The following is a 144179-nucleotide window of genomic DNA, read 5'->3' on the forward strand; positions in this document are numbered from 1 at the left end:
TTTCTTCTTTGTTTCATTCCAACTAACACATGTCTTTTCCTGTATGTTTTCCCCCAGACAGGTCTGATTGAAAAGTTACCAAAATATATCCTTTGACAGAACAATGCCATAGAGGTAGAAGCAGTAGTCATTTTTTTAATCCCTTCAGGTACTTGTATTACTAATTTGTTGAGAAAAGAGGCAAATTATTAAATTTGATGAGAATTGTATCTCCCTTAGCTTTTAATTCCAGAACTTATTTTTTTACAGATTATTACAGAGCTATTTTATCTTATTTGATTTGAGATGAATTGGAGGATTTGTTAAACAAGCTTTCTAAATCAGTAAGAATAACACGCTGATCAGTGTTAGTGACTAATTAGTTAGTGATTTTTAGGGTATGTTAAACACACTTTAAAAGCAGAAAGAAGCAGAGTAATTAATGAAGAAATTGTTATTAAACTAGAATGATGTTTCTGATGGCTTAACAAATCCTTTCTTTTCCAGATGTTGGATTACTGCTTTAATTAAAGCTCTACTCTCCGAACATATGTAATTTAATAGAGTCATCTTTCTCAATCTGCACAATTTTTCACTGGTGATTTGATATTTCATATGTTAGCTAAAAAACAGATTACTTCAAATATTTTCACACAAATATCATTTCAAAGGCAATTTTATGATATCACTTGCCCTCGCTGCACACTGATCAACTGTGCATTGCTATTAACTTCTTACTAAAGTGAATATCTAGATTTCGTTTGCTGTAAAGATGTCCCAGTAATGGCCTCCAGTCAATAAATCCACAGGAGTAAGCAAAGCCCTAGTTATTCCTTCACAGTTATCCAGTCAGTGCCATTAACACAGTTTTAGAGTGTTTCAGCAGGGGTACTGTGGCCTGCTGCACGACAGCATGTCAAAAAGCCAGGCGCCTTTTGGCAATCAAACTGTGAGATACTCCAGACTTCAATATTTGATCCTGTCTAGCCAGCATAGTTTGTGCATCCTTAATGATTGAAACTATGTTGTTTGTGTCAAAAACTTGATACATTTGTGTTTTTATGACATTGAATGTAAAAGGCACCTTCCACTATACTTATGTCTTTATTCTCCATTCTACCCTCTCCTGTTCTGCATACCTCTCCCATTTACCAACTAATTCCTACACCCCCAACCCTCTCCCACTCCCTGGCTCTCTCTTGCTCCCCAAACCTAATTTCAGCTCAATGGCACTTATCACCTGATTGCTTTTAGGTGTTTGCATTGAAGGAGGAGTAGGGTCCTTAAACCCTACAAGCAGTACGGTGAGTATAAACACTTCTCAGCTGGGAGCAGCTTATAGCTGCTCAATACATTAAAGAACAAAGATCTCAAAGTGAGAGGTGTGTTATCTGCTCATTGGGAGTGTTTGTTCTTTAAAATATTTTAGGCCAACTGTGTCCTTCTATTCCTGATCATGATTCAACAAGATAGTCCCTGACACATTGTCTTGTCTGGTGCAAAGTGTTGGAAGGAATTTGAGTCCTACAGTCTTATACTATTTTGGGGTATTGCATTGTATGAAAAATAATTCAATTTCCTTGTATCACTCCAGTTTCATTTCCTGCTGGCATATTTAACATTGGCTATTCAACATTTTAGTTATTTGTCAGTACAGAACTTGAGTATTGTTGAAAAAAGGCATACTTTGTCAAAACTTTTTATCTTGCAATTTATCAGGAGAATTTGCAAGAATAATAATTCAAGGGGAAAATAATTTTTACACATGCATGAGAAGGGGTGCTGATTGGGTGACACATGACTCTCCTTGGTAGGGGTCTTGTCACAAAGTATGCAAGAATGAATGGTGATCGATATTTAACTGTTAAGCTTTGTTTAAATTTTAAACCAGGCAGGTTTATTCTGTTGATCAGGGCTTTGTTCTGAGAAATGAACTAAAGAACAGCTGTCACCTTTTTTGTTAAATTAAATTGGCACAGTGCAAGAACTTTCAATCTTCAGAGAACAGTACCCTGTATATTATTAAATGTTGCGTCGAGGACGGACAAGTGTACCTGACTGCTCGCCAGACTGGCAATCGTAAATTAGTTGCCAGAGGAATTATTGCACACCCAGTATTATTTGTTAAATGTTTATCAATTGCACAATCACATGAGAATGCTGGATATTGTGTTGCAAATTTTGCAACTCTGGGATGATTTTAACACCTTTGGCTTATATTCCTGGCATCACACCAGCACTGAAAATCATATACCATTTGTGGTGAACACCAGGGTGTTTTTCCTATCATATAGGTGTGGACACCATACATCTTAAACGCTTATGGATCATAGCAAAAAGGATATTCTTTTGGATGTTTTCAACAAGTAAGGTACGGCCAAGTACTTTGCAGACAATCTACTGGCTCCAGGATTCAAGAAATATTTGAAACTGATGAATAAATGTTGATTAATTTAACATTGTGGAAAGCCTAAATTAATAGATTAGTACATTGAAATCCCATTTCATTGTGATTTACATGTGGAATGGTACATTTGGTGCAATAAGTCAAGGCCAGTGCTTATCCACCACACCTCGACTCATCTCATTTCACCTCATATCACATTTATTCTGTTCTCCCATATGCACTTCTTGAGCTTCAACTTAAATACATCCGTGTAATTTGCTTCAACCACAAATGACAAATTCAAACATTCATTCTCTGGATAAAGAAGTTTCTTCTGGATTTCTTGTGGAATTTATTTGTGGCTAACTTATCCTTACTGTCCCTGATTTTGGATTTCTAACAAGTATATGCATCATTTCCATGTCCAGCCTATTTAGTAGCTTAACACTGACATGTTAGTCGCCTCCCAGAATTTACTTTTCTAGAGAAAGTATCCTCTGCCTGTTCAATTTTCAATTTGCTGCCAGTTGTACCTTCTGTTCTTTTGTCATCAATACATCTTATTCTGCTCCTTCCAGTGTTTCTATGTCATTTTGTAACTTAGAGGACAGACTTGTGTGCTGTAGTTGAAACTGGTTTACCACAGGACTAACTGGTCAAACAGTATTGTTTTTCTGGAATGAGGCAATGCCTCCTTGTTGATTCCATATGTCTAGATTCTGCAGAGCTCAATGAAAAGGAATGTGGACTTTCTGTGTGAGCTTTATAATCAGAGTCTGGGTTTAAATCTTGAGGGAAGTGACACTTGCTTTTTAACAAGTTGATGAGGAAGGAATGTAAATAATCAGGACCTGTATACTTTGAAAGATGTTACAGAATTAAGAATGAATAATATCAAACACTCTTTCATGATAAAGATGATGATTCTGCACATAAATTATGATGCATTTTTAAAATTGTTCTTTTGAGCTTGGATTACCAAATGTCAATTACTATGAATGTAAAGAAAATAATAAGCCTTCTCCTACTTTTTCAAGTTATTATTCAATTTCTATGTTCATATAGGTGAGAAATTTCTTGCTTAAATTTCTGAAAAAATATATTTGACGTAAAATGAAGCTACGACATCTGTTCTAGTCACATATACTGTGGAAATGCTGCATATTGATGGGCAATTAATGGGCAACCTCCAAGATTTACATCATCTGGACTCTGAGGCTGAGGTCAAAAGCACATGTAACATCAGGGAGACTCAATCCATAGAGTCGTACAGTCAAAAAACACAGAAATAGACTCTTCATTCCAATTTATCTGTGCTGATCAGGTTTCCTGAACTGAACCAATCCCATTTGCCTGTGTTTGGCCCATACCCCTTTCAACCTTTCCAATTCATGTATCTGTTTAAATGTCACTTAAATCTTGTACTGTGCTTATCTCTAACACTTCTTCTGACAGTTTGTTCCTTATTTGCACCACACTCTGTACAAAACAAATATCCCTCGAGTCCCTTTTAGATCTTTCCCCTCTCATCTAAAAACAATGCCATCTAGTTTTGGACTCCCTACCCTTGGCTATTCACCTTACCTTTGCCTCTCATGATTTTATACACCTTGATATGTCACCTCTTAGCCTTCATTGCTCCAGGGAAAAATGTCCTTGTCTAGCCAGCCTCTCCTTATATTTCAAACTCTCCAGTCCTGGCAAATCCTTGTAAACCTTCTCTGTACCCATTCCAGTTTAATAACATCCTTCTTATAGCCAGGTGACTAGAATTGCACATTGTAATCCAAAAGTGGCCTCACCAATGTCTTGCATGCTGCAACATGACATCCCAATTCTTATATTCAATGCTCTGACTAATCAAGGCAAGTGTGTCAAATGCCTTCTTCACCACCCTGTCTATCTGTGACGTCACTTTCAATGATCTATGTACTTGCATTCCAAGGTCTCTCTGTTTGAAAACCATTAACTGAGTAAGTCTTATCTGGTTTGCCTTACTGAAATGCAACACCTCACATTTATTTAAATTAACTTCCATCTGACACTCCTTGGCCTATTGGCTCAACTGATCAAGATCCCATTGTACACTTAGATAACTTTCATTGTCCACCACGCCATTAATTTTGGTGTCATCCACAAATTTATTAACTATGCTTCTCATATTCTCATCCAAATCGCCCATATAAATGACAAACAACAGTGGGTCCAGCACTGATCATTGCAGCACAGCTGCTCAGTCTGAACGTCAACCCTTTCCTACCACCCATTGCCTCCTATTGGCTAGTTCTCCCTGCATCCCACATAGCTTAACTTATTAACTAGTCTACCATGTGGAGTTTTATTGATGGCCTTGCTAACGTCCATGTAGACAATGTCTACTGCCCTGCCTTCACCTGCATTCTTGCACACCTCTTCAAAATTGTAATCAAGTGTGTGAGACACTATTTCCCACCAACAAAGCCAGGCTGACTATTCCTAACCTTTCCAAATGCATGTAAATCCTGTCTCTCAAAATCCTCTCCAATGATATCAGGCTAACTGGTCTACGGTTCTCAGTTTTTTTTTCCTTGCAGACTTGCTTAAATAATCACAACACGAGACACTCCAAATCTTCCCTGGTTTCCCACAATGTCTATGGCTATACCTGATCCTGGGGATATATCCACTGTTAAGTGTTTTGGGATCCCCAGCCCCTCCTCATCCATAATGTGGAATCTTCTAGCTTCCATGTCTTTTCCATAGCACATACTGACACAAATATTTGTTTAGTATCTCATCCATCTCCTGTGGTTTCACACACAGATGACCTCATAGACCTTTAAGGGGCCCTATTCTCTCCATAGTCACTCTTTTCCCTTAACATAGGTGTAAAATCTCTTTGGATTTTCTTTAACCTAAAAGGATCTACCATGTCCCCTTTTAGTCTTCCTCATTTTCCTCTGAATTGTATTCCTATTTCCCCCTATAATTCACAAGGCTTTCATTTGATCCCAGATGTCTATACCAGACATATAGTTTTTTTTTGACGAGAGCCTCAATATGTCTCGTTATTCAGTGTTCCCTACTCATACTAGCCTTGCCCTATACACTAATGGAAACATACTTTCTCTGAACTCTCATTATCTCACTTTCAAAAGCCTCTCACTAGCCAGTCATCCCTTTACCTGTGAACAGCCTCCCCCAACCAACTTTTGCAAGTTCCTGTCTCATACGGTCAAATATTGGCCTTATTCCAATTTAGAGTTTTAACTTTTAGACCAGACTTATCCTTTTCCTATTTTAAAACTAATAGAATTGTGGTCACTGGTCCCAAAGTGCTCCCCACTGATACCTCAGTCAGTTGTCCTGTTTTGTTGGCCTTTTTGAGTTAGATGAGAGAGCATCCTTAATAAGAACGAACACAACAATGACTGATCCTTGCATTTTCAGAGTCCTATATAATCAGCAATGTTTGTACTATGGTCTCATTTGAGTCATTGTAGTCTGATATTATTGGAACTGTGCACATAGGGATTTGAGGCTCAAACCACATTGTAAAAATATCCAGGCCACTGGGAGAACTACAGTTTTCATGAACCTATTTTTCAATCCTTTTAATATTGTGAATGAATTCAAACACCTATGAAGAGGATCTCTTTTTTTCACTGAATTCAGTCTGAGATGCAGTCAGCATTTTAACTTGTTTGGTTTACTAAGCACTGAACCATAAATATACTGATGTGATGTGGTAACATTAATGCAGATTTTTGAGATTGAAGTGTAAAGGAAGCATGGAAATGATAATTATTAAACAAAACAAGATATACAAGATATGTTGAAACATTTGTTCAATTAACTTTTACACCAATAAATACTTGTTAAAAGAAGAATGTCAGTTAAGTATTGGTCCATTGAACATTGATTGAATTATTATGTTTGCTTGACTGTCTACTAAGGAAATTAATGCACCTTTACACCATAGACCAGGAGTAGAAATTGGCCATGCAGTGAGATTCACGACTGATCAAAAAATCGTCAACTCCACTTTCAAGCCTTTCCCCCCGTAGCCATTGATTCCTTTAATGATTAAAAATCTATCTTAGCCTTTAATATGTTAATGGCTCAGCATCAATATCCCTCTGTGGTAAAGAATTCCACAAATCAGATTCATATCCCTCTGAGAAAAGAAATTCCTCTTCAACTCTGTCTTAAAAGGACAATTGTGTATGCCCTCTCTCCCACTAGGGGAAATAATCTTTCTACATCTACACTGTGAAATCTCCCAAGAATCTTGTTGTTTCAATAAGACAAAATGTCATAGAGATGTACAGCACTGAAACAGACACTTCAGTCCAACTCATCTATGCTGACCAGATATCCCAACCCAATCTAGTCCCACCTGCCAGCATTTAGCCCATATCCCTCCAAACCCCTCCTATTCATATACCCATCCAGATGCCTTTTAAATGTTGTAATTGTACCAGCCTCCACCACTTCCTCAGGCAGCTCATTCCATGCACTTTATGCCCTCCGCATGAAAACATTACACCTTAGGTCTCTTTTATATCTTTCCCCTCTCACCCTAAACTTATAGCCTCTAGTTTTGGACTCCCTCACCCCAGGGAAAAGACTTTGTCTATTTATCCTATTCATGCGTCTCATGATTTTGTAAACCTCTATAAGGTCACCCCTCAGCTTCTAATGCTCCAGGGAAAACAGCCCTTGCCTATTAAATCACTTCCTATAGGTCAAATCCTCCAACCCTGGCAACGTCCTTATAAATCTTTTCTGAGCCCTTTCAAGTTTCACAACATCTTTCCAACAGGAAGGACATCAGAATTACATGCAATATTCCAACAGTGGCCTAACCGATGTCCTTAACAGCTGCAACACAATCTCTCAACACCTGTACTCAATACTCTGACCAATAAAGGAAAGCACAACAAATGCCTCTTTACTATCTTACCTACCTGTGACTCCACTTTCAAGGAACTATGAGTCTGCTCTCCCATGTCCCCTTGTTCAGCAACACTCCCTAGGATGTTACCATTAAGTGTATAAGTCCTGCTAAGATTTGCTTTCCCAAAATGCAGCACCTCACATTTATCTAAATTAACCTCCCTCTGACACTTCACAGCTCATTGGTCCATCTGATCAAGATCCCATTGTAATCTCAGGTAACCTTCTTCGCTGTCCACTGCACCTCCAATTTTGGTATCATATGCAAATTTACTAACTATACCTCTTATGCTCACATCTAAATCATTTATATTAATGACGAAAAGTAGTGGACCCAGCACCGATCTTTGTGGCACTCCAGTCACATGCCTCCAATATGAAAAACAACTCTCCACCATCACCCTCTGTCTTCTACCTTCAACCCAGTTCTGTATCCAAATGGCTACCTCTCCCTATATTCCATAAGATATAGCCTTGCTTACCAGTCTCCCATGGGGAACCTTGTCGAACGCCTTACTAAAGCCCATATAGATCAAATCTACCACTCTGCCTCATCAATCCTCTTTGTTACTTCTTCAAAAAACTCAATCAAGTTTGTGAGACATGATTTCCCATGCACAAAGCCATGTTGACTATCCCTAATCAGTCTTTGCCTTTCCAAAAACATGTACATCCTGTCCCTCAGGATTCCCTCCAAAAACTTGACCACCACCGACATCAGGCTCACTGGTCTATAATTCCCTGGCTTGTCTTTACCACCTTTCTTAAACAGTGGCACCATGTTAGTCAACCTCCAGTCTTCCGGAACCTCACCTATGACTATTGATGATACAAATATCTCAGTAAGACGCCCAGCAACCAGTTCCCTAGCTTCCCACAGAGTTCTAGGGTACACCTGATCAGGTCCTGAGGATTTATTGACTTTTATGCATTTCAAGACTTCCAGCCCTTCCTCCTCTGTAATCTGGGCATTTTGCAAGATGTCACCATCTATTTCCCTACAGTCTATATCTTCCATATCCTATATCAGTAAATACTGATGCAAAATATTCATTTAGTATCTCTTCCATCTCCTGTGGCTCTGCACAAAGGCCACCTTGCTGATCTTTGAGGGGCCCTATTTTCTCCATAGTTATTCTTTTGTCTTTAATGTATTTGTAAAAACCCTTTGGATTCTTCTTAACTTTATTTGCCAAAGCTATCTCATGTCCCCTTTTTGCCTTCCTGATTTCTCTCTTAAATATACTCCTACTGCCTTTATACTCTTTTCAGAATTCACTCGATCTATTCTGTCTATACTTGAAATATGCTTCCTTCTTTTTCTTAGCCAAATTTGAATATGTGTTGCTGGTTAAAGTGCAGCAGGTCAGGCAGCATCCAAGGAACAGGAAATTCGACGTTTCGGGCAAAAGCCCTTCCTGATGAAGGGCTTTTGCCCGAAACGTCGAATTTCCTGTCCCTTGGATGCTGCCTGACCTGCTGCGCTTTAACCAGCAACACATTTTCAGCTCTGATCTCCAGCATCTGCAGACCTCACTTTTTACTCTTTTCTTAACCGAACCCTCAATTTCTTTATTCATCCAGCATTCCCTCAACCTACCAGCCTTTCCTTTCACCGTAACAGGAATATACTTTATGTCTTTCGTTATGTCATTTTCCCATTTTCCAGCCATTCCTTTACCTGCGAACATGTAGTACTGTCAAAATTAGCCTTTCTCCAGTTTGGAACTTCAACTTTCAGGTCTGGTCTTTCTTTTCCATCACTATTTTAAAACTAATAGAATTATGGTCGCTGGCCCCAAAGTGTTCCCCCACTGACACTTAAGTCACCTGCTCTGCTTTATTTCCCAAGAGTAGGCCAAGTTTTACACCATCTCTAGTAGATACATCCACTTCCCATTCTTCTATATTTCAATGAGAACAGGCCCAAACAAGTTAACTTTTCCTCCTAAGACAGGTCCTCTATAGCTAGTGAACTTAATTATGATGTTGTATTTACCCTGATATATAGATTTTGGAGGAACCTCATGAACATTTCAAATTCCTTAAGACTGACAGTAGTACCTCATCTCCTCACTTTATAAACATGCAAATTTTTGCAGTACTATTGAGGAAGGGAAGAAAACATTGCTGGTATGTTTCTTCCCCACAGTCATGGATACACAGGGTCATATAAATCCACAGCACAGAAAAAGTCCCTTCAACCAAATGCATTTGCACCAGTCAAAAATGACCATTTATCTGTTCTAATCCCATTTCTCAGCACTTTGCCCATATCCAAAAGTCCAGATCTAAATCTATCTTCAAAGCTTTGAGGGTTTCTGCCTCTAACACCCTGACAAACAGTGAGTTTCAGACTGTGTGAAAAAACTTGTCTTCTTTTCTCCTCTAAATCTTTGCCCCTTACCTGAAGACTATGCCACTAGTCATTGATCCCTCCATCAAGGGGAACTTTACCTATGTTCCACATAATTGTATGCATTGCAATCATGTCCCATTCAATCACCTCTACTCTAAGGAAAACAACCTCAGTTTGTCCAATCTCTCCTCATGACAGAAACACTCCAGCGCAGACAGCATTTTGGTAAATTTCCTGTCCACCCTCTCTAGTCTTATTCCATCCCTCCTTTCATGTGGATTCGAGATCTGCACACAATACTATAGTTGTTGCCTAACCAATGTTTTATACTGTTGCAGCATTACCTCCCTGTTCTTAAACTCTATGCGTCAGTTACTAAAGGCAAGTATCCCATCTGCCTTCTTAACCTTTTTATCAACATATCCTGACCTTTTAAGGGATCGTTGTACATACGTACCAAAGTCCATTTGATCATCCGTGTTTGCCAGGATTCTACCTTGTTCATCATTGTTCCCTTGCCTTATTTGTGCTGCCCAAGTGCATCACCTCACATTTACTTGGATTGAATTCCATTTGCCAGCAATAAGCCCATCTGACCAGTCCATCTGTATCTACTCATTATCTAAGGCTATCTTCCTCACTATTTACCACCACACCAATTTTTATATCATCCATGAACTTATTTATTCGCCCTCCACATTCAAGTCTAAAACATTTACATAAACCACAAACAGCAAGGGTTCCAACACTGACCCCTGTGAGATGCCACTTGACACAGAATTCCAGTTGGAAAAATATTGCTGAACTATTACCATCTGCTTCCTGCCCCTTGGCCAATTGTGGATCCAATTTGCCAAATTTCTTCAAATCCCATGGACTATAAAATCATGAGGGGCATAGATAGGATAAATAGACAAAGTTTTTTCCCTGGTGTGGGGGGAGTCCAGAACTAGTTTTAAGGTGAGAGGGGAAAGACATAAAAGAGACCTAAGATGCAACATTTTCACTCAGAGGGTGGTATGTGTATGGAATGAGCTGCCAGAGGAAGTGGCGGAGGCTAGTACAATTGCAACATTTAAAAAGCATCTGGACAGGTAAATGAATAGGAAGGGTTTGGAGGGATATGGGCCAGGTGCTGGCAGGTGGGACTAGATTGGGTTGAGATATCTGGTCAGCATGGATGAGTTGGACCGAAGGGTTTGTTTCTGTGCTGTACATCTCTATGACTCTTTGACTATAACTCTTACCTTTTCTATCAGTTTCCTATGTGGGACCTTATCAAAGCCCTGCTGAAGTCTAAATAGACTACATCAAAAGCATTGTCCTCATGTACATGCCTGGTCACCTGTTTGAGCAATTCATGTTGATCAGACACGACCTTAAGGAACAAAACCATGTTGACTGTTCTGGATAAATCCCTGCTTCTCCAGATGAATTCTGTCCCTCAAAATTGCTTCTAAAGTTTCCCCACCACCAAAGATAGGCTGACTGCCTGTAGATTCCTGCGATTATCCCTGGCTCTCTTCTTGAATTATGGTACTACACCGTTTGTCCTCCAGTGCTCCTGCACTTCTCTTGTGCTGAGAGAGGAACTGAAACTTTTCGCAAACAGTAGGTTTGCTAAAGGTCCCCAGTATTTACTGTAAAGATCAACTGGGTCAGTAAGTGATACAGTTAAGATAGTCCATCATGGGTGTACAAAGGAATGAGTGTAAACACAATTATTGAAAGAAAGGTCATGGCTGAGAGATGTGGTGGGAGGGTGGGAGTGCAATCATGAGTTCATTTCAAAACAGGAAAGAAATAAAAGTAAATGTCACAATGTTTGGGTCAATTTGGAGATGGTTGTAACTGCTATCCTGAAAGAAGTCAATTGCTGAAGCAAAGCAAATTCTTTCACGCAACATATTACATCTGATTTTTGTTGACTGTGATTATGCCTGGAATATTAATAAATTAAATCTGAGCAACGTGCCAAAAACTGGGAGTGTGAAAAGCAACTAATTAATCAATTCTGGGAGTGAAAACATTTTATAGTTTTTAACAATATAAAGCACATCCAGGGTAGTTATGCTCTGGTTCTATATTTGCTTACATAGATTTCATATCAGGACTGGTAACTAATATAGGTTTATTTATCTGAAGATGTACTGCTGGTTCCCTCAGCATTCAGAGCTATTTCAGAGACCAAGCAACTAATGTTACAGTAAAGTTCAGCTGCACCCATTCACACAACTGAAACTGGCTAGACTGTGCAATGGCTGCCAGTCACATCCTGTACACTCTGATCTCTTGCTCATTAGTATGTTCTTTCTTAAAGTGATATCGTACGATTCCCTTTTTCAAGATAAATCACAAACATTGAGAATGAAAATATGTCTGCATTAGATAGTTGTGAAATCTACTTATGCAAAATAAGCCTATGTTTGAGAATTTAAGAGTTTAAAAGTCTGTATAACATATAGATGGTTCAATAATCCTCCTAGATCTCTCAATGGTCTAACCTTCCTAACAGGTCACTTAAGTTGTATGTGTAATAGTATCTTGGATATTGTTAGAGGGCCAGTTGTTTTCATTGTGATCTTCCACCACCTTGTTCTTTGAGTTTATCTTTAGGTGTGTTCTATGTACAATTGGCTCACTAGTTATTACATAGTTGTTCCAATCCCTCAGTTGCCTTGAGTCTATATACAATGTCTTTTAATGTTGTGACTTCATATGGTCTTGGCTCACTTCACAGTCTGAACAATTCTGTGGTGACCATGTTCCCAGGGTAGGCAGTTCTACACCTGTATGTTGGTCATGTGCCTTCTTCATTTTCCCTTCTTTTTCAAGGTTTAGAGAGATATGGGCCAAGGGTGGGTAAATGAGATAGCTTAGTCTGCAAAACTTGGTCAGCATGGACAAATTGGACCACAGAGTCTGTTTCTGTACTGTATGACTCTGTAACTAGTTGAAGATCAAGAACCAGTAGGCATAGTCTAAGGATTGGGACCAGGCCATTCAGGAGAGATGTCATAAAATACTTCTGGACCCATAGAATAGTGGAAGTTTGGAACATTTGATGCTAATTCAATTGTTGAAATGAAATCTGAGATCAACAATTTTTATTATTAAGGATGTCAAGGGGGATGAGTCTAAGACAGGTGTAGGGAGTTAGGCTACAGATCAGCCATGATATTATTGAGTGGAGGAGCAGGCTCCAATGGCTCTCTCCTGTACCTATGTTTCTATTCTCAGCTACTTCCATAAACACATTTCCTAAATCATAATCCATGATTTTGCTCACTCTGAGAGATGGAATTGGATCCTGACTCACTAAAAATAGTCAATCAGAAGCCTTTTCCTTTCCTGTCATATAAATTGTTGTGATTGTTGGCAATATGTTATTCTTGCATGTGTCTTCAAAGGTGGAAGGTGAAAATCTTTAGCAACATGCCTCTCTTTACAGTGATATTCCAGTTCATGGACTTGATTTTCCCATCCTGATATGGTGTTGAATCAAAGTAGGTAGGATAGAATTCTCGGATTACCAGCAAAAACAATTTTAATTGACATGTAAAGTGAGGAGCATTGTGATTTTGTATGCAACTGCCCTGGCACTGGGGGAGTCCAGAACTAGAGGGCATAGGTTTAGGGTGGGAGGGGGAAAATTGTAAAGGGAACTAAGGGGAAACTTTATCACACAGAGGGTGGTGTGTGTATGGAATGAACTGCCAGAGGAAGTGGTGGAGGCTGGTACAATAATAACATTTCAAAGGCATCTAGATGGGTATATGATTAGGAAGGGTTTGGAGGGATGTGGGCCAGGTGCTGGCAAATGGAGCTAAATTGGATTGGGATATCTGGTTGGCATGGATGAGTGGAACTGAAAGGTCTGCTTCCGTGCTGTACATGTCTATGACTATATTACAAGCATTATAGCAGAAGTGGGAATTTTATACCTTTTTAAATTTCAAGGAGTCAAACCAGTTTTGACTCAAACTGTTAGAAACCATGCAAGATCCATATTTTGGAGTTGGGAATAGGATGAAAAAATATGTCCAAAACGTTTTGCCAACATTATTTGTCAGGAAGAAATGTTGTATGATGCTTTAAATGGCAGATGATGACCAGGCTTTGTTTTGACAAGGTAAATCACCACTAAATAAAATTACACATTCTCACTTTTGGCAAGTGTAAAGGCAATACATCATAGAAGAAAGTCTTTGCATACATTAGTGTACATTATTCACTGGATAAAGTACTATACTTCATGGCTCAATAGAGAAATTCAAATTTGATTGTGCCTTTTTTTCATATTTTCTGAATTATTCTCAGCCATATATCATTTTTTCAAAGCTTTGACACATGGCTGAGTTTTCACACTCTCCAGTGTTCAGCTCAGCCATCTGTTTGACTATTTTCAAAACTTTGACAAATGACTGAGCTTCTGACTGACTTCAGCTGTACTCAGCTTAAGAATTTTTGTTGATGCAAATGTTCAATAGAATTTCATCATGAATGTTTAGCTGTGTTGAAAATGTCACAAGTGGCTGCAGTTCAGTATTGGTTGTTTATATTATAATTCAGTGGAACATTATAATGAATGCTCAAATCATTTCCAATCTCATGGATTCTACTTATCAGGATTTGTTGGCATGCCAGAGGACATGTAAGTCTAGTTATTTTAACAGAGCCATGAGCCGTTAATTGGATTATGTTATCTTAAATTTATGTCAAGTACTGTTATTTATTTTGATGAATTCAAGAGCTTCTGAAAGACTTTATTGTTCTATTTGAGCTGTTAAGTTCTGGATATCATTGACTGACTGGGTTTGCTTTTGGGGGGAGGGGAGAGTTGTAATAGAAGGCTTCACACTCATTTCCAGAACAGCACCAATGTCTCAGAAAATGAAAGGTGTTTTAACTTGGTCACTTTGTACTTCTAGCTCCTATGATCAAGATGAATAAGAAATTAATGAGTTTTGAGAAGATTTGTAGCTCAAGTCTCATGAATAAGAAAGGAATACATTTTCTACAGTGAATGCGAGATAGATGCACATGATTTCGTCTATATTACCTATCTAGGTAAGTCAGAATCTCTTTTTCATTGTTGATTGAACAGGAGTTGATAAACTCTTGTTAATGGAACATTCTGTGTGACAAAGCTGATCCTTATATCTAAAAGCTGTTCCCTTTTTCAAGGATACTGTGTCCTTGACTTTTTTCGGAGGGGTTGTAAACAGACCAGGCTGTGATGAGATTAGCTTGGTACAGGGATGAAAAGGATTTTGAGAGGTCTTTTTGTTTATATGTAAACAAATGAGACTTCAGGCCAAAGTGGTCATGTTTTGGAAGTGACCTGTATAATGAAAGGGGAGTGGTCAGCTCTCTAGCTGAGCAGTTCAGTCCAGAACTAGTTAGGAGTTCCACAGCGAGCTGTGTGAAAACTCTCTCGCTCCTCTACCCTTCTTACTTCAACCTGTAAGCATTTGTTCCATTGTTCTTGCTGTCTTTACGGGGTTTTACTTATTGGGACTGTTGTGTATATTCGAATCTAGTTTGGATAGATTGAGTTCTGTAGGCATTCTTTATTCTGTTCTTTGTGTTTCATTATATAATTTTGTGAATAAATTTCTGTCTGTTTTAAAACTTGATAGTCAACCGCGCTAACTTACTATGGTTAATTTTCACTGCACACTTACTGGAGCAAACTGCAAAGTTATGGTCTTGGTTAAGAATGTTTTGAGCAGTCTGCCCTAGTCCATAACAACTTCTTTCCTCGAGGTAATCAATTTTCTTACTTCCTGAAACAGTATTTCCGCTGCTCCTTTAGAGAACCTAGGCACCTTCAGATCTCCTTGATAGTCAGCAGCCATTCTGTGCCACTTTCCCAAACACAAATACGAGATGATGCCATTCCATTCAAGATAATGTTGACCTTTAAATTCTGCAAAATCATGATTTTGGGGGGAGGGGAGTTACCTTAAGTGACAGCGCAAATTGTGTAATATTGCATTAACTCAACTTGATCAGTCCCACAGAAGTGAATGATGTTGAATATTAAGCAGGTAGAAAAGGTACCTGATATTTTGCACAACCAATCAAGATAAATCTTTACTTTTTTCCTCATTTCTCCCCTAAACGAGAGAACGCCAATCAGAATTGTTCCTATGTTTTGTATTTGCACTTTTGTGGTTAACCCTGAAAATTACAGCAGTGATTTTTTTGTTTTGTGGAGCAAATTGTGCTCTATACCCAATTAAAACATCCAGACCTACACGCCCTACCTTGTATATTTAAACCGACTCTTATTAAGTTAGAATAGCAAGATAATGACTAATTCTAATAATTAGTCATTTTATATAATTATCGCATAATTGTTACAATTTTCAATATTCTTTGAAGGATGAAGGAAGAGTCTTTTGCAACAATTCGCTGGAGAATTTTACTGGAAATTATTTGGTTAGTTTTAGTGGGACAATCCAACAAAGTTGCAGGGTACTTTTTATCTGGTGCCTGAATTGGTGTCTGTGTTGGGTGAGGGAGGATGGATAATCCCACCCTTAAGAAAGCACATATCATATCCATTCCATTGATTTAATTAATATGAAAATCAGGACATTTCTCAAAAGGATAAACAATCTAATTGTTTATGATATTCTTATTTTGGAGAACAACAGTACGATACTGCATTTTCAGCTGAGATATTTGTGACAAGGTTGAAGTATCCAAACAAATTGTTTTCATTATTCTTCTTCATCATTTATAGGTAGGTTAACATATAAATTGCTTTCGCATTGTCCATTTCTAGAGTCTAATTATGTCGGTGACATCTTCATTCAGTCTTTTCAACAAAGATTCTCATTTCCTGAGTTTCTGATCAGTTTCAAAATCTCCTTTGTGGCCAGCTGACGTCCTTAATTTTCTTCAGCATTCACTCCCACTGTTGTAGTTTGCCAGGTCTGCCAGTCCAATCATTTCAGGCCCAGACCATTGTCCCAATTCCAAGGTACTCTGAAACTCCATTTAGTATCAGTCTAATAAAAATCTTAGTAATGTGTCAATGTCAGTCTTAGAGTCCTGCCTACAGTCCATCTATATTCTCCTTACAGCTTATCTCAGTTCCCAAGAGTCCCGTTTAAAACAGCCCTGATCTATCAGCCACTTTTCCAACTCTCCCACTGTCTCCGTCTATCATCAAGAGTAAGTTACTGAATCCAAGACATTTTTTTTAACTGGCCTCTGGTGCTTTGTTTTTCCAATGCACATTTGATTTCTAATCAATAGTGTACCACTTCCCTACAATGAATTACTCAGGTATTTAATCATGAATGCTATAGACTCTGAACAAATTCCCATAAAGAAACTAAACTCTCTGCTGATAACTACAATGTTGTCTGAAAGTCTTTCAATTTCTGTACATTCCTTTATATTAAGGTGAAATTTATCAAGTTTTTTTGATGAGTGGCACTGAACATTATAGGCAGCTTAAAGTTTGGACCTAATCATATGCTGTAGTTCAAGTGAATTGTCAGAAATTGCTGATTACAAAATAACGCAACACTTTCTATTTTAAAGTGCTCCAGTAAAAAAATCACAGACCCAAATTGCTAAAGGAAGTGTAAGTTTTCTGCAAGCTAATTGTGAAAAGAAATGTTACCAATGGGATGTTCCATAAATCACTAAATTGCTTGTAGGTGATAGGCTTTTTAAGCAAATGGCCAATATTTGATAACTTTATGTCTGTGAGAATGTTTGGTGTAATAAATAATACAAATTAATGCATATAAATTGAATGACTTTTAGGTGAAAAATAATCAGCTACAAATAATTTTCTGATTCATTGTTATTATTTTGAATATATCTCCTGGTCTAAAGAATTATCCTTGTTCAAACGATATTTATATTCTGACTGGATTACTTTACTTGAAGGACAAAATTACATACACAGAGAATTAGACCGACACAGCTGAAGCAATGAATTATAAAGCAGACATTATCATTACAGTTGTGTCATGATCTCATGTGACTAGGTGAATTTGTTTTGCTGGTGTAAACTGAATAAAAATCTCGGCAAACATTTGCTGCACAAAATTTTGTGTGTTCTCTTTCATTCATAACCCAAATAGCACACTTAAGGCCATAATTAAAGACTTCACCCACAGTTTTAGATTAGATTATTTACTGTGGGGAAACAAGCCCTTCGGCCCAACAAGTCCACACCAACCCTCCGAAGAGCAACCCGCCCAGACCCATTCCCCTGCACCTAACACTACGGGCAATTTAGCACGGCCAATTCACCTAACCTGCAAATTTTTGAACTGAGGGAGGAAATCAGAGCACCCAGAGGAAACCCACGCAGATATAGGGTGAATGTGCAAACTCCACACAGACAGTTACCTGAGGCAGGAATTGAACCCGGGTCTCTGTCCCTGTGAGGCAGCAATGCTTACCACTGTTTCACTGTGTAAATATTTGTATTTATATAAGGGTTTTCACAATAGTAGACATCTCCCCCTCCCTCCAAATCTCTGACTGCCAGGATGCATTCACCTTGGATTTGAAAGGTTGGTTTGGACTCTGACTCTTTACTTTCATGATGACCCTCTCGATGGAGGGTTTTCAGTCCCTTAAACTGGACAATCATTAATCTCTTGGACTTACTTTGCAGAGGACATTTTCCAACTAAAACCAACAATTCCTCCATTCCAACCTCTGGGGAATATTTTGTCTTAGTATCTGTCACAAAGGAAAATATTAAGTTCTAAATAGGTACTTAACTTTTATTGGAAAACGTCAGAATTGCAGATGCTGGAGACCAGAGTCAAAAACTGTGGTGTTGGAAAAGCACAGCAGGTCAGGCAGCAACCAAGGAGCAAGAGAGTCGACATTTTGGGTATAAGCCCTTCATCCTGACCTGCTGTGCTTTTCCAGCACCATACTTTTCCACACATCTTTCATTGTATTATCCTGGACTTCTGAACCTGGTAGTTTTATTTTTCATGTTGGCAATATTATAGATCTCTCACTTAGGCAATTGCTTCTTGACAGTACCCTGGATCTCAAAGCCAAACACGTTTATTGAAGCATGTCCTGAGCCTGTGGATATTTTTCACTCCATTTCAGGATGGCTTCGATGGAACTATATGCATCACGTGCTCAAACTGTGTGAGCAGACTTTTCTGCTTGGTCGGCCAGAATATCAGTATTGGAGTGTATAGACTCTTTACTTTAATTTGTTCATTAGTTTGGATATTTTAATTTACCCTCAGTGATTGCATTTCTACAAGATTGCCTCTTCAGTTCTGCTATTTGAAGATTGCTCCTTGCTTGGCATGCTGTCACTGGTACTACAGATTGCTGTTTGGATGATAAGGGAGTAAAATGCATTCTCACACACGTGTAGCTGTCAAATATTAGCCATTTACTTAAAAAACCAACAACCTAAATAGTTGAGTGATGTAAGGAACATGTTCATTTATAACATTCTTCTTCATAATTAGATTAGGGAAGATTTACACTTCCTTTAGCAATCTGGGGTTTTCATTTTTTTTTCAGTAGAGCAGCTTAAATTAGGAATTGTCACTTTATGTTGTAGATAACAATTTCTGGCAGTTCAGTTGAACTACAATGGTGAGGAGGTGATAGTCTGGTGGTATTATTGCTGGACTGTTAATCAAAACACCCAGGTAATGTTCTAGGAACCTGAGTTTGAATCCCACCATGGCAAATGGTGGAATTTGAATTCAATAAATCTCTGGAATTAAAAGTCTAATGATGACCATGAATCCATTGTAGATTGTCAGGGACAAGCCTCTGGTTCACTAATGTCCTTAAGGGAATGGAACTGCCAGCCTTTTCTGGTCTGGCCTACATGTGACTCCAGACCCACAGCAATGTGGCTGACTCTTAATTAAGGATGGGCAATAAATGTTGGTCTAGCCAGTAATGTCCTCATCCTGTGATTGAATTTTTACAAAATCAATGTCAATCTCAGCCTAAAACCTAAGCTACCTAAAATGTTCAGTCCAGCTTGTGAAGAAAATTGTGAAAAGCATGTTCAGAAATGTGCAGTTAAACTTGTGTCTTCACAAACCTGGATCTGTCATTATGATCTGATTACTAAGCTGTATTGCACACAGAATTACATCAGTTGAAGATTAATCAGTGAGTTCAGGTGAACCATGCTGCTCATTAGCTCTTCAACACATTGCATTTCAACACAAATGTTGCTGATTCTTGCTGTCTGAATGATATTCTGATAGGATTGGGAAATGTTGATAAGTAGAAAAATGTTGGATATTTCCATCCTGCTTGCAATATGAAATAATTCTCTCATGTCAACATAACTCATTTCAATGGATTCTGTTTTAGTTCCATCATGAACATAGTCCCATGAAACCATTCACCAGTTGCCCCTTTACTAAACATTTCTTTGATTGTTGGATGTTTCTTGACCAGTTGTGGCATGATGCATTGTTGCTCCTTTGCCAGTTGTATCTGAAATACTGGTTTAATCCCTTCCATCATATAAAAAAAGGTTGAGGTTAAAGCACTATTCATGCTCAAAAGTGAGAATGTTTGGCTGCCAAGCATGTTTAAGTTCTTTGCTATCAGGTACTCATTATGTTGAGAGTTGTTTGGAGTATAGTTTAATTTTAAGTGGTATACCTTCTGGACCATGTGGTTTCACTGTTGTAAGCTGTTAAATGTGTTTCTTCACATATGATACATTTTCTGACAGTGTCGTGGCACATATGCATTTGTATTAACCTTACAATTTTTGAGTTATCATTGTCATAATGATCTTTTTGCCAAAGGTTAGTTCTGGGTAACCCAGTTCCTTTTTGAATGTCTTTGTGACTGATAGGTTTCCTTGGTCTGTGGCATTGTAACTGAATCCTGGTATCTGCCATCTGCAGCAGTTTCTCATCTGCTTTTGTAAGGATTTTGTTCCTCAAGAATTGAATGATTTCTGCTGACTTCTGGATAAGATTGATATTTTCCTCTTAGCATTGAAGTATTGCATCAGACTTTTGCTCCACTCATCATATGAATGACTTGCTCTGAACTCAATCCTGCTCTGACCCTAATCACTTGTCTCATCAACATTTTTGTCTCTTGTGAATTTTGAGTTTAAAGCTTCATAATCACATGTTCCCAATAATCCAGAAATCATTTCTGAAATTATCAATGGTTTCTCCTGAAAGAGGGACTATTCTGGTAAAATCCTCTTCTTTCATGAATTTCACTCTTTTTGAGAATAAAATAAATGATTGTCAAAAACTTGCAGAGTTTCATCGAAGAAATAAATTGCTTCTTTTATGCTTGATACTCTCTAACTTCATCAGTTTTAGCCACAAGTGAACAGAAAAGTATATATACATGTTCAGTTTCTGATTTAATGTCAAGTTTTGGTGTAATTCCATCTCTAAGGAATGATGTCCAATTCTACGTTTTATGTGGCCCATCTCTGAAATTAAATTTTCCAATTTATTTCTGCTGGCATATCTTTCAAATGTGATCATTTATTTTTCTTTATTTAAAGGTTTTTAATTACATAGTTTAGCAATGCTCCTATGGTGTACTTCTGGATTAGAGGGTTTTCCATTTTAGCTGTTAAAATGGATGATTCCTGCTTTCTTGGTAGTTTCTCAAAGTATATTCCACTAATCATGACTTTAATAAATTATTCCCATTTTCTTAATGGCTTTCCTAAATGAATCCCACTTCTTATGGCTTTAACAAATGATTTTCTTTCGCAACAGCTGTACTGACTGAATCTTACTGCCTGCTGCTCTAATAACTTGAATCCTGTTCCTTTAATTGATTTCCCTAAATGATTCACACCATCTGCAGTCCTACTAATAATTCCCATTGCTTTATCACTTTTTCTGGATAATTCCTGATTTTGCAGTTTAATAAATTCTTCCTGCCTCAGCTGCAGGCACTTATGCAATGGATAGCCCACATTTTCTGTGGCCTCAATAGTTTCTGAACTTTCTTCTTCTTTTAGACTTGTGTGGTTAGGTTTCTAAAATTCTTTATTATTTTGGTTTTGAACTTCTCTTGTGCCCTTTGATTTCCCTAAACAGTAAGCTCAATTAAGGATGGATAATAGATGCTGGCCTGGCCAGTATCGCCCTCACCCCATGAATGGATGAAGCCATTGATCAGGTTGTCTTCTGATATCCACACACCATGAGAGCAGTACAAGATCTGGGCTGTTAGTATTTTTACAGCCTAGAAGTCTGTACGATTTTAAAATTTCTCCTTGCCAACCTGGGATTTTAAACTTTACAGATGTGAGTTTAGGGTTAGGGAATTTGTGACATCTAGTCATTCACTTTTAAACTCCAACTTGGATCAACGCCCAGAGACCATCACCTCATGATGCAGCCTGCATCTACTTTGGATTGACCAGTACATGATGTCGAGTCAGTTCTTAACTGTCCCACTACAGCACGTCAGAAATAATTTTTACATAGAGAGTAGACTCTGCCTCGTAACATCTTGTCACGAGGTTTTGTTCTGCAAGGTTGTCAAAAGTTCAGCACCTCTAGAGGTCGTCTATCACCAACTCTTCAGATTTAACCCCTTGCTATTTAATTGAAAGATGAGATTGTCCCCACAAGGCACCATGTTGCACAATGGATCCCCACGCACCTTAATAAAATATACATCTTAGAGATTCACTGTCACTATCCTTTTTCCTGATAGGGATCTATAAAGCCTAGTTATTCTACAGTGATAAAAAAAACTGCTTTCTAAACTAATGAAAAGAGACTCTTATCTCAAATAGTTTATTACATGAAAGCAATTAGATACAGTTGGTATGATAGACATGGCTACTAAGACTACAAAGGAGTCCTCAATGTTACAAGTTAAGTTCTGGAGGTCCAAAGCTATTCTCCCAGCTAAGTTCATTTGACATTATCATATTGGGCAGTGCCTAATGAACTCCTCAACATTAACTTCTTCAGTACAAAACAGTACACCTTTACAGTACAAAAACATCAGAGGTAAACAAAGGTTTGTCACATTGCATGGCACTTGTGGCAATTTATAATATAGCAGATATCATTTCTTTGTTACACATCACTGGGCAATTTATAAATTAATATAACATTCCTGATGAAGGGCTTATGCTCAAAATGTCGACTCAACTGCTCCTCGGATGCTGCCTGACCTGCTGTGCTTTTCCAGTGCCACCCTTTTCGACTCATGGCAAATACTGTGACCTTATCATTACTTGGAAGCAAAGAATGGCCTAATTTTTCACAGTAATCAATACTGTATCTCATTTTTTAGTTATCAAAATAAGAGATGAAGCAGCATTGCAACTGTGTACTCACATAGAACTTCAGCACATAAATGTTGCGGAGAGAGAGTCCAGTATAATAAGTATATTTGATATTGTTTACATACTGAATTTTATTGATTCTAGAAATAAACCATTATTACATCATCGGTCTATAAATTGGTATTGCCTGTGTCAAATTGTATTTGGCTCCAAATTTAAACATCACACAACACCAGGTTATAGTTCAGCAGGTTTATTTGGAGGCACTAGCTTTCAGAGCGATGCTTCTTCATCAGGTAATTGTGAAGGATGAAGGAACAGCACTCCAAATAAACCTGTTGGACTATAACCAGGTGTAGTGTGATTTTTAACTTTGTACACCCCAGTCCAATACTGGCATCTCCAAATCATGACTATTTGAGTCCAAGTCTTCCAGTCTGGCTTTAAATCTTTTACATTCAGGCCTGATTAGATTAGACTTACAGCGTGGAAACAGGCCCTTTGGCCCAACAAGTCCACACCGACCCGCCGAAGCGCAACCCACCCATACCCCTACATTTACCCCTTACCTAACACTATGGGCAATTTAGCTTGGCCAATTCACCTGACCCGCACATCTTTGGACTGTGGGAGGAAACCGGAGCACCCGGAGGAAACCCACGCAGACACGGGGAGAATGTGCAAACTCCACACAGTCAGTCGCCTGAGTCGGGAATTGAACCCGGGTCTACAGGCGCTGTGAGGCAGCATTACAGATTGTATTGTTCAAACGAGCTTGAAGCAACATTGATTCTGAGGACACATTCTGAAGCCATGCCTGTTGGACAGAAGCTGAATTGATTTCATGAGACTGTGACTAAACATTTCAGACTCTTTGGTGCCAAAAGCTCAACCTTTACATTGTCAATAGTGAAACATAATAATATGAAGCAGTGCAGCTCAAATAACTCACGCAGAATGCATTGAACAACCTTTGATGTGTTTTTTTTATGGTTTCACTGTTCAATGAACTTTTTGGCAGGGTTTGCAGGTTCCCAAGTGCCTTGAAGGAGACTATATTGTAGGTATATTTCAAAATGTTGAATTGGGATTTTTTGTTTCCATCATAAATTCAAATATAATGTTGCAAGCCTTATTCCGAAAGGCCTGAGTGTAAAGGGTTTTACGGTGTTTTTTCATTTTGCTAGATTTTTAACTACAATTAGTTATGAAACATTATACGAGTTCTGCTTTGTATTAAATTCAGAAAAAGAAATCGACGCATTTTAAGTTTGTTTCCCAAGCAATTCAGCTATAGTAAAGAATAATTTTAGTTTATGTACCTTTTAAATCTTGTTTGATCACTTATTTTGTGAAAACTGCATGACAACAGCATTTAATTAATACAATAAAGATGCACTGCAGAAATTCACCAAAGATCCTTAGACAGCACTTTCCAAATTCTTGACCACTTCTATCTAAAAAGACAAAGGCAGCAGGTATATGGAAACACCAGTATCTGCAAGTTCTCCTCCACGTCATTCATCAGCCTGATTTGGAAATATACCTCTGGTCTTTTCATGATGCTGGGTCAATATCCTGGAACTCCTCCCTCCTCAATGGCATTGTGAGTCTATCTACAGCATATGGATTGCAGTAATGCAAGAAGACAGCTGACCACCAACCTTTGACAGGCAGCTAGGGACAGGCAATAAATGTTGGCCCAGCCAGTGATGCCCGTGTCTCAGTCCAATAAAAGCTGTGAAAAGCACTTTGAACCAATTGGACCATTACATTTTCCGGTTATTCTTTTATTAATATATTTTGGGACAGGAAACCTATCTAAATAAAATATTTATGAAAACAGAAGAAAATTATAGATGTTCACTAAATTTCATAAGAAACAACTACATTAGGAAATATAACTCCACAGATAATAATCTGAATGGATTCTGTTTAATATTTATGCACCACAATCATTTTCCTGATACAGATGGTCCAATTGCAAGTCTGATTATTAGTTAAGCTCATAAAAATGAATTAGTTCTCCAAAATAGCTGATAAGGTCACTAAAATCCAAAACCTCAATATCATCACATTAGAAGCCACCAGCCTTGAAGATCCATTTATTTTGATTTGTAAGATGGTGTGGGATTTTTGATTTTTACCTGATTCAATATGTTTATACTCAAACTAAAAAATAAAAACTGGGTTAAAGTTTGATAAATGAATCAGAGTCCACTGATGAAGCAAATCTTGACTGTTCCACTTTTTCTATTCAGCTTCTTGAATGTCATCTTCTAAATTTATAGCAGGGAAATATTATCCATAGAAAATAGGAGGGGATGATGCTATTTAATATTGATGAACCACAACCTTGTTCTGACCCAGATACTTCAAGTATGTCAGATTATTCCTTCAGAACTCTGTGGCTAAATATTTGTTCTTACCTAAGAGCCACTGAGTGCAAGAATCTCAACAACATCTTGTTTATGGAGAGAAGCTTTTCAATGCAGTGTTGAAGAAATGTGCTTAACCTTCAACTCAGTTTGAAACATCCCACAGTAGTCTGCTGCAACTCCCTGTCACTTATTGGAAGCAAATGCCAATCAGGTCCTATTTGGCTTGTGGCTGGGCTCTGTCCTGGACAATGATAGCTTCCTCCACCCCAATGTCCTCATCTTCCTCTTCTGAAGACAATTCCTGCTCCCCCAATTCCTTAACATCCAGAACATTGCTTCATTGCCTGCTTCAGTTGTACAGAGCACAACATGCTCAGATGCAGCACACTCAATCCGGATGATAACAGCGGCCCTCCTCCAGACCAGATCAAGCAGTGCAACCACATCTTCAGTAAACCTATCATCTGTTCTATCAGACCCTGTTATAAGCATGTGCAGCACTAAAGCTGGGCTCACCTCCCGGTCCCACTAATCAACCTTGTCAGGTACCTGGGCCCTCAAACACAACGGTTACAGGAGAGCACACCAGGGTCGTGGGCATACTCCTCCACAGTAATGACAGTGATGATGGATCACCTGATCATTAATGGGATGGATCGCCTTCCTGTTACTGGATTTCAAAGTGTTGTGCAACAGCCCTTTCAGTGCCACTTATGTACAGTCAATGACTCCTTGTATTGAAGGGAAGACAGCCTGGCTTTCAAATTCTACTGCCCGGCTGCAACACTGGCCTTGTGGGGATCAAAATGAACCAGTGAGCTCTTGCACAGACAGCATCAGTCACTGTCCTGATATATTTATGGGTATACGATTAAGATCCCACACAGGTCCCCTCTCCCTCCCTGGAAGAAGCCAATCGCAAAGAGGTTCAAAGCAGGTCTCACCTTCACAGTAACCGGGAGAAAATGGCTTCCCATTCCTACAGCCCTCAGGTCCCATTCTGATATCTGTCACAGTTCTGTAACAGGGTGTCTGGACATGTGGAGTCTCCATCAACATTGCACCTCCTTCAGTGTGAGGAAATGGAGTTGAGGCAGGAAAGTCTGGGCCTCTTGCTGACCCTACCCATCCTGAAGAAAACTGTGGCAGTGAGTTCTGCCTGTGCTGGCTGCCCCCTTGTCCTCCATGGAAGCCTGCTGCTCTTGGGCTGTCAGCTATTGTCCTACTGCATCCGCCTTCACCTTCTTAGGAAGGTAGCCATAGCAACCAGCATCCTACCAGCTGCTGGCTACATGACTCTTTCTGGAAGTGACCAACATTGGAAACTCAAGGAGCAAACAAGGTTCTTAGATGTTAAAAGAGTTAAAAGAGTCATTTTTGATCCACCATGCAGGTGAGGGCTGCACACACACTCTCTCCAGGCAGTGAGACATATTGCACCCTGTTGACAAAGATTATGTCTCTATCATTCAGCTTCAGCCTCAACGTGGTGAAGATGCAGCGGCAGCTGAATAACTAATGCATCACATCAAAAAGATAGTACCTGCTGCACCTTGACCTGTTCCCACCCTCTACCTACATTGGCCTTTTTAAGAAAGATTATTGCTGTTAGCCTCACAGCCCTTGAGGTGCCATTGTTCAATTTTAGGCATCAATTGCATGGTGAAAGTCACCTTTAAGGGGCAAGCATTTGAACCAGAAGCACTTTCACTCTGCATAGATAGCAAAGGGCATGGGCCCCAGCAATGAGCCCTGTGGAACCCTAATGGACACAGTCTTCCACTCACAGAAACATCCTTCGACCAAGACTTTCTGCCTCCTGCCTTTCATCTAATTTTTGATCCAATGTGCTGTTTTGCTGGATCCCATGTACTCTTCTTTCTTTCCCAGTGCCATGAAGGATGTTATCAAAAGCCTTGTTAAAGTCCATGTTAGACCACAACAATTGCATTAGCCTCATCAAAACTCCTGGACACCGTCACAAAAAATAAGATCAGTTTTGTCAAATATGACCGTCCCTTATCAAATCCGTACTGATTAACTCAGATTAATCCATGTCTCTTCAAGTGCAGTTATATTCTGTCCCTTAGAATTCTTTTTTAATTGCTTCCCACCACTGAGGTTAGACTGATTAGTCTATCATTTCATTTTCTTTAAAAATGGGAACATGTTGGCTATCCTCTAGACCTCTGGCACCTCACCTGTAGTCACAGAGAATTTGAAAATTATTACCATGGCCCCTGATATCTTTGACCTTGCCTCCCTCAATAGCTTGGAATACATCTCATGGAGGCATGCAGATTTATTCAGTTTGAAGACTGCCAAACCTGCCAGCACCTATTATCTCTTTCTCTCTCTTAATTTCTTGTAATATTTCATGTTCCTTCACCCTGATGTTTAAACCAGAGTGGTCTTTTTCCATTGTCATGATCAGTACAAAATACTCATTGACAACTGTGCCAATGTCTTCTTGCAGGTTACTTTGATAGTCCCTATTAGGCCTTACTTCTTCGCTGGTTACTCATTTGTTCTTTATATATTTTGGGGTTTCCTTTATTCTACTTGTGGGTTCTTTCTCATGTATTTTCTTTACTTTCCTAATTTAGCTTTTGAGGATCGCTCTTCACTTTTCATCTTTTAGGATACCGCCGTATTGAGCCCAAAGTATCTGCCATAAGATTGTCTTTTATTTCCTTATCTCAACCTTTACTTTCATTTATATGCAGGGTTCTCCAATCTTGGTCCCCACTCATTGCCTTTACAGAAACATATTTGCCCTGTTCCTTCTCTATTCCTTCCATAAGTGCCTCCCACTGTGCAGCAATTATCTGCTTTTAGTTCACCTGAGCCAAATTATTCAAATTAGCCTCTCCCCAGTTGGAACTTTTATTCTTGCTATATCCCTATCATTTTCCACAACCATCCTAAATCTAACTGAGTTATCGTCACTATCCCCAAAATGCTTATCTGCCTTCCACCTGCCCAGGCCTATTTCCAAATATTAGGTGCAGAACTGTCCCATTCTTTGTTGAGTTTTCTACGTATATGCATAAAAAATTCTCCTGGATGCAATTTGCTGTTACTCTGTGATGTAACTATGATTTCAGTGGTCATGTGATATTGTCTCCTGCTGGTGAATTGTAACCGGACTAGCTCTAGAGTACAGATTTTTTTTTGCGTGAGATCCTCATGTATACAGTATAAACAAATACTGTTTGAATAAACATCTTAAACCTGATCTGAGCTTATCTAAATAGATGAACACTTACTAAAACAAAAATGGCTATGTGAAAGGAAACTTGTGTTGAGCTACCAATGAGAGGTTTTTTTGAGGTAATAATCAGCAAGATAGATAGACCAGAATATGTAGATAAGGTGTTTTGCAATTTTTCCAAAATGCAATTGATGAGATGCTACATCAAAAGATACCAATCAAGATAACAGTATGTGATATAAAAGGTTAATCTTTTAGCACAAATAGAGGATTTGTTTAGAACCACAAGTAGAGAGTAGGGATAAATCGTTATATTTTGAGTTAGCAAATGGATCTATGTTGGGTCATCAAGTGTTTGCAATCTCTATTAATGACTTAGATGAAGGGATTAAATAAGTGATCGCTAAATTTGCTAAACACACCAAGATAGATAAGTAAGTAAGTTGTCAAGAGTAACATTGCTATAGTCTTACCATACCATAGGGAGAGAGACTCATTAGAGAGAGACATGACTAGTGTTGGCTAAAGCTGAGGACAATGACGCCTGACATAAGGGACAGCCCTTCATGATAACTTCAGCTAGTGCAGGAATTGAACCCACACTATTGATATCAATATCTATTGCAAACCTGATTTTCAGTCAACTGAGCTAATCAACAGCAACTTTGTTAAAACTGATATTTTCTTCTGTACAATATCCTGACTACTTCATTCAGGCAACTTCCACTTGACAGAATCCTGAATTTCTTGCAGAAATTCATCAAAAGCATCAGTGACCTCTTTTAAGTTTACATACGTAGCTATAAATTTTGGAAGCAATTTTCTATTATTATAACTGTTATTTTCCAAAGTTTCCAATTTACTGTTCTATGAAGCCCATCTCTGAAATAAAATTTGCCTGGCAATGTTATTTATGACAGCATTTCTTCATAATGTGATTAATTATTCTTCTTACATTAAAGCTTTTCATTTCTGCAGTATCTTAATGTTACTTTACTCTTGTTGCTTTAAAGGATTTTTATCCTGCAATCTCTCAATGCTATTTTATTCTGTTTGCCCGAAAGAAATGTGATTTTATTTTCCTCATGTTATAGGTTTTCAACTGTGTAGTTCAGAAATGCTGCTTCCTTGTACCACTGATGGGAGGATTTTCCCCTGTTTTTATAACTGAAAATGAGATTTCATGCCTTTTGTAGCCTAAATAGAGTTTTTCTGCTTTCCACTGCCAAAATAGAAATTTTCCACCTGTTCATAAGCAAAACACACAGTTGCCATAACAAACAACTCCCATCATTTTCCCCACCTTTATCAAGTAAATCTTGCTGTTTGCAGATTTAAATATGAATCCTATTTGCTTAACAAGTTTCCCTCAATGATTCCTGCTGTCACAGCACCTCTATTAATGCTCATTAGCTTGTAATTTTAATAAAGATGTTTGTTCCTTTTGATGACTTTTCATAATCAATCCTGTTTTCTGAGGCCTTAATAAATTCTTTCTGCCTACACTATGGCTCCCATGATGGACCACTCTTATTGTGGCCTCAGTAGTCTCCTTATTTTCCTTTTTTGTTCGATGATGTCTGTTTAAGCTTCTTTTGGCTCCTTTAAGTCTTAAGCTCTGACTTTGTAAGCCTCCTGGTAGTACAGCTTCAATTTAATGCTTTTGATTTTTCCTACTATAGCTGTGCCTTGCAGTATCTGCTTGCTGGAATGCCAACAATCATTCTAAGCTGAAAGTACTTCTGTTTTACTTCTAGCCTTTTCATCCCAGTGTTGTTTTTAAAAAAAGTACTCTCCTTATTCAAGAGATTTCGAGATACCCAGAAGCTTCTGGTTGAACAGGATTTTCCCTGCCCCTCTAATCCTTCTGTCAGTCAGTTTAAATCAGTACCCTTTACTGTTGTCTTTTCGGTAAGGGGAGCAGATCTTCTCTGCCTACTATTTTTATGCTCCTCATAATTTTGTACATCTCAATTAACTCACATTTCAACCTTTTCTGACCTAAGGAAAGTAGCCGTCGCCTATCTACTCATTTCTCAAAGTTACAATATTCAAGCCCTGGCAACATTCTTGTAAATGTCTCCTGTATTCTCTGGAGCAAACACATCCTTCCTGCAATGCAGTGAGTAGAAGTGTAAACAAAATTTCTGCACTTTATATCCCTGCCTTTGGATTCAATACCTCAGCTATTAAATGAAATCTGCTAACCATGACCCGATCACACCTGTTTTTCCACCTTCAAGTGGAAATGCACTTCAAGTTGTTTCATTTAGTCAACCCCTCTCAATATCCTCCTATTTATTAAATATTAACTGGCTTTGCTTCCCCTCTCCAAAAGCATTATCTCACACTTCTCCAGATTATATTACATTTGTCACTTTCCCATCCACTCAACTAGACCATTGATTTCATTCTGGAGTTGATCGCCGTCCCCTTCACTATCTAATTCATAGTCAATTCTTGTGCAAAGTTCCCAATCATACCTCTCATATTTCAGCCCAAATTATACATCAAGTGGCAAAGGAGCCAATACTGAGCTGTGTGAGAGCACCACTGAAAACTGCTTTCCATTCTCAAAAACACCTTTGTTTCCTGTGGTTTAGCCAATTTTGGATTCAACTCATCACATTGCCATGTATCCCATGGACTTCTACTTTTCTAGTAAGTTTACTTGTGCACTTAGTCGAATGTTTTACAAAATCCATATAGAGAATATCAGCTCCATTGTGTTCTTCAATCCTCTTTGTTACATTCCCAAAACATATAAATGAAATTAGCAAGACATGAACTTGCTTTGATAAAAACATATAGACTATTTCTGATAAATCTCTGCCTTTCTAAATGTTAGTTTATTATGTCTCTCAGAATTGATTCTGCTAATTTGCCCACTACTTTCAGTCAGGGTGTTCACCCTAAAATTATTTGGCTCATCCCTGCCACAATTTTAACCAATGATATGATGTTTGTAAAACTCTAATCCTCTACTTACCTCACCTTTATCTAGAGTAAGGATTAGAAAAATCTTCTGAGCATCTGTTAATTCCTCCCTGGCTTCCTTTCTCAGCCTGAGATGCAATCAATCTGATTTAGCCACCTTCAAGGATGTCAGTTCTTTCATTACTTCCACTGGTCTTGTGCTTATTCTATCGAATATTTCACACTCTTCCTCTTTAGCTCCACATGTGAGTTTTCTTTGATTTTACCTGACAATATTTTTTCATTTCCTTTCCTTACATTCCTAATTCCCTTTCTTTATTCTGTACTTCTGATACTTCTCCAGACTTCCTAGAATATTAAGAATCATTTTATGAATATCATAAGCTTTCTTTTACCGTTTTATCTTGTCCTCTATGATTCTGGATAACTGGGAGGCTTTGGATTTGGCAGCATCACCCTTTTCTTTATGGAAACATGTCTACACTGTGCCCATAGCATCTTTCTTTTGAATACCTCCCACTAATTGGTCACTGATTTTCCTTCAATTGATATCCAGTCCGCTTGTGCCTCTCATTTCTCAGTTTCTAAAATTTGTTTTGCCCTCACTTAGAACTGAAACCCCAGACCCAGAAAGTTCTGATTTCCGTGTGCATTGTTTTGCATAATATTTAGTTATTTCTGAGTTTAGATCAAACCACCAAAGGAAGATGAGACATGGAGGGACAGACAAGAATTTACCAAGAGACATTGATCAACTAAGTGTATGGACAAAACTGTGCAGATGGATTGCAATGCAGATAAGCGTATGGTTACTTACATAGATATATTGAAGAGAGATTTTTAAATATTATAAATGCTGAAATGCAAGGAATGGTAAAGATCCAAAGAGACTTAGAGATCCAGGTTACTCAATTATAGCAGCCATGTTCAAAGCAAATAATCGAAGAGTCTAATGGAGTGATAACTTTACATATAAAGGGTGAGAACATAAAGAGTAGGAGATTTTGCTGGAGTTATACACAGCTCTGTTTAGATCATAGCCCTGGAAAAATGTGTAATGCTCTGGGCATTGCACATTCTGAAAAAGGTATAGTAGCCTTGGAAGCAATAGAGTGCAGATTCACCAGAAATTTACCAGGTCTTCAAAAGCTAAATTATGCAGTGAGTTTATTTAAATTAATGGTACATTCACGGGAATACATAAGATTTACAGATAGGAGTTATTAGGGTCAGGAGAGAGAAACATTTCTTTGTTGCAGAGGGTGCCTGGTGTAAGCGGACATAATGTAGAGTCAGAATCATATCATTCAGGCAATAAGTTAGAAATAAGTTGGAATTAGGATACAGATCAGACCTGATTTCATTAAATGGCAGAATTGATTCAGGAACTGAATGGTCTTCTGCTGCTGTAATGTACTTAAAATAGTTTCACAGAGCACAGATTGAAAAGATATTGTGAAATTGGCTGGTCGAAATATTTGAGTGAAGATCTAGGAAGTGCTCAAAACTATTTTAAGGACAGATCATGCTTATTAATTGAGAAGGCTCATGAGCCACGCATTCAATTTTTACAATATTTACTCTTTTGTTTTTAACTATCAAGTCTGGAAAGTCACTTGAGAGTCCTGCTTCAGGTTGTTGTTGGATCCTTCATCCAGCGTTCATCACCCCCTGTCCAAAGAAACCCTTCATGGTTTGTAAACTAAATTTGTCCTTTGATTAACCCTGCAACTGGATCCTTATTTCCTGTTGTTCTGGCACACGTATGAGTACTATTTCAGTTTTACTTTCTCAATCCATTTCTACATTGCCTCTGTTATTGCTTCTGAGTCTTACCTTTTCAAATCTGAGGATGGTTCCTCAAGCTGTTTCTGATAGTGCAGGGACTTTCAACTGGTCCTCCTTAGGGTCCAAAAGAGGGTGTCAAGTGGTTCACTATAATCAAATGCGGTCTCTGGTGTAACTGAGTTTGAGCACTTATAATTCATAGCACATTCACTTACATAGCTTTAATTTGATTTATTATTCTCATATGTACCTAGGTAGAGTGGAAAATTTTGTTTAGCGTGCTGTACAGACAGGTCGAACCATACAAAGATCATAGGGTGATAGAATAGTGCGAGGAATACAAAGTTACGGTTGTGAGGAAGATGCACAAAAAGCAAGATCAACATTAGAATTGAAATTTGAGAGGTCCATTCAGAAGTCTAATCACAAAAGGGAAGAAGCTGTTCTTGAAACTGTTGGTACATGGATTTAAGCTTTAGTATCTTCTGCCTGATTGAAGAAATTATAACCAGGGTGGGAGGGATCTTTGATGTTGGCTGCCTGTCTGAGGTAGAGGAAAGTATAGGTGGAGTCAATGGATGGAAGATTAACTTGCATAATGGATTGGGCTGTGTTCACAACTTGCTGAAGTTTTTTACAGGCCTGGGCAGAGCAACTGCTGTACCAAGCTGTGATGCATCCAGTAGAATTCGTTCTGTGGTACATCTATAAAAGTCCTTACAGACATGCCGAATTTCCTTACCCTCCTGAGGGAGAAAAAGTGTTATTGTGCCTTCTTGACCATCGCGCCAATTTGGATGGTCCAGGACAGATTGTTGGTGATTGTCCCTCTGAGGAACTTGATGCTCTCAACATCGCCACCTCAGCTCCATTGATGTAGATAGAGACGTGCCCTCCTCCTTGCTTCCTGAGGTCATTGATTAGCTCTTTAGTTTTGCTGACATTGAGAGAGAGCTTATCAGTTGGAACCAAGAATTGAAGTTTAGATTGAAGTTTTAAAAGGATAGGATAGATTAAACAGAATTGAGATGGTTGACATTTTCTAGGTGGGATTGCAGCACATCTAATCTATGGATTATGTTTAGATTCCCTACAATGAGGAAACTGGCTCTTTGGCCCAATAAGTCCACACCAACCCTCCAAAGAGTAACCCATCCAGACCCATTCCCCTACTCTCCACTAATGCACCTATCACAATGGGCACTTTAGGATGGTCAATTCACCTGACCTGCATGTCTTTGGATTGTGGGAGGAAAGCGGAGCAATCGGAGGAAACCCAAGGAGAGAATGTGCAAACTCCACACAGTCGCCCAAGGCTGGAATTGAACCTGGGTCCCTGGTGCTGCGAGCCACCATGCCGCCCTCTTAGGAAGCACAGCACTGCGATTATTGAAGGTCCTGGAGACAAAGTAGAAGGATAGGACAGGTGATCATTTGAGAGTGAGATACAGAAATAGCAGTAACTTCCAGTCAAGCATATGCATTAAAAGCTCCTTAAAGACTTGTTTGAAATGGAAATTTGCTTGAATGTAATAATTACAGAAAACTATCACCTGAGACATTGATGCTGCTTTTCTGCACAGATTTTGCAAGACCTGCTGGGTGTTCACAGCATTTTTTGTCTTTATTTCAGATTTCCAGCATCTCGGATGTTCTGCTGAGAAATTTTATCACTTTTTCATAAATAGAAATCGACAAGCAGTTTTCTTGGGTTAGGTATGGTAACTTGTTTACAGATTAGGTCCAAACTCAGCAAGGTCTAAGGTTGGTCGATTTTGTACGAAATTAATGATAATGTGAACCTGAATGTCACACCTGCTGGCAGTTCATTTATCTTGTTATTCTCAGGATCACTATTCTCATCTTCTACTGGCCTTAGATGGGTGACAAATGAGCCTGATTTGCCACCCGCCTCTTTCACGGGTGGGTGTAACAATGCAGTCCAGATCTGTGGGTTGGCATGTTGATTCTGCACATTAATCATGATTCACCCTAATGTTGTGACATTTAATTAAAGTAGCCAGTCTAATTAGGTATTTCATAGCTATGGTATAACTTTTCATTTCTATTCATTTTTATTGTAAATTTTAAATATCTTGGTGAAATCTTCATGATTCATAAAATCATACAGTATCACAAGGAGCCATTTGGTGCATCGAGACTATACCACCATACCATGCTAAATCTACATTAGTCCCACTTTCCAACACTTGGTACATAGCCTTGAATGTTATCATGTTTCAAGTGCTCATCCAAGTATTTTATTAAGTGTTTGATGTTACCTACCTCAGCTACCCTCCCAGGCAGTATATTCCAGATCTCTACCACTCTCTTGTGAAAAGCCCTTTTCCTCAACTCCCTAAAGTGTGCCCCTTTGTGTTATTGACCCTTCAACGAAAGAGAACAGCTGGTTTCTGTACATTCTGTCCATAGTCCCCAGAATATTCTGCACTCCATTAGATTCCTGCTTAACCTTCTCTGCTCCAAATAAAACAAACAACCTTATTTGGCCTCCATTCATAACTAGAGTATTCCATTCCATGCAACATTCTGGTACATCTCCTCTGAACCCTCTCCAGCACAATCACATCTTTCCTATAGCGCAGTGGCCAGAACCGATTCTCTAATCTTGCCTTCCAATATTTTACCACACTTCCTCTTTGCTCTCCTAATTGCTGTCTTCAGTTTTCCCCTACACATATTATGCTCTACTAGGGATGAGCTCCCTCTGGATCTCTTTACTCCTTGAGGAGAACAATATTAGAAAAATGAAACATTCAATAGATCCCAGTCATAGTGCCTCGGATTTTACATGGATACGTGGTCATTATCCTGGGTCAAAACTTCCCCCATTTACTGGGACATCCCAGAGTTGTCTATAGTCACTATATCCATTACAATGCTTGAGGCTGCCCTGCTGCCTGCTTGTGGGAAGGCCGTCCAATCAAACAATTGGCAACTCTCTAGATGTTGCAGTCCCACTGGGAATGGTGGCCACTGCTGGGATTACATCCAGTTCCCAGCAGTAATCATTGATGGAGCTGGATATGAAGTTATATGGTATGATTTGGCATGGAAAAGACAGTGGATTAGCGTTGATAGTATGAGGTTGGAGGAGTAACCTGTGGAGGGATAATCTTGTGAGAAATGCGTAATAGGCATAATACACTTAAAGAAGACAAATCCCTCACATTTGACCCAGCAGTAAAAGCTGCTGGACTGCACAGTAAATACACAACTCTTCTACAATGGGTTAAATCCCAGCTATGGCAAGAAGGGATCCTCGAGTAGCCATTAACTGAGCACTTAAGGGCCTCAATTGGCCCATGTTTGGGTGGCCTCACTACACCTCTCCTGTTGCTGGTAAAATTGTGGTATGGCAGGAGCAGCTGTTAGATGTGGGTATGATGCCCATAGCATGGCACCTACATCCACAGTTTTCTGCCAACCAACAGGAAGCTGTAAAATCCAGTGTAGTACATCATCAGGACCACTTGTCTTCCCCAAACCAAGCGAAAAACACCCCTGTACAGTAATATTTACTTCTCAGAACTCTGGATGGAAAAGTCTATTACATACAGTGCAGTGGGCTACAAACCCCTTTAGTGAGAATATTGAAGTTTTACAGTTGCTTTCCATGTGAGAAAATCCTTCAAAAGAGCTCATTGACATTTTTATTAGATAGTTCTCTCAGTGCTAAGTTCAGAGAAGTGCCACAGGGGACGTTTTGTGTGAATCTTCCAATGAATGCAGCATTGTTTCTTCTGCAGCATTGGAGAAGTTGGTCTGCTACGCAAAGCTGGATCTTCAGCAAATTCATCAATACAAACAAAGCATCAAGCTAGGTTAAACATTGAACATGACATGCATATGGAGGGTATCTCCGATAACCTGACAGAAACAGTGTTCAGCAAACAACAGATTCCATAATCATTTCAACACAACTAACACATATACTTTATTCCATATTAATTTTTAAACAGAAACACACTTTAATTATGTTACAGGAGACCATGCAGGTTTTGTGACATGATGTTGGATTTCAGAAACAATAAGGTTGAGAATATCTGTGATTGTTGCATCTTTCTTGCAGAGAAGATTAGCCCCACTGATTTCCTCTGTAAAGTTGTACAGAATGATAGTACTGAAAACGTTAGTACTAAGAACAGCATATGGACCAGATTTGCATATTTGTACAGGCTTATGCTCGTTAATGTATTATTAGCACTACTTAAGTTGCAGATAGTCAATTATACTTTAACCACAAAGATCTGAAAATTTGGAAGGAAAAAAAACAAATGGCCATGAACAAGACATATGTTTCCCTATTAAACACATCCCACTGATGTCTAGATTTACTACAGTTTGATTTCTGAGTGCCTCTGTTCTGAATTGAAAACCCTGGAAGCGGTTAATTTAGCTCTTGCTCAGCAAATCCGAGCAATAACCAATCACTTACCTTGTTAATAGTCATTATGGTTTTTCCAGCCAATCAATTCAATTGTTCTCTTAATACAAAAATATAGTCAATCTTTGATTACCCTGATGGTTCTTTTCATTATCGGAAACTCTGATAATGAATGTTCTTATCGGAGCCAACAAAACAACGGTGGCCACAGTTCAAAAAGAATGCAGAGGGTTCTCAGACGTGCTGAGGAAGTGAATGGCATTTTAGAAAAGCAAGTCTATTTCTTTCACTTCTTAGACAATAACACTGATTATCAACATGCTTTTAGTGCCTGCTTCACTTTTCCCCTAGTGTTTTCTTTTTTGATCATGCCCAGTATTCCATTATGTAGCAACAAAACCAGTGAAAGCTAGTTTTATAAAGGAACCCCTCATAGTGCCACTAAATGAAAGAAGGAAAGTCTTATAGTATGAGGTTTCTATTTTTTTCTGTTTGCCAAGCAGCAGTTTATGTCGCTGATTGATGTAATCATTTCTCATGGCACAACAATGCATTCACTTTTATTTGATATATACTGTTTAACAGTTCGCTCTGTCTGCTGGGGCTTATTAATTTTGTTTTTGCTTGGAAAAGATCGGCTTCTCCAAGTACAAACATATAAGTGTGAAGCCTTTTTGATTTTAGCTCTGCTAATTTTGACAAAGGCAAAGTTGTTGGACTCAAAAATATGGCACTCTTTTTAAAATAAATTATCTGAAAATGTTGCAATGCTTTCAGAGAAAACACCACTTTTCTTTTGTCAGCTTATCTTCATCTTTATCTTCTCGATTGTCTTGTCTAGCAAGATATTGATTTTAAAATTAAGGCTGTCAGAGCTTGTCTCTGCCCTTCATTCTCAGTTTCAATGGTACCAATTTAGAGTAAGAGATGGAGGGAGCGAGCTATTGGGCATTGAATGCTACTTTTATAAATAAATGCAAAATCTTGTTAGGAAGAAATATCTAAAAGAGGATTGCATGGGATTTCTGGAAATATGAAAATTAGTTCATGATTAGTTCAGCATAGAGAGAAACTCAGACCAATGTCTTCAGAAGAAGCCTACAAATTGTGACAAAGGAAGATATATAATGCTATAGACATTGTGAACAATAGATTGAACTTTGTACAGTTTTCAGCTAGTCAGAGCCCCATGCTTTTGTTTTCTTGCTCAATGGTGAGAAGGGACAGTGCCAATTTCCATTTATGGCATGTTGGCTATGAGTAGGTATTGACTTTGATTTTGCTTCACCCATCCATTGAAATCAGCAGGAAGTCTGATAGACTTTTGTGATTGGACCTCACTTAGATACCATAGAAAGACTTCTGGTGCTATTTATATTATATGTTGACAGGATGGAAGGACTGGCAGATTTCCAATTCACTTGGGACTGCTTAATGCTGGCCCACTGAACCTGCAACTCTTAAAGGACAGATGGGGTTTTGCAGCAGTGTATGCACAGTGCACCATTGAGCTTCACCCGGAGTGTGGATAATCAAGGTACTCCAATGATTAGATAATACCTTGAAAGCCTTCATGAAACAATTAAGGAACAAAAATGAAATTTCGCTCCTCAATGTGTCCATGCGACTAATAAATTATCCAATACTATGTGGGAGATATGGCTGAGCCAGTCAAGGCCAGTTACTGTTCTGAGGACTTGGTTACTTTGCATTTAGAATCTTAGCAGGTTTATCAGGAATCCAAAAGTAAATCTGTTTTTCATATCTCTTCTTTTTCCTATATAGCTTTGCAAAACTACTTTTTCTAAGTAATAGCAATTTTTCCTCCCTTGTACATAAACCGCTCCACCAATCACAATGGGAAACTCCTACAGCTCATACTGCTTAGAGTCACATAGTCACTAATTACTGTTCTCAAAGCAATTTGTATCTCAGCCACTCTTGTTGCCTTTTGTTCAGAGCAGTGTTTATTACCACTGCCCCTGCTAGGTGGCAAAATAACACAGCTTTACAGTTTAACTCCTGAGCATCAGCTCATGAAAATCAATGGATATTATCATTAAAAAGAATAGACCTGTCATTGTGTGGCTTTATTAAACTTGTATGAATTGTACTGCTAGAACGTTCATGAAACACTCCTGAAATGAATTAGTAAACAGTTGACCCAATGCTATGCACAAAAAGAGCTTCGCCTACTGCTTCACTTGTTTTTCCATTCTCTGAGTGAAATAATGAGTCATAGAGTCATTCAGCATGGAAACACACTCTTCGATCCAACCTGTCCATGCTAATCAAGTTTCTTAAACTGAACTAGTCTAATTTGCCTGCATTTGACTCACACCTTGCTCAACCTTTTCCATCCATGTACCTGTCCAAATATCTTTTAAATGTTGCAATTGCCTCCGTCGCTTCCTCTGGCAGCTTGTTCCATACACACATTGCCCTCTGTTTGAAAAAGTTGCCGCGGAGGCCCCTTTTAAATCTTTCTCCTCTCACCTTAAACCTACACTGTGTATTTCTGGACTCCCCTACCTTGGAGACCTTGATTATTCACTTTATTTCTGCCCCTCATGATTTTATAACCCATATAACCTCAGCCTCCTATGCTCCAGGGAATGAAGTCACAGTTTACCAGCATCTCCTTTTAATTCAAGTCCTCCAATCCTGGCAACATCCCTGTAAATCATTTTTGCAACCTTTCATAGAATCATAGAATCATAGAGATGTACAGCATGGAAACAGACCCTTTGGTCCAAACCTTTCTGGTTTAATAATATCCTTCCTGCAGTGGGGCAGAGTCATGCAGCAAAAGATGCAGCCAACAGAAAGGGGTAGTGGGGTGACAGTCAATGGTGATATTGAAACAATCTGAAGGCTGTGTCATGAGAGGAGTGGCCAGTAGCCAATGTCCAGAAAGTTTGGTTCTGCAATGTGATATTGTGGCAGCTGGCCATCACCTTCATTGGTCATTTTGGCATTGGCAAAGCATACTCTGATTTTTCACAACAGGCAAACCATACCCACCTGCCTTGCACATCCTTTTTTGCTCTGCCTAGGATAATTAGCAGCTTACCAATCCTCTCCTTTTTAGTATGGGAATGAAATGTAGTGTGCAGAAGAGGGGTAAGAAACCCAACTGTGGAAACAAGCAATTGAAATGTATGTAATTTGGAACAAGAATCCGTTCTGAATTATTGTAATCAAGAAAGTATTGGAATTGGAAAAAGAAACAATATCCTGTACAAGAACACGATAAGATTCCAGACCAGCAATTTGTCACTACATTTATTAAAGAAAGATTGTTTTCATATATTATTCTTAGTACCAGCATGCACATTTGCAGATTAACCATCTCTTTTACAATAAATTAAGATAGACACCTATTACACTTTCAGTTTTAAAGAGAATAATTTAATCATAGCTGAAGTTTTCTATTTCTGCATTGACCGGATTGTTGTGATTTTCCTCTCATTTACTGTAGTGCACAGCAATCACAGGTGAGTGACCATCAACACTGATGAGTGCTAAATAGATCTCAATTGCTCGAGCAACAATAGCAGGTCTGTGCCGGGCTGAAGAGATGATATTTATTCAGTTATTCAGGCTGACAAATCTTTTCAAGGATTAGTGAAGCAGCAACATGACAGAAACTAATTGTTTGGTTTTTTTTCAGATGTCCTATAAATAACCATGGTTTGCTTTTCCTCAATTAGTCTCAATGTGATCATTCAGAAGCCATTCACCAACAGACATAAAATCAGAACAATCAGAGGACTTAGGTTTGAATGCCCAGTTTCAACTCTCATTAGAACTCACACCTTCCACAGTTGAGATTTTCAATTTTTCAGCTAAGCTGCTTATGATGGCATCATCTTATGGTCACAGTGGCTCAGTGGTTAGCACTGCTGCCTCACAGTGTCAGGGACCTGGGTTCCATTCCATCTGTGGGCAACTGTCAGTATCAGTTTCCTCCCAGAGTCCAAAAATGTGCAACTTAGGTGGACTGGTTAAATTAAATTGTTCATAGTGTGTAGGCTAGATAGATGGGGTGGGTCTGAGTGGGATGCATTTTAGAGGATCAGTGTGGACCTGAATGGCCTGCTTCCACCCTGTAGGCATTCCATGCTCAGTGATAGAGTGATTGATAGTAGCCATGGGGAAGTCAGCACTGCAAACTGTACACATATTTGTCTGAAGGAGTACAAAGGAAACATGAGAATACTAAAAAGAAACAGATTTTTAAAAATGTAAAATTAATTGGTTTAGAACAGCTTCAGTTTGAGTAGGGACTGGAAATTAGCCTATTCATTGTGAAATCTGTGCAAATCATCTGTATTGCCATTTGCCCAGACGCCAGATGTTCTCATCCTTCTATAGTACTTAGCATTTAATGTCATGTAGTTATAGTTTTTATTGCCAAGTACTGCTTAGTTGAAATATAGAAATTTCTATGTAAGATTTCGAAATCATGAGTCAGTTGTTACTAAATGACTTTATAGGAACTGACACGGACAAGAGGGATAGGTGAATTGAATTATTTTATCACCTTGCTCTTCTGTTTGTAACAGGGATGATTTTAAATTTGTTTCTTATTTCAAAAGGGAAAATAAATAAAAATAAGGGCAGTGATATGTTTCCCCAAACCATGTTGTGAATTTCAATTCAAAAGCAAATTATTTTGTATTAAAACAAAGTAAAGTTTAGTGATACATTCAAAAACTTAGTGGGGGTGAGGGGGGATAATAGGGATATCCATCACACCACAAGCTTATAATGAAGAGGAAAAAAAAGGAACAGAAAAAAGTTACTATTATAAACTACACAAATATCAAAATAATAGCATTAACTTACATCAGTTAGAATCCAGTAAGTCAATGCCTAAAGGATTTTGCAGTGAACTGGTCTGGTAGAATTCTTTGTTCACAGAGCTTAATTGATAGTTACATTTGGAGTCTTTTGTGGCACAGTATCTCTACCTCTGGGCTTGGAGTCCTAGGTTCAAGTACCACCTGCTCTAGAGGTGTATAATAACATGCCTGAGTGGGTTTATTAAAAAATATCTACAATTCCTGCAGATGGTGAATTTTCATTTTGCAGGAGAGATACAGATTTTTCCTGAAAATTAATGTTTTGAGAGAGTTGAGACCAGAGGCAGACGTTAAGATAAGCCTGGAGCTGATTTTGGTCTTAAAAACAGACTATGGTAAAAGCTATATACTTAAAGCTAATCAAAAATCACGACCAGAGTTCCTGTTTGAGTAACCTTAGCTAATGAGATAGCATTGAAGCATTTGGTCAATCCCATTGTGTGCAGTAGGAGATACCTTTGGAGGCCTTTAGTATAATCTCAAGCATAATAAGTTTCAGTGGCTTTTTTTCAAATCAAAGCTAGCTATGGAGATACAAGATCCAGTGATTCTTTAGATTAGTTTGACAAGAATCTCTATATGATGCATAGGGTTTAACGTTCCCAGAGGATGATTAGTTAGCTATTGTCCACTGGAAGTTTCTGTAGTTAGTAGCCATCTTAAGTTCAGCAAGTATCCATTCTTAAAAGAAAAACTAAACAAGAGAAAATAGCTTTAAAAATTTATATTATTATCCTCCTTCATGTCTTCTGGGCACGACAGAACATTTATCTCCTAAATAGGAATTCCATAGAATGACAGAATGAAAAATTTATTCAGGTACTTCAAGAACAACTTAATGGTTTTCCAATGTTTGGTAGTTATATTCATGTCCCTGTTTCCACACTGGAAAAGGATTAAGGAATATAGAGGATTATGACATTTATTTGACTTTACAAGAACAACTGATAAAGAAACTTGAATTTAAAGGCAGATTAAAATTTCAGAGAAAATATCTTACCACAGAAAAAAAAGTGTGAACATTGCCTTTGCCACACAACAAAATAAATATTATTTCCACTGACTTCCTTTCAGGGAATTCAACATGTGTTTTTGAGGGTTGTAAAAAGCAGATAGATTTGGAGTGCAAAATATATCTATGAAGTAGAATTATTACAGAATGTATTTGCCACTAAAAACTGAAAATTGCCTAAATTCCCAAAGTAATTAGCAATGTGTCATACAATGTCTATGTATAATTGCTTTGTGCCATGTGCAGTTTGTTGTCTTACCAACAAAGTACTAGAACAGCTTGCACTGTAAAGTTTATGTCACCAATCTGGGCAGATTTCCCAAAATTTGGCAGTGGCAACTTGGGACAGAGTTTCATGGAGGGTTTCTCTGTGTGAGCTTGAGCCAATTATCTCACACAATTGTCCGCTGCTGACCTCATTACCTACGTATCACTTCTCCACAACCCCAACTTTGCATTCACCAATGTCAGAAGTACTCACCACTGCCAAGCCCTTCTGGGTTTCCCACAACTATTTATTTTTCATCATCAGATGTGTGACCAATTGTCAATGCAGCTGCACAGTAGCATGAAAATTTGTCAAGTTTAAATGCGGGAGCATGAGACATTGTGAATGTTTCCATCAGTTTGTATCCTTAACTTTTATTAAACAACAGGGAAGTTGAAGAAGCAACAAACCAGAAAGCTGTATTTGAAATTACATTGAAACAGGGACTGTCAGTCTCTCCAACATCAATACATTTACAGCCAGTGAAAGTTGATTTCATGCAACACTGTTCCATTTAAAGTAGTTGCCAAACAAGTACTTCCTGGATTGCTGTGTTTGATAATGGTTTTTATTTATTCATTCATTGGTTGGTTGACATTTAGATGCCATTGGGTGACATTGGTTGGGTTGGCATTTAGACGCTGTAGCTGAAGGTGATATTCCTGCTGATGAGCATCCTCATTATACTATTATACCCATGGCTGTGTCCCTCACAGATCCTGATTGCCTGTCACATACACATCCTCACGATGTCCGTAGCAAAGGGAACAGTGCACACTCTGTCTAAGCTCTACTGCAACAAACCTCCAGGCCTGAATAAACATGGCAACCTCATGTTTGTGATTATGGGAGACTTTAACTTGTCATCTGTGAGTGTCTGCTTAATGCAATTCCCCTTGAAGAGCCTTACATTGCTCACAGGGAAAGCCTTAACCTGTGGATATATGAAAAATCACCTTACTGTCTCCACTCTGGTTGTAGAGGCAACCAGTTTCTATTTCCATTGCTCACTGTGATTTTGGTGAGGTTGGAAGATACCACAATTAGTTCTTCACAGAGGGAGTTGCAACCTCAGCCTGTCAAGCTTGGTGATTCCCTCCAAAACTTTCATGTTCCTTTTTGCCTGGCACTCCTGTCAATCTCATCAGCTTTGAACATCACCAATTTCCAAGCTAGTTTATCGTCTTCCCACTTTACTCCCTGAGTCCTCGGCCTGCAAAAATGACTCAACAACAACCTCCTCCCATCCTTCCGCATATAACCCCTTTGGCTTTCTTGGATTAATCTTTCAAAACCTCATTGAGTGAAAAACGCGAAACAATTTTGAAACTTCAAGTTAAATTGATGTTACAGGCTAAAGCATATTATGTGTTGCAGGTCAACAGAATGAAATGGAAAGGATTCTGACACAAAAATGGGCTGACTTCAATCGCAGAAAAGGAAAGACTCAATAACAATAGCTGATTTTTGCAGTATGAGGAATTGAGTGAGAGTAGGTTGCTGAAACAAGAATAAAATAGATTTTATGTTACTGCTTAATGCCATTTCAATGGTAAGTTAATCAAAATATACTCATTAGAGTGAGGTTTAACTATTCAGGACAATAGCATGAGTAATTCAAATGTTCTTTCAAATCTAAATAGCAGGCATTCATATAGATAGTATCACTGTGAAAATGACAGTTTTATCTTGGTTGGATTTAAAACAGAACTGTATTTTGTAATAACAGAATACAGTATTATTCAAGTCTTTGGGCAGAAAGATTGACAAAGTATTTTATGCACTTGAGACCTTTTGATGTAGAACTATGTCTCAATCAGCTGATAGACCTTTCAAAGACAGACATAATAAGTGCTAACCAGGTGACGACTGTGTTGCAGTACTTGAAGTTGGTAATAGGATTGAACCTGACAAACCATAAGGAATGATTTTGATCCTTAAAATGTTTTATTTGAAACAAAGTATCATCATAGATTTTGCTGCCATAGCAGCAGTGCAAATGAAGAGCTTCGAATTAAAATAATCTTTCTTTCTCCATGTGATGCTAATAGGAATAGTGGTAGATATAATGAAACATCTTGCCAGATTCATCCATTCTTCCTTGTATAACAGGGAGACACCAGAGGATTGGAGAGTGGTAAATGTGACACCCTTATTCATGAAACCAGGACAGTCCTGCAAACTATAGCTCAGTTTAGCATTAATATTGGGTGAGGTTTGAGAAGTACTTTTGGTACACCAAAAATCAACAAGTACTTGGAAAGGTTTGAGTTAATTAAAGATAGCTAGTGCTCAGTTTTAAAAGGCCAGTTTTGCTTGACTGATCTAATTGAACACTTTGATGAATGAAGATTTAAGGCTGATGAAAGGATGCAATATGTGCTGTCCATATGGATTTAAAAGTGTTTGACATGGTATCACACAAACCATTGATTAATTAATTTGTTGCTCATGGAACAGGAAGGTCATTGTTGACTAGGTTGAAAAATTGGCCGAAGGAGAGAAATCAGCGAGTAGGTGATTATGTTTCAGACAGAAGAATGGTAGACAGCAGTATTCCCCAAAGGTCAGTCCCAAGATCACTGGTATTTTGATATATTTACATGAGTTAAATTGCACAGGCCTGCCCACAATTTGTGTTGAGAGTCTTTAAGGTAGCAATGGAAGGCTTGATTTAACCCACTGTGGTTACAAACACACAAAAAAAAGAAAATGCATGCATTTGTAAATTAGTGAAAAATGTCCTTATTTTTCAATCTGCTCGTACCTTACAATGCCTGATCGTGTAGAGTAATAGGTAGAGAGAAACATTGAGAGTTAGCTCTGGGGCTCCATAATCTTTGTCTACATAATACTCTGATTTCAGGTGAGTCGACTATGATTTGAAACAGCCAATGGTGTTTTCACGTGGTTACACTGCAATGTGAAATCCCACAGCATCTCTAAAGTCTTTGCAGTTTCAGCAGGAGAGACAGAGAGGTGAGTGGGCAGGCATTCAACAGACTCATCAGGATATTTAATCTGGGCAGTTCTTTCAACTTCAATACATTTTGTCCGCTTACCTGACCAACATCTCAAAATGCTAAGGACTGTGTGGAGAGTGTTGTATTATTCACACAGTAATCTGGCTTCTTGGACATCTGTACTACAAGAAGCAGTAGCTTTATGGTGACAACCAAAATTGGAGCAGGCCTTGCTTCACTTTGAACTATTTCATATTTCTTTAAACATCCTGGTAAAAGGCAGTAAAACCGTCCAGAATCATCTGTGTTCAAAATATCTCTTGGTGCATACATGATATCAGATATACATGAAACCATTTTGCAGCTCACTGCTGCAGGCTTGCCTGTGTCTTTATACTTTAATGTGGTTTAACCATTTGGTGGGCATGGTCATGAGAAGCGTGGATGATTTAGCTTATCCAGAATCTCAATTTATCACAGGCACTGTTCTATCATATTTCCTAGTCTGTAGAGGAAAATGCTGCAGAGTTTTGCTGCAGACTTTTGTAGTATCTGAATTTATGATTACACTATAAATGATTTGGACACTAGAATACAGAATAAAAGAATCAATCCCTGCAGATTGTTTGCCACTCCAACTTTTGTACAGTAAGGATGATACTAATCAATCGCAGCAGGATATTGATAGTTTTAAAAAATTGACTAAAAGGATGACATGACAAGGTTTAACTAGAAGTAATATTAACTATGCACTGTTTTTGGAGGCAATTATACTATGACTGCACAAAAGGTTAACCATAAAAATGATCAAGAACCTCACATCATGGTTATAATTTCTACTGCCACGTAAGTAAAATGTAATTCTCTCTGAACCACTCAATCTATTATCTGTTCTCACTCGCCTGCTCCTGTTTAGTTTTCCCAGCATTGGGTAACTGTTAATTAGCAGGACTGACTTGATGAATTATGCTTTTGAGATATGTTTCTTCTTGTATAAACTGAGAAAATATTACAGACTCCTTTATTTCATCACTAATTCAAAATCTTCAAACTGAGCATGAGCTGTATTGATATTCTAAATAGTGAACAATAGAGTCAGTGTTTTCTCTGCTGGAGAACCGTACCTAATTAGCTAGCTCTGCCATCTGCCTCTCAGATGGTTGCAGCTGAATTATAGCTATGTGATATCTTGGAAATACTATAACCTGATACCACAATGGATTCTAATGGACTTTACGCTTCAAAATTCCATTTCCAAGTCTTCATGAATCACAAGGGCCTTATAATCAGGTAGAAAAACTCCAAAATTCCCAACTCCTTGTGAGCATGAAAACTAAGGCCTGAATTTTCATAGAGTCAGGAAATCTCCACAGACCTTTAAAATTATTAGCAGGGCCCTAAATGCAGAAGCCTCATTTCCATTTCTACCAGGTACAATTTTATTGTTATAGGAAATGGGACTGATTGTGATTAACCCAAGAGGGAAATCCAAACTCATCAGGACCATTTGAACCCACTGCTGAAGACAAACAGGATCCATTCTGGCTGTTGAAATATTCAATGTAGGAGTCATGAAATGATGAAAGAGGTGCAAACATTCTTGAGGAGCAGATATGAAATTTTTAAAAATAATCTCACTCTTTAAACTTTATAATGGCAATAGCTGTTGGTGAGAGTTTAGAAAAATCCCTTCTGTTGGACAGCTTTGATTAACAAATGAAGAAAAACACATTAGTATTCGTGATATAGAATTAATAGAGTGCTTTGTTGGCATTTCCCGAAATGTATCATTATTGTCATTATAAGTTTTTGATTGAGTTTCAAAAACTAAAATTATCTCTCAGGATTTCTGAGTTCACAGTTTGACAACTTAAAAAGTCTATTAGAGAATTTGTTTTCTGTGATATGGATCTGATTGGGTGTTTTGTTTGTTTTTACAAGAGACCAAGTACTTGAACAGATTTAAAAGCTTTGAAAGGTTTTTATGAATTGGATTCTGCTCTCATTATTAAGTATGAAGAGTGAGAGTTAGACTATTAGAAGCTTAGTTTTTCATCTCCATACAAATTCTTGCATCTCCACTGGTGGATACATGATACATGGCTTTGGAGCTGATGGAGGCTGTGTGGAGGCATATTGTCATTGGAGTGACACACAGGACATAGAGGTCCAATTAAGTTGTAGATGAGGAAATGTAAAGGGTGAGAGGTTAGAGCACCTAGCGCCTGCTAAACCAACTGGGATGAAGTCCCCAGGAACTGAAGTGGACCTTCTCACCGTCCGACCTTAACACTAACCAAACAGTTGTCCTATATGCTCTGTTTCCAGGATTACCAGCTCTTTTTTTTCCTTTTTGTTCACCTCCAGAACAAAAACCATACTTTCAAGATATATTATACCAGGTGAATCTGAACAACCTGCTTGTTAGCTAAAATGCAGCCATTACAATCTATCCACAATGAACAAAAATTGTTCTTGCCATTGTTTCCAAGTATGTACATCTTGTGCCTTCTTGGTAATTTGCTAGAACTGGGTCCCTTTTGTTACCAAAGTAACAAAGTCATGTGGGCTTGTTGTCAGGGAGAATTTGGAGGAGGTCGCATGATGTCCTTTATTTTATCTTACATCAAAGAAACAGTCTCAAAACATAAGAGTTATATTAGCTTCTACTGGGAACAATAGGCTATCTCAATAGGCAAACAAGTGACAGATGGAACTTAAGACAGAGCAGTGAGGTGTTGTATTCATAGGGGCTAGGAAGATGCAAAAGATGCTCAACAGCAAGAGGTGTGGTAAGACAATTGGACCTCGGTTCATATGGATAAATCTTTGAAGGTGGCTGGACATATTGAGAGAGTGATTAGCAGAGCACATATAATCTTGTGTCTCTTAGAGGCATTGAGTACAAAAACGGTGGCATTATATTTTAAACTCTGCTGAGGTCACAACTTTATTGCATTGAGTTCTGGTCACTGTATTTTGAGAAGAATGTGGGATCTTTTTAATAATATGACTCATGCACACAGGTTCCACATAGATTCAAAACAGGAACAAATTATTTACAATGAGCATTCACAGCCAATGCACCAGAAACACCAGGTGACTGTCAGGAGCTTAACTCCTGACGTCTCATCAACTGAGCACTAGATTTTAATTGGTAGTGTTCTGATTGCCAGCTTCCTTGTCTCCCGAGTGTGAAAGGAATCTTCCACTCTTTTAGCCAGTTGAACTCAGGAGTACTATACCGCAGTACACTCATGTTTCCCACAGGTGTTTGGCCACATCACTACCACTTCTCTGCTCTCTGGCCACTGTCAGAGGCCTCTGTTTCCTTAATTCATGGCTCCTTTTATACTGTGACCCACCAAGTTTGAACTCCTGTTCCAGCTCCTGGCTTCTGCCCTTCTCTTCATGAGGATCCTGCTTCAGGCCACATTTTTAGCTGAGCTCCCACCCCCAGTTTGACAGGTATTTCCTCTTCAATCATGAGGTAGATTTCACAGGACTGACCAGTTCCCTAGCTTGGCTGGTGGCCTCAGCTGGTAGATGTCTACTAGGAAAAAGTGAGGTCTGCAGATGCTGGAGATCAGAGCTGAAAATGTGTTGCTGATTAAAGCGCAGCAGGTCAGGCAGCATCCAAGGAACAGGAAATTCGATGTTTCGGGCATAAGTCCTTCATCAGGAATGAAGGGCTTATGCCCGAGATGTCTACTAGGCCACAGTGGAATACTTTGAATGATGGAGACAAAAAAAGCTGCGGGTGCTGGAATCCAAGGTAGACAAGCAAGAGGCTGGAAGAACACGACAAGCCAGGCAGAATCAGGAGGTGGAGAAGTCAGCATTCCAGGTGTGACCCTTCACATCTGTGGGTGGATGTAAGAGGAGCTGCAGATAAAGGAGGTAATGGAGGAGGGGGTTTTAGGGTAATGAGGTGGGAAGAGCTGTACACAGGTAGAGGGTATGACCTGGTTGGCCAATGGAAGGTATGAATCTGGATGGTAGCTGGCAGGAAGTGTTGATGAGAGAAATGGAAGGAAGAGAGAGGGGCTGGGAAGGGAGTGGAGGGATGGGAAGGGAGGTTGAGTGTTGAGTCCTCCAGGCTATTGGTTGCCCAAGTGGAAGATGAGGTGTTGTTCCTCCAATCTGCAGTTTGGTTCATTGTGGCAATGGAGGAGGCCAAGGATGGGTCATGTTGGAAAGGGAGTGGGAAGAGGAATTGAAATGGATGGTGACTGGAAGGTCCAGTCGCCCATGCGGGTCCAGCTGAGACCAGCATCTGACCTCTCCCCGTGTTCAGAAGTCAGGAGCCCGATGTTCAGCTCACCTTCCATGTTGGACTAGAAGATCCAAAAGAGACTTACCAGCATTGTTCTGAGATTGTTCATGGAGGTCTGCCTCTTTGCCGTGTTCTGTGCTTGATAAGGATTGATCCTCACTTTATATAATCACTAACAGAGAGAGATCTCTATGGTCCCTTGTGGACTACGGATGATTACTTTACCATAGCGAGCATTATTATGTTATTTTCAGAAATTTATATCTATAGGTCTCAGAGCATACAAAGGGTCAGGTAAGATAATTAAATTTCTTAAACTTGAATATTTAGCGTTTATGCTGTGTATTAACTTATTTCTTTAAGTCTGTGCGTAGGAGGAGAAGATGGAATTTAGATTTGATTTTACTTGTTATCAAAGCTTTCTTTTTAGCTCAAGCTACTTGTTAAATATAGAAGATAAAATTTGTGCCTTTCAACAGATTTTCCAAGGGGATTGTTTATGTGCAGATTTGGATTGAGAATTTTGAAATATAATCTAGAAAATGCGAGCTTGACCATGATGTTATGTGAACTGTGAGGAAGGAGACAGTTATTCTTAGCACAAATATTTTCTTCCCATGTCCCATAAAAGATCAGCAAAAAAAAACTTTTATTTAGCGAATTGTGTGGTCAACTTTCCAAACCAACTCGATTTCCTGTTATTTACAGCTGCACTTCCTCTCCTCATTCCCAACATTAGCATTATAGTTTGTGCTGAAACAACCATTGGTGTAGTTCTGTATGGAGAGGTCCTTACCATGGTCAAGTCACCAGTGGTCAATATCCTGACTAGATGGTTCTCATTATGGTTTGGATCTAGCTGATTGATGCTGACTACAGAGTCTGACCACAAGAGTTGCATTTCTATTCAGAAAACAATGTGTTAGGTTCTCTACCAGACACCATATGCCCACAGAACTATTTTTGCACCCTTACTTTGCATTCCGTTTTGTTTCATTTGTATAATTCATTTCTCACAAGGAAATATGAGACCAGAAAAGGTAGAAATCAGTCCAGTTCACCTACTGACATCCTGTTAGTTGCATGATATAACAATAATGGAACTGTTGACTCAGCATACCATCTGATTCAAACCATTTGTCTATAGCTGACCCTGGAATAAGAGAAATAGTTATGGCCTATTTCCTCCCAAGAACGTTACAATTGTCACATTTCATGTTTAAAATTACTCTTGCTTAAAATGCTATTTTTCTGAAAGAAATCAATCAATATTGTATTTTTGAACATTTAAATATGACATTTTGCAGTATTTTATGAAGTAAATCTATTCAAAAGATGGGGTATTTGATCATTGAAATATCAGTTATAAATTTAACCTCCAAAAGCATGCGAGTGTCATTCTCCATGTAGATGTTAACATGTAAATAACTTCAAAATCTGAGCAGGAAGAGCATGAGTACAACTCTTAAGCTCTAGTTTGTTAACATTGCCCCTGGTGGGCGGCACGGTGGCACAGTGGTTAGCACTGCTGCCTCACAGCGCCTGTAGACCCGGGTTCAATTCCCGACTCAGGCGACTGACTGTGTGGAGTTTGCACGTTCTCCCCGTGTCTGCGTGGGTTTCCTCCGGGTGCTCCGGTTTCCTCCCACAGTCCAAAGATGTGCGGCTCAGGTGAATTGGCCATGCTAAATTGCCCGTAGTGTTAGGTAAGGGGTAGATGTGGGGGTATGGGTGGGTTGCGCTTCGGCGGGTCGGTGTGGACTTGTTGGGCCGGAGGGCCTGTTTCCACACTGTAAGTCTAATCAAATTGAATCCCAGCCTGATCCTCACATGACCGCAATTTCCTTCCCTGTAAAGATTCTTTTCCTCTTTTCCACCTCCTAGCTGAGGCCTGGTTGCAGCATAAAAATGTGCTACAATGAATGAGTGGTTTTTTTTGCTGGAGAATAATCTGTGTTATTGAATTATAGATGGCAGAATATATATTACTCTTCTGTGCGCAGGAGTGTGTGATTACTCCATGAGTTGGCATGATTGGAGAAGGAGGAAAAGGATGGTGAGTGAAAGCAGGCAAAAAGTTGGTACAGTGTATGAGTGGCTATTGGTGATGGTTAGAGATATACATTGTATGGGTGGGCATGAGTGTGTGGGAGTGAGGGAGAGTAAAGGACTGTGAGGGGTGAGAGCTGAGTAAATGTTTTATGTATCTTCTCTTTTGGAGAGATAAGGATCTAATCCTAGGCCAACGTTTGTGGAGATGAGGCACCTTTTGAATGCTTCCTTACATTAAACCATTCCAGAATGCATACTCGATGAATGTTTTGTCCAACTATCTTCCTCACAAAGAAATGTCTGTGAAGTGAGCATTTTGAAGGACAGCTCCAACAACTTATTGTATGGAATATTTTCAATGTAAGGGAAATACTCTGAACTGGTTTGATATAAATCTTATTAAAAGCTATGAGTTGATTGGTGGCACCGGGGAATTAAGAAGATGTTTAGTATCATAGAGTCCTTACAGTATAGAAATCTGCAATTGGGCCCATCCAGTCCATACTAACCCTCCAAAGAGTGAGCCATTCCCCCTACCTGTAACCCTGCATTTACCATAACTAATCCACCTAGTCCTGGGAACTATGGGCAATTTACCATGACCAATCCATCTAACTTGTACATCTTTCAACTGTGAGCAGAAACCCATGCAAACACAGAGGGAATGTGCAAACTCCACACAGACAGTCACCTGAGAGTGGAATTGAACCCAGGTCCCTGGTTGTGTGAGGTAGCTGTGCTGAGTCATCGTACCACTGTTCAGATGTGGATAGGATAACTACAGCATTAAACATATAAACATGGAAAGTAGAAGCTATTCATCCCTACATGCCTATACCATGATCATTATAAAATTTGTTGATCATCCAACTCAGCATCCTGCTCCTGTTTTTACTCATTCCCTTTAATGCCTATAGCCCTAAGAACTTTACCAGACTCTTTGAAAACATTCAATATTTTGGTTTCAATCATTTTCTGAGAGTTCCACAGGTTCATCGCTCTTTGGATGGAGAAATTTCTCCTCATCTCAGTCTTAAATGGCCTACCCAATACCTTTAGACTGTGTTTTCTGGTTCTTGATTCCCTGAACATCGTGAACATCCTTCTTATGTATCCCCTGTCTAGTCTTGTTAACATTTTATAGGTTTCTATAAATTCCTCTTCATTCTTCTTATTTCTACTGCATACAGTCCTAAGTGATCTAATCTCTCTTCATACAGCTCTTTTGCCATTCTAGGAATAATTGGTCTCTAGTTGTCTATATTCCTAAGGTATTCCTGATCTTTGGTTTTGGGAATTAAACAGTTCAAGTCTTTTCAAGGGAATCTGGGATTGTGCAAGATTTCAACAACAGAGTAAAATCAAGGTACATGTGTAAAGTTGAGAGAGGCATGTGGCATCTTCAGAATGGATATCTTATGTCATGAAATGGGTGTCATTTAATTTCATGAGCTCTCTCTGAGATGGTGATATTAACTGATCTCTGTCCTGATTATTTTGCAAATCTGTTGATATTAGTTAGGCACAGTCAGTTTAAGTGTGAAATTAGCTGCAATGTCCTCTTGTGAGAGATGACATAATGATAATGTAGGACCCCCCGATGATTTGTGAGGCGAACTGGAGTTTGTCTTTCTGCACAATGTTTTTGGTACACTCATCATTCTTCCCAAAAGGCCTCAAAGACTTTCTTAAACCCTGCACTTTTGGCCTGAGATTCACTGCATTCGAGTCATTGTCACTATTAAGAGATTTGTCATACACTCCATGAGCTCTAGCCCCAGCGCTATGACCTCAAAATCGCCTCTCATATTTATCAGTTCTTCAGCACAGTAGAGTTGATTTTGAATGCCATGGTCTTTACAGGTCTCAGCTGGCAGCTGAATAGTCTGATCTCTCCCTCCTGAGTCTCAGTATTCTCAAGAAACACTGTCTCCAAAATGTCCTCACCAGTCTCGTCAGACAATGATTACAGGACTACCTTACAGGTGTTCTGTAAGACCCTAAGTTTATCTGAAATTTGCTTAGGTGCTTTTGAGGTAAGGACATTTGAGATAATTTTATTAATAAATTTGCATCTGGCAAATTGTCGGTGTAACTGGAGAAGTAGATGATTTCCTCCTCCATCCATCTATAATCTCTCCTTTGTGATTTTGATTCAGTTTTCACTGCCTTTAACCACTTTTGATTGTGTAACATGGTGTCTATGTATCACTCATGCTGGCCGAGGCAAACTTTTGATATATATGTTAATTTGTACATAGAGCGCACATAGGCTCCTGATTGTTTAAAAGGCCCTCCACCATTACATGTAGCTATTGAGTGATGCATCTAGTTCTTATGTTCTTAATTTGTGGGGTTTTATTTACTCAAATAGTCACAAAAAGTGCTATTTGTGGGAAGAGTGATTTGCAGAATGTGCAGAATAACTCCATAACAGAGAAATGAATCAAAATGTCTGTCACATCTCTGCAATCATACCTCGGCTCTATAACCTTTGGCTCTGTTGCATTAGCTGTTTCTACACCGATACCTGTATTAATTTCACCCACGTTTATATCAATACTGTTAAGGTCCATGTTTCTGTGATGGTCTCGTATTCTATGCAATAGAATGGGCCCCTCCAACATTCCTCTCCATACAATATAAGTCTGTGTCTACTAGAACTCTCAATCCTCAGGGCTTGACTCTTACATTTGCATCTGTGTTGGATGTAAGACTAATTCTGGGGCCTTCGTTTTGCCTCCTCAGTCTGTGTGGACACAGATTTCTTCCCACTTGAGGTGGTCTTCATGGCTTCTAAGCGGCATTGACATTTTTTGCAGATCACTGATACAAACAAAACTATGAGAGATTACTTTTCTCTCAGACACTCCCCATCTTGACTTCGGTGGGTTATTAAAACCCTCCATGAAAATCTCTCTGTGATGCCACTCAGCAATGCTGGATCAATAGCTGTTGCTGTTTTATTTCCCTTTGTTGATTTGGTCAATCAACAGAAATTATTGCTGCTACTTATGGCATGACTAGCAGTGAAGCAAGACTAATATGTTATAGGCAAAAATGAGTGAAAGGTAACCTACCAGCTGAGGCTCCCATGGGAGACCCATCCATAAGAGTCATAGTTATTCCTGTCAGGAGTAGTGAATAGGCCACTGATGAGTTGCAACAAGAAGAAGCACTTTTCTTAGATAATAATCTGTAGTTTACTGCTTGATAGCATTATGTACAACTAACAGTATTCGCAACTATCAGGAGCCAAGCATGTCACATCAGTCTCCATCAGAACCTTGTGCAAAACTGTTTCTCTACCTAAAAGCTATGTGATATCATCAAACTGACTAAAGTTAATGCAACTTCAACGTTGTCTCTTTACTTTCTGCAGCAAGTGGGTGTTAGTTTTGGAGGGGTCCCTCTATTCAAAGAACAACTTTTCACGAAACTAGGAAGTATTTAAATACAAGCTTCCTTTCACTGAAAGTGATAGATGGAAAACTGTTGACATCTCTGATTTTCTGGTAAAATTTTCATCCGATGTGTAAGTCTCTGCTGGCAGTGCAGAGCCTCTGAAAGTTGTGCCATTTTTCAATGTTAGACATCAGTGTCATTTCCAGCTGTTTTCTTATGTAGCAGTACACTGCCAACTAATGATTAAAAGCCACATGGGTTGAGTTCTGATGCTACAGAATGTCACTCCAATTCTCCTTACTTAAATTTTGTTTTTCATCAAAGTATTCCATTCATTTATCGAGGAGGTTCAGGAGGAGAAATCTTGCTTTGTGATTCTTTAATTCCTTATTGTATTTCTGAATGATCTTCAGACAAATGTGCGGTAGTATATTTGACTAAGAGATTTTTCTACCAGAGGGAAATGATAGTTTTTAAAAATATATATATCAAAGTAACTGCTTCATTCCAAGCGACTATAAGATCTAAGACAGCAGTGCACTATCATTGAATGTAATCTTTGTTTTATATATATTTTAACACTGCTCATACTTCATTGCAAATGAGTAATATCTTCAACCTTATTTAAACTGAAATTGATTGGTTCAGTTGTTCTGACTTGAGTTCTAAGTCTTTTAATTCTGCAGTAGTCTATTATTGGTTTGGCATGAGTTTTGCAGAACACTGAAATGATGGTTATTGATGTCAGGGCATGCTAGCTGAGCATTCATGCTTCTACTAACCCTTTAGGTCATCTTTACTATTGTTTGCAGCAGTATAGGTTGAAAGTTTTCACATTGAGGACTGTGGTAGTTAATATCTGAAGTGAATTCATTCTGCCTTTCTTCCATCACTATCTATGTCTCTATGGGCAGTTAGTAGCTGCACCAGAATTGTAAGTTTTTTTTACAGCTCATGCTCTTTTTATATATCTCTATCTTGTGGAAAAAGGTCATTATCTTGAGGAACTCTCTTGCAAAGCTGGTAAGAGTCTGATGGATTTGGCCTCACAGGACAAACTCTGCTGCCAGCTATTAAATAGCTACACTTGTGTCCGTATGGATTACAAAGCTCTGACATTAATCTATGTACTCCTTAGAAACCTTTAACAATATTTGAAAAAGGTATTTTAAAGTATTATAGTATGCTTATTAGGTTGCATTTTCAGTGGACTTAATGAAAGAGATAATTCCTGAAACATACCCATTGCTTTCTACGCTCTTTATATATTTTCATTCCTACTGTGTTATCACCATAGTATCTGGGTTAAAGGCTAAAATATTCATGAATATGTTGATGCACAGATGTCAACCATTAAAGTTTAACTTTGACTGTCAGTATTTTAAGGGGTTGCTCCATTTGTTAGCATTTTTCAATGCAGATCAACATGCTATTGAACTCCATTGTCTGAATGCACACAAATATGCATCATGTGCCAAATGAAGTATTCCTAACTGCTATATGTTTTAGGTGGAAGTGTTCACAGAATATTCAATTGACCTGACAGAACCCATCAGTGTCATGAAGAAATACAAGCTGATACTGAGACTAGAATGTTGCAACCTCACACTGGTCATGTTTTGGGGAACTGTAATGACTAGAGATATACCAATTTCCACTTGAAGTAGAGGTGACCATTTATATGTCTCCTCCATATGTGTGTGAACATATTTTTTTAAACGTAAATGTGTCATGCAATATGTAGCCCACCATTCGTACTGTTGTAATCGTGAATGTCATGAATCAGGCATCATTGAAACGTTTTAATGCCCCAGACGCCAATGCAATTGATCACAATGATTAATTATATTGCTCGGGTGTCAAATCCAACAAAGTATCTAATTTATTCGTCAGCACATAGGCTCTCAGTTATGTTACAAATCTGAAGATCTCCTGCTGCCAATCTTCTAGGCAATATGTTCTGCTGAAAATGCATACAAGTTCCAAAAAGTGGGATCTCTGAGCCCTAAGAGGGAAAGAAAGAAAGAGTGAACCCAGGGATGGTGACAGTGAAAAGCTAAAATTTGATTAGATTTCCTACAGTATGGAAACAGGTCTTTCAGCCCAACAAGTCCATACTGACCCTCTAAAGAGTAACCCACCCTGTACATTTACCCCTGACTAATGTACCTATCATCATGGGCAATTTAGCATGGCCATGCACATCTTTGGAGTGTGGGAGGAAACCAGAGCACCCAGAGGAAACCAACAGACATAGGGAGAATGTGCAAACTCCACACAACAGTTACCCAATGCTGGAATTGGGCAACTGTCTACCTATCTGGTCCAGATAAAGCTGCTTCGCCCCTCACTCCCTGTGGCACTGCTGTTACTGCCATCTTAACCTGCAACTTCAGGAGCAGATATTAAAACCAGGATCTCATGCAGATTGTCACTCCGGACTTCCCTTTTTCTTATGAAAGAATAGGGCTCCATTCTGGCAGTTAGAGTCATAGAAATGTACAGCATGTCTTCGGTCTAACCTGTCCACGCCGACTAGATATCCTAACCAATCTAGTCCCACCTGCCAGCACCAGCCCATATCCCTCCAAACCCTTCCTATACATATACCCATCCAGATGCCTTTTAAATGTTGCAATTGTACCAGCCTCCACCACTTTCTCTCGCAGCTCATTCCATACACGCACCACTCTCTGCATGAAAAAGTTGCCTCTTAGGTCTCTTTTATGTCTTTCCTCTCTCACCCTAAACCTATGCCTTCTAGCTCTGGACTCCCCCACCCCAGGGAAAAGGCTTTGTGTATTTACCCTATCCATGCCCCTCTTGATTTTATAAACCTCTATAATGTCACCCCTCAGCCTCCAATGCTCCAGGGAAAACAGCCCCAGCCTATTCAACCTCTCCCTATAGCTTAAATCCTCCAATCCTGGCAACATGCCTGTAAATCTTTTCTGAACTCTTTCAAGTTTCACAACATCATTCTGATAGGAAGGAGACCAGAACTGCATGCAATGTTCCAACAGTGGCCTAACCAATGTCCTGTATAGCCGCAACATGACCTCCAATTCCTGTACTCAATACTCTGACCAATAAAGGAAAGCATACCAAACACCTTCTTCACTATCCTATCTACCTGCAACTCTACTTTCAAGGAGCTACGAACCTGCACTCCAAGGTTTCTTTGTTCAGCAACACTTCCCAGGACCTTACCATTAAGTGTATAAGTCCTGCTAGAGAGCAAACCATGCCCCTTTTCACAGCAACCAGCTGCTGTATTCTGGAAGTTAATGGTTGAGTATCTCAGATGGCTGACTTGCCAACTGCTGCCAGACAGTTTAAAAATTTAACCTCAATATGATGTTATGGTGCTGGAGGGGTATTGTGTCAATGCTTAGTGAGTGCAGCTTGGATGCAATAATTTGGGTTGGGTGTCATTCAAGTACAATGCCAGCTGGGTAGGAAGCCAAATATGAAGGCAGTAGGGTCTAAGGAAAGTGATACAATGCTTCAGGCAGGTTGGGTCTGTCAGGGGTGGGGCTTGGTGGGGAAGGATGGATGTGGAGCCTAGTTGGGGGAGAGCGGGGTTACCTTCGGGTGGTGGAGTTTGGGGGTGGGTTGGGTCGGGTCGTGGTGGGGTTGCAGGGTGGGTGTTGAACATTGTTCAATCATCGCTGAACATCCACACCTCTGACATTATGAATGGAAGAGAAGGCATTGGTAAAGCAGCTGAAGATAGTTGGGGCTACAACACTACCCTGAGGAACTCTTGCAGAGATGTCCTGGAGCTGAGATGTCTGACGCCCAAAAACCACAACCATCTTCTTTTGCACCAGGGATGATTCTAACCAGCAGAAAGTTTGCACCTTGATACTGACTGATTCTAGTTTTGCTCAGACTCCTTGATACAACAAATGTTCAAATGTGACCTTGATGTCATGCACTGTTATAATCACCTCGCCTTGGAATTCAGCTCTTTTGTCCATAGAATCATAGAGATGTACAACATGGAAACAGACCCTTTGGTCCAACTTGTCCATGCCGACCAGATATCCTAACCTAATCTAATCCTATTTGCCAGCACTTGGCCCATATCCCTCTAAACCCTTCAAATTCATATGCTTATCAGATGTCTTTTAAATGTTGTAATTGTACCAGCCTCCATCACTTCCTCTGGTAGCTCATTCCTTACACACACCACATTCTGTGTGAAAAGGTTGCCCCTTAGTTCCCTTTTAAATTTTTCCCCTCTCACCCTAACATGTGCCCTCTAGTTCTGGATTCCCCCAACCCAAGGAAAAGAACTTGTCTATGCCCCTCATGATCTCATAAACTTCTGTAAGGTCACCCCTCAGTCTCCAATGTCCCAGGGAAAACAGCCCCAGCCTATTCAGCCTCTCTCTATAGCTCAAACCTGCCAATCCTGGCAACATTCTCAAAACCTTTTCTGAACCCTTTCAAGTTTCACAACGTCCTTCCAATAGGAGGAAGATCAGAAAAGCACACAATATTCCAAAAGTGGCCTCACCAATGTCCTGTTTGAACCAAGGCTATAATGAGGTCAGGAGCTAGGTGACCCTGGCAGAATCCGTACTGTGTGTCACTGAGCAGGTTATTGCTGAGTAGGTGCTGTTTGGTAGCACTGTCGATAACACTTATCATCACTTTCCTGATGATCGTGAATAGACTGATGGGGCAGTAATTGGTAGAAAGTGAGGACTGCAGATGTTGGAGTTTGTTGCTGGAAAAGCACAGCAGTCAGGTAGCATCCGAAGAGTAAGAGCATCGATATTCTGATGAAGGGCTTATGCCCAAAACACTGATTCTCCTGCTCCTCGGATGCCATCTGACCTGTTGTGCTTTTCCAGCACCACATTCTCGACTCTGATGGGGCAGAAATTGGCCAAGTTGGATTTGTCCTCCTTTTTGTGCAGAAGACATACCTGGGCAATCTTTCACATTGTTGGGGAGCTGTCAGTGTTGTAACTGTACTGGAAGAACGTGGATGGGAAGCAGCAAGTTCTGGAGTACAAGTCTTCAGTGCTATTGCTACAATATTGTCAGCCTTTGCAGTATCCAGCATCTCCAATTGTTTGTTGATATCATGTGGAATGAATCAACTTGGCTGAAGACTGGCATCTGTAATGCTGGGTACCCATGGAGGAGGCTAAGATGAATTATCCACTTGGCATTTCAGGTTGAAGGTTTCTGCAAATACTTCAGTCTTATTTGTACTGATGTGTTGGGTTCTCCTACCATTGAGTATCAGAATATTTATGGAGCCTGCTTCCCCAGTGAGTTGTTTAATTGTTCACCACATTCGTTCACCACATTCACCTGATGTGACAGGACTGCACAGTTTAGATCTGATTCATTGGTTGTGGAATCACTTAGCTCTGTCTATTAATTGAATGTTATGCTGTTTGACATGCAAGTAGTCCTGTTTAGTAGCTTCATTCTTAGGTGGGTTGGTGCTGCTCCTGGCATGCCCTCTGTGCTGTCTGTTAAACCAGGGTTCATTCCCTGGCTTGATGGTAATCACTGGGTGGGTCATGCTCATGCTGGGTCATGAGGTTGCAGATGGTGCTAGTGTACAATTCTGCTGCTGCTGATAGCCCGCAGCACTGCATGGATGCCCAGTCTTGGGTTGCTAGATCTGTTCATTGTCCCATTTAGCATGGTGATTGTGCCACACAACACGATGGAGGGCATTCTCAATCTGAAGGCAGGGTTTCAACTCCACATGATTGTGCAGTGATCACTCTTACTGATAATATCATAAACAGATGCATCAGATTGGTAAGGATGAGGTCGAATATGTTTTTCCCCCTTGCTGGTCTGGAATCAATATTGAGGACTCCTAGGACTACTCTCGTCTGATTGAATATCACTGTGCAGCCACCTTTGTTGGGTCAGTCCTGCCAGTGGGACAGTACATTTCAAGAGATGGTGATGATGGTGTCTGGGTCATTGGCTGTAACATATGATTACATGAGCATGACTGTGTCAGGCTGTTGTTTGAAGTCTGTGAGACAGGTCTCCCAATTCAGATAGAAGTCCCCATATATTAGATAGGAAGACTTTGCAGGGTTGATAGGGTCAGTTCTGCCAAAATCTTTTCTGCTGTCTAGGTAGATACCAGGTGGTTGACCAGTTTCATTTCTTTATTGAGACTTTGTAGCAATTGATGCAACTAATTGGCTTGCTCGGCCATTTCAGTGGGCAGTCAACAGTCACCCACATTGTTGTGGGGTTGGACTCACATATAGGTCAGGTAAGAACAGCAGTTTTCCTTCCCTACCAGATATTGCTGACCATATAGGATTTAATGGCAACCAACAATGATTCTCTAGTCATCATTAGACTTCTGATTCCAGATTTGAATTCAAAATCCACATCTGCTGTGGGATTGGAACTCAGGTCCCCAGAACATTACTTGAGTCTTTGGATTACTTGTCCAGTGACAATACCACTACAGTGTTGTTTCCCAAATTTTAAAAAGAAATAGACCTTGTAAGCTGCTATTAAATTTGCTAGCTGTACACCTAACTAGCACCTGATTAAGGATGGAATAAAGAGAATAAGTAAACAATGAGGGTGGTAATGGGGTGCTGATATTGTCCTGCTCCTCCAAAATCTAGAATATAGGAACACCTTTACTAGATGTTTCAAGCACATCTGTTTTCCAAGTGAATATTATGTGAGTGTACGTATTAATAGTGAGTGCAAGTTATCTGTGAGAACTGAAACTGACTTAGAAATTTATATTGTAATTTATCCAAGGCCTAGAGGGTGGTGACTGTCTATGTTCCCATCCTTTTAATTATTTATCTATGGTCATGCATTTGTAAACTTGGTACTTTCCCCTTCCGATTACTTCTCCTCATCTGCCACTCATTAACAAGTTTAGATTAACCGATAAGTTCAAACCACAATTTTAAAGTGTCCCTACAGAATATATTGTTCTAAATGAATCTTGGGTTATCTGTGCTTTTCTGTGCACTGGAGCTCTGCTCAGTTTTGATATATGGTTTCCTCTGCTGCCCGAACAGAATCGTACTGTATGTCCTGACTTTTTAGTTTTGCTCTAACTCCGAGTCTCTTCAAGTTTCAGATGACGTGTTCTAACCTGCAGTGCCAAATCCTTACCTGCTGCTGAGATTCAGGATGATACTTCAGTGCACTGTTGGCTTCCCAGCATTACTCCACTGCAGTGCTATATATCCTGGACAGAAACCACCTTTTAATGGCCAAATTACATTTCCCCACTAGCTTGTGAACCTTAATGTAGCTTTCTATTCACTGCTGTTTTCTGTTGAGACCCTGCTCTCATGTGGACTGCTTCTATTTCTGTACCAGACTTCTTTTCAATGCAAATTTAATTCTTTTTGCCAACCCAGTTATTTGAGGGCAAAGCTAATAAACATAGTTAACGAACTGAGGTCGATCAAATAACAAGCTCGTGATGGAGTATATCTGTATTGGTCAAATGAATTAGTCAGAAACAAACAACAAATTGACTTAAGGAATGGATTGTAATAGTGTACTGCAAAAGGAACTAAAACAGTTTCACTGGTTGCAAACTCATATGAAAACATCCTTTATGAGCTAAGTTGCAAAAATAACACGCAGCAGATTAGGGTTGGGGTATGGTTAATGCTCCTTGCTGTAGATTTACGTTATTGAGCAAAAGAAATTACACTGCTATACACAGCCTAGAATTCCTAACTGGAATGCTAGAGAACGTCAAAAACAATTAGGGAATCCACATTCACTACATTATAGAAGTTTTGATGTGAAAGTGGAAAACATCTTGGCAAACACAGGAAGTGGCAGAAAACAATGCAGAGGCAGTGTGGGGTATAATGGGGAACACTGTGACTGAACATTCTGGATGCTGGATTTGGTAGGCCAGCAGAGTAGAGGGAAATCCTATGTAGCATGACAGCAACTCAGACAGAGGAAAATGAACACTAGAGGAAAGGATCCAGAGAACAGACTGGGAGAAGAGAGAACTCTGAAAGTCATCTGGTGAGAAAGCAAGTCTCAGTGTCCAAGATATCATCTCAACAGGTCCAACAGGTTGTCTACTGCTTCCTTCTTCAGAACTTTAGATAACTCTGATTTCACAAAAATGTCTCTGCTTGCTCTCTGGACTAAACCTCCTCCATGACAGACTGTAGCCTTGTTGAGTTGAGTACCCTATCACCAATCTGCAGAGTTCATTAGCAGAAGAGTTTTCCACTCTATCTACGTATAACCTAACTGTGATCTTCAAAGCCAGATTTTTAAATCCTGTATCAGATATCCTTACAGCTGTGAAGATTTGCCTCCCTCCTCCGTTCTCGGGCCATACAGAGATGGCTGCTGGGAGGCAAGGGCTAACCCTTCCAAACATGTTTGATGGTATTTTTATAAAACCCTCAAATTGATGCAGAATGAAGATACACACTGTCCATGCTTCCACCAGACCATAGTGGAACAGACCATAGACTTCCCTAAGATGTGTCTTCGATGCCTGGATCATACTGGTGGAATACAGCTCAGAATGGGCTATACCATTTTGGTGAGCTGTGTCTTTCACAGCGTGAGCTGAGGAAGGGCTGGGGTGAACATCTAGATGCAGAGGGAATGAGGAATTGACAACAGTCATCTGAGGATGATGGTGAAGATCAGGACCTTGGCCAGGAGTGGCTTCCAAGGTATAACCTTGTATCATCGAGAATGAGAAACACGAGGGAGAACTTCAGATGCTAGGAGATTTGCAATGTGTTGCAGTAAATAAATCACTGACTGTGAAAAAGATCCTAGTTGAGAACAAAAATATGTTCACAGGATTAGGATATGTTCCAGGAGAATATCTTCTTGAAATAGATGAGAATCTAAGACAAGTTCAGCATCTGCTCAGGAACGTCCCAGCTGCCCTCAAGGTCAGCCTCAAAGACAAGGTAGAAGTGCAAGAAAATGGTGTAATTAAGAAAATGATAATTTACACAGAATAGATTAGCAACATGGTAGCACTTAAACAGCCTGGAAGGCTGAGAATACGCAGCAACCCAAAGGGTACAAATAAAACTCTGAAGAGATGCCCCTATCCCATGCCAACCATTGAAGGAATTTTGCCATAATTTACGAAGGCAGAAGTCTTCACCACATGAAATTTGAAGGATGGTTACTGGCAAGTGAAGTAAAATGGAAACAACAGATTTTTAGTCACATTCTGGAAACCCTTTGGGAGATATAGATAATGATGCATATTATCTGGCATTTCCACTGCTGAAGATGAATCTCAATACAGTCAACATGAAGTAGTTAGTGACCTTCTTGTAATAGAAGTCATAATTGATGAACTTCTAGTTTGTGGTTGTGGGCACACAATGGAAGAAGCCATTACTGACCATGATCAAAATCCAGCGCAACTGCTCAACTGGGCTTGCCAGGTATTCCTGAAGCTGACTAGAAGTTATTGTTTTTTTTTGTCTTGCACTCATCAGAACTAGCATACAAGAAGCAGACTTCAAAAAAGCAACACCATTTTATCGAGAATGAGAAGACCTTTCTGATTCATTGAGCCGTAATTGGCATGAAGATACAGTAAGAATTGTTAACCGTTAATCTTAACTTTCAGACCAAACAGATAGACCCTGGCTAGTCAGGGTGTTGCCATGAGAATGTAGCAGTGTTTGGCTGTCTTCATGTCCCTTTTTTTAAAATAAATGTGCTATGTATGATGGAAATGGATACAAAAGCCACATGTGGCAACACAGGGGCAGGGGAAATGGTACTGTGTCCCCAGTGAGTGAGTAGGGACTGCAGAGAGTAGGAAGGGTTAGTAATTTGCGAGAATGAGGTGAGTGAGCCACTGAATGAAGCATGCAACAATGAGCCTTGTAACCCAGAAGCTTTGGTAAGAAGAGTGTGATTTCAAGTGAGAGGTGAATATAGAATATCAGAGAGAAACACTGGCACTTAACCTTGCACGGCACAGATCATATACCTTTTTCCTACACTAGTGGGCCATTTCTTTTAACCCAAGATACTACATTGAACTAGGCCACTACCTATTTTCAGGCTGGTTAAGGATAGAGATGCTGTCTCCATTGCTAGTTAGCAGGAGAAGGAATGGCCCTTCTCTCCATGACTACATCCACAATCACCTTGAGGTCCCTGTCCACAAAGTGATGAACTAAGTTCCCTTTCTGGGTCACACAGTTGCACAATTAATGAGCTGAAGCATGCATGAGAAAAGTTGACATGTGCCATCGTGAGTCTATCTCAAAAAATCATATTGCCAACAAAATGGGAAAGTTCAGTCCATGGAATCATAGAGTCATTACTGTACAGAAAATGCCATTTGGCCCATTGTGTCCATAGTAGTATGATGTAACTCAATTCAATCAGTCTCATTCTTCCACTTTCACCCTTTAAACTTATTGCCTCAAATGCCAATCCAATTCTCTCCTACATCCACCACTGTCTTCAGCAACAAGTTCCATGTGCCACACAAAAATAAACTTGCCTCACTCCCTTGCATGTCTAGCCCAAGAAGTCAAATTTGTTCTTTTGTTGCAACAAATTAAATAATGCATTCCCATTTTGAATCTTAATTAAATTATTGCTCTTTAACAGTCTGTGGTACTTGAGGAAAGTGTATTTAAAAATACTGATAGCTGTCAGAATATTTAAGTACTGGCAATCCAACAACCTTACAAAGCTTTAATACTGTGGAGAGGGTATTTCTATGTTGATTATTAAGAATGGCTCAATAAAAATACTCACTCAGTATCTGCTTTCATCAAGTCACCAACATAAAAGTAAAAGAGGAAGCCTAGATAATCTTAAGCAATTTATCAAAAAAAGAAAATCCAGTCTTTCCATCACAAAAAACAGCAGGTTCTTGACTGCCTCAGGGTTTTTTTTCTCTCCTGTACCTTACATGGAAGTTTATTTCATATGTTGGTTCATCTTGCTATGCAGGAATTCTTTTTTACATCAATTGTAAATTTTTCTTTCATCTGTGAAGCCTTACCTTGAAGTAGTGCTCCAGATTTACACCATCTAATATTACATAGTGCTGTTCAATCTACTCGCACAGGTCTTCTTTCCTGACTAATTAGCCAGAGATTTTAGTCTTCCCTCAGCTTAACCCACTGACACAAAGGAAGAATTTTAACCCCCTGGCTTTCCTTGTAGTTCGAGGGATGAAAGGGTTGTGGGTTGCTTAAAACTTCAAATGTGATGAAAGGTAGCTCTTGCTGATAGCTTTAAAGGTGACAAGTTCTGAGGAGACTCTGTGCCTTATTCTCGAGGTGTAGGGCAGCTCACGAATTAAGCTCCCACAGTGCAGTTAAATTTTATACTCACCAATTGAATTTCAATGGGACCTGTTGTTAAAGTGAGATGGAAGCAGCTGATTCAAGTCTTGCCCAGCAGTACTGGTGAATCTAGAGGAGTAGCGCTGTTCCTCCAGTCCCACAAACAAATTTAGCTCTGACCTATGCCCCACGCTCTTCCAATTTGCTATAATTTTGACTCAAGTCCTCGCTGTGATGTACCTCCCCTCAACTATGTACAAATCCCTCCATCCTCCAGTCCTTTCTTGTACCAAAATGACGTAGTGGTATTAGCACGGGATAGTAATCCACAGGTGAGTGAGGGTCTGAGATCAAATCCGATCAAAAATGGTGGAATTTATTTTCTTTTAATCTGGATTAAAAGTCCAATGACGATCTTGTCATAATAAGCCATCTTCTATATTACTACACTAATGAAGTCTCATGTGTCAGGTAAAACTAGTCAAAGAAAACTCCTGCTGATGACCACATAATGTGTTCCCTTTGTGGGCCTCTTAATTGTGGGATTTCTTACTTCTTGTGATATTCCCAGTCTGTTTCTCAGCCACAGTTCTTGTCAAACTATGCTACTCACTTTCCTATCTTGTTCTAGGCTGCAACTACAAGATCTCCTCCTCGTAAGAGCAAAATCCTTTTTCAAATTTGCAATCTTTTCCTAGGATTGTGTTCACTTGCAACCCTAAATTTCAAGACGTATTTCTGGCTTTCCAAACCTTTAGCATTTCTTTTTCCCAATCAATGTCTATTACCTCCTGTCCCTCATCTTATATATTTAACTAATGCTTGCATTTACCAGTAGCTTCCTCTGCTCTCCCTGTCATTCCCCATTCATTGGTACTTCCTGATATATTTGTTACATTGGTGCCTACTTTTGGTTTTTGTCTTCTGGGGCAAAATTCTTGTTTTGAACTTTGTCTTACTTTGCTAGGCAATTGGATTAGCTCAGTTGGCTGGATTGTTGGTTTACGGAGCAGTATGATACCAACAATGTGGGTTCAATTCCCATTACTGATTTGAGGTTATCATGAAGGACTCTCCTGCTCAACCCTTGCCTGTGGTCTGGTAGCCCTCTGGTTAAATCACCATCATTTGCTTCTCTCTAATGAGAGAGCAGCCCCTATGGTCTGGTAAAGACTATGGTGACACAGCTATTACTGTGTTAATATCAGGTCTGCCATAATCTGGTCCTCATAATTATGTTTGCATTTGACATATATGATACCTCATCAGTTTTATGACTTATTCAAATTCAGCAAGTGTGTTTTCTTTGCCAAATAACCACAAGCAATGCACCCTAAAAGTTTGTTTGCTGTACTGTAAAAGTTGTTTTCACCTCATAAATTGTCATTTAGACTCTTTTGTCTTTCTCTTTGTAATTGATGATATCCCCTGGGTTAAAGTTCATTTCTAATGGCCTTATACAATCCTCTAAGGCTCACTGAGATTTTGAATTTCTCCCAAATTCAATTGATGTATACAATATCCCACAAGCGTTTACAGTGAGTTTTTTGCAGGGACTCTTCATGTCAGTCAGATATTCATTTACAACTTGATTGCGTTGTGAGGACTTTATGAAGCATCTCATCTTTTACCATGTAATTTCTTTCACACACTCCATTACTAAAGGGACTTTCTGCTGCTATATTCACACTTTCACATGTATCCGCGGTGGCTCAGTAGTTAGCACTGCTGCTTCACAGCACCAAGGTCCCAGGTTCGATTTCAGCCTTGGGTGACTGTATGTGTGAAGTTTGCATGTTCTCCCTGTGTCTGCATGGGTTTCCTCTGGGTGCTCCAGTTTCCTCTCACAGTCCAAAGATGTGCAGGTCAGGTAAATTGGCCATAGTGTTAGGTGCATTAGTAAGAGGGAAATGGGTCTGGGTGGGTTACTCTTCAGAGTGTGAACTGGTAGGGCTGAAGGGCCTGTTTCCACACTGTAAGGAATCTAATCTTCAGATTAGAGGTCCAGCATGAAGGAATCTGATTATAACGAAAACAGATTGACATTCTGTCACTGCAGACAAGACTCCAGGATGCTGACAATCTGAATCAAAGCAGAAATTTCTGGTACAACTCCGAACATCTGACAGCATCTGTGCAGAGAAAGCAGAGTTAATGTTTTGAGTGAAATACTGAAGAAAGGTCACTGGACTCGTAATGTTAACTCTACATCCTCTCTACAGATATTGTCAGACCTGCTGAGTTTCTCCAGCACTTTCTATTTTTGCTACAGAATGTACATTGCCCTTTTGGTGCCAGTGTCAAGGATGTCACTGAGTGACTGCACGATATTCTGAAAGGAGAGGAAGAGCATTCAGTTTACATGGTCCATGTCGTTATCAATAATGTAATAAAATGAAGATGGATGAGGTCCTGAAAGCAGAATATAAGGAGCTATGAAATAAAAAGCAGGACTCAAAGTAGTAATCACAGGATTGCACTTTGTGCCAACCTACTAGCCACGTGAGGAATGGATGAATAGATGGGTTAACTGTGTGGCTGGAGAGATGGTGTCGGAGGAAGGAATTTAGATTCTTGATGAACTTGATGGACCGATTCTGCAGCATCCCAGCAGGACCACTATCCTCTCAGGGGCATTTGCTCGTACTATAGGGAGGCTATACACTAGAGTGGCAGGGGAATGGGAGCCCAAACATAGAGACAGAATTGAGGGAAAAGATGGAATTGAAAGAGAGGCATGGCATGTTTTAAGAAAAGAATAAAGTTTTACAGAGTAAAAATAAAAAATTACGTAGAAGATTTGAAAACTATATCTCAAAAGTAGTGATTTCTGTTTTACTCCCAGTCAAAGAATGTATTGCTGTAAAAGCTCAGCCAGTCAGGCAGCATCAGAGGAGCAAGAGAGTCATATAGGGCATAAGCCCTTTTTCAGGAATGCTCCTGCTCCTCAAATGCTGCCTGACTGGCTGTGCTTTTCCAGCACCACACTGTTTGACTCCGATCACCAGCATCTGCAGTCCCCACTTTCTCCCTGTTTTACTCCTGGTGCCAAGCTTGAATAAAGGAAAGAATATAAGAATAAAGCTGGCAAACAAATGGCTGAAGAGGTGGTGTAATATTTAGGGATTCAGGTTCTTGGATCATCAGGATCACTTCTCCAGAAAAGGATGGATTTCATCTATGCTAGTGGGAAGATTTTAAATTTTTTTAAGGGAGACAGTAAACTATTAGATGGGGTGAGATGGTGGTGGGGGGGGGGGGGGGGTTCTTTGAGGGATCCTAAACAGCAGAGTAAATGAAAAGAAAGATGAGATTTGAATCTGAAAAGAACAAGTTAATCAGAAAAGACAGATAAGAGCAAGTCAGAGAACAAAGTAACTCTGAAGAATTACACACGGGGTCTTACAGGTAAGGCTGATGAACTCAGGGCATGTTTGAGAACATGACATTAGGAAATTATAGCTATTACAGAAAGATGGCTGAGGGATAGACAGGACTTGCAGCTCAATATTCGGGTTTAAGATGCTATAGGAAGGATAGAAAGGGAGGCAAAAGAGGAGGGAGAATGGTGTTTTTGATTAAGGAAAACATTACTGCTGTAAACAGAGAAGATATTTCTGAAAAAGTGTCTAATGAAAATATATGGGTTGAAATTAGAAATAAGAAAGGAATGATCACCTTGATGGGATTATAATACAGACCCCCCCAATAATCAGATGGAAATTGTGGAAGAAATATGTAGAGATCTCAGGTATATGTAAGAATAATAAAGTTGTAATAGTGGATGATTTTAATTTTCCAAAAATTGACCATGTCTACCATAGTGTTGAAGGTTTGGATCATGAAGAATTGGTTAAATGTGCTCAAGAAAAGTTCCCTTATCAATATGTAAATATTCCTACTAGAGAAGGACCAAAATTTGACCTTCTCTTTCAAAATAAGGCAGGACAAGTTACTGAAGTGATAGCAGAGGAACACTTTGGGTCTAGTGATCATTTCTATAACTAAATAGTTATGGAAAAGATTAAGCCTTCCATAAAAAATAAAGTTTTTAAGTGGAGTAAGGAAACTTTTAATGGTATGTGACAAGAACTCTCAAAAACCGATTTGTAGTAAACTGTTCAGAGGTAATGAGATGTCGATCAGCGAGAGGCTTTCAAAAGTATGACGAGAGTTCAGAAGTCTTTATTTTCTTGTTAGAGTGAAAGGTAAGGCTGGTAGGATTAGAGAACAATGGATGACTAAAGATATTGAGGTTCTAGTCAAGAATAAAAAAAAATTGAATATTAAATATTGTAAATTAAGTTCAAATGGATCTCTTGAACAATATAAAGAGTGTAGGGGCATTCTTAAGAAGGAGATCAGGAAGGCAAAGAGATGACATGATATAGCCTGGGCAAATAAGGTTAAGGATAATCCAAAGAGATTCTACAAGTACAATAAGAGCAAAAAAGCAACTAGAGAGAAAATAAGGTCTCTTAAAGACCAAATAAGTTGTCTTTGTACTGCACCTCAGGAGATGGAAGAGATGTTAAATAAATATTTCGCAGCAGTCTTTACTTTGGAGAAAAAAATGGAGGCTAGAGTGTTCATGGAACTAAATATTGATGGTTTTGAAAGCAGTTCACATCACAGAAGAGGAAGTACTGCAGGTCTTAGAAAATATAAAGTTAGATAGTTCTCCAGGACCTGATCTCATGTATCCCAGGATGTGGGAAGTTGTGTAGCAAATTTCAGGGCCTCTTGCACACATATTTGTATCATTTATAATGTCACAAAGTGAGCATGTAAAAATGGTAAAATTGTAAAATGGGGGAAAGCATTGCAATGCCCCTTTAAGAGATAGTGTGCTTAGAGATTTAAAAATGCACCCAAATTGAAACATTTTGTACCAAATAGCCAAGCTGCATTTTTATCTAAACAACAATAAAAATTCACCCAATTAATTTAAAACAATACTTGGAAACGAAGTATCATTTAAATTCAAATATGTTGGTTTTGACTACCCCGAACCAATCCAATTGTAAAGAAACGAAAATGTTATCATGGGGCTAAAAGATTTGAAAATTGAGAGACCACCAACTGCCATCCGAAGAAATAAAAACATCTTGCTCTCAGAAGAAATCTGTAAGATCTCTACGAAATGATACTATCTATACATCTGCTCATAAATGGTACCATGGCAAATTCAGCTAATATTCCAGATACCAGAATTCGGCACTAAGAAGGCATTTCAGAGAGACAAAGACAGCAGGAGAGACAGAGAAGAAAGACTGGAGGGAGACAGAAGAACATTCCAGAGGATCCATCCTGGGTGAACTTTGAGAGACCAAGTTTAATTTATCATTTTCTTTTTAATTGGGTTTATATAAATGGGAATTGCATTATTGAAACAGCATTTATTCCAGTAGAATTTAGTTAAATTATGGATTAGTTGTTACTTGTTAATTGTAGAGTAACTGAAAGGATTTCATTCCATTTAACCACTCCTTTATAATAGCTTGTGGGTTGAGAAGTTGGCTATTCCCTTGTCACACTTCTTTATCAAATTACAAGGTGAGGTGATCTTCTCTGAGTGTTTTGGTTTTAATTATCAGAGAGGTGTCCGCCTCTGCTTCATAATAGCAACTATGGGTAAGATGTCAGATGACTGGATTTGAAGTAATGTTGTGCCTTTGTTTGAGAAGGGAAGTAATGAGAGGCCAAGGAACTATATACCTGTGAGTCTTGCATTGATGGTGGGTAAATTGTTGAAAGTGATTTGGAAAGATAGGATTTATATCCATTTGGAGAGGCAAGGAACAATTGAGGGATATTCAGCATGGTTTTGTGTGGGGAAAATTGTGTCTCACAAACTTGACCAAGTTTTTTTGAGGAAGTAACCAAGAGGATTGATGAGAACAGAGCAGTAAACATTGTTTGGACTTCAGTAAAGCCTTTAAAAAGGTTTCACATGAAAGACTAATTAGTAAAGTTAGATCACATTGGATTCAGGGTGAGCTTGCCAGTTGGATACATAATTAGTTTAACGGCAAGAGACAGAGTGATCAGACAGAATTGTTTTTCCAACTGGAATCCTGTGACCAGCAGTGTTCTAAAAGGATCGATGCTAGGTCCACTTTTATTTGTCATTCATTTAAATGATTTACATGAGAATATAGAAAGCGTGATTAGTAAGTTTGCAGATGACACCAAGATTAATGATATAGTGGATGGTGAAGAAGATTATGAACCGATCTTGATTAACTGGGTCAATGGGCTGAAGAGTGGCAGATTAATTTGGGTAAATATGAGGTAAAACAAACAACGGTAGAACTTATACAATTAGAAGTATAGCCTTTGATAGTATTGGAGAACAGAGACTCCTAGGAGTTCAGGTACATAATTTTTTGAAGCTTGTGTCACAAATAGATAGAGTGGTTAAGAAGGCGTTTAGCATGCTTGCATTTGTTGCTCAGACTTTTGAGTCTAGGAGTTGGGACATTATGTTGAGGTTGTAAAAGACATTGGTGAGGCCTCTTTTGGAATACTGTGTCCAGTTCTCGTCGCCCTGTTATAGGAAGGATATTATTAAGCTGGAGACGCTCAGAAGAGATTTACCAAATTGTTGCTGAGAATGGAGGGTGTGACTTACAAGGAGATGCTGGATTGGCTGGGATGATTTTCATTGGAGCATAGGAATTTGAGTGGTGAACTGATAGAGGTTTGTAAAAGCATGAGGAGTATACATAAGGTGAATAGCAGGTGCCTTCTCTCGGGTGGGGCATTTCAAGAGTAAGGGATATATTTTTCAGTGAGATGAGAAAGATTTAAAAAAGACATGAGGCCCAATGTTTTTTACAGATACAGTGGTTTGTGTGTGGAATGAACTTCCAGAGAAGCGATGGATGTGGGTGTAGTTAAAACGTTTAAAAGACATTTAGATGAGCACATGAATAAGAACTGTTTGCAGTGATATGGGCCAAGTGCAGGCAGGTGGGACTAGTTTAGTTTGAGACTATGGTTGGCATGGACTGGTTGGACTGAAGAGCCTGCTTCTGTGTTGTCTGACTCTGATTCTGTGATTATAATTGAACAGTAGAAAGTAAAAGTAGATGGCAGAAGAAACAAGGGATAACAGCAAACAGGGCTGCAATGCAATAAAAGCTATTTAAAAATCTCAAGAAAGACATGTCTAATGGTGCCAGAGCTGCATGTGAAGAGCATTTGCAAAAAGACAGGTGAATTAACTGTGCAAACAGTTATAAACAGATACAATGTGATTGGGATTATGGAGACATGGTTGTGGGGTGACACAAACTGGGAACTGAACATCCAAAAGTATTCAGTCTTTAGGAAAGTGAGGCAAAAGGAAAAGGTTGTTAGTGAAAGATGACATCAGTTCAATGGTGAGAAAAATTAGTTGTGCAGGAAATTTGATGTGGAATTATTTTGTGTGGAGTTAAGAAGCAACAAGGGACAGAATATTAGTGAGAGATTTCTATATGCCTCTGAACAGTAGCTGTAAAGAGGGGAAGACATAAAATAGGAAATTCGAAATGCATTCTACAAGAGTGCTGCAGTAATCATGTATGATTGTAATCCACATAAAGACTGGGCACACCACATCAGTACTGATATAATGGCAGATTAATTCCTGGACATGTACAAAATGCTTCTTTTGAGCAGCACATTGAAGAATCAACAAAGGAACAGGCTCTCCGCAATCTCGTTTTTTGTATCGAAAAAGGGTTAATTAATAATTATGTTGTGAGAGATCCTTTCAGAAACAGTCACTACAGCATGATGGACTTCTTCACCGGGATACAAAGTGAAGTAATCCAATCCAAAACTGGAATTGTAAATCTTAACAAAGGAAACTGCATTAAAAGGCATGTGGTGGACAGGAAATGATTAAAATTTAAGGGACAATTGCATGCAATGAGCAGTTATGCATTACTTTTAAGTGAAAGAGCACAACAGGAAAACTGGTTCAACCATGGCCAACAAATAATTTACAGATAGTATTGGACCCGAAGAGGAATCATATAAAGTTGCACTTGAAGCTGTTTAGAAGGAAGGACGAAAAGATTGTTTAAGAGGAACAAAACAGAGTTATGAGACTAATTTTGTGAGGAAAATGCGTAAACGCTGTGAGAGCTTCTATCAGTATGTGAAAAAAAGATTAGTGAAGATAAATGTAGGCCATTTACTGTCTGAAGTGGGAAAATTGATAATGGAGGATAAGGAAATGGGAGAGTAATTAAACAACTACTTCTTTTTCTCTCACAGAAGAAGACGTAGATAATTTCCAAGAAATGGTTGTGGGAAGGGGGAATTGAATGAAATTTGTTTAAAAATAGTGATGTAGAAATTAACAAGACTGAAAGGTGATAAATCTGCATCACAGAGTACTAAAGGGATTGGCTATGGAAACTCTGTCTAGGTCGTTACCTTCCAAAATTCTGCAGAGTCTGGAATAGACCTGGCAGATTGGAGAGTGGCAAATATAACCCCATTATTTAATTTAAATTATTTTTTAAGAAAAGAGGGAATGGAGAAAATTGGGAATTGAATGGGTCCTCTACTTTACTTTTCATCATTCATATAAATGAGTTGGATGTGAGCATGAGAGGTATAATTAGTAAGTTTGCAGATGACACAAAAATTGGAGGTGTAGTGGACAGCGAAGAAGGTTACCTCAGATTAAAATGGGATCTTGATCAGATGGGCCAATGGGCTGAGAAGTGGTAGATTAACTTTAATTTAGATAAATGTGAAGTGCTGCATTTTGGAAAGGCAAATCAGAGACTTATACACTTAATGGTAAGGTCCTGTGGAGTGTTGCTGAATAAAGAGACCTTTGAGTGCAGGCTCATAGCTCCTCGAAAGTGTAGTCATAGGAGTTGGGAGGACATGTTATGGCTGTATAGGACATTGGTTAGGCTACTGTTGGATTATTGTGTGCAATTCTGGTCTCCTTCCTATTCAAGGTTCAGAAAAGATTTACAAGGCTATTGCCAGCGTTGGAGAATTTGAGATACAGGGAGAGGTTGAATAGGCTGGGGCTGTTTTCGCTGGAGCATTGGAGGTTGAGGGTGACCTTATGGAGGTTTATAAAATCCTGAGGGATATGAATAGAATAAATAGACATAGTATTTTCCCTGGGGTGGGTGAGTCCAGAACTAGAGGGCATAGGTTAAGGGTGAGAGGGGAAAGATAAAAAAGAGACCTGAGGGGCAACTTTTTCACACAGAGGGTGGTGTGTGTATGGAATGAGCTGTCAGGCAAAGTGTTGGAGGCTGGTACAATTGCAGCATTTAAAAGGCATCTGGATGGGTATATGAGTAGGAAGGGTTTAGAGGGATATGGGCCAAGTGTTGGCAGGTGGGACTAGATTGTGTTGGGATATCTGGTCGTCATACATGAGTTGGACCGAAGGGTCTGTTTCTGTGCTGTACATCTCTATGAAACCAGTTGGCTTAATGTCAGTATGTGGAAAAATGTTGGAGTCAGTTCTAAAGGATATAATAACAGGACACAAAAAAAAACAGGATTACACAAAGTTGGCATGAATCTATGAAATATAAGTTGTGTTTGATGAAACTACTGGAGCTTTTTCAAAGGATATAACGAGTAGCATAAATTAGGGACAACTAGTGGATGCTGTGTATTTAGATTTTCAGAATGGGTTTGATGAAGTCCTACATAAAAGCTTATTCTACAAAATCAAGGCACATGGTACTGGTGGTCATACACTGGTATGTAATGAGAATTGATGAGTATATTAGAATTAGAGATAGGAATAAGTGCTTGGGCCTGAGATATTCACTATATTGATATCGATGATTTTTTTAAATGAAGGAATCAAACATAATATTTCCAAGTTTGCTGACAACACAACATTAGGTGAGATTGTGAGTGGTAAGGAGGATGTCAGGAGGGTGTTTTTATTATGACAAATGCACGACAGATGCAGCATAATGTGGATGTGTGTGAAGTTGTCCACCTTGCTGGAGGAACAGAATGGTAGCATATTCTTTAAATAGTGTTACATTGGGGAATGTTATGTGAAAAGGGATCTGAGTGTCTTTATACATCAGACACTGAAAGCAAGCATGCAGATGCAGGAAGTAGTTAGGAAAACAAATGGAACGTTGGCCTTCATTACAAGAGAATCTGAGTATAGGAGCAAGGAAGTGTTGCAGCTGTAGAGCCTTGACAAGACTATACCTGGAGTATTGTGTACAATGTTGACCTCATTACCTAAGAAAAGATATACTTCCCATAGAAAGAGAGTGCAGTCAAGATTCACCATTCTGGATTCCAAGGAAGACAGGCTTGTCATATGAGGAGAGATTGGATTGAAAGCAGTCGGATTCTTCTCAATTAAGTACATATGTACAAACATATGAATTAGGAGTGGATGTAGGCCATTCAGCCCTTCAAGCCAGGTTGACATTCAGTAAGATCATGGCTGATTCTCATTTATTCCAAATAACATTTGATTTTCTGGCCTAATTGGAATATATTTCCTTAAAAATATTAAATGATGCTGTCCCAGCTGTCTTCTGTGGCAGAGATTTCCACAGTAACATTATCCTTAGATTAAGTGTATCCTCTCATCTCTGTTCTAAAATAGGGTCTCCTACTTTTAAAACCATGCCTAATAGTTCTGGATTCACTCACAAAATCCTTTCCATGTCCACCTTGTCAGAGCCAATCAGCATCTTATGAACTTCAGTCAAATCAGCCCTCAGTCTTCTAAATTCAAGTGAAAACAAATGAACGTTGCCCAACCTTCCTCCTTAAGACATTCAGCTGTTTCCAAGTATCAATGATCTAAACCTCCTCTGAACTACCTCACCAATGCTGTTTATAAGAGCGATCAACAGCCTTTCTGTTCAATGCCTTGTGTAAGAAAGAATAACATTCCATTAGCCTTCTTAATCACTTGCTATATTTGTATGCAAATGTTTTGTATCTCATGCACTAATATATCTAGATCGCTGTGCACCCACCAAGTCTTCATTGTTCCTTCTTTACAAATATAGTCAAATTTCTGTCAATTGAAGATATTGATGCACCAATCTTTGAGTGCACATCACACTCAGTTGTTTCTTCTTGCTTCTCATCTTCCAAGCATTAAGGCTGAAGGGCTGTGATAGAATACTGAAAGAGAAAGCAAATGTGGATCATTTTGCACGTTACATCAGAACTCCACACAGTCTCCCTGCTCTGTCTCTACCAATTTTATTTTCCATCACATTTACTGTCGAGTTGTGAATCTAATTATATCTATAAATGGACTCTGTTTTTGTTTTTCAGAGGTAGTAACCTTTATTGTCCCGTGCAGGGTTGTCCCTTTGGTCAATTTTTACTGGAGGTAGTACTCAATGATATTCATACCTCAGTAACTGAATCCCTTGTTAGGTGCATACAGTGATAGCTGGGCAGATCTTTTAGTTCCCAAATAAGTGTACCTGAATGTAAAAACATTTAAAATAAAGTCAGCTAAAATATGGGTGATGGAATTATCATCACACTTGCCATAAATCCCTCTCCTTTAAGTCTCTTCTAAAATTGCTGTCTAGCACTCCCATTGGAATCAAACACAGAAAATGCTGCAGAAACTCATCAGGTCTGGCAGCATTTGTGAAGACAGAAGCAGAGTTAATGCTTCAATTTCAATATGACTGTATCCCTCTCTCCACAGACGCTGCCATTCTTGTTGAGTTTCTCTCAGATTTTCGGTGTCTGTTTCAGGTTTCCAGTACATGTAGAATTTTGCTTTCAGTGAATTGCCACTGGAATGCTCAGTAGAACTTGAAAGTTGAACTTCCTGGTTGAACTAACAGCACCCAGCACCAGTAGGGGTAAAACATGCTTAGGGAGTGCTGCAATGCCAAAATGCAGCAGTAAACACCATCCTCAAGTTGCACATCAAATGAATTGCAGATACAGATTTGTATGGAGGTGAAAAAAGTGCACTTTCATAAGTTGTTTCTAACTTTGACAAACCAACATCCTACAGTGTAAAGCAAGGAAACCCTAGCCTGAATAGATAAACACTTCCAAAGTGTATAAATGGTAAAGATGACAAGCTTCAGTGAAAGTTTAAATTTTTCATGCTTGCCCACATTTAAGAAATGCAATGGAATGCTGTTGGCAAAGCCCACAGAACTTTCCTCACATTTATGTAGAATGCCTTGTTTTGCAGAGGATACAATGACTATGACTCCTACACACATGCATTCACATTTATGATAAGAGAGAGCTTTCAAAATAACAGACTGATTGATACCACTCATTTGCAATTATTTATCTGGCTAGATATATTAGACTTCTTACATTCAAAAAATAGTCTTGCATATCATCTGTGGCTGGGCAGCATTTAGTACTGATTCCTAATTAGATTAGATTCCCTACAGTGTGGAAACAGACCTTTCAGCCCAACAAGTCCACACCAACCCTCCGAAGAGTAACCCACCCAGACCCATTTCCCTCTGACTAATGCACCTAACACTATGGGCAATTTAGCATGGCCACTTCACCTGCCTTGCATATCTTTGGACTGTGGGAAGAAACTGGAGCACCCAGAGGAAACCCATGCAGACACGGGGAGAATGTGCAAACTCTACACAGACAGTAGCCTGAGGCTGGAATTGAACCCGGGATCCTAGTGCTGTGAGGCAGCAGTGCTGAGCCATCGTGCCTGAGTAAGTGATTGGGAGCTGCCTCTTGAACCATTGCAGTCCATTTATTGTATGTGGATCCACAATGTTTTTAGGGGTTCAAATGCAGAATTTTGACCTAATGACCCTGAAGGGATAGAGATATATTTCCAAGTCAGGGTTTGCGGAGGAAACTTCAGGTGTTGGAGTTCCCAATTATCTGCTGCACTTTCCCTTCTAGATGGTAGCAGCTGCATGTTTGCAAGGTGCTCTCCAGCCAGTAAAATTCAGTGCCTCTTTTACATGGTATACACAGGTAGTATTGGTGGTGACAAGTGAATGATGAAGATATTCAATCAGGTGCTGGTCAGGCAGGCTGCTTTCTCCTAGATGGTGTTGAACTTCTCAATATGTGGTGGAGAGGCACTCAACCAGGCAAGTCGAGACAGTTTCATCACATTCCTGATTTGTGCTTTGCAGATGGCGTTCAGGCTTTGAGGAGTCAGATGATCCACTTGTACAGAATTCCTAGCCTCTAACCTGCTCTTGTATTCATAGTATTTAGATGGCTAGTCTATTTCAGTTTCTGGTCAATGATAATCTCCTAGGATGTTGATAGTGTTGGATGCAACATTGGCAATGCCATTGAATGTCAAGGGATGAAGATCGGATTCAAAGAGTTGGAGAAGGTCATTGCTTGGCACTTGTGTAGTGTGAATGTTATTTGTCACTTACTATCCCAAACCTGGATATTGTCCAGCTCTTGCTGCATTTGGACATGGACTACATCAGTGTCTGAGGAGTTGCGAATGGTACTGAACACTACATAATCATCAGCCACCCCTACTTTTCGCCTAATGATGGAGGATGATCATTGAAAAAGCAGCTGACAATGGTAGGGTCCAGGACACTTCCCTGAGGAAATCCGACAGTGATTTTGTTGATTGACCTCCAGCAACTATCTTCCTTTGTACAAACGACTTTAATCAGTGGAGAGTCCTTTCCCTGATTCCTACATACTTTCGTAATATTTTATAGTTACCTGCTTTGGACAAAAGAGTCTATTTATTTGAGCATTCCCTCTTTAGTTTTAATCAGAGACTGTGCATTCTACGAGGTACCATACATATTAAGCACACCCAAAAACTAAAACTTCTTTCTTTTATACTTCAGCAACTAACTGTTGTGTATCCATTTGTCGATGAAGTATCTTTGGCAATTTCATATTCTGCAATATAAGCATTTAATGATTTTTAGTCTCCAGCTCCATTACATCAAACTGTTCCTTTTACCATTGCATGGAACTAGTCCTTTTACCATTGCATCAACTTAAAATTACTATTTTACTGCTGACAAATTGAACAATAGGTATCATTCTTATCATTCCTACCTCAGGCAGGGTAAAGTGAAAAATTGAGCATTTTATGTGCATTCTGCACAGCCATCATTTCAATTTGATTGACACTGTTAACAGATAACTCATTGACTTCACATACCTGGAGAATTTATTAGCAACTTGGAAATAAGTATGAAGGGATATAAAGAGAAACCCACAGGAGTCTTAAAATGGCATTTATCAGACCTGTCACATCTTTGCTGGTTGTAATGGAAGTATTTCAGTTTCATTCTGCCATGTCGATAGAGAATAATATTTTGCAGTAAAGAGGAGAAGAAATTTTAACATTTATCATGTTTTGAAATAAAAAAGTGTGAAAAACCGGGACATTTTCTATTTATTTTTAATCTATCAGTGTAATATACAAATACTTAAGAGCTTTCAGTCATACTATGTAATGACTGCTTGCTGTTATTTAGTAAGTTGTCAAATATAAAATTGCTTTAACTTAAATGATAGATTAAAATGTTTTCAGGTACATGCCAATTTGTTACTCATTTGAGTATATTGGCATTCTTCTATTGCATTTCTTCAAACAATATACAGATCAGATATTTTTTGTTTGTAAACAATGTATTTCTTTAACAAATTTTCTTTCTTATGTTCCTTTCTACTTATCTCACAATTGGTCCATAATTTAATTGAATACTGTGTTCATCACATGCACAGTATTAATCATGTTAATCAAATCTAATGGAATTTAATTCAGCACAGCAATTTGCAATGAGCTAATTATGTTTAACGAGCCATCATTAAGCCGCATATCGAGTACAACACAGGGCTACCTCTTTCACATGTAACTTCGAATGAACAAGGTGTCAAAATATCTCATCAAAAGCTGTTACTAGATCTTCTTGAAAGCTTGTCCATTCCATACTAGGCAATTTGCTGCCATTTTTACTAAACCAATTAATTCATTTGTAGTGGGACTTTTCTTTGACCTTGTCTATCTTCTGTCATTGACTGTCAGCTGTTGATTTAATCAGAACAACAATGTTGGTAGAAGCAAATAATCACCATCATTAAACAAATATTTGGAGGAAGTATTCATATACGTGCAAGCCAGAAATGTAACTTCTTTTAATTTAAACCACAAATGTAATCCTAAGGAATGGCTTCATTCTGAGAACTTTTCTGTTGGCTAGTCAGATGGAATTCCCACCAGGGAAAAGAAAATGCTGAATACTTCACGTAGGCAATCTCACAAACTTCAAAGCTTCTCACACAAGTTCTAACATACAGGAAAACGCAAACATTGTAAATCTGTAAAACAGAAAATCCTGAAAACCCTCAGCTGATTCATTAGCATATGAAGGGAACAGATTGGTTAACATTTCAAATGTAAGCCTTCATCACAAAAACATTTCTATTTTTGTTTCATCCAAGATCTGACTGGCATCTCTTCTTTCACATCATGGCTTTTCCTACTTTCAATCTACAGTTCAGTTTCACATTCTACATCTGATCCATGTCTTCTTTCCAATTTGTCTTCTTACCTGGCAGTGCACAAATGAAGTCTGATACTGTAGTATTTCTGTATTTTTTTCCCAGTTTGGGAAAATAGTCTCTTTAAAGGGGCCATCATCATCAGAAAATATAAAGGTTTAAATAGAAATAGAAGTCTGAGAATGATTGAGTAACAGGCAGGAAGCTGAGCTCTGTGTCAAGGGCTGTGGACTACATATCACTCATTATGTCTGTAAACTCAACTACAAATTGTTGGTTATTATCAAGCCACAATTTTCATTATTTACTCTAAAGTGAAGTCTTAGAAATTCAGTGCCGTGAATGCAAAATTCAAATTATCACTGAATATTTCAATCTGGAATCTGTTAAAACAAGATTTAGGAATTCATTAAAGGATAGAATCAAATTGTTTGATTGACAATAGATTAAACTGTTACCTAGTGGTACTAGATTAGATTTTGTTTTATCAGCATTGAATGCTGAAATCACATTTGGTTGTAGCAGGCACAATTAATGTCAAGTTATATAATTGCAAAAAAAATCATTATCAGTGTCAGTGTCATGTCCTTCAGTTGACAGTGAGGGAAGGACTACAGACATGTTGAAGTGGTTCCCTGATAAAACAGTATCTTTAGTAGTGTTCTATAACAAGCATAATGCCAAAAATAATTATTCAGATTTATTTAGCAAGCACTGTTAAGGCTATTTGAGTGGTAGTCTAATGTTAATTACACATAGTTACTAACAATCTTATTTTCTGTGTTTTTGCATGGTAAATCAAGTCAGCAAATGAAACATATTTTCAATAGTCACATCAGGCAATTTAAATATTAAGGTGATAGACTGCTTGACATCAGTAAGTCATTACACAGTAATACTGCCATTAAAATTTTGTGTGAAGTACTGAATTTACTCAAAATTGCAAAATAAAAACATAGTTTTCAGGAGCAACAGGATGAGCTCACCACATTGGTAGAGAAAATACAAAATGGAAATTTAAAAAATGATAATTGCAAAAAGGAATTTAATTTTTAAAGAAGTAAGAGAACTGAACTCTTTGTGGTCTGTTTTATTGTGTTGAATATTATTCCAACTGTGTAGAATGCTGCTTCTATATGGAAACTAGCCCATGTGTATTCACCGTACCATTTCCAGTTTGAATGATGTGGAATGATGGATAAGGTATCTCTTGCATCACTTTCCCATAATCAGCTGTGTCTTGAATCCACACTGGCTCACCTGGTTGGAGGTCTGGTATGTTGCACTCATTGACAATCTAACTGAACATAATAGCACATTGGGATAGCACATAACCTCCTTTTTCTTCACCAGTTCCTGTAGTGGTTGTTTTGAGCTCAGCCAGTTGGACATCATTGAGCTTGAGCTTCCTGATTGAAGCTGTTATCTGGTCCAATTAGGGACTCCTGGCTGACAGATAGTGACAAAAGTTCTGTTTACTCTGAGACCTGACTCTGAGGGAGCTGTCAAGGACTCTCCACATATTAAAAAAAAAGATGATTTGGTGATGGGATACTCGCCTCTGTGGAGTTGTTTCATTGAAATGAGAGAAAAGCACACTCCCAAAGATATTCGCTCACAACAGTTGTCTTTGAGTTGAGGGTAAGCATTTCTGGCATCATGCCATTATTTGGGAAGCTTGACTAATTCGATCTGTCAAAAACTGGGCCCAGTATGTGAAAAGAATGTTTTATTTCTTCTGGGCAATGATACTAAGACAGATGAAAAGCACCAGTAATTCCCCAGACACTTTGTGGACCTGCAGCTTTTTTGGTTGTGAGGTTCCCAACTTTCTCTGAGGCATGAGATACTAAAATATTTCAAGAAGTGATGGATTTAGTTAAGGAATATTCCAACACCAATTCTCGTTTAGTTGTGAGGTGCTATCGGTTTTACTGGGCAATTTGAGAACCAAGGGAATCCGTATTGGGATTTTTGACTAAGTTAAGACAACTGGCATATGATTTTGATTTAACCCTTATTGAAATGCTGCAAGATCATTTGGTATGTGGGATTAAGCATGCAAAAGCGCCCAATAACTGAAGCCCAACTGGACTTCAAACAGACATTACAGCAGGAAAATGTAACCAGTGCAACATATGAGGATGCTGCCTGATCTGCTGTGCTTTTCCAATGCCACAGTTTTCAACTCAGGATATGAGTTGCAGGGTATTCTGATGGAAATGGACATCCTCACTCAGAACATATCCTGTACAGAAGGACTCCAGGTCAGCCTACAGCAAAACCCGAAACAAAGCCAAGCCTTGGCCAATCAGTTCAAGGTTTTTGGGGATCCAAACCCACGAGCCATTGTAGTTGCTGTCAGAATGCGGAACTGAGACAGCAAGAGTCCCACTTGACCTAAATTGAGTAAGACAACTCATAGGCTAGTAACCGGGAGAGTACACACCCTAGAAAACCCATGTGCATCTGATTTGGAATAGTTAGATCGCTTAGCAAGATCCAGATCAGAACCAATCAAAATAAACCTCTGGTTAAATGGTCACCTGATTCTCATGGAGGTCGATACTGGTATGGCTGTATCAGTAATTGCAAAATCAGTCTTTCACAAAATTCGCTCTCGATTCCAACCCTTAAGCTTGCACAAGACCTCGGCTAGAGTGAGAACCTATACCAGGGAACCTTTACAGATTAAGGATATACCTTAGTTTCTGGTCTCTTATGAGAAACAGCATGTTCAGTCACTGCTGATTGTTGTAAAAGGCTTGGGCCTAAGCTGGATAGGATGAAATTAGTTGAGAAAGATTCTCCTAGATTTGCTCAACATTTCTTAATTAGAAAATGGCCACCTGAATAACGTGCTAATTAAATACCTGAACGTTTTTCATGAAGGTCTAAGGACTATCAAAATATTCCTTACAGGCAAATGTAGAGGCAGAGATCGGGAGGTTGGAAAGTGAAGGAATCATCAAACCAGTCCAGTCCAGGCAGGTTGGAAAGTGAAGAAATCATCAAACCAGTTCAGCACTGGTCATATGGATTGTGAAGCCCAACTGATCAGTTCACCTTTGCAGGGAATTTAAACAAATGCTAAATCACTTTCTGCATTCGGATAAATATCCAATCTCTTGCATTGATGATTTATGCACAAAGGTGGCAGGGGGCAAGCTGTCCTTCACAAAGTTTGACATGAGCCATGAGTACTTACAATTGTGTTTAGATAAGGATTCACAGAAGTATGCGAAAAATTAATACCAATACGGGTTTATACCAATATATGAGACTGCCATTTGGGGTATCATCAGCTTGTGCAATTTTTCAGCAGACGATGGAAAACATTTGACAAGGTCTACTCCAGCTCACCATTTATCTCGATGACATGCTGATCACAGGGAAGACCAATAAGAAGCACTGACAGAACTTGGACATAGTCCTTAGATGTTTCTCCCAGAAGGGAAATAAACGTTTGTTCCAGGCACCCCAAGTGACCTACTTGGACGACAGAGTTGATTCGACTGGGTTACACCCGTTGAAAGATAAAGTGACGGTGATCAAGGGGTGCCCTGGCTCCTATGTCTATACCGGAGCTGAAGTCTTTTCTTGGGCTGGTGAATCATTACGGAAAATTCATACATAACCTGGCCTCCATCTTGCCACCATTGCATCAACTCTTTAAAAATAGAATCAACCTTGGAGATTGTCACATAACCACACCATCACTTTCAGGGAAGTGAAGAAACAGCTATCCTCCAAGGTGTTGGCACACTGTGATCTCAAGTGAGATCTGGTATTGACATGCATGCCTCCGTGCATGGCATTGGGTAGTGTTATAGGTATTGTCATAGGTAGTCCAACAGAGAGGAAAGCCCAATAGTGTGTGCATCCAGGATTTTGGCTAATGTAAATACACCCAGATCGTGAAGGAAGGTTCAGTGTTCATATTTAGGGTTAGGAAGTTCTACCAATTCCTTTGCAGACATACATTTATCACAATAATGGACCACAAACCCCTGCTAGATCGAATTAAAGAGTACACTCATAGCTTCCAGTCGAATTCAGCGGTAGACTCTAATACTAAGTGCATATAATTATAATTTGGAACACCACCCAGGAGGCCAAGTAGCAAATGCCGATGCACTGAACTACCTTCTGCTGGCAGAGACATCACTGGTGGTACTGCCACGAGAAGAGTCTATAATGGTTTTAAATTTTCTGGGTGCACTTCTCATCACAGTCATCAACACCATATTTTGGACAAAGAAACACCTGGTTCTGGCAAAACTGAAATAGCTGATAGAGAATTGAAACCTTCTTGGACCTGGAGAGACCAGATCACAGTCGAAGCTGGGGTATTGTTACGAGGAGCAAGAGTGATTATCCTAAGCTATGGTCATCCAGAGATATCCGAAATGAAGTTATTGACAAGAAGTTGAGTCTCATGGCCAGAAATGGATGCAGACATAGTTGTGTTGGTGGGACACCGTTCAGAATACCAACAAGGATGAAAATTACCTGCAGCAACTCCCCCATATTCGGGGGAATGGCCAGGTAATTCCTGAACTCAGTTACACGTCAACTATGCAGGTCCTTTTTTGGGCTCAATGTTCTTCATCATTGTGGCCGCTCACTCAGAGTGGCTGGCTCAGAGTATATTCGTCAAACACAGGCACAATGATAGAAAAAAAACTGCATGAATCTTTTGCAATACATGGATTCTGGCTGTGTTAGTCAGAGATAATAGGCCATCATTTATCAGCAGGTAGTTTGAGTATTTCCAAAAGTTGAATGATATTCAATATATAAGGACAACTCCATTCCATCCATCATCCAATGGGTCTGGCAGAAAGAGGAGTCTAAACAGTGAAGATAGGCTTAAAGAAACAGCCTACACATTCACTCTAACAAAATGTCCCAGTTCCTGTTTGTTTATGGGACCACATCTCATGCAACTGCAGGGATAGCACTAATAAAGTTGCTAACGATGAGAAGGCTCCACACCATGTTAAATCTCATCTTCCTGGACCTGGGGGGAAAAGATAAAATGACATCAACATCAATTTCAGAAATAAGACTTTGCCAAATGAGAGAGACAGATTATTCCATCAGAGAAAGTTTGGTATAGGAACCACAGAGCTGGCCCTGGATGGGTAAGAGGCATGGTCGACACAAGGGCAGGTCCAATGGCATATAAAGTTTGGGTAAGTGTGATGGTCCTGGACAAGCATGTGATCTGTATGAAAGCTGAAAACTTGCAAACGGTATGGGAGCAAAATGTGCCCAGCTCCTTCACAGCCTTTCAGACTGTTCCAGAACCTTGAGTTCTCCCTCTCCAAGCATTGTCACTACCCCAATGCCTTTGCTGCCTGGAGAAGCGAGTGAATTACTTCCAAGATGCTCTGGACGCAAGAGGCAAACTACTATGTATTGCATGCCACCTGTACAGGTACAGTTGGAGGAACCTGACTAAGTGCTAAAATATTTGAGGAGGAACAACAAAAAGGACTGGGGGAGGTGGGGGGGGAGGAGATGCCATGATCGTAATGAGGTCAACCAGATAACATGAAATAATATGAGTTTCTTGATTGGGGATGTTAATCTGGTCTAATCATGGAGTCCTGGATGACAGCTAAGAACAATAATATCAGACATCCTGTTCACTCTGAGATCTGGCTTCAAGGGAGCTGGATAAGTGTCAAGGACTCTCGACCTGTAAGTAAATGGTGATGGGATACTGGCCTCAGTGGAATTTTTTCACAGTAATTTCCAGACTGCACAGATTGTTAATCCATTGACTTTCTCCAGATAATTGCTTTGTCTTGTTGCACATCCAGATTTATTTGAGCATTTTTCATAGACAACTTGCACAACATGAAGGGTATTTTACTTGACACAATATCTATGCTGCAAAGGGTACCCACTGACAAGCACACCACAACTAAATGGGTTTGCAACTAGAATGCTCGTCGCAAGGCAGAACATTTTTGCAATTAGTAAAATTCACTCTGCCTAAATCAACATTACTGTCTACTTCTGAATTTTCATGTTATACTTGTCTTTTCAAACCTTATTATTACATTTAAGACAATTCATTGCATAATAGCATTTTGGATCACATCTAAAACACCTTTTCCTGCGCTTCAATTTTGTATTACAAATCCCAATTCCTGTCATCTGAAATAGGCAACAGGTGTATCCATATCCTGTGAATTTCCTTTGTTATTACCGCTTTGAGGCTGTATCTGGGCGCTTTCACATTGCTGCTACCACTGAAGCCTCCAATCTGTGTTATTGCTGAATGTTCCTTATGAACCATGAAGCCTCTGTGATTGTGTGTTTTTATGTCACATGATGAGTTTTGAGTTTGATCTAAGCTAGTTGAGGAGAAGGCAAGTTAAGGACGGTTTTCAGGCTTATTCAATGTAATATTGCATATTATACATTCATACTAATTAATCGCTTATAGCAGGCTCTGAAGTACAGTTACACCAGGTAATGAAGAAGGTATTTCCTTTCAGTATTGACATCCTTGTGTTCTCTATGTGTCTTTCAGAGAGTCACACATTCTTATCTGCTTCTTCTTCTTCTTCTTGTGTTCTCTGCAGCTGGTTCTAACTTTGTCCATGCTGTGGTATTTAGACACACTGATGTGTAGCTCAATGATATCACAGCAAGATTGTTTCAGGCATCTATTACCCATACAAAGACAGCTGGAAATCAATGTTTTCCACAGGGCTTTTTTAAGGCTCTGTTATCTGTTGCACAAGTATTTTTATTTTTGAAAATCAAACTCTAGTTAGTGCTAGGAGGCTCTTCATGTTTCGTACCTTAACAATAGTCCAATAATTTAAAGGTAAGCACTGAGTTTGAAGTTTTAAGATAATGTGTTAAATTCCATTAGATATTGTTCTAAGGAAATCCATCCCGCTTCCTAAAATTTATAAAACTTGAACAAACCTCAAATGCATTTAATGTATTATCTTCATAAAGTTTGTCCATAAACTTCGTTAGATGATCCAATTCTTGTCAGTGTCCAAATCTTGGGCCTCTACCTCTGAGGATGCTGCACACTTTATTATGTGTCTGGTAGAAAGCAACAGTGCCAGGGTCATATCTTGCATTTTATTTCATGAGGATGTAACCTGTCCTAATGTCTCCTTCATTCCTCCATTCATCCAAGGTTCAGCCTTACAGTACACCAGTGCGGAATCATTTCCCAAAACATTCTAAAAACTGAAAGAACTACAGATGATGGAAATCAGAAACAAAAACTGAAAATGCTGGAAAAACTCTGGCAGCATCTGTGCAGAGAAATCAGAAGTAATGTTTCAGGTCCGGTGATCCTCCCTCAGAACTGAATTCAGCATGAACTCATTTACTGGAAACAAAGTCTGGGGCGCCATATTTACAAAAAGGATTTTTAGTGATAGAGGTTTGTGTGACTTAGCCAGATGTTAAATCATCATCATTTGCATTGAAATAGATAAGACTTAACAAGAGCATAAGAAATAGAGCAGGAGAAGACCATTCAAAATGTTCATGGCTGATGTTGCCCCAAGCATCGACGTCTCATTTGCAATTCATCATAGCCCTAAACTTCCCAATAATGTAAAAGTCTACCTATTTTCTCTTTAACCATTTTGAAAGAACCTATTCCCCAACTTTTGGGAAGAGAATTCTTGCCATTCACTCTCCTTCTGGGAGAAGAAATATCTTTACACCTCAGTGTTAAGTAAGTATCTCTTGATTGTGTAATCATTACCCTAGGTTTGAGATTCCCCACAAGAGAAAAGACCTTTTGAACAGCTACTCTGATCCCACAGAATCTTGAATGTTGCAATTACAACACTCATTGTCTTTCTAAGCTCTAATGATTAAAATCTTAGCTTCTTTAGTTGTTAAGGCAATTCCTTCATCTCAAGAATCAGCCCAGCGAATTTCTTTTAAATAGCCTCCAATGTTCGTATATTCAATATATCACACAATACTCCAGGGATGATCTCACCAACATCCTTATAGCTGTAACAGGAATCCAATCCCACAGCAGTAAAGATCAAAATTCTATCTTGCTTCATAATTATTTGCAGCACCTACACACTAATCTTTGTATTTCAAGCTGAAGAAAACCCTAATCTGTTCTATGCTGTACTTTTTCAGGGTCTGACTCCATTTCCATCTTTTGAATCTTCCTAGCAAAGTGCATGATATCATGCTTTCCTACATTAAACTCACCACCTGCCAGGTTTTTGCCCTCTCACTTTTGCAGCTGCACTGTGTTGTGAATTCCTTATGTCCTCATAACAACATGCCCTTCCACTTTTCAATCATCAACAATTTGCGATGAATTGCAGTCTTCCCTTCCTTCAAATCATGAATATAGATAGTAAATAATTGATGCCTTAGGACTGATCCTTGTGGCACTAATTATGCCTTTTCAACCTGAAAAATCCACATTAACCTGATACTATCTTCTGTATCTTAACCAATTCACAACCAAATACATGAGCTTCTACCTTGTGCAATAATCTTTTTTATGGTACCTTATTCAATGCCTTCTGAAAACCCAAATATGCTACATCTACTTGTTTTCCTTTATCAATGCTGCATGTTGTACGACTAAAACTTTCTGACAAACTTTGTCAAACATGATTCTATTTCACAACCTATTTCATGTTGACCCCCTGTTTGATTGTGTTAAGCTTTTCTAAATGTCTTGTTTTTATTCCCTTAATAGTGGACTCCTGCATTTTCCAAAAGGCGGGCAGGCCTATAGTTTCTTGTTTCTGAGGAAGGATCACTTGACCCAAAGTGTTAATTCAGAATTCTCTCTACAGGTGTTGCCAGACTTGCAGAGCTTTTCCAATGATTTCTGTTCTGTTTATGAATTATCTTACACCAAACAATATTATCGGCAAGATTTAATTGCAGAAATCAGAAAAGCATTCACATTAGCTACTTTTCCCAGCAATAGCCTTGCAAATACCCAAACCTCAGTAAAGAGTTGCCCCTATCTCAACACTAAGGTTTCTTGCCCATCTTGGTCTGGCTGTAATTGGCTTCTTTCTGGTGAATTTCTATGCATTACCTCAATACTATTGTTCTTCAGCTGGTATCTCTCCCGAAGACACCCAAATCAATCAAATTGCAAATGAAACTCACATTGACTTCAGCTCCAGAGCAAACCCATGAGTTCCTGAAACTCAGTGACCAGCATTCTTTCAGTATCTGGTACATATCACATTGACTGATTTTTCTGTGTTGATCTGTTCTTTATATGTTACTGGACCCTTGTTGCTAGGTGACAACAATTTTTTCATCCCTCTTCTGCCATTCTGTAATGCAGTGAACTGTTAACCTCTCAGTTCTTCAACTCAAGACTAAAACCAGTTACAAGCCTGCAAATAAAATAGACTTCCAGATTTCTTAGTAACAACCTACACGAAAACTCAAAAATGAAATCAAAATTAGTTGATCATATCTTCCCTTTCTTAACACACAGAACAAAATAAACATAAAGCTATTAGTTTTTATTGCCACTATTCAACAGGTGGACTCTTAATTTATTTTGTCAAACTGGTCATTTCCCAGTTCGCAAATTCATTGAAGTTGTAACGGCTTGAGGATGCTGTATTTGTCTGTGTTCATAGGAGTGGTGCTCCAAAAGCTAGTTCTTCCAAGTAAACCTGTTGAACTATCACCTAGTGTTGTGTGATTTTTAACTTTGTCTACCCCAGTCGAACACTGGCACCTCCAAGTCATAACATTTTATTGGCATAATTAAGTGCTAATTGCTGGGAGTCACATTTTGCTTACTGAAAATTAATTGTTACCAAAATGGAGTCAGATATCCGTTTTTAAAGATTACAGATATATAAAACTTAAAATGATTTTTTTTTTCTTTCTGTATTTCTTTTATCTTTTAATTACTCCAATTATTTTTATTCTTTTCCTGTATCTGAGTTAACCTTGAATTAACACTGTAATTATCCTTCTCAGTCTTTATGGTGTTAATTTGACAACATTCTGTAATGACTTGTCTATTTCACTCTGGCCCAAGACACCCTATTATGTTTATGGTACTATATTCATTTCTAGTTAATTGCTGCAAAAAGGATATCCACAACTTGTAGAAACAATTAGAAGCCTTACTTCGACAAAATATGGCCCATTAAATTCTACTTAAGATGTGTTTAACAGTATATATTGGAAAACAAAAAATATCATTCAAAATATCTGATGGCTTACTTCAATTTACTCTGCCCATAGATACATTAAGATTATGATAAATTGAGTTACTACAGGCATACCCACAAATATATGTGAAATGGAGCTTTGAGATTGCCAACGAGGCCCCCATGTAACTATTCTCTATATCCAAAAGAACCCTTAAAACATAGTGGTGGAGTGAAAATGTGAAAAGTACCTTTCTTTTAAATTTGTGCACAGCTTACACTGGTCTGACTGTGTAGTAAACGGCATTGAAATTGCTCTGTACAATATCTGTAATCTTTTTCTGCTTAGTGTGCTACCTTCTGAATAAGTCTACCACATCAGCAAAGCAGTCAAACATGTTTTCCAGGTCTCCATGGTACACTGCAAAATGTTGGAGAATCTCCAGGGAAACAGCACAGCATTCAGGCTCTTCAGTGTGATAATCCTCCTTTTCTTCCATTGGTACAATTTGTCCACTTTTCTGGTCCTTTTCTGGTCAAAATGTTGGAAATCCATTGTTTAGTTAGCATGGATAGGATCTTGACATTCACAAAGCAATGTGGCTTTCCTGGACTTTGTTATCACAAGAAGTTTTTTAGTGTCATCTTCGTTATCACAGACCAAGTAGTGACATGTTCCTTGCTTCACTTCCTACCATTAAATATTTCATCTTTAAACATTAAAAGGTGATCTGGTAAAGGACTGTAAAACATTTCAATCTCAACCATGTTAAAAAAATGTTCTTGCTGTTTAGGAATGGCCAAGTCCCTTTGGCAGGTACTGCTTGCATATAGTTCCAGCATGGCCTAACACTGCACCAAACAGCAAATCTAAAGTTAACATTCTGGGACTTCAGCTTGAAGTGTGCATCCTTGTAAATGATGTCCTATTTATCAGTGGAAACTGTTGAGAACTTTCGTTGAATTGCTAATTTGTCATTCTGTGCTTTAATGTTATGCCTGGGTTTTAATTTACTCTTTTAAATTTAGATTTATAGAAATGACACCAAACATGCAAAGAGAGGCTGGCAATTGCCTTCATCCCTGTGGACTGTATATCACTAATTGAAACTGTTTTTTGTCTAAACTTTGATTTAAAAACATAGCTAAAGCAAACAATTTTGGGAATATCATCACTTCTTGGCAGTTAAAATTAGCAGCATCAGTTACTAATAACAAAAGGATTTTCATCAGTTTGAAATTTGTTGCTCTCCTCATATTTCAAGTTTTTTCATCATTGCAAGGTCAGAAGCTGGGGTGTTCATGTTTGATTGCACATTGTTCAGCAGCACTATTCACAACTCCTCAGATACTGAAACTGTTTGTGTTAAAATGCAGCAAAACCTGGACAATATCCAAATTTTGACCGATTAGTAGTAAGTTACACATGCATTACACAACAGACAAGCAAGAGCAGATCTAACCATCTTCCCTTGACATTCAACAGTGCAAGCATCATTGAATTCCCCCACTATCAATATCGTGGGATTACAATTCACCAAAAACTGAACTAATCATATAAATATCATGCCTATGTCAGAAGGTGGAAATTATGCAGCAAAAAATTCATCTTCTTACAATCAAAAGCCTGTCCATCATCTATAAGGTACAGGCCATTTATTGTTAAAAGAAATGTATTCACTCATGGCATGTGGGTAATGCTGGCTAGACGAACATCTATTGTCTATCTCGGCTTGCCCTTCAGAAGATGATGGTGAGCTACCTTGTTGAATCACTACAATCCATGTGCTGTAGCTAGATCCGCAATACTGTTAGGGAGGGAATTCAAATGCTTAGACCCAGTGACAGAGAAGGAATGGCAAAATATTTCCATGTCAGGAAGGTAAGGAAACTTGAGGGTGATGTTCTTCTGAAGAACCTGCTCTTGTTCTTCCAAGCGGGAGAGATATCAAGGTTTGAGATGTTGTCGAAGGAGTCTTAATGAATAGCTGTAGTCTCTCATATACAGTACATACTGCTGTGACATTGCCTCAGTTGGGGAGGGTGTGAATATGTGAGATAATAGATGTGATGCCACTCAAGTGAGCAGCTTTGTCCTGGATGGTGTCAAGCTTCTTAGAACAAAAAACAAAGAACAAAGAAAATTTACAGCCCAGGAATAGGCCCTTTAGACCTTCAAGCCTGAGCCAATCCAAATCTACTAAGTAATTCTGTCGCCCAATTCTGTATCTGTCTCCCTCTGCTCCCCACATACTCACGCATCTGTCCAGACGCATCTTAAATGAATCTACCGTGCCTGCCTCTACCTCTTCTGCTGGCAATGCATTCCAGACACCCACCACCCTCTGTGTGAAGTACTTCCTTTGTGTATCCCCCTTAAACTTTCCACTTCTCACCTTGAAACTGTGACCTCTCGTTATTGAATCCTTCACCCTGGGAAAAAGCTTGTCTCTTATCCACCCTGTCTAAACCCTTCATGATTTTGTAAACCTCAATCAGGTCCCCCCTCAATCTCCTTTTTTCCAATGAAAATAAACCTAACCTACTCAACCTCTCTTCATAGCTAGCACCTTCCATACCAGGCAACATCCTCATTAACCTTCGCTGCACCCTCTCCAAAGCATCCACATCCTTTTGATAATGTGGTGACCAGAACTGTACACAGTATTCTAAATGCAGCCAAACTAATGACTTGTATAATTTTAACATGACTTGCCAGCTCTTATACTCAATACCCCGTCCAATGAAGCCAAGCGTACTATATGCCTTCTTGACCACTCTATCCACCTGTGCAGCAACCTTCAGAGTACAATGGACCTGCGCTCCCAGATCTCTCGGCCCATCAACTTCCGTTCATTGGATAATTCGCTCTAGAATTAGTCTTGCCTAAATGCATCACTTCACATTTGTCTGGATTGAAAACAATCTGCCACTTTTCTGCCCAACTCTCCAGTCGATCTATATCCTCCTGTATTCTTTGACAGTCCCTTATGCTTTCTGCTACTCCACCAATCTTCGTATCATCTGCAAATGTGCTGATCATACCAACAGTACCCTCTTTCAGATCATATTTGTATATCACAAACAATAGTGGCCCCAACACTGACCCCTGTGGAAAACCACTGGTCACCTTTCTCTATTTCGAGAAACTCCCTTCAACTATTGCTCTCTGTCTCCTGTTGCTCAACCAGTTCTTTATCAACATAGTTGGAACACCCTACACATCATTTGAGTTCACTTTCTCAATTAGTTTACTATGGAGAACCTTATCAAACCCCTTACTAACGTCCATACATATGACATCAACAGTCCTTCCTCCATCTATCAATTTGGCCATTTCCTCTGAGTGTTGTCGCAGCTGCATTCATTCAGACAAATGGGGAAGCATTCTATCACGCTCGTGACATATGCCTTGTCGATGGTGGACAGACTTTGGAGAGTCAGGTAGTGAGTTACTTGCTCCACATCATCCTGACTTGGAACTGTTGTTGTATTTTCAGTGTTGCTGAGTCAAGGTGGCCTCTCCTTAAACTCTCTCCTTAAACTCTCTCCTTAATTACATTGTCGGTGTACATAGACTACGTGGACTACAGTGAATAATAGAATCATAGGGTCAACAAAAATGTGGAAGTTTGGCCCATCAAATCCACACAGTCCTGCAAAGGGCATCCACCAAACCCATGTCATCTACCCTATCCTTGTAATCCTGCAATTCCCATGGCTATACATCCCTGAATTCAATGGGCAATTTAGCACAACCAATCCAGCTAACCTGCATATCTTGGACTGTGGGAGGAAAGCGGAGCACTGAACCACAGTGGTTTGAGAAGGCGGCTGCCTTTTCCAGATCAATTACAGATCAGCAATAAATGCTGGCATAGTCAATGATGCTCACATTGCATGAAAGCAAAACAAACCTTGCCAGAATATGCCTGCTATTTACATCGAATAGAAATTTGAGGAAAATGCATCTCTGTCAAACAATTAAATCAGAATTACAATGTAGAAAAAGGTCTTTTGACTCTAGAATTCCTAAAGTATGGGAACAGGCTCTTCAGCCCAACATGTCCACACTGACCCTCTGAAGAATAACCCACACAAACCCATTCCCCCACCTATTACTCTACATTTCCCCATAACTAATGCACTTAACCTACACAGCTCTCAACACTGTGGGCAATTTAACATGGTCAATTTACCTAACCTGCACATCTTCAGACTGTGGGAGGAAACCCACACAGACAGTCACCCGAGACTGGAATCAAGCCTGGCTCCCTGGTGCTGTGAGATAGCAGTGCTAACCACTGACCACTGTGCAGCTTATCTTTCTATATTATTCCACACAATTATTCATGCTAATCCTATGTACTTGTCCCTGCTCCCATATCCCCATATCTATCTAATTTTTCAAACAGGTTTCTAAACTGACCTTAAAAGTGAGCAAGTCTCTGCTTTAATTCCAGTTAACTCCAGTTGTACATTCTAGTTTCAACCCACTAAATAAGTTTATTTCTGTTCTTAATCCTACATATCTACGATACTTCACCCCATCATATATAAATGTAAGAGCTAGGAACAGGAGTAGGTCTGTTGAGCCTAATCTGCCATTCAGTAAATCATAGCTGATCTAGGGTGTAGGTTTGCTCACTGAGCTGTAGGTTTGATATCCAAACGTTTCATTACCTGGCTACGTAACTTCATCAGTGGCGACCACCAAGTGAAGCGAAGATGTTATCTCCTGCTTTCTATTTATATGTTTGTCCTGGATGGGGTTCCTGGGGTTTGTGGTGACTTCATTTCCTGTTCATTTTCTGAGGGGTTGATAGATGGTATCTAGATCTATGTGTTTGTTTATAGCGTTGTGGTTGGAGTGCCAGGCCTCTAGGAATTCTCTGGCATGTTTTTGCTTAGCCTGTCCCAGGATAGGTGTGTTGTCCCAGTCAAATTGGTGGTTTCTTTCATCTGTGTGTAGAGCTACGAGGGAGAGAGGGTCGTGTCGTTTTGTGGCTAGCTGGTGTTCATGTATCCTGGTGGCTAACTTTCTTCCTGTTTGTCCTACATAATGTTTGTGGCAGTCCTTGCATGGAATTTTGTAGATGACACTGGTTTTGTCTATGGGTTGCACTGGGTCTTTTACGTTTGTTAGTTTTTGTTTGAGAGTGTTGGTGGGTTTGTGTGCTTCTAGAATTCCAAGGGGTTTTAGTAGTCTGGCTGTCATTTCTGAAACCTCTTTGATGTACAGTAAGGCGGTTAGGGTTTCTGGCTGTGTTTGGTCCGCTTGTTGTGGTTTGTTCTTGAGGAATCTGCGGACAATATTTTTTGAGTATCCGTTCTTCTTGAATGCGTTGTATAGGTGGTTCTCCTCTGTTTTCTAAAGTTTGTCTGTGCTGCAGTGTGTGATGGCTCATTGGAATAGTGTTCTGATACAGCTTCATTTGTGTGTGTTGGGATGGTTGCTGGTGTAGTTAAGTATTTTGTCAGTTTTTGTTGGTTTTCTGTAAACACAGGTTTGTAGTTCTCCGTTGTCCTTTCTTTCAACTGTGACGTCCAGGAAAGTATTCAAGAAGATTGGATACTCAAAAAATACAGTGCGCAAATTCCTCAAGAACAAACCACGACAAGCAGACCAAACACAGCCAGAAACCCTAACCACCTTACCATATATCAAAGAGGTTTCAGAAGTGATAGCCAAACTACTAAGACCCCTAGGGGAATCCTAGTAGCACACAAACCCACCAACACTCTCAAACAAAAACTAACAAACATAAAAGACCCAGTTAACCCATGGACAAAACCAATGTCATCTACAAAATTCCATGCAAGGACTGCCACAAACTCTACGTAGGACAAACAGGAAGAAAGTTAGCCACCAGGATACACGAACACCAGCTAGTCACAAAACGACACGACCCTCTCTCCCTCGTAGCTCTACACACAGATGAAAGAAACCACCAATTCAACTGGGACAACACATCTATCCTGGGACAGGCTAAGCAAAGACATGCCAGAGAATTCCTAGAGGCCTGGCACTCCAACCACAATGCCATAAATAAACACATAGATCTAGATACCATCTATCAACCCCTCAGAAAACAAACAGGAAATGACATCACCACAACCCCAGGAACCCCATCCAGGACAAACATATAAATAGAAAGCAGGAGACAACAGCTTCGCTTCACTTGGTGGTCGCCACTGATGATGTTACCTAGCCAGGTAATGAAACATCTAGATATCAAACCTACAGCTCAACGAGCAAACCTACACCCTAAACCTCAACCTGAGCTACAAACCTTGCAAAAATAGCTGATCTGTTCATGGTCTCAGTTCCAATTTGTGCCCCTGATCTTAGACACCTTTGTTAGTCAAGAATGTATCTGCCTCTGCTTAAAGATATGCAATAGTCCAGCTTCGTAATGCTGTCTGGGGATGTGAATTCCAGAAACTGAAGAACACCCGTAAAAAAGTATTTCTCTGATCTCCAGCTTAAAAGCAAGACTCTTCATTTTTAAACAATATCCCTGTTCTGTCACACAAGCTGTAAAAAATCTTTAAAAATTTACATCGCTTGGTTCTTTCTATTCTGTCTTATTTCCAAACATGCCACATTCTATTCTCTTCTGGTAAAAAGTAACTTAATTTTTCAAGTCTTTGTTTATATTTGTGTTTACTTAAGACTAATGAATCTGTGCCATACTCTCATTGCTTTCCCATTGCTGTAGCCTGGAGTCCAAAACAGTTTAATTACTGATTCGAAGCAAACTTCCTGTTTTAAGACATTTCATCCTCCCCTATCATTCCACCCTCTCTTTCTGTCAGACAAAGGTTAAAGGTCAGGTAGTGAAAGGGCAGGTAGTATATTCTCAAGCTTCTGCCAAAAGCATTTGAAAGAAATGGTTATTTGTTAGATGTCAGCAATTCAGATAAACTTTTTCTGACCTTTACCTTGCTTTACTTTGCAGCTTCACTAGAATTGTTAATTTTAGTTTTCTTATAGACATACATTCTGTCACCAGATGATTTGGACTATACCGTGCCACAATTCAAGTCTCAGTCATTTGTAGCAATCCAACACTCTACTGCTACATCTTCAACTGCGCCTGTCAGTTTCCTGACACTGTTTGGTATATTGATACATGCAATAGGCACGGCTGTTGCTCATGATCTTAAGTGAACATTGCTGCTGTGAAGGGAAAAAAAATCACCTCAGTAAATCACACATGGGAAAGAAGTTAAAGAAAATCAAAGGGCAAAACATTACCTGCTGTGTGTAGCAGCTGGTTACAGCAGCAATGGAAGAAGCCCAGAAATAGATCAACATCCCTGTCCCTCAGGCAAGGAATGATGTGTGGTACGTAAGACCTAAAGATGGGAGAAAATTACCAATTGAGAAATTTTAAATAAAGATATATTGAGAAGTAATAAAAACTATATTAAATTGTACTTTTAAATTAAAATGAAATGGGATAGAATTCACAAATTATATATCCTGCACAGTAAATATACTGCATTAATAATACAGTAGCTTTCATCTTTAAAAATACTCACGCGATAATTAAAGGAAACCTATTGGCTATTTTAAATGGAATAAGCTTTATGATTCTAGCAAGTTAAAATAAACTGGAGGAAATTATTATTAAAGAATTATCATTGGAACAATGTATTGTACTCCAGGCCGAGGTGGCTTGGAGCACTAATTAAATGCTGGATTCCCAATCTGCATTTTGCCATTCCTTATTCTGTAGTTATCATAGATCAGCAAAGGAAGCAGCTTCATTTTTCTGGTTAGCATATAAAAAAATCCTGGTTTATTTTATGAGTAGAAAAGTAAAACTCTTTTATTGAATAATTACAAAAAATATCCCAAAGATTTCATGTATTCAATGGACACTTATTAAGACCCTTCCAATATCCTCACTCTAATAGTTTTGAATAAAGCCTCTTGGAAAAAAAATAAATGACAAATATAAGTTGCAATTGCTCATAGCTATTTGAACAAATAAATCATGGATGTAATAGCTACTTTGAAAAAGGTATAAATATTTGCAGAAAATCTTTGGCAAAAAAACTGAAGTTAAATTTGATTTATAACAGAAACAAAGATCTTTATCTGTCCAACAAGTAATTCCATTTATGTACAGGGCAGGAGGAAACTCAGCCGCAGAGACTGGTTGGTCCCAGATTCAATCTCCAGCCTGGGCTGAGGTTGTTAATTTCAAGCAAGCAGATGGAGCAATACAAAGGATGGGTAATACACACCCAGTGTTCTGTGGGCTGGTTGCTGTCCTATGGTCTCTAATGGTCGGTCATGTGTGTGCAGACATCAGGTGAGTCTAAGATTGATGCAGATGTCATGCTTTCATGATCAAGTGGCCTACTGACACCAACTGTCAAGACTTATGTATGAAGAATGGCAAAGTACTGGAGGGTGACCACGGCATTGCAGCTCAATATCAATCAGCACCTTCAAGAGATGAGGGGAGAAGCTTGAGGGAAGCCATTTGAATAAAGAAAACCCAAATCGTTGAGAAGTAGTTGATTTGTAACACTGTACACAAAATCATGTTTAAACAGATTAGCAACTTGTAAGCACTGCTATTTTAAACTCAACATGATGTAATTTTGTAAGTAAAAACATGGTAATGTTTAAAGGAAACATCACCAACCAAACTGAAAAACCACACATAAATCTTATTTTCTTGTTCACTGACAGCATCTCATTCAACCAACGGATAAATCTTGTTCTTCGGTGACATAATAATTACAGTGATAGAACTACTATAAGTCTTTCCTTCACTATATTAACATTTAATAGAATTGACAGAAACAGATAAATAATTTTGACAACTAAATTAATATAGCTATGTTAAAAACTTCAAAGTATGATGTTGCTTTGTGGAAAAGTACTGTTAATTTGTTTTGGTGGAATAGTATCTTAATTACTTCCATTGCCATTATAATTCTTGGTTTATGCACTTCTGTATGAGCAATTGCATTAAGTTAATAATTAATGACAATGTTGCAAAACTATTACAATAAATCAATTTTTTTTATTTATGTGCCCGTGTCATCTGCATGCAAAACATTATTTGAAATAATGAGCAACATTATTGATTCTTCTTGCTTAACTGTCAAAACTCACATCATTAAAAATACCAAAGGCTTATCATTTCATCCCTACAAAGAAATAAATATATATGGTACTTCCCTCTGTCAAGTGAAAGACGATCAGATAATTCCTAAAGGAGTTGACAGTTTTAATAGTTGTGTTTATAAGTATGCTTGGAGGCTTGAGCATTCTGAGGAATTGGTTTGATTTGCTTTTATTAATCAGTGTTGTCTTCCATTTGCTTGAAGACATTGGGGCAAGTTTAACCTAATCCAGCTATCAGGACATTGATGGGAATCCGATATAATATCAATTGTACATCCCATCCATCTTTAATTTTCATTTTTTGAAGTGATGTATTGTGACTGAGTAAATCAGCATTCTGCTTCACCTCATGGGTTTCCTATTAGACATGTTGGATTTGATTCAGCTCCATTACTTTTACTTTGAGGAAAGGGCACTCGACCCAAAACATGAACTCTGATTTCTCTCTACAGAGGCTGCCAGACTTGCTAAGTTCATCCAGCAATTTTTGTTCTTGTTTCTGATTTATAATAACCATTGTTCTTTTTGTTTCCATTACTTTTGTATTTGGGCTACTGTACTACTGATCAATAACAGATTTTACCCCATTCCTAAATTCCATGAAGAACCATAACTAAGGAGCAAGGGTGATATTATGAAATTAAATTTGTATGCAGCAGATTTCTGACTGCTTTATGCTGAATCGTTATGTGCTGACTGCCTTACTCACTTGCACTACTTCCAAGATATATCCAGTAAAATGCATGTTTTTATAGCTTTGTCCCACATACAAAAGATATGCTCATGTGAGCTGTGGATTATCACAGATCATACATGGACATAGATTTATGTCCCAAATTTCTAATGCAGCAGGACATAATTTCACATAGCATCGACACAACTGAACAATTTTAGCCACAAAGAGACTCTCCATGTTTTTTTTTCTTTTTTCTTTTGAAGCTATAGTACATCAGTGTTTCTTGAGAATAAATTTGATTTGTTAGGCCAAAGTTTTATCTGGTGATGGATGTGTTGGAATCGCCCATGGCTGAAGGTAACATAAAATGGCTGCCTGTGTTTTTTTAGCTTATAGAAAATGGCTGAAGAGAATTGATAGCTGAGGTAGTAGTTTACACAGTCAGAAATGTGGGCCTCCATACTCAAGGCAGCCAGATAAGAAAATAAAGTGCCTCATAGAAATCTAATGAAGAAGCAAAACTGTAGAGGTATTTCTCAAAATGGAAGTTTGAATGGAATACTTTTAGCAAGCTATTAAATATGGAACAGAAGGGGAAAGTGCAACCCACCTTAGTTAAGACCTTTAGGCAATCATAATTACATTTATGTGTACACACATCCATATTTGTACAATAATATGGTAGCTTCAGTTTTAATGTATCAGACATTGAGACTTTAATAAACTTTCTGTAGAGAGTCAGCTCCAGGCACAGAGACAGTTTTACTAAGGAATACCCTTGAAAAACCTAAATAAGGAGGACCTGGTACCAAGCAGTTCAAAGTTTGTAAAAGAGGAGTCCAATCACATGATAATCAAGATTCTTTAGGTAATGTCACTGCATATTATTCATGTGGGTGTGTTGAAATTATAACTGCTACTGGCAAACTAGCATCCAGGGATTTAACTGAATTCCTCTGGATAGACAACCTTAGACAGTAGGAAGTAATTCCTATCCTGCTAGCAGGGAAGATTAAATACTGTCAGTCTTGGAATGTGATTGAGTAAGATGCATTGTGAAAGCCCAAGGGTAGATGATAAGGATCTAGAGTGTGGTTCTGGAAAAGCACAGCAGGTCAGGCAGCATCCGAGGAGCAGAAGAATCAATGTTTTGGGCAAAAAGTTCCCAATGAAGGTTTTTTGCCCGAAATGTCTATTCTCCTGCTTCTCAGATGCTTCCATCACTTGCTGTGCTTCTCCAGTGCCACATTCTCGACTCTAGTCTCCAGCATTTGTAGTCCTCACTTTCGGTGATAAGCATGTTTGGTAAGCGTCATGAGAAAATCTAGGGATTGTCCATACAGCTGTTCATCATTGACCATGCAGACAAAGGATTGGATCTGTCTGTCAGAAGGGATGTGGCAAGCATTACTCTCAATGTTGCATTTAATCATTGTAAAGCAAAAAAAAATAAAGTTTGCAAGAGTCGAAAGGTTTTGGAAGCTGCCTCCAGACACTTCTCCCATGCTGCATTGTAAAGGACCTCCAAGTAAAGATTGAATTGTACCAGACTCCTGTCTGAAATCTCTCCCCAACAGATGAGAGAATGATGATTCATATGATGAACAGTAAGAAATCTTTTACAGTAATGTCAAGTTTGTAGTGTCTTCCCAAATCCATGATATATTTTGGTATGCTTTTCACTGGTTGGGAAAACCTTGGATTGCAACTTAATATGCATCTCTCCTGAGGTTAGGTCACCACTATAAGGCATGTAAGAAATTTATTTTCAGGTGAACTGCCCTAAAAGCAACAACCTTGATGGAGAATGTATGATCGTGGTGATACCCTGCTAAAGAATCAGAAATTTTCTGACGGGTTAAGTGCTGGATGTTTATGACCTCAGATGTCACTATTAGAAGTTGAATTGTAATGTAGTTATGAGTGATTCAATACAGGATTTTGTTTTGAAGTGGTGAGTTGACTATTACATTGCCCAGCATTGTTTTAATTGCTGAGGTGCATAAGAAAACTTTTGCCATGGAAAAGTGCCATAATTTAATTATAGTTGTAGAAAAATGTGCTGGAAACTCTTTTGTCATTTTGGTCTGTGACTTAAATGTCAGAGATCTTTAACTTGAAAAATCTTGCCCCGCTGTTGAAAATGTTGAAGAATCTACCACCTACTCCAATCCATTGGTTCACAAAGAATATACCTTGCAAAATGGAAAGCAACATCACCAATAACCAATAAAATAAAGGCACCCATTCTTCAATGTCAGTGTGTTCAATTGATCAGCTTTTCAAGGGTGTGTTTGGTTAACTTTCAAATTTGGGGAATCATTCAATTTGATGGGGAGCTGGGGCTACTTTGGATAGAATGAAAATGTTGTTAAATGATTATCTGCCCTTTAAATGTTAAGTGAAATTTTACAACATATTGACCATTTAAGGGAGTTTAATGTTTTTGGATGGCTTTTCTGGATGGAAGTTTATTTTCCATATGACATGGTTTAAATTACAGTTTAATTGGATTGTGAGAGTATTTTAAACTGCAAATGTGTTGCTGGTCAAAGCACAGCAGGTTAGGCAGCATCTCAGGAATAGAGAATTCGACGTTTCGAGCATAAGCCCTTCATCAGGAATAAGAGAGAGAGCCAAGCAGGCTGAGATAAAAGGTAGGGAGGAGGGACTAGGGGGAGGGGCGATGGAGGTGGGATAGGTGGAAGGAGGTCAAGGTGAGGGTGATAGGCCGGAGTGGGGGGGGGGCGGAGAGGTCAGGAAGAGGATTGCAGGTTAGGAGGGCGGTGCTGAGTTGAGGGAACCGACTGAGACAAGGTGGGGGGAGGGGAAATGAGGAAGCTGGAGAAATCTGAATTCATACCTTGTGGTTGGAGTGTTCCCAGGCGGAAGATGAGGCGCTCCTCCTCCAGCCGTCGTGTAGTTGTGTTCTGCCGGTGGAGGAGTCCAAGGACCTGCATGTCCTCGGTGGAGTGGGAGGGGGAGTTAAAGTGTTGAGCCACGGGGTGATTGGGTTGGTTGGTTCGGGCGGCCCAGAGGTGTTCTCTGAAGCGTTCCGCAAGTAAGCGGCCTGTCTCACCAATATAGAGGAGGCCACATCGGGTGCAGCGGATGCAATAGATGATGTGTGTGGAGGTACAGGTGAACTTGTGGCGGATATGGAAGGATCCCTTGGGGCCTTGGAGGGAAGTGAGTGTGGAGGTGTGGGCGCAAGTTTTACATTTCCTGTGGTTGCAGGGGAAGGTGCCGGGGGTGGAGGTTGGGTTGGTGGGGGGTGTGGATCTGACAAGGGAGTCACGAAGGGAGTGGTCCTTGCGGAACGCTGATAGGGGAGGGGAGGGAAATATATCCTTGGTGGTGGGGTCCGTTTGGAGGTGGCGGAAATGGCGGCGGATAATACGTTGTATGCGCAGGTTGGTGGGGTGGTAGGTGAGAACCAGTGGGGTTCTGTCTTGGTGGCGGTTGGAGGAGCGGGGCTCAAGGGCGGAGGAGCGGGAAGTGGAGGAGATGCGGTGGAGGGCATCGTCGATCACGTCTGGGGGGAATCTGCGGTCCTTGAAGAAGGAGGCCATCTGGGCTGTGCGGTGTTGGAATTGGTCCTCCTGGGAGCAGATGCGGCGGAGACGAAGGAATTGGGAATATGGGATGGCGTTTTTACAGGGGGCAGGGTGGGAGGAGGTGTAGTCCAGGTAGCTGTGGGAGTCAGTCGGTTTATAATAGATGTCTGTGTTGAGTCGGTTATAATAGATGTCTGTGTTGAGTCGGTTTCTATTATAACCGACTCAACACAGACATCTATTATAAACCGACTGACTCCCACAGCTACCTGGACTACACCTCCTCCCACCCTGCCCCCTGTAAAAACGCCATCCCATATTCCCAATTCCTTCGTCTCCGCCGCATCTGCTCCCAGGAGGACCAATTCCAACACCGCACAGCCCAGATGGCCTCCTTCTTCAAGGACCGCAGATTCCCCCCAGACGTGATCGACGATGCCCTCCACCGCATCTCCTCCACTTCCCGCTCCTCCGCCCTTGAGCCCCGCTCCTCCAACCGCCACCAAGACAGAACCCCACTGGTTCTCACCTACCACCCCACCAACCTGCGCATACAACGTATTATCCGCCGCCATTTCCGCCACCTCCAAACGGACCCCACCACCAAGGATATATTTCCCTCCCCTCCCCTATCAGCGTTCCGCAAGGACCACTCCCTTCGTGATTCCCTTGTCAGATCCACACCCCCCACCAACCCAACCTCCACCCCCGGCACCTTCCCCTGCAACCGCAGGAAATGTAAAACTTACGCCCACACCTCCACACTCACTTCCCTCCAAGGCCCCAAGGGATCCTTCCATATCCGCCACAAGTTCACCTGTACCTCCACACACATCATCTATTGCATCCGCTGCACCCGATGTGGCCTCCTCTATATTGGTGAGACAGGCCGCTTACTTGCGGAACGCTTCAGAGAACACCTCTGGGCCGCCCGAACCAACCAACACAATCACCCCGTGGCTCAACACTTTAACTCCCCCTCCCACTCCATCGAGGACATGCAGGTCCTTGGACTCCTCCACCGGCAGAACACAACTACACGACGGCTGGAGGAGGAGCGCCTCATCTTCCGCCTGGGAACCCTCCAACCACAAGGTATGAATTCAGATTTCTCCAGCTTCCTCATTTCCCCTCCCCCCACCTTGTCTCAGTCGGTTCCCTCAACTCAGCACCGCCCTCCTAACCTGCAATCCTCTTCCTGACCTCTCCGCCCCCACCCCACTCCGGCCTATCACCCTCACCTTGACCTCCTTCCACCTATCCCACCTCCATCGCCCCTCCCCCTAGTCCCTCCTCCCTACCTTTTATCTCAGCCTGCTTGGCTCTCTCTCTTATTCCTGATGAAGGGCTTATGCTCGAAACGTCGAATTCTCTATTCCTGAGATGCTGCCTAACCTGCTGTGCTTTGACCAGCAACACATTTGCAGCTGTGATCTCCAGCATCTGCAGACCTCATTTTTTACTCGGAGAGTATTTTAAAGGTCTATTTCAAAGAAATGGAGGATCCTGAGCTCTGTCACAGTGGAAAGAGTGGGGATTGGAATGGATATATTACAGTCTTCTCAGTTTTAATATGTAAATAGTGGAGGCCACAGGATGGGTCCTTATACCAATCTACATGTTATAGCCTGCCAACTTGAAAATATCCTATTCTTCCCTAATTTCTGCTTTATGTCTGTTAACTATTCTCCTGTCCATGTTAAAATCAAACGTACAACTCCAAGAGCCCTTACCTTACATATTAATTGTTTGTGCAGCACTTGTATCAAATGCTTTCTCAAAATGGATTGATTATCTATAATGCAATCTGGCCACCACACATGTAAGCATCACCACTGATATCACTTGGCAATGACAGGACAGTCGACAAGAAACATCTACACACAGTGTCACCACCAATTTCTATAAGCAGTGACATTATTATGCTTCAATAGGGGCTCAATGCCTGGGATTCCCACCTGGGATCCAGTGGGAGCAGAGCCAAAGACCAGGAGCAGGGGTGGGACTGAAGTTTGTACCAGGAACAGAGCCAGCATTTGGTGTTGAGGCGTGGTCTGGGAGGGTTGGATGGAGGGTAGGGATTAGGGAGTGGTGGCATATGGTGGGGGATGGGAAAGTGAAGCTGCACCAACCAGAGGTCGATTTACAAATAGAATAAACTATTTTTATTTTGTTATTCGGGGGACATTTGCAATCATAAACTTTTTTTTTAAACAGAACTATTCCTAATTTTAAATTTAGTAAGCCATGGGATGGATCTTTCTTATATAATTGTTCTTGGAGTGTATTTCTGCTGAACATTTTGAATTGCTTCTTCAACCGTTCCCAACTTTATTTATTACCATACCATTTAGCCTATTTAGACAATTAACCTTAGTCCGTTTTTCCTTCCTACATAGTTGACTTTGATTAAGAATTTTGAATGGGACTGGAACATATCCCTTTGATTATGATTGCTGATTCACAGTGGATCTGTTCCCGAGATTATTAATTAACTCCACAGCATTGCATGACACTATATCCAAAATAGCTGCATCACTAATTATTTTCACAACGTATTGTTCCAGGAAGCAGTCAAACAAAATTCCACAGACATTTCTAATCATTACTGCCGTAATGTCTTTTTGAAATCAGCATGATTCTGTTTCTCAATTATTCAGTGAAAACAACTAGGGCTCACCACAGTGCTACTCGCACTAGTCTGAGTGATGCACATCATAACAGAAGTGGAGAAGACTGTAGGGCCACTCACAACGGTATCCATTGTGCCTGGATAGATTAGGGAGTCCTGTGATGCGCTTTAATGAGGAAACCAAATTAACCGCAGCCTGTAGCACTCCTAACGTGGTCATCTCTGAAGCCTGGAGGAACAGCAGCTCATATTCTGCAGGCTCCAGTGCCAGTTTAGATAAATTATTGCTTTGGAGTTGCAAGAGCACAGAGTAGCACAGAGCCAAGCTGTTCATTAACTAGTTGCCTCCAACAACAGAATGCAGTCTGATCACCATCTCTATCACTCCCAATCAATTATCAACTTTCAGAAGACGTTGTGCATCCAAGCACATGACAGACCTCTTAAGCTACCATGCTCTTCATGAAAAGGACGCAATCTTCATGCACCAAATAAACAAGTAGAGCTATTTGCACCGTCATGATGCCAAACAGTAACAGATCTGAGAATTAATGGTAGAATTTTGTGTAATACGATAAAGGAACAAAAGACATGAATTTTTTAAAAATGTTGTTTCAAAGAATAATGCCATGACAATCAAGATATAAATGGAGGGGAATTTCAAGTAGAATATTTAAGATGTAGAATTGAGATGTAGAATCTTCTTTATTAAATTGCATTCATGACTAACAATGGAAAAAAATGGACTTAAGCATCTCTATCACCATGTTGAGACTGGTGTTAGCTAGAATTCCATGGTCCTTTAGAGCAGCTGCACAACGTTAAGTCAGAGTACTACTCCACAGCAGAGTTGATGTTAACCACTGTTGTGATGCAAAGTTTTCCTGATTGTGCTCTTACTTTATGTTTTAAAATGCTTCCAGACCAGTTTCACCCTGAATTTTACATTTTGGCCAATGTTGATAAGATATGCCAGTGTTTGAGGGCTCACCAAGGGAGCATATAAATTACACTGGCCATTCTACATAGAACATAGAATATTACAGCGTAGTACAGGCCTTTGGCCCTCAATGTTGTGCTAACCTGTGGAACTGATCTGAAGCCCATCTAACCTACACTATTGCATTTTCCTCCATATGTTTATCCAATGACCATTTAAACATCCTCAAAGTTGGTGAGTCTACTACTGTTGCAGTCAGGGCATTCCATGTCCCTACTACTCTGTGAGTAAAGAAACTACCTCTGACATCTGTCCTATATCTATCACTCCTCAATTTAAAGCTATGTCCTCTCATGCTAGCCATCACCATCCGAGGAAAAAGGCTCTTACTGTCCACTCTATGTAACCCTCTAGTTTTCTTACATGTCTCAATTAAGTTGCCTCTCAACCTTATTCTCTCTAACAAAAACAGCTTCAAGTCCCTCAGCCTTTTTTCATAAGGCTTTCCCTCCATACCAGGCAACATCCTAGTAAGTCTCCTCTGAACCCTTTCCAAAGCTTCCACATCCTTCTTCTAATGTGGTGACCAGAACTGTATGCAATACTCCAAGTGTGGCTGCTCCAGAGTTTTGTACATGACATCGTAGCTTCATAACTCAATCCCTCTGCCAGTAAAAGCTAAAACACCGTATGCCTTCATAACAACCCTATCAACCTGGATGGCAAATTTCAGAGATCTATTTACATGGACGCCAAGATCTCTCTGCTCATCTACGCTGCCAAGAATTTTACCATTAGCCCAGTACTCTTTATTTCTGTTGCTCCTTTCAAAGTGAATCACCTCACACCTTTCCAGATTAACCTTCATTTGCGAACTCTCAATCCAGCTCTGCAGCTTATCTATGTCCCTCTGTAACCTACAACTTCCTTTGGCACTATCCACAACTCCACGCCCTTAGTGTCATCCACAAGTTTACTAACCCTTCCTTCTAGGCCCTCATTCAAGTCATTTGTAAAAATGACAAACAGCAGTGGATCCAAAACAGTGGTGTGCCACTCGTAACTGAACTCCAGGATGAACATTTCCCATCAATCACCACCCTCTGTCTTCTTTCAGCGAGCCAATTTCTGATCCAAACTACTAAATCATCCTCAGTCCCATGACTCTGTATTTTGTGCAGTAATCTACTACCGTGGGAAACCTTATCAAACACTCTACTAAAATCCATATATACCACATCAACCACTTTCTCTCATCTACCTGTTTGGTCACCTTCCCAAAGAACTCAATAAGGTTTGTGAAGCATGACCTACCCTTCACAAAACTGTGTTGACCATGCCTAATCAACATATTCCTTTCCAGATGATTATAAATCCTATCTTTTATAACCTTTTCCAACACTTTACCCACAACCAAAGTAAGGCTCACTAGTCTATAATTACCAGGATCGTCTCTACTCCCCTTCTTGAACAAGGGAACAACACTTGCTACCATCCATTCTTCTGGCACTATTCCTATAGTCAATGATGACATAAAGATCAAAGCCAAAGATTCTGCAATCTCCTCTCTGGCTTCCCAGAGACTCCTAGGTTAAATCCCATCCAGCACAGGGGACTTACAATTTTCACACTTTCCAGAATTGCTAACACCTCCTCCTTGTGAACTTCAAACCCATCTAACATGACTAATTCTGCTTGGTCATAACTGATTGTAAAGTTTGGTGCACCCAATCAGAACTCAGATTAAAGTGTCATAGCTGGCTGATAATCATATGAAAATTTACTCAAAGAAGGTCAGACAGAATAGAAATCTATTCTCTGCAGCTAATCTCCCAGTCACTCACACTAATCCAACCCTTACCTTCTGCATTGATCTGCCCGAAACATCGATTCTCCTGCTCCTTGGATGCTGCCTGACCTGCTGCGCTTTTCCAGCAACACATTTTCAGCTCTGATCTCCAACATCTGCAGTCCTCACTTTCTCCTTCTCCATTGATCCCTATCACTTCCCCCTCTTATTCACTTATTCATCCACTCACCAATTCTCTAATATTCATTCATTCACTCACTCATGCAGAATGGGTAGTTAAACGTACCATCTGGCAGCTAGTAGCAAGTTTTGTCTTCCTTGCAACTCCACTTGACTGCAATGGACTGCCTCATGACCACTGTGTTTCCCATTTCTGATAAAGCCAGAGTCAGAAGGCCCAGAAGGCTATGCAGGGCAGTGTCAGGTTGAGTCAATGTTCAAGTGGAATGTCGGCAATGTTTGCTGTTCCTGGGAGGATCTGAAACATGAGAGGTTGTGCTATTTTTACGATAGGTCTTTTTTTTGAAAGGGTTGATGTGGTTCTATTCTGAAATGTAAGCTGTTAGAACAATGCATACTTTAAAATAGAGCTCCCAAACTCTTGTTGCAGATATGTTGAAGTGTGAAATAAATGTAGATGTGATAATGGGTTGTATGACAGTTGCAGACATTAATAGAAGACAGTTTTAACATAAGACCATGCACAATATTCTCTGAGTGGCTGAAAGAAATTCATTAGGATGTTCCTTTATCATTAATGCAGCACAACAAAGCCTTAACAGTCAGGCCCATATCAGTTATCAGAGGGTCAGACATGATTTGATAAATTCTCAGGAAAGTTTCATCATAAGAAACTTGAAATGAGACTTGTTCAAGATAAGATAAATAACTTCAGTTATGACATAAAGGAAATTTGGAGGCAAGTAAAGAGCCATCTAAGTTAATTCTTTTGATGTCTCACTAGGTTAGTGGAGAAAATCAACCTAGATCCTGGTGATACTGAGACTGGGAAAGATATACATGTGAATAGGGATAAAACCAACATACAGCCACAAAAGTGTCAAACTTCCTTTGTCTGAGCAACTAGATCAGTGTAGAATAGAGTAGCAATACAATGGAGATGGTGTCACTAACATGGCACAGAGGCACTCAGGTTCTGAATGATGTTGAGAATACGAGGTTTGGAAGCAAAAGGAAGACTCACTTGTGTACCTGCTGCAATGGAAGACAGAAAAAGTAGATCAAAGAAATAGGTTTAAAGAATTATGTTTTAAGATAGAAAAGGTCATGGAAAAACTAAGAGATTTAGAGAGTTGAGTTCTTAGGAGTTGACTGCAAGGCATTCATTGACGAAATGAGCTGGTAAGGACTGCAAAAAGGGTTAGCGGCAGAGAAATAGAGTTTGTGTGTGTGGGTGTTGAGGGTGGGGGAAAGTTTCTTTGGGCTGGTAATGGTTAGTTAGGATGAGGACTCGGAGAGACTTAACAAAAGTATGGCAATTTTAAATGTAAGATTTATTGGAAGGATGTGGTAAACTGGAAGAGGTGTAGAGGAGTCTCATCCGCTGAAGGGCATGGATTGGGTAAATAGAAAAAGTCTTTTCCCTGGGGTGTGGGAGTCCAGAACTAGAGAGCATAGGTTTGCGGTGAGAGAGGAAAGATTTAAAAGGGACCTAAGGGGCAATATTTTTCACACAGAGGGTGGTGCATGTAGGGAATAAGCTGCCAGAGGAAGTGGTGGAAGTTGGTGCAATTATCACATTTTAAAGGGCATCTGGATAGGTTTGTGAATAGAAAGAGTTTAGAGGGACATGGACCAAGTGCTGTCAGATGGGACTAAATTAGTTGAAGATATCTGGTCAGTATGGACAAGTTGGACCGAAGGGCCTGTTTCTGTGCTGTACATCTCTCTGACTCTATGACTATGACTGTAAGCTTGAGTTGTTTTCTTTAGAGCAGAGAATGTTGCTGGGGGACCTGGCAGAATTGTATAAAGTTATAAGGGGCATGTACAGAGTAGATAGAAAGCAGGTGTTCCCCTTATGACAGGATGCATAATTTTAAGGTGAAAGACAAGAAATTTAGAGGGTACTTGAGGACAGAATCTTGAACTTAGAAGGTGGTGGGGGTCTGGAATGCACTACCCAGAAAGGTAGTTGAGACAGGTAAACTCACAACCTTTAAAAAATACTTGGATAAGCACTTGGAGTGTCATAATATTCACAGCTATGAGCATCGTGCTGAAAAGTGGGACAAGTGTAGATTTATTGTACTTTTCGTGGTACAGATTTGATGGACCAAAGGGCTTCTTCTATGCTGTATGATTCTATGTTTCTAAGATAGTAGGGGACTGAAATAAATGAATATCACAAGAACTTGGTGAAACACAGTATATAGGTAACAGAGCATTGAACAAACTATACATTGCTCGAGATTGCAATGTGGAGGATTATTCAGCATGTATAATTAAATTGAGTGGGGACAAGCCTGAACTAGGGCTTCAGTGGAACACAGACTGGAACATAGGATGGATGTGGGAGATTGGACAGAAGTCAGCATCTGTTGTGGGGACAATTAAGAGTGGTAGATTATCTTGGGTCAACCTGCTGGTTATACACCATATGTTTCATGTTGAAACAATAACCCCAGTGGAAGATGGAGTTGGTGGAGTGGACTAAGTGTTATTACTTTGGTGCCTTCAATACTTTGCTGCAGCAAGTTGTGACTCATCTAACACTGGATGTTAGGCATACAATCTGACAAAGAGACTGTAGAAGGATCATCAGAAATAGTGGAAGGTATAACTGGGCATCATTAGCACCATGTATAAATGATGAAGAAAATGTATTAGAGATTTTAGAAAGATTACTGAGTGCAATATTAAGGCTATTAACAGCGCACTGGTTTGTGAAAGATTTTAATTAGCTTCATTTCAATGTCAAAATGTTGAATGGGCAGCACTGAGCACACCAGTCAGTTGAGTCCCTTCATCACACATTGAGAATTGGTCTGCATAATGTTGATGATCCACCTGAACCAGTGGAGTCATAAGCAACATGTAAATAGTCGCCCAGGAAGGTCGCCTCTCAACCGAGCACCACATGCATCAATTTACATCAGCTGAGTGTTAAAGCGAGATACCCCAGAACAACAGGCCAAGACATTCAAGGGCACAACTGTTGGGTCTTTAACAACAGAAGCATAGTCACCACATGCCAGATGATTCTCAGGATCATATACAGAATGCTTTGCTATCATACGCTTCCACAGTGGTTGCTTTCCATGGAAGCACTTCCTGAGATGAGCCATCCAATAAACCACTGCATCACGGAGAGTTACATTACAGCGGCACATTACATCACACACAGTATAAACACTTTCCTGACCCTTTGTTGCATAGTATGAAAGTCTTTCTTGTATTTAAAAAAAATGCCTACTAAGTAGTAAAATTGCAAAACTATGCAAAAGAAGATCACAGAGTCAAGCTCATTAGAAACATTTCCCTAGCTCTAATGCTGATAGGTGTGTTGCACATTGTACAGATTTAAATTAGAAACATCAATAATTGCCCAATTCATCAGTCACCTATAGACCACTGAGTAATAAGTTGCTGGTTAATGTATATTTTTTCCTTCCCCTTCATTCTTATCTAACCGCTTCTCCGATCTAAGTCGTGTACCTAATGTTATGCCATTCTAAACAATGTAGTGGACTACAATTATTTTGCAAACTGTTACTGTGTTGTAGACCACTTAATCTCCCAAGTGACCAAAGAAACAAAAATGTTAATTTAGCATACTGAAGGCCCTTTCAATGATTTTCTGGACTTGACCTGTGTATCTTATGGCTCGTCTCTGCTGTCTTCTGAGGACTGTGTTGAGCTGTAAGTTGTCAAAGTTTCAGTAGTTGTGCCAGAACAGTGATGACAGTGCAGGTTCATAGCTCCTTGAAAGTGGAATCACAGGTAAATAGGGTAGTAAAGAAGGCATTTGGTATGCTTTCCTTTGTTGGTCAGAGTATTGAGTACACGAGTTAGGAGGTCATGTTGCAGCTGTATAGGACATTGGTTCAGCCACTTTTGGAATATTGTATGCAATTCTGGTCTCTTCCTCGTGTAAGGATGTTGTGAAACTTCGAAAGGGTTCAGAAAAGATTTGCAAAGATATTGCCTAGGTTGGAGGATCTGAGCTACAGGGAGAGGTTGAGTAGGCTGCGGCTGTTGTCTCTGGAGCATCAGAAGCTGAGGGGTGATCTCATAGAGGTTTAGAAAATCATGAGGGGCATGGATAGGATAAATAGACAAAGTCTCTTCCCTGGGTTGGGGGAGTCCAGATCTAGAGGACATAGGTTTAGGGTGAGAGGGGAAAGATATAAAAGAGACCTATGGGGCAACTTTTTCACACAGAGGATGGTACATGTATGGAATGAGCTGCCAGAGGAAGTGGTGAAGGCTGGTACAATTGCAACATTTAAGAGGCATTTGGATGGGGATATGAATAGGAAGGGTTTGGAGGGATATGGGCCGGGTGCTGTCAGGTGGGACTAGATTAGGTTGGGATATCTGGTCAGCATGGACGAGTTGGACCGAAGGGTCTGTTTCTGTACTGTACGTCTCTATGACTCTATGTTCCTATATGAGTGTGTTGCTGGAAAAGCACAGCAGGTCAGGCAGCATTCGAGGAGCAGGAAAATCAACGTTTCGGGGCAGAGCCCTTCATCAGGAAACCTGCATCTGCAGATCCCACTGTCTCCTCTATGTTCCTATATGCCATACATTTTGGTCCACAAGTTTAAAGAAAATTGTAGGATTACAGTTGATTAAACCTTGCAACATGAGAAAGCTTTCACAGCAGAAAGATAACAGTTGGTTTTCCTGATACTGCTCATGCTATTATAGGAATTGGATACAACTGGTTATCTGTGCAAAAGTATATCTGTGACATGCTTTTTTTCAGGCTAATTGCAAATTGGTTCAGTACAAATCATTGATTGTGAGAGACTGGAAAGTTTCTGAGGAAAGTTCAGCATAGCGATGTTAAAGCCTGGATCTCTCTCGGGTTCAATACCTGTTCATGGAATTTATTGCACAAGAGGGCGAATGGGTGTTGCCTTGAAGGAGAGAATGGAGTGATAATGATTTAAATTGAAACCAAATGATTTACAAAAATTCAGTTTCTTCTGAAAGTGATTCAAGTGACTGCAAGGTCTTTTCCCCAGGGTAGATGAGTTCAGAACTAGGGACAGGTTTGGGGTGAGAGGGGAAAGATTTAAAGGGGATCTGAGGGGCAGCATTTTCACACTGAGGGTTATGTGTGTGTGGAACGAGCTGCCAGAGGGAGTTGTACATGCAGGTACAGTTACAACATTTCAGAGACATTTTGACAGGTACATTGATATGAAAGGTTGTGAAGGTTAAGGGCCAAATGCAGGCAAATGAAACTAGCTTAGTTTAGTAAAACCTGGTCGATATGGGAGAGTTTGGTCGAGCAGTCTGACTGCCCATCCAAATATTGGTAGCACTTCTAAATTGAAATTTTATTGCTTCCTAATGAAAGGCCTCAGTTTTCCTAATATTTCCAATCATGATTTTTTTTTAAAAATTCATTAATTGTATGTGGGTGTTGCTGACCAGGCCAGCATTTATAGATGATTCCACTTGGTCTGGAGAAGATGTGTGAGCTTTACTTTTCAGCCAGAAATGTTCTTGGGGTTGAGGGACATCTGCAGTACCGTCAGCAAGGGCAGTTCCAAAATTTTGACTCAATGACAGTGAAAGAATGGCATCTCACCCCAAGTTAGATGGTTTATGGCTTGGAGGGAACTTTCAGGTAGTTGTGTTCTTATGTTTCCGCTGCTCTTGTTTTCCTACATGACGAAGGTTACAGGTCTGGAAGGTCCAATCTAAGGAACGTCAGTGAATTTTTGCAATGCATCTTGAATAACATTGCTACTGTCCATTAGTAGTGAAGGGAGTAAATGTTGGAAGTGGTGGATGTGATACCAATCAAGGGGGCTGCTTTATTGTGAATAATGTCAAACTCATTGAGTGTTGTTGGAGCTGCTGTCATGGCAAGTGGGGAGAGTTCCATCACATGCCTGACATTGTGCCTTATAATTGGCTGATGGTACGTGTATGGAATGAGCTGCCAGAGGAAGTGGTGGAGGCTGGTACAATTGCAATATTTAAGAGGTCTATGGATGGGTATAAGAATAAGAAGGGTTTGGAGGGATATGGGCTGGGTGCTGGCAGGTGGGACTAGATTGGGTTGGGATATCTGGTCGGCATGGATGGGTTGGACCGAAGGGTCTGTTTCCATGATGTACATCTCTATGACTCTATGACACGGGAGAGAAGAGGTGAGTTACCCGCCGCAGGGTTCCCAGACTCTGACTTGAACTTGTAGCCATAGTATTTATATGGCAAGTCCAGTTTAGTTTCTGGTCCGTGATAACCTCCTGAATGTTGACTTTGATTATCCATCCATTGCTAAAAATTCTTGTGTGTAAGAGGTATTCAATTTACCTGTGTAATTGCTAACAGCTATATTTGCATTCATAAGGAGTCCATAAGATCTTTATTTTTTAGCATTTATTTGGTTTTGATTTTGGTCATTCTAACCAGAGGCTTGTTGCTAGGTTATGCACTGGGGTTGTTTTTGAAAAGTTGAGAAACATTCTAGAGAAGAGCCAATGTACATCTTCAGGGATTACCTGTTCTCTTTATCTTATTCAGAGGATGAAAAGAAAGGAGGAACAATGTTGAAGAGACACCACATAAACACTGCTTGTGTGAGAACCAAGTGTCTCAAGGAAATAGAGGAGAAAATTCAGACAACAGGGGCCCAGAATAGACAGCAACAGATCTGCCAACCAATCATCCAGTCTGAAAGAACACATTAGCAGAACGGACCATGGATGACTGATACAGTACTGATCATTACCTTGCTCCCATCATCCTGTGGAATTTAATTTTTACTCCTCAGTCATTTGTCAACATCAAACTTTCATCACAGCTGAAGATAAATTCGAGCGGAACATGTCCAGCTACCATGATCATTCACAAACCAGTTGAAATTTCTACAGAATTTTGTATAGTCGTTTCATTACTGACACAAATATTTGAGTTGAAAGAAGCACATTGAAGTTATTTCTGGTCAGCTCCAGTACTTGGCACACAGAGCTCAAGATGGTGACAAGGATATACAACTCCAACTCATTCAGCAAGGATCACAAATAACTCTGCTTCAGTTAATCAATAATGTGAAAGTGTTCCAGTTGTGTCTCATCATTATGACATATCAATTTCACATCAGGAGCATATCTGAGAGCAACTTTAACTTTTAGGTGCAATATCAATGGCAACAGTAACATGAGTTATAAAATTAAATATGCTGCAAACATGCATAAAGTAACTGTTCATTTTAACGTTAGGGAAACAAGGAGAAGGTGAATAGTGATCAGACAGCAACTTATAGCTATTGTAAACACTTCAAAAACTGTAGAATATATTTTCTGCAACCTACATAATTGATCAGGAATGGTGGGTGTTCAGTTATTAATTACTGGAATTAGTAATTAAAATAGAATTTACTGTATGTAAAAATCTATTTTCTAATCAACCTGATCAAAGATGTTATTCTACTGGAGCAGATGGGACTTAAACCTTGGCCTTCTGGTTCAGGTAAGGACCCTGGCCTAGGTTCAAGTCCTACGTTCTCTAGTGGTGTGTTGTAACATCTCTAACAGGTTGATTAGAAAATAGTTATTTTTATTATGCATGCATATCCTGTAATCAGATAGATGTTAACACGTGGTATTAAAAGTTCTCCATGGTTAGAATGACTGGATGAAAGACACGGATAAGCTAAGGGCTCTCCAAAGATCCATGCTGTCTCATTTATTTCTGAAGCACGCATAAAAGGAATGAACATGTTGCAGCCAAAGAGCTGGTAAATGCTATATTTATTTTAATGAAGTGATACTCAAAATTAAGTATTTCTTCACAATTTGTTGATGTGGCTGACACAGGGAACTAAGGTTAGAATCATATTCAGGTTAATTAAGGAACTTAAAAACTTGGAAAGTTCAACCTGAATAAAGACACATAACAGCCTGTGAAACATAGGTTTCTTAATTGAAGTTGTGATCAAATGATTGTCCGCAGCAGGAGCTGAAATAGGCCATTTAGCCCACTGCTTCTTGCTTTTTCATTCAATGAGATCATGATTGATCTGATAATCCTCAACCCCACTTTCTTACCTTTCATTCATGAACTTTGACTCTCTCTTACTGATTATAAATCCTTCTATCTCAGCCTTGAATATCAGTAATTACCCAGTTTCTATATCTTTCAGTGGTTTCAAAAAAATCCACAGATTCACTGTCCTCTGAGAGAAGAAATGCTCCCTCATCTGTCTTATAATGGGTGACCTTTTATGCTGAGATTATGTCCATAGACTCTTACAAAAGTGAAATAAGAACACTTAACCTCTACTCCATCTCGCCACTAAAAAGCTCACTTTCTAATAAGGTCACAGCTCATTTTTTTAAGCTGCAGTGAGTCCAGCCACAAATTACTCACTTTCCCGGCAGAAAATCCTTCCATGCCTAGGATCAACCTGGCTAACCTTCTGTGAATTATCTATAATGCTGATATAAATAGACCACGTGCGTTTACAGTTAGGAGCCATTCATTTGACCTTATTAAAATCTTCTTCCCCCTTTGGTTCTATGTGTTGTTTTCTTTTTAAATTGTTTGTACAGTCTATCCCTTCCAACATTGCCCTGCAATATTGACATATTTGTTTGCTTTATGAACTTATCTGTCCTCTCTCTCTAGAACCTTCCACCCATACTTTTGTAGTTTAAAATCATTTTCCAAAACCCTAGTTATTTGATTTGTCAGGACACTGGTCTCAACTCAGATCAAGTGAAGTCTATCCCACCAGAACAGTTCCTTTCTATTGTAGTTTTAATTAACTAAAAAGTTATTTTACACATATTTTTCCACCATAAATGACAGACTGAAATTTGCAAAAAACATTTCATATTGGATGGAATGCTTTTCCAGAATTCTAAAAAACATTTGGATTAAAGTCTCTTGCACTACATGAAACTACCCTTCTCAAATACAATCCCTGTAGTCTTCCCTTCACATCTATTTCTTTTTAAATAAATCACCATCCTGACTTTATTTAGATACTCTTTCCTGTCTTGACTGCCTTTAGTGAAGGAAGTTTATATATATAGCGCATTTAATAAAGGTGATGGCCAAGTGATATTATCACTAGACTGTTACTCCAGAGACCCAGGGAATGTTGGGGGACCTGGGTTCAATTCTGCCATGGCAGATGGTGGAATTCAGTAAAGAATCTGGAATTAAGGGTCTAATGATGACCATGAGACCATTGTTAATTGTCAGAGAAAAGCCCATCTGATTCATTATTATCCTTTAGGGAAAGAAACTGCCATCTTTACCTACATGTGACACTAGACTTTCAGTAATGTGACTGTTCACTATCCTCTGAGTAGTTAAGGATAGGCAAGAAATGCTGGCCTAGCCATCAACACCCACACTTCAAATGAATTAATATAATTCCATTGCCAAAAATCTCAAAGTGAGATTCAGCCACTAAAGGGCTTTTGAGTTGTCGCTACTTTTGTACTAAAGACAACACTGCAGACAATTTGTAAGCTCTCGCAAATAGAAAAGTGATAAGTAATCAGAATTTTTTTTGTGATGTTAAATGTTCATGAGAGTAGCAAGTTTTTCTCTTCTTTGTAATAGTCATGACGTCTTTTACATTAAGCTAACAGGGCAGACAGGCCTTGGGATTAACATCTGACCTGTCCTGCTCTGGCAACTCAGCCTTAATATTATTGTGTGTACACTGGAGTGGGACCTTAACCTACTACTTTCTGACTTCGCGACGAGAGTGGTCTGAACTGAGCCATAGCTGCCAAAAACAACTTTTTAACAATTTTAAGTTATGTGTAGAGAAGCAACTTATCTTTTGGAGGAATTTATGGGAACGCAAAATTCCTGGAACAGTAAAGAACAGTCTGTTATAAAAAAAACAGCAGAGCTGTGAACTTGGCTACTAGAAATGTGTATGCTGCAACATATGCAGTTTTGTAGGCAGCATTAATTTTTTAGCATACTTTTTTTTGCCGAAGTGCAACTAGGGCATGAATTACGTCATCTTGTCATAAATATTATGTGCAATGTACCAAGTGTTTTATCTTAATAACTATTTCGGTAGTTACAATGCCACATTAAAATTTCAGTTTAAAATTAGATAATAAGCATTTTAAAATTTGAGATTAGAATAATCCCACTTCACCTGACATATTGATAGCATTTCCGCCCAAATGTAATACTTAATCTGAAATGAGCTGTGATGTAGTTTTGGAGAAAGATCAGACAAGTGAAGTTGTCTTTTTACTATGCAAGGATTGATACAAGCTTCTTCAGCATTGTAGTGGAAAACTTGGCACAAGAAACATCTTCAAGCTTTTCTTGAAGTAATGGAAATGTTAGCTCATCACCTGCCTCTTGCAAAATGGTTAGATGCTTGCAAATTATTTCTTAGAAATTTAAAGCAGCATTGCTTGCCTTCATTTCAGACAAAATGCACATTCTACAGCTTTTATGATTTATTTCATACTTTTCAACATGATTGCTCAAACATCATAGATGATAAACTAATGTTCAGCTAGAACTATGCTCAATACTCTATTGTGGCATTTGTTACAAGTACTTTCATAACATTGTCTCCAAAGGTTTGGTTACATGCTTGTGCTGGTCACATTACTCCAGGATGCATAAAGGAATAAGCCAAAAAATCCAGTATGAGTAATATCTTGAATACAGAACTTGATTATTGCTGAAAAAGGCACATTTTATCAATATTTTCATCTTGCAATTTTTATGGACTAGACCAAACCTCCTCAAAATAGGTGAAGAAGATAGCCTAGACCCTAATATTTTCTTATTTCCAAAGGTGAGTGTAAGGCATTCCAGATGCAATTCAATTGTTCAAACTACTCAATTTTAAGCAAAACCCACTTTACTTTTACACTACAGTTAAAATACAGACAAAATAAAAGGGAAAAAAAAGGAATTGGCTTAAGTGGAATAACTCGACCAAATTGCTTAACCAACTAATATATATATTAATTATGACTAATTAACAGTTCCAATATAGTAACATCCCATATACACACTCTGGGCAAAGGCAAATTCAGCAAAATAGATTGTCTCTCATGCAATTCTAGCATTAGGAACAGAACCCCAGCTTTTAGCTGTAACCTGAGAGGAATAAGAGCTTCCACATCTATCTTTAAGACTCCAGCAACTGCTGAAATCTAAAACTAAAAATCTTCATTCTGTGGGAACTTGACCACAACCAGTCAGGTTGCTTCTATTGTTCCAATTTTTTGTAAAAATAAACCCCAGAACCTCACAAGCTTTTTACTTCATTGGCTTTGAGCAGTTTGCTCTCCACCTCTGTCTCAACCTTTTTTCATTAAAAGAAAACGGACAAAATATGTCTCCCAAAGTCATAGTACCATCATACGTTCAGCAGTATATTTGCAAAAATATCAGTGTAGAGGAGTTGCAGATTTGAGTATTCTAGTTCAAACATGAATGAGTGCAGAATGGAGCCCACTAAAATATACAAGGAAATTCTTACATTAGCTGTGCATTCAAATATATCCCTTTCCTGCATGCATGAACTGGGAAATATGCCATGGTATTTTCTCCAACCATTTAGTGTAAGCCATCTTCATCGGTCAATATATATTCAGTGGGATTCTTACAATTCTCCATATTGGAAAATTGATTTATTGGCAATCTGATAAGTTCGGCCCTTTTGCTCATCAAACAAATTCAGAGTTGAAATAAAGTGCACTAAAGCCATTATTGCGAGACAAGAGCTATCCAAATCACATCATTTCTCACAGTATATCACACAACTCATGCATAGGCCAACACTATCACTTTTGGTTCTGGAAAATGCTCAGTCCACCTCAGAATACCAAGGAGGAATTATATATCTCAAAATTTGAGCAGCATTTCACATAAGGGAAATCATGCTTGACAAATTTGCTGGAATTATAAGGATGCAACTAATAGAATTGATAACAAGGAGGCAGTAAATATGGTTTACTTGGACTTTTGGACGTGCAGAGAAAACTGGTTGGCAGCAAGGAAACAAACAGCAAGAATAACCAGGACATTTTTCATGTGCCAACCGGTGACTAGTGGGATATCACAAAGATCAGTGCACTTCAGAATGTGTGTTAATATTTAGATGAGGCAACTAAATGAAATATCTCCAAGTTTACATATAACACAAAACTAGGTGGGAGGGTGAACTGCGAAAGATACACAGATGCTTCAGTATGAATTGAATAAGTTGTGAGTAGGGAAATGCATGGCAGATGAAGCATACTGTAGATACATGTGAGCTTGTCCACTTTGGTGGCAAAAACAGGTTGGCAGATTATTAAGTGAAAAACAATTCTGAGGAAGGGTTACCGGAACTGAAATGTTAACTCTGATTTCGCTTCACAAATGCTGCCAGACCTGCTGAGCTTTTCCAGTAATTTCTGTTTTTGTAGGCAGATTATTATCTGAACGGCAATAAATTGGGAGGTGGGGGGGGGGGAGCATGGAATGATTACTGGATGTCCTTGTACACCAGTCCCTAAAAGTAAACATGCAAGAAGAGCAGGTAGTGAAGAAGGGAAATGGTATGTTGGCCTTGATAGTGAGAGGATTTAAATACAGGAACTGGAATCACTTTCTGCGTTATTGTATAGGGTCTTGGTGACACTACACCTGAAGTACAATGTGCAGTTTGGTCTCCTTAATTAATGAAGGACGTCCCGGCTGTGGAGGGAGTAAAACAAAGGTTTACCAGACTGATTCCTGGAATGATAAGACTGATATTTGAACAAAGTCTGGATCAATTAAAAGTACATTCATTGGACATTAGAGGAATGAGGAGAACTCTTATAGAAATCTAAACAAATTGTAATGAGACTAGACAGGGTAAATGCACAAAGGTTGTTCCCAATGACCCTAGAATACAGACTCAGGGGATTACTTTATAAGTTTTTGGGGTAGGCTATTGAGGTCTCAGATGAGGAGAAGGCTCTTCATCCAAAGTGTAATGAGACTGTGGAAGTATTGGCTACAGAAAACAGTTGAGGCCAAAGCATTCAATATTTCCAAGGAGTTAAATTTATTTCTTAGAATAAAGGGATCAAAGGGTATGGAGAGAAAGTGAGAAAAAGGTACTGAGTTGGATGTTAAGCCATGATAATATTGAATGGCAGAGTTGACCTTAAGTGCTGAATAGCCTACTCCCAGACCTGTTTTTTTTTAATAGGTGAAGCTGTTGTTTCAGATTGCTATGTGCAGTAGCAATATGAGCAGTGCTTGTCACCAACAGAATGTTGCTGTTCAGCCAAAAGGTCGTTTTGCTGACCACACAAAGGAATAATTCAGTCCATGAATTTCAGTGCTAGTGTAACACTAGCTATGTAGATCTCTCCCAAAGACTGGCACATTAAACAGTGTGTCCCTTGAACTTTTGGCAGCAGGTAAGATAGTAACAATACCTAACCAGGCAATGCTTGCAAATCTCAAAGTGTGGCTTCTAACTCTTGGTATGATTCGACAATTGGACAACATTTGATACATAATTCTGAGAGTGCTATGAATTATGCTAACAACCCAATTCCAATGGTCAGTCAGGCTCACTGTGTGGCACATATGTGTATACTGGGGGCTATGTACAGTACAACATAGACCATGTTTGCAGACAGTAATCAAGCATGTACGGCCAGTCTCTGGTTCATTCCTCAGGCCAATGTCTTGTTCAATAAGAGTCAACATGCCTGGTTTTAAATTTAGTTTTATATTTGCATATGGTTTCTCATTTAATTATATATCAGATATAATTGTCAGTTATCACTTAACTAGTGCACTCTCCAGGACAACTTGTCTATCAATCAGAAGCTCCTCGCCAAATGATCAGCACTATCTTCTCAAACAGTATAAAATGTTGTATCTCCTTTACATTGGTATTCTTGAGAGTGCTGAGTGTAAGACAAAAAGCTTCATCAAAATGTGTCTTTTTCAGAAATACTAATATGTTAAATAGAATATTGTCTGTTGGGAAAACTTGATTTTAGTGCAGCTTTACACATTGCTTGTGTCTTTAATCTTAGCCTGTATGTAAATTCATGAGATATGTGGGCAGGAAAGAATAGAAAGATTCTTCATATCATCAAATTAATTTCAAAGATAAGATATGAATTGAGAGAAGCAGTGACATAGTGGTAATGTCACTAAATTAGTAATTGACATCCTTAGGTTATCACTCAGGGGACCTGGTTTTGAATCTCACCATAGCAGATGTTTGAATTCAATTTTAACAATCTGGAATTAAAAACTAGCCTAATGGTGATGATGCAACCAATATCAATCATGGTAAAAACCAATCTAGATCCCTAATGTCTTTTAGGGAAAGAAATCAACCATTTTTACCTGACCCCATATTCACAGTAATATAGTTGACTGTTAGATGCCTTTTGAAATTATGTAACAAACCACTCAGTTATAACAAATGCTACAAAGTCAAAAGAATGAAATAAAATCTGACAGACAGTCTAGCTTCAGTCTAGGCACTGGAAGTGACAATAGGAAACCTAGCCCTATCTAACAAGCAATCTCCTCCTTAGCAACATCTGGTATCTCGTGCCATAACTGAGTGATCTATCACACAGCCTACTCAAATAACAGCCCGCCATTGTTTGTGTATGATTTATGAATATTATTGGTTAAGCAATCCCACAACCAATGGATCAGATCTAAGGGCTACAGCGAGGTCACATAGAGTTGTGAATGATGTTGGACAACTAACTAAGCAGGAGGAAGACTCTCCTCAATGATGGAGGAGCCCAATATATCAGTGTAAAAGACAAGGCTGAAGTATTTTTATCCACATTCAGCAGAAGTACATTATTTATGTCAGCCTTCTTCTGAGGTACTAGGATCACAGATGTGAATCCTCAACCAACTTGATTCATTGTACATGATATCAAGAAATGATTGAATATGTTGGATGCTGCACGAGCTATTGGCCCCAACAACATTATGGCAAGAGTATTGAGGCTTGTGTTCCAGGACTAGAGGTACACCTTGTTATGGACTAAGCCAGACTACTTACAACATTCTTAAGCAAGCTATAACTTTGCAATTTATCTCGGTAAGTGTACAGTGAAAATTTTTTGGAGTAAATTAACTAGGTTGACTGCCAGGTTTTAAAACAGACAAAAATATAGTCACAAAATTACAGAACAAAACACACAGAATGGAATAAAAAATACCTATAGAACTCAATCTATCCAAACTAGACTTAATTATGCTGTTCCGTATATACATAACAGTCCTAATAAACAAACCCCTGAAACACAGAGCAAAAAAATGAAACAAAGGCTGACAGGTTGAAGTTAGATGGCTGAAGGAGAGAGAGTCTAGCAACCTGTTTCCACACAGTTCCTAACTGAACTCCTAACTTAACTTCAGTTTCCAGGACTGGCCACTCCCCTTTCATTATACAGGTCACTTCTAATCATAAACGTTTTGGCCTAAAGTCTCATCTATTTATGTATAAGCAAAAAGACCTGCAATATCCTTTTATCTCTGTACCAACCCCAGCTGTTTCTGGCCTGGAATGTTTTATGACCCTTCTGAAAAAAACTCAAGGATGCAGTATCCTTGAGAAAAGGAACCGTTTTTAGAAAAAAAGGACCAGCTTTATGATACCTTAGCCAAGTTGTTCCAGTGCAGCAACAAAACTAGCATCTACCTGACAATGTGAAAAATTGCCCAAGTATGTCCTGTACATAGAAAGCAAGACAAATCCAACCTGACAATTACCATATTATCGGTCTACTCTTGAGCATTAGTAAAGTGATGGGAGGAGTCATTGATACTGCTCATGGATGATCAGTTTGGATTCTGCCAGGGCCTCTTGGCTTTGGACTTCATGATAGACTTGGTTCAAATTCAGACAAAAGAGTTGAACTGAAGAGATGAAGAGAGAGAGAGACTGCCCTGTTAACACTGAGACAGCATCTGACTTTTTATGGCATCAAGGAGCCCCAGCAAAATTAGAGTCAATGGGTAACAGGGGAAAATTCATAGATGATTGTGGTTGCTGAAGATCAATCATCTCAGCTCAACACAATGCTTCCTCGGGGAAGTATTTTTAATCAACCTGTTCAGGGATATTATTATATACATCTGGAGTAAATGAGACATGTGCGCCTGATTCTTGGCTCAAGGGTAGGTACCACTGTGCCATAAGAGCCCCAAGTTCCTCAGGGTAGATATGTTCTAATCAATCTGTTCAGAGATGTTATAAGCCACCTCCGGTGCAGATGGGACTCAAAGCCAGACTTCCTGGCTCTGAGGTAGGAATACTATCATTACACAAAACCCCTAAAGCAGATCCTCAGGGTAGTATCTTTGGCCAAACCATCTTCAACTGCTTCAATTAGTTAAGCTCAGAACACCACAAGCTGAAAGCTCCTCTCCAAGCCACATCCTATCCTGATTTAGATCTATATCACTGATCCTTTATAGTCACTGGGTCAAAATCCTGAAGCTGTCTTCGTAACATCCCCATGGGTGTTACCTTCCAAGGACTGCAGTGTTTCAAGAAGACGGCTCACCACTGTCTTCTCCTAGACATTCAGCAATTGACAATAATTCCTGGCCAAGCCAGTGGGACAACATGTACCTTTGAGAGGGGTTTGGTTGTTCTGATGAGAGGTGTTATAAACCTCTGTGGAAAGCAGCATGAAGAGCATTGTGCTTCTTCTAATTTAGACAAAAGCATGAGTGGGTGAAGTCAGCTCACACAGGCCCAGGGCTTTTAGCTTTGCTTCTAGTTGTTGAAGTGCTTTAGGAGTTGAAGCAACTAGATACAGCTCTTTGTCTCTTTGCTGCTGCAAAAGCTTGAGTTCTCCCTCAGCTGCGAAATTCATTCTGTCAGTATTCCTTCTCCTGGATTGGAAAAGCTGGCAAGTGTGGGAAATCTGTTTTGCTAAATTTGCCTTTTCCAAGTCTGTGTTTAGGGGATACTGCTATATTACAACAGTTGATAATTCATAGTTAAATAATATACTGTTCTGTAAAGTATTTTGATAGAGTTAACATTTTTTTGTTTGAATTTTAACTGTGGTGTAAGAATAAAGTGTGTTTTGCTTAAAACCCAGTAGTTTTACCAATCACGTCACATTTGGAACACAGTGCCTTACACTTGCCTTTAAATAAGATTAAAGTTATGGTCGAGGCTATCTCCATGATATGCTTTGAGGGCATTTGGTCTGATCCATATCACCAGCAATATTGACATCCTGTGAGCTAGTCAAAAAAAATTAAAATTAAATTCAGTTCTAAATGGAACAAACAAAGTCATCAGTGTTCATCAGTTCATCTTTCCTGTGGTGAGGCTGATCTTAACCATTCATGATCATTATGTGCATAGGTGTTTAGCTAGCCTCACTAATAGATATCATAATTAGTTGTTGCTTCTGACACCATGTTGCTTTATATATATATATGATACTTTGGTGAATCGTGTGATAAGGAAAAGCAGCACATCAGATGCTGTAATTACATTTTAACCGGAATTAACAACTCTTTCACTTCTGTTGCCCTAAAACTGTCAAAGAGAGTCATTTCACAACAGTCAGTCTTGCACATAGTAGTGCAGAATTAAAGTAATAGCACCATGTCCTACTGATACCAACAGTGATGAAGAATTTGTCAAGATGGTTATCTTTTTTCATTGGATGGACTCTCAAAGCTAATAACAATTCTTTTCTAAGTCTTCCTGATTGAAAAAATTTGCCTCAGCGCTGAGGCAGACCATTAATTTCAGACTCAATCTCTGCTCTGGAGATTTTCAGGATGATGGCCAGTTACATTTTGAGATGGATAATAAATAGAGTGATTTGGAGATGCAGGTGTTGGACCAGGGTGTACAAAGTTAAAAATCAAACATCACCAGTTTATAGTCTAACAGGTTTATTTGTAAGTACAAGCTTTCAGAGCACTGCTCCTTCATCAGGTGACTGTGGAGTATAAGATCATAAGACACAAAATTTAAAGCAAAAGTTTACAGTGTGATGTAATTGAAATTATGTATAGAAAAAGATCTGGATAGTTTGTTAAGTCTCTCATCTTTTAGAGTGATCATGTTTGTTTCAGTTCTTTCATATGTAAATCGCAGAACTTTTTAAAAGATTACATTCTCCGGTGTCATGTTGGCTCAGATAATGCATTGAAGGCATGAAGTGTCCTGTGTGAGACTGTCTGTGCTGCAATGTTCAGACTATTCTAATCTAAAAAAACAGATTTACAAAATCTTACATGGATTCATGCAGTTTTTGACCAAAATAAAATGGAATTCTACAAGTACAAATTCACCCCAAAAACCTTTGTGCATGCGTGTGTGTATGGGGAGGGGGGGAGGCGGGGTGCATGTGTGCGGTGGTTATGAGTGTCTGCCAGAGAGTGTGTGTATGTGTCTGAGTGTGAGTGTAAAGGGATATGAGTCTGTGAGAGGGTGCATATGTGCATGTGAGTGTATGTGTGAGCATATGAGAGAGAGCTTATGTATGAGAGAGGGTCTGTGTGAGTGTATGTGTCCATTGGAGTGTGCGTGTGTAGGAGTGTCTGGGAGTGTGCATCTGTCTGTGTGTGTGTTCTGTCTGCATGTGTGTGTGTGTGTGTGTGTGTATATGTGTAGTGCAGTGGGTCACCTGTCGTGTGACATGAACCCAAGGTCCCGGTTGAGGCCATCCCTATAGGTACTGAACTTGGCTATCAGCCTCTGCTTGGCCACTTTGCATTGTTGCCTGTCCCGAAGTCCGTCTTGCTACATGATGCTACACTTCTCCAACTTCCACCCGAAACATATTAAAACAGCCATTCCCTAAGGACAAGCCCTACACATACACAGGATCTGTTCAGATGAGGAGGAACGTGACGGGCACCTGGAAGCATGTGGATGCCCACATAAGAATTGGGTACGATGCTCAACTCATCGACCGCCAGTTCTGACGTGCCACAGCAAAAAACTGTAATGACCTCCTACAGGAGACAGACATGAGCTGCAACCGACAGGGTACCCTTCCTTGTCCAGTACTTCCAGGAGCCGAAAAAACTATACCATGTTCTTCATACTTGCAACACATTATCAATGAGGATGAGTACATCATCAAGACCTTCCCCATGTTTCCACTTCTCGCCTTTAAACAACCACCAAACCTCAAACAGATCATTGTTCGTAGCGAACTGCCCAGCTTTTAGGACAACTCCATACAACCCTGTCATGGCAGAAGCTGCAAGACATGTCAGAGTGTTGACACGGATACCACCATTATGTGTGGGGACACCTCCCACTGTGGACGTTGCAGGTACTTATGTGACTTAGTCAACGCTGTCTATCTCATACGCTGCAAGCAAGGTACATTGGCGAGACCAAGCAGAGGCTATGGCAACAGATGAATGGATGCCACACAAAAATCAACAGACAGGAGTGTTCCCTCCCAGTCAGAGAAGACTTCAGCGGTCCAGGACATTCAACTTCAGACCTTCGGTGACCATCCTCCAAGGCGGACTTCAGGACAGGCAACAACGCAAAGTAGCCAAGCAGAGGCTGATAGCCAAATTCGGTACCCATGGGGATGGCCTCAACCGGGACCTTGGGTTTATGTCAACTATAGGTGACGCCACTGCACTACACACACACACACACATGCCCATACGCGCGCACACACAGACACAGACACACAGACAGATGCACACTCATAGACAGATGCACACTCACAGTGTTTGAGTAGACTCACTACACAAGCTCTCTCATATATGCACACATAACACTCCCACACACACACACACACAAACCCTCTCACAGTCTTATACCTCTATACACTCACACTCATACACATATACACACTCTCTCACAGACACTCATAACCCCTCTCTCTCTCTCTCTCTCACACACACACACACCGCATATTAGTTTGTGGGGTGAATTTGTACTTGCAGAATTACATTTTATTTTGCTCAAAAACTGCATGAATCCATGTAAGATTCTGTAACTGCATTTTTTTAGATTAGAATCAGTCTGAACATTGGGCCGAGACAGTCTCACACAGGGCACCTCACACCTTCAATGGATTATCTGGGCCGACGTGACACCAATTGCTAAACATGATTCAGTGACAACATGGGAAATGGACTGGCACCAAACTACTTTATTTCTTGTAACTTTAAAAAAATTCCTCGATTTACATATGAAAGAACTGAAACCTAACACATTCATTCTGAAAGATGAGAGACTTAACAAACAATCCAGGTCTTTTTCAAAATATAATTTCAGTTACATCACATTGTAAACTTTTGCCATAAATTCTGTCCCTTATGATCTTACACTCCACAACCACCTGATGAAGGAGCAGTGCTCTGAAAGCTAATACTTCCAAATAAACCTGTTGGAGTATAACCTGGTGTTATAGAGTGACAGACTGGAGCAGCATTAATTAAGTTACAGTGCTTTTATGAATTGCATACAAAGGTAAGTCACACAATGACGACAAATTGCTATTAATTTCAGAAAGCTTTCCATACTAATTGACAGTGGTCCAAACTGGAAAAAATCCTGAGGAGTGAACTCCCCGATCTTGGAGTATACGTATGTACACATACATATTTTTGCAAAACCTTCTGTGATTTAGTAACCATCTTAATTTAATTAAAGGGAAAGGATTATTTGTATTCCATCAACTTTGACCAGTACTACCTTGTGAAAATATTTGGAGTGCATTGCAATTAAAAATTGACCATATGTATGCCTTTTTCATTTGTGTGCTGTGGTGTGTCCAATAGTTTTAATGAGTAGCAAAAACCTTATAATATAACCTAATAATAAGAAATCAACACATGCAAAAATAAATCAATTTATGTAAAGTACATGACATTACAGGCTAACTGAACAAAGTTCTGAAGGGACTAATTATAGCACTCCACAGATTAGTCAAACAATGAAAATCTTTTGCCTTGAGATTTCACAATAGAAAAATGATCAAATTCTCTTATGCTAAAAACTTGTGCTTATCCATCAGTGTGTGAGATTCAGTCTTATTGAGTTGCAATATCTGTATTTTCAATGTTACATTTTCAATTTCATCTTCTGTCCACTCCGCGTTATTTACTTACATCAACTACTTTTAGCTGACAGATTATAATTATACAGAAATTCATTACACTGACTGATCTCAACAATATGTTCCGTGGTGGCTTGGGGCTACAACTGTGGTCTAGCGATAAAACAAGAAATAAAGTAGTTTGGTGCCAGTGCATTTTCCCATGTTGTCACTGAATCATGTTTAATAGCTTCCTTCATGGCAGTTTTGCCAATTTACTTGCAACGACACCCCTTTCACCTCATGGTTCCGGATGCCCCAAAGCTTTATATGAATGACTTACAAACACATATGCTGTTTAAAACAAGTTATGTTCCATTTTCCCACTTCATTTTTTTTAGGTTGCATTACAATTTATATTTACAGTTTACCATAATGCATAAAAATGAAGCAAACAGTCACATATGCACCAGCTTTCATAACCAAATAATATTTTCGATGGTTTAAGAGATGTTATTACACACCCCTGGAAAAGGTGGAATTTAAATACAGGCTTCCAGCCTCAGAGGTATGCAGAATATCACTGTACTATAAGAGGCCATGAATACATTTAATTGGATTATGACTTATTAGCACTGATAAATCCCTTCCAATGAACTGGATCTGAAGAATGTATTCCAATTCCAATTCATGCTATAGCTTAAGCATTGCATTCATAGATAGATCTTCACAAGCATTGTCTATGTCAAAAATTGATTCTTTGAAACCATGAAGATGTCACATTCAGATTCATTGTTCCTGTAATCTTAGTAAGTTTTGAAACACCCCCTCAATGAATGTTAAAAATGATTGCATGTCACAGAATAATAATAGTTATCAAGCAATTTGCTGCATTAAGAATGAGAAACTAGTCATTCTGATATCATTGAATAATTATACTGAAAGTTGAGCAGAATGGCACAATGTGGAGAAAGATCCCATTAGCAGGGAGCATAGTTAAAGACTTAAATTCATTCGTTCTGATCCCCAGATGTATCGTGGAATTGTGTTGCTACCTGTTGGTGCAGTCCTGGTGGCAGATTGGCCAAGATCAGAGTTGATTGATAACTGGATGGCACAGTTGTCTCAGCAGTTAGCACTGCTACCTCTTAGCACCAGGGACCCAGGTTCAATTCTGGTCTTGAGTGACTGTCTGTGTTTCCTGTGTCTGTGTGGGTTTCCTCCCACAGTCCAAAGATGTGCAGGTTAAGTGAATTGGCTAAATTAAATTGCCCATAGTGTTAGGCGCATTAGTCGAGGTAAGTGTAGGGAAGTGAATTTAGGTGGGTTTCTCTTCGAAGAGTTGGTGTTGGCATGGTTGGACCGATGGGCCTGTTTCCACACTGTAGAAAATCTAATCTGGACAAACAAGAACCCCAAGTCAGCCTAAAGTTCTCACCCACTTGTGCGCTACAGTCACTCCAAGTAGCTATTCCTCCATCCTGACAATGAAAGCTAGGCTGTGAATTCTATTCCATCTTTGGGCACCCTCGTCCTCACTTACCTGGAATGGCATCCTACCATTACTTCTGATCTGGACACTCTAAGCTCACCCATTAAATGGTTAATTTGGGGGTTGTCACAGATAAGAAACAGTTACCCTTACAATAATTGGTTGTTGGACCTTAATTTAGCCTTACAGAAAACTCATGAAGTCCAAGGCAAAAACCATGGCCCACTTTCATTCTCAATTTTTAACCAACCTGGTAGCCACATAATACAGTAATGATGGTGTTATTGGTTACGAATGGCTATTAATCAATATCAATTAATCTGGAACGCATTCTGACATGAAGCGAGGAATTCCTCAATGCGGGAAATCTTTTGGGAAGAATAGATTCAAAGTAATCTATTTCTCGCAAGTATGTTACATTTATCATATGCCATGTCCTAAATTACTCAATCTACCCCAAAATATTATCTTGGGAAGAAATATGCATTTAGTTAGCATGGAATAAACCAATATGATCTGCTCCCATCATCTCCTTAGGGAGCATGTTCCATTGTAGAAAAGTGTGGCGCTGGAAAAAGACAGCTGTTCAGACAACATCCGAGGACCAGGAGAGCCGACGTTTCGGGACCGGCTGTGATTTTTCCAACGCCACACTTTTCGACTCTGATCGGCAGCATCTGTAGTCCTCACTTTCTCTCAGCATGTTCCATTGGTTTCCCAAAAATCTGCTGAACTAATGATTCCCCAGATCAGTGGTGAATTTATCCCCTCGCCAGTTCCTGCCATGGGGAAATAACCTGTCGTGGACGACATCAAAATAAGGAAAAAATAGATGTAATGTTATATCTTTTTTCCTGAGTGAAAAGATGTCCAATTAACATAATTGTTCTTGGGAATCCAGCTCTTCCATTGCTTCAGTCATTCTGATCGCTCTTTTCTGAATTCTTTAAATTACTGCAACGTTTTGTTTTACCGGATGAGCCGAAAATTGTACATACTGTTCCAAGTACAGTTCCACCAATAATTTACAGTTTTAAAATTACCGTCCTGGTTCAATGGTGACCCTTTTAAATACAGCTCAACACCCGAGTTTAATCATTTGTTGCCAAAACGCGATTGTTGCGATTAGTTTGAAGTGCATGGGGTTTAGAATAGCACTTGTTTATGTATCTACACAATGCAGCGACCCTTGTGTGAAGCTTTATGTTCATTCGGATAATGTCTATTGGACATCAACCTCAAATTTCCGACTTTATTTCTCAAAGAAAGCGCTCGATAAACTGAAATGCTTGAGACTGCGGTTTATTGTTTAACTGTGACATATTGGCTATTTAAAAATAAGAATCCAACTTTCTCTCTAGAGTAAATGTATTGAAGTCACAAAAAAACTCCTCAAGAGTCTGCTCGCGCGCGGAGATCTAAAGATTTTCCCCCTTGTTTCACAGTGATTCGAAAGACAGTTGTTTTTAAAATAGCAGTTTTACATATCTCCTATATATATGTGTGTATTCTGCTGCATTTTAATCAACGACGACTCGTCGTCAACTACCAACGCTGTTAAATGTAATACAGGGTTACTTTGTTTCCTATACTTCTACACGAATCAATGAGAAATACAATTAGCGATGATGAATAGATAGCAACTCAGATTAATCTTAAATAATTGATTTTATAAGTAACATTTGGCGTTCCAAGCGGACATCAAACTATTGAATGTCCAAATGCAACGTATTGAAAAAGTCAATTCTCCCACATTTCCCAGGCGAATCTGGTCGCGTACAAATCCCATATCTTAATGGAAACATAGATATCTCGTTCCAAGGAACCTATTACAGGATGTACGTGTGAACTCGAAATATAATTGGACAACTTTAAGGCTGCCTGCGGTTCCTGCACACGCGAATATATTGATATAATGTAATGTATCTGGAGCTAGGGTTGGAATGCTGTCTAACCAGCTCTAGTTAATAGCGAGGCGATGTTTCTGAATCCTTTACGGGTATGGAATGATCACTGGCAAATCGCTGCATAGCCGAAAGGGTCCTTCGCATTGGTCCACATCGGTGTTAATACCAACGAAAAAGTTCAATTATTCGGTAGAAGCAGAAATGCAACTTGCCACTTCAACAGCCTTTAAGACGCACGGTTTATTTAATTACAGTTCTGCCACTAGTTACAGCGACTTCAGACTCATTCATCAAGTGAGTGAACATTCTTCCTAGGGGCAGCGCTCCGGGGATAAGTGGCCGGTGGAGTTATCATCACCTGATATTTTCTTGTTAAGGGTTCTCTCCCACTTGCACATCCCTTCACAGTATCGACTGGCGGCAGAAATTGGTAATTGACAATTAGGTTAATTTCTGGCTTTGAGCAGAGAGTGTCGCTTTAAGACGCGGTGCCAACTTGCAGTGAAGAAAAGATGTATGAAATTCCAAACAGGGTTCGGGGTCAATGACAGGACAAACAGCACCCGATTTGTTGGAAAAGAATTGAGGAGAAAGAGAGGTCGGTTTGGTGCGTGGTATTATCTGACCACATTTTTTTGTTGTTGTTGCTGGTGTTAGACATTCTATCGAGTTTCTCAAGTGCAATGCATCGCAAAGACTGCCTGGGAGGGAGAGAAGGAGCGGGATACAATTGGCGTCCTTAACTGGGTTCTGACAGCCATTCCTCCGCCTGATGGGAACCCTGCATTGGAGAGAATAATCCGCTAGCCGGCTTCCCGGGAAAGTTGCTGCAGGTTCACATGTTCACTGTTAACGTGACCGAAGGGCAGGAGGCAACTCTATCAAGCCCATGAGACTGACCATCCTCCCTCCCCCACCCCCTCCCCAACACCCCCAGTCACACCTCTCTCTGGTTACCCCGACTTTTGCAGGTAAGGAGTGAGTGGCGGGAGAATCAAAGCCCGGGAAACAATCCCAGAGGAGGTGTGGACACACACACACACACACAGATAGACAGAGGAGGGATCGCTGCAGCACCGCCAGTACAAGGGCAAGGAGAGATTGGCGCCTCACACACACACACACCAAACAAAAAGACGGGGGGAGGGGAGGGGAATGTCTCCGTGGTCCAGTCAGAGTTAAATCAGCTCGGTGGACAGGATTGAAATCAGACTTCATTACCGCCCACGGCCCCTTGCACATGCTCACGTAGTAAACTTGTCTTAGTTTCAACGTCAGGCATGAAGGATATTTCTGTCAACTTTGACACCGACTGCCCTGATAGATGACCCGCTGCTCCCGGGAAACTTCTCAGTGGCTGGTGACGAGGCGATGCGCTGGTTCATTCCGCATCCTGCCGGGCTGTTTCCGAAGGAGGGCGCGGAGATACAGAGGCTTTGCTCTGGGGTGGGGTGTGGGTGGGTGGGTTGAGCCGGTAAGCACTGACGTGCAATCTCAGCCTTTGGACCTGGGGCAGAAGACGAGGGTTTCCGGGCTCCGCTGCTGCTTTGCTCCTTGAACGCCGTCTTATCCACCCTTTCCTCCCCGGAACCAGTGAGGGCTCCCGTCAGTACAACCCCGTAACCCGGGGAGGCTGAGAGCTGACAGCCTTTCCTTGGCATCGCTGTGGAAGCCGAGCTGCCGCCTGAGAACCGGCGAGACGTGGGTGGCACAGCGACTTTCCGGGGGCTAACTGGATCAGTCGGTTCGTGCTCAGCGGATTTCCACTTAACCCTCTCTGCACAGACATGGACCAGCCTCAGAACTGAGCAGGGAGGAGGAGGAGGAGGAGGGGTGTGTGGGGAGGCAAGTGATGGCCCGCGCCTCCCGGACACGCTTCTAGCCCAGACGTGAGAGAGCGAATGAAGTCAAGCCTGTTCTGATAAACCAATTAGTCTGCCGCTATTTTCATGGGGAAAGCGATGAGGGAGAGTCGGTAGTTCCAGCATTCTCACAGAGTTGGCCCTTTCCCATAGGTGAGTGGCTAATGCGTTCCTCGGTATAAAAACCGGCGTCGGGGTGCTCCTAGCCTGCCAACACGCTTTCTGCTTTAACCCCCCGCCCATTAAACTTGCCACTTGTATGGGATTGGACCTGGACTCAGTTTCTCTAATGTTAGGGCGATGTGTACGGATTTATTTCCTTGTAGAATTGAGACAGTTTTTTTTCTCTCTCTCTAGCTGATGCAGTTTCCGAGAGCCGAGGGGCAGCCTAAGTTTATTTCCCACTTCCTGCTTTCCAGGGAGACGCGATGGTCCCTACAATGTCCGTGTTGCTGTCTCTCTGGATAACAGCCTGCGCCCTGGTGTTCAGTCACGGAGCCCTTCCGCCAACACTCGAGCAACTTTATCTGCACCGGCCAGGTAAGCGCTTTTCAAGCCTGGGTCTGTGCTCCTGCGTGTGCAACCTGCAGAGGGGACAGAGGGAGGCAGGTCCCCAGCCCGGCTCTCATTGCCGGCCCATTCAGAGAAGGGAAGAGAAAGAGGCGAGCAGATGGGAAGGGGAGGGTGAACTTTTTCACAGCCTCCCACCTTAGCAGGAAGCAAGGGAATCAGGCAGGCTGGCTGGGAAAGGAATCTCGCTGGGAATGACCCAGATAAAATGGGAGAATATTGCAGGCAGCCGGGCCGGGGGAGGGGGGGGGGGGGGGTGGGTGGCTATAAAAATGTGAGAAGCGTGCAAGGTCCCCCTCCCAGTGCCCTGTGTAAAAGGCTGCGGGACGGAGCCGCAGTGAGACACTGACAGATCGTTTCGCCCGTCAGCCTCTGAAAGGCCGGGATCAGGGCACGCAAAGTTGATAAATGTCTGAGCTTAGAGGTTCCTCCTGTGAATCTCCAGCAGATGCCTCCTCTGCAGCAAGACGGAGCGCAGTTCGACCCCCCGCAAACAGCCCCGTGTCTCCTCTCTCTCCCCGCCACATACAGCCCGCTGCAGTGACAGACGCGTGTCGTTTGACATGATCGAGAGCCCCGTTCAAATCGCCCTCCACTTTGTCGAGGAGTGAAGCGAGTGCCAATCTGCTGGTGTCAGGTCTCCCCCTGTCTCTCATGTCACCAGCCACCGCGTACGCACGGGGAAGGGATCGAGCTCCGATCTGTGAAGGAATCCTCCAGTCCCCAGCTCAGTGCCTGGTGACAAGCAGCACATCGACAAGGACGAGCTTTGGAAAGCTCGGCGCCGCGTTCGCTACTCCCCGAATTACAGCTGCTTCCACATCCCTATTCCTGGAATGTGGGTTTTTTTTTAAAACAACAGAAAGGCTAACAGGCTACAATATGCAAGTGAGAATCTATTGATCCTCCGACTGACGTTATTGACTTCCTTTGGCGGAATTGCTCTCCCTTTTGTGTTGTCTGTCTACACCAGAGACTAGAGACTTTGTTCAGGCAAATTTCACCCTGGAAATAATCGGCGACAGTCGAGTTTGATCAGGAAACCACTAGCTTAACGTGCCTTATTTCCCACAGAAAGTGCAGCTCCACTGAATACCAGCTCTGTCGATAGGATATAACAAGCATGAGATATTAGCATGTACAAGAGCAAGGGGGAAATCGTGGTCTTTTTTTTACCACAAGTAATAAGATTTTCTCGAGACAGCAAACAAAACCGACAAATCAATTGACACGGGCAGATGAAAGGGTTCAGTCTCTCTCATTGGTTTCCTGGGATGTATGAAGCAACTCGCCTGATTTAGATCCCCATGCTTACAACCGCCAGTCTGCACCACCGGGGACAATTACTGCTGTTGGCAGAGTTCAAATGGTCAGCTCAGAGTGGCTTTCACTCTGAACTGCCAACGTCGGGTTTTCAATACCTCCCACCCGCCAGGAGGAAAATCCTCGTGTAGAACCTGGAAAGCGCTCTCGCATGTCCTGTACAGCTGTCTGGCTGTTAGTTGTACCTGGGGAGGGACATAACCAGCGCTGCAGAACTCTGCTACTTGGGCGCTTGCATTGAGAAGTTTTCCCGAAATCTCTTTGCCCCTCACTTTGTGAATCAGTTCTACCCAGTTGTCCCATACTTAGCATTGACACACGACTGTTTTGCCAAGTAGACATTCACTTTGATAAATTATTTCGCTGCTGCAGTTTGAGATTGAACCTGTTCCCTGAGGTGTGTCATAAGATGTCCAAACGGGTTGACCAAGATAATTTAAAATTGTACCCGTTTGCTCCTAAGAATATGGTTTAATTGTGCACACATGTCAGCTGTTTTTCAACCATTAGTTCCAATGTTGACATTTTGGCACGAATACTTAATGAACTTAAATAATTCCCCAATTAAATTCCAGCCACTGCTACAATGTTATTAGTGAGATGGTTTCATGATTAAAGGCCTTCTGGGTTTTGAGGGTGTTAAATGCTTTTTACATGTGTTGGAGGGTCACACTGGTCAAAGTCAACTTTGATTTGAGGATTGGGAGCAACTTACCCTTTTCCAAGTCAGTTGATAGGGGCAGGCACTTTCTGATCCCTCATTGTGAATAGAGGTATGGAATTCCCTTCCCACAGGGCTCTTCTGTGTAACAGGGGATTTAGTCCAAACAGCAGTGAAAACAAGCAGATGCAATCATAATATATCAAATGACTTCTATCTGGAATTCATTTTTTACATTTTTAATTATTGGAGATCTATTTTTACACAGGTTTGTGAGATTTTGCTTTGTTAGTGCAGTTTGTAATTAAAACAGAAACCATGTCAATCTTTAATGGATTAGCACAATGTTAGAGGAAAGGGATGTGGTAACAGGCTAGGTACATGTGATCAGGACTACCGCTCCTATGGAGGCTAAACTCCAATACAGAAATGGGGCTGTCTCTGCTGGTAATATTATGATATAATTATTTGGATGGGACACATAGAGGTTACTGATCCACTGCGGTTTTTTTTAAAGGTACAATAATCTAATAGTCAGAAACTCCTTTTTGCAAATTATTCATTTTTGGGAAACGCTGGGGTTAAGGCCACACCAGCATTTGTTGCCCATCTGTAATTGCCCTGGAGAACGTGCTGCAAGCTACTGCAGTTCAGGTGGTGCAGGTTGACTGTTGCCACAATTATGACCCAGTGATAAATTTACATAGCAGAATGCTGTGTGGCTTGGTGGGTAACTTGCAGGTATTGTGTCAGCTGCCTTGTGCCTTGAATGGATACAGGTTGCAGGTTTGGAAGGTACTGATGCATTGTAAGTTGTAGATTAGATACAGGCTGTCACTGTGCACTTGAGGTAAGGAGTGATTATTGAAGGTGACAGATGGGGCCCAATCAAATGGAATGCTTTGTTCTGGAGCTTGTTGAGCTTCTTGAGGAGTGTTGGAGCAGCATTCGTTTTGGCAATTAAAGATTATTGCATCACATTCATGACTAATGGCTTGTAGTGGTAGGTGGGAAACAGGATTTAAATTACTTTTCAGAGAGTTCCTAATCTCTGACATGGTCTTGTAGCCACTGTATTAATATATGACTGCCTTTGCTCAGTTTGTTGCCAATGGTAACTCTCTAGGATGGCTTTAGGAGATTCAGTGATGGTAATGCATTGAATGTCAAGGGGAAATGGTTAGATTGTCTTGTTGACCATGCTGTGTCACTTGTGGCATGGATGACACACTTATCTGAGGAGTTGTGAATGGTGCTGCGTGCTGTGCAGTCATCAGCAAACATCCCCATTTCTAACCTGTTGATGGAGGGAAGGTCATTGAAGCAGCTGAAGATATTTGGGCCTAGGATAAGACACCGAAAAACTTGTAGGACTGTGGTATATCCTTCTGAATCAGGAGGCCCAAAGTCAAGTCAGACCTGCTCCAAAGATGTGTAATAACATATGTGAACTTATTTTAATTGGGAAAATATCTATCTGAGGAACTTCTGTAGTGATGGTCTTGGACTGACATGATTAACCTCCAATGATAATAGCAATCTTTCATCTGTCCTAGGTGTGACTCCAACCAATGGAGAGAATTTCCCCTTTTCCCATTCTGCTGAGTTTCCAGGCTGCCTTGATATCAAGGGCAGTCACACACTCCTCACATCTGGTGTTCATCTGTCGTGATAATCTATGGGCAAAAGCTATCATGAAGTCAGGAGTTTTGGTGGTCTTGGTGAAACCCAAACTTAGACACAGTGGTCAGGACATTACTATGTCAATACAGCTTGACAGGCCTGTCAACAACATAGTCTCCCATATGTTTTGGTGGCAAATAGACTGAGGGTGTAATTGGCCAGGCTGGAATTGATGTGATTTTTAACAATGGACAGAACATGCCCATTCAATTCTCCTCATTGTCGAGTAGATGTCATTGCCATAGCTGTAATAGAATAGCTGGTCTAGGCTGGCACTAGAGTACAAGACTTTAGTACTAATATGAGAATATTAATTTGATGTGATTCACTGGCGATGAAATTGCTTGTTTAGATTGGGGCTGTCTATATTGCATGACCTCTGATGTTTAGCATGCAAATAGTCTTGTGTTCTAACAGTATTGGGCTTACACTGTACACTTTTAGGTAAACCTGGAGCAGGCCAGGAGATTATGTATTGTTGTTGAATACAACTCTGTTTCTAATGGCCCATAATGCCCAATCTTGAATTGCTAGATCTGTTTTGAAATCTATCCCATTTAGCATGGTGCTGGTGCCATGCATCAAGGAGTGTATCCTCAATGTGAAGACTGAATTATATTTCCACAAGGATTGATTGGTGGTTACTCCTACAAATGCTGGCATCGACAATTACATCTGTAACAGATAGATGGATGTTCCCCTCTTTTTAGTTGCTGCAGTGCCTGCTATAGGCTTGGTCTAATAATTATGTCCTTCTGGACTCTGTCTGTATTGGTACCATTGAACTATTTCTGATGGACGTTGAGGTTTTCCAGCCAAAATACTTTTTATACCTTTTCCACTTACAATGCTTCTTTCAATTGTTGTTCAGCATGATTCATCAGCTGAGGGGGAAGTTGTTCTATATACTGTAAAAATAAATCAGACAACCATAAATAAAAGGAAATAATGGGGTTGTAAGCAGTCTTTTATTTCAGCCAACAGCTGACAATTTTAAACCCATGGTGTTTTTGCCTTGTCATACATTAGCCTACACATTTACAACATATGTTGTACTGTACTGCCCAAATGTTTGCTCATAAACTATTGAATATGTTCTCAGTACATTTGAAATGGCTCCAACATAAATGTTAAATATTTTTAATCAAATGCCAATTACATTGAATACAGATGTT

The 144179-nt window shown here is 39.8% G+C and overlaps 1 protein-coding gene across 1 annotated transcript in view; it reads left to right on the plus strand.

Annotated features, from left to right (window-relative positions):
• The first annotated feature begins 138805 nt into the window (after positions 1–138805).
• Positions 138806–144179, plus strand: part of LOC132822138 (chemokine-like protein TAFA-1) — a 474647-nt gene continuing 469273 nt past the window's right edge. The window contains exons 1-2 of the mRNA XM_060835206.1: positions 138806–138920; positions 139125–139307. Coding sequence (XP_060691189.1) covers positions 139196–139307 — 112 coding nt within the window. The 5' untranslated portion in view covers positions 138806–138920; positions 139125–139195. The remainder of the gene's footprint in view (positions 138921–139124; positions 139308–144179) is intronic.

The sequence above is a fragment of the Hemiscyllium ocellatum genome, chromosome 14 (genome assembly GCF_020745735.1).
Source record: "Hemiscyllium ocellatum isolate sHemOce1 chromosome 14, sHemOce1.pat.X.cur, whole genome shotgun sequence".
Classification (NCBI taxonomy): Eukaryota; Metazoa; Chordata; class Chondrichthyes; order Orectolobiformes; family Hemiscylliidae; genus Hemiscyllium; species Hemiscyllium ocellatum.